The 121,896-nt window shown below is 38.7% G+C and overlaps 1 protein-coding gene, 1 non-coding gene and 2 pseudogenes across 2 annotated transcripts; 2 read left to right on the top strand and 2 right to left on the bottom strand.

Moving 5' to 3' along the window:
* Nucleotides 1-9,740: 9,740 nt before the first annotated feature.
* LOC101692372 lies at nucleotides 9,741-10,528 on the bottom strand (annotated as a pseudogene).
* Nucleotides 10,529-32,554: 22,026 nt separating this feature from the next.
* On the top strand, nucleotides 32,555-33,594 carry LOC101692643 (annotated as a pseudogene).
* Nucleotides 33,595-46,790: 13,196 nt separating this feature from the next.
* On the top strand, nucleotides 46,791-107,666 carry C6 (complement C6). The gene is made up of 19 exons (XM_045079511.1): nucleotides 46,791-46,941; nucleotides 48,021-48,085; nucleotides 51,685-51,847; nucleotides 54,008-54,164; nucleotides 55,973-56,117; nucleotides 60,667-60,814; nucleotides 64,741-64,879; nucleotides 70,151-70,351; nucleotides 74,543-74,783; nucleotides 80,102-80,224; nucleotides 84,898-85,064; nucleotides 86,689-86,914; nucleotides 88,031-88,202; nucleotides 88,456-88,567; nucleotides 91,656-91,788; nucleotides 92,724-92,912; nucleotides 98,802-98,892; nucleotides 102,288-102,529; nucleotides 107,120-107,666. Exons 2-19 carry the CDS (start codon nucleotides 48,058-48,060, stop codon nucleotides 107,299-107,301), a joined length of 2,859 nt encoding a protein of 952 aa, XP_044935446.1. The 5' UTR covers nucleotides 46,791-46,941; nucleotides 48,021-48,057; the 3' UTR covers nucleotides 107,302-107,666.
* A 13,758-nt stretch (nucleotides 107,667-121,424) lies between these two features.
* On the bottom strand, nucleotides 121,425-121,560 carry LOC123391961. Its single transcript, XR_006606640.1, has one exon. It is a non-coding gene; the product is annotated as a U4 spliceosomal RNA (small nuclear RNA).
* Between the last annotated feature and the right edge of the window lie 336 nt (nucleotides 121,561-121,896).

Genomic DNA, 121,896 nt, shown 5'->3' with positions numbered 1-121,896 from the left:
AATTAATTATATAATTATGATTATAAGTATAAAAATATACTATTATATAATTAATATGCTATTGATTAATAATTATTGATTAATGCTATATAATATTATATATATAAAAAATATATATGTTTTTGTCCTATTTCTGTGACAGAGTTCCTATAACCCTTGGAATATATGAGATGAGAGCAATAAAATTTTTTCATTATGTTATTGCTGTGACTTTTGAATCCCACCTAGGGATGGGGCTGGTTGTCAGGAGAACCAATCATATGACAGAGGGTTAGAAATTTCAGTTCCACCCTCAGATCTCCGGTAATGGCAGAGGGACTGGAGGTCATTGAGATTAACTTCCAAAGCCATGACTCTGAGCAAGGATGAAGAGATTCTTTTTATTTAGGGTTTAGAGTGAATATTCAGAAAGGAATCTTTGTCATTGCATGTAGAGGTGGGTATAAAGTCACTCAGGAGTCTTAAGGAAACATGCTCATATATACCTTGTATATTATGTTAAAGAGGTTTGTGCTTCTCCTTGGGAGGAGGTTTTAACATTACAGTGAGGAGGAGGTAACTGTTAAGATAAGGTTAACCTTCCTGTGAAGAGGAAAGCAGGAGTAGGGGTTTTGCTGGGGAAACTTCCAGGTTGGTGAACACATGGAGGGACTGGAAGAGTGGTGCATCTGAAGAGGACATGGAAACTCCAGGCTCTTTCTTCATGCCTTGCCCTGTGTACCTCTTCCATCTGGCGATTCCTTAATTATACCCTTTTAAAATAAGCCAACAGTCTGGTAAGTAAATGCTTCTCTGAGTTTCCCTGAGCTGCTCTAGAAAATTAATTGAACCCAAAGAGGAGGTCATGGGAACGTTTGGTTTATAGGCCATTAATCAGAAGTACAAGTAATAACCTGGGCTTATGACGGGCATTTGAAGTGGGGCTAGAGGATTTGTGGTCTTGTAGGAATGAATGTTTTACCTGTGGAAACTGAGGTTATCTCCCCATAGATCGTTGGGGAATTGAGTTGAATTTTCAGATATCCTTGTGGTGTCCAAGAACCTCTAGTGGCTGGTATGAGAAACACCCCCTCCACATGTTGAAATTGGGTCTAGGAACTCAAGGAATGGTAAAGCTTCAAGGCACTGAATTGGTTATTGTGTTCATAGCTCCTTTTTCAAATAGAATAGCTCAATATGTGTTGTTAGATAATTTTCAACTCGAGAAAGGATTATGAAGGTATAAGCAACACACAGATGTCTCTCTGATTTCCTTTATTGTGGTTCCTCTGGGAGGCATTACGGAAATCATTCCTTGGCTTTTCCAGAGTTTGTTGAGGATGTTGATCATAATGGGAATGAATAAAGCATGCAAATGAAGAACAGCCTGGCTCCTCATTCGAAAATGTGACTGAAAGTGCTAGGTCAAGATGCCATCAGAAGTTGGACTTCTGGAAAATTGTATCATAGAGAATTTATGAAATATAAGCAGCCATTTGTATCATAGAATTTGCAGAAATATGACAGAAGCTTGTCAAGTTTATCACTTAATAATTTTATCCACTCACCAACAAATTTCCTAATAGGCCTGCTAAGAACTTTGGAGATACAGTAGTAAATGCAACAAATAGAGCTACTGCTCTCATGAGGACTGCAGAACAATGGGCTAAATAAACATTTTAACCAAGAAAATACAATAAAATTCAAGGTGTCACAGGAGTATAAGCAGGACTTCTAATATAAACTAAGGAATTACTATAGATTTCCAAAAGGAAGTGGCATTTTTAACTGAGACCTGAAAAATGAGTTGGGCCTACACTTTGAAAGAGGTCAGGGATAAGTGTTCTAAATGAAGGGAGCAGCTTGGTCACAAGGAAAAAGAATGGCATACCTTAGAAAGTAACCAAAAGGAAATTGGATGTTCAAGAAAAAGAGTGAGGGGGAAGGAGCTAGAGGTCAAGGGGGAGAATGGAACTAAATTATGAAGAACACCATAAACCATGTGAAAGGGCTTGGATTTTATTGTCCAAGGGACATAAGATTGAAACACTGAAAGATTTAAAGCAGAGAAAATATATAACCATAGTTCAATTTTGTAAAAATGACTCTGATGACAGTGTGGATTGGGGAGAGCAGGACTCTAGGTAGAAACCAGGAAAGAGTTAAAAAAAAAAAAAAAAGATGTACTTTATCAGGGTATTGGAGATGGAGAGAAATGACTGATTTGGGCAATTTGGTGGTGATTAGTGCCGTTTACTGTGTCAAGTAAGGCTGGAAGGAGAAATAGAACTGACAAGTTCACTTTTGCATGTTTGATGTTGAAGTACATTTGAGACATTAATAGGTAGAGTTTCAGTAGTGATTGGACTTTGCTTTGGGGGCTCCATGGGCTATAGACATCCATTAAAACCCATCTGGAAGAATGCTATTGGCCAGGGGAATTTTGGAGACTAAAAAGAGTAGCAGACTTAGAACAACCCCTTGAAGTACGTCAAAGTTCTAGGATCGGGTAAAGAACAGGGTCACAAATGCATCTGAGAAAGAATATACAAAGAGGTATATATCTCACAAAAAATGAGAAGAGTTTGTTTGGCAAAGATTGTTATCTGAGCACCTCTCTGCCTCTTCTTCCTTCTCCAGCCTCCCAGGAAGTTCAGTGTTGTCATATGATTGAGCTCTAACTAATGGAATGTGAACAGAAGTTGATGAAGGCCACTTTCAAAGCTGGTACAAAAAAAGTCTCCCATAATGATCTCTCTCGTTTCCATCTAGTAGCTCAGCGTCAGTCTCAAGAAGAAGCCAGAAACCTTCTTCATCCCTTAGGGGAAAATACTATATGGGACTTTATATGAGTGAGAAAGAAATTTCTTTTGTGTTAAGCCACCAAGATTTGGGTGTTTATCTACTGTAGCAGGTGCATCACCTTCACTCACGCAGTGTGGACTTACAGAAGCTAAGGGACAAGACTGTTTCAAAAAGGAAGGAGTAGTCAGCAATATCAAATGACTGATGAAAAGCCAAGCAAATTAGGTACTGAAAAGAGTCTCTTAGATTTAGCAACTTATAGGTCTCGAATGACCTGCATGTATTACTATTTGCGACTGAAGATTTTTAAGATAAATGTAAACATATCTCTGATCTTAATGCTGGTGGTTGTTTTAAGAAAGCTACTATGGACAGGACTGGAAGAGATTATGCTGAGTGAAATAAGTCAAGCGGGGAGAGTCAATTATCATGGTTTCACTTATTTGTGGAGCAAAACAAATATCATGGAGGACAAGGGGTGTTAGAGAGGAGAAGGTAGTTGGGGTAAATTGGAAGGAGAGGTGAACCATGAGAGACTATGGACTCTGAAAAACAATCTGAGGGTTTTGAAGGGGCGGGGAGTGGGAGATCGGGGTACCAGGTGGTGGGTATTATAGAGGGCACGGATTGCATGGAGCACTGGGTGTGGTGAAAAAACAATGAATACTGTTATGCTGAAAATAAATAAAAATAAATTAAAAAAAAGAAAGCTACTATGCTCATTAATCAATTCAACTGTCTTAACACACTTTGTGTATAGGTGTTTTAAATGTCATTTTTCAGTCAAATAAAACTTCTGAGATGGGTTATACAATTGGATTTTGATTTATTGACTTGGTCCTTAGTTTTCAATTGACTGAGTGGATTATTTAATTCTCTTGATTCAATTTGCAAGGCCGCTATGCTCACCACTGATTGACTCAGTTTGGATGAAGAAACAAAGGCTATCCACAAAGTGTCAGAGAAAAACTTGGGATCTATAAGAACCAATTAATCAATCAATGGTTGTTTTGCTTGGCTGAAACAATTACACCTATTGTGAATACTCTGAATTTTCTCAGTCAGTAATTTAAAACCAAATTTACCCATACTAAACATTAGTGTATGTAAAAGACATAAGTCCCTTGTTAAGACATAGAGGCCTAGAATCTCACATTGAATATTCTAATTCAGTAAAGAGATCTTGGTACCAAGAATTCACAATTTTTTTTTTTTAAACAAGCACTTCAGATGATTCTGATAGGCATGGCCCTTAACTCACACTTAGCTAAACTCTGATCTGTATCTAATGGAATGCTTTAAAATCCAAATTTGTTCTCAGAAGAGGAACTATAACTAAGCCTCAGATACTTGGCACCAGAAAGAAAATTTGGGGGAAAAAAAAAAAGCAGAAGAGCATTTTGTTACAAAAGAATGAAAAGGAGAATTATAAAAGACGATGGCACATTTTTCTTTCTTTATAAACTTATAGGCATTATCTTCTCCATTTTTATACATCTTTGCCTTGTGAACTTTCAAATAAAATGGTAATTCAGTGATCGAAATTTTCTCCTTCCAGAGCCCAAGAATACAATTAGCAGGGGAGGCAGCAAGCTTCTACAGTACTTCGTGGCATTATGAACTCGTCATTGAAAACAAGAAGGGTTGTTACTAATCTTCAGATGCACAGAAAGACAACTGAGGATAATACCACCCATTACATTCTGCTAGTGACAGAAGCCTGTGCCTTAGGCAGCTTACACAATGCCTGTTTACCATTAAAATTTCATTTACTCGCATTAAATCAATTTCTGAAAGAATTTCTCTATCCACGGCAATTTCATATGTAGAAAAGTAAGCAACTGAGCCTTTTAGAAGCTTGTGTGCGAAGGGGTTTATGGGGTCTCCATTTTCCATGTCTGGCCTGATTTTGTGCTGACCTAATCTCAGAGGAAGGAGGGAGGGAACAGGGAAGAGGATGAGAAGTTGCAATTAATCAGCTCCTACCAGAGTAACAAATGCAATAACTACAGTCCATTGCACATAGCATTGCATTGGTTCATATGGGATATCTATTGAAAACTTGATTAAAAGCTGGAGAAGAGTAGTATGTACCTTACTGAGTTAAAGGAAAAATTGGTTATGTATATTAACCTGTGTGAAAAGCTTGAAAGCCAGTTCTCATCAAGTAAGGTTATATGCTACCTGTATCGAATAATCTCATTCTAACAGAATCTGATTTCCCAGCAAACTCACTCTTTAAGATAGCCCTCCCACTGTTTTAACTTAAAGAATAGGACCTCTCCCTCCTACCCCACCCAGATGCATAGCTACTTGGAGCAGTCATGATTCTGATCTCCATTTATTCTCTCTGGATCTGTTTCCTCATTTGTAAAGAGGGCAGAGTAATAGAACCAACCTCCTTAAGTTGTGAGAATTAGATGAGATAATGTACATAAAATGTGCAGAAAATGTCTGGTGTTTCCTAAGTCTTACGCAAACATTGTTCCAGAAAAACACTAACACAGGTGTTTCTACCATGCAACTGGACATTTGCGTTCTTCACGTCTTGCAAAATCATGCAGTAAACAACAGCGCTCGTTGGAAAAAACAGGATTAGGAGCAGATCCTCGAAAGCTATGGCACTTTTTAATAAGGGCACTAACCAAAATGGTAAGAATCCTGAAGATACTAAGATGGAGCTAAATCCCAACTAGCCTCTGCCCTGAAAATCTGTCTGCCCTACCTTTGATGTTTCAAAGCCTGGAACTGAAGCTTTCCCCGTGGAGATACAGGTCTTTAGAACAGTCACTTTGATAAAGGACAGCTAAAGTAAAATTATGACTCAGAAGTTTTTTCTTTTTTTGTACTTTTGTTTTTTGTTGTTGTCTTGTTTTAATACAGGAAAATACCTTCTCAGGTTATCATCCTTGCACTTATCCGTTCTTCAGGTAGATGAGCCTAGTGGACAATGTCACGGATGCTTCAGGCCACGGAGCCGGCCCCTCTCTTCAAATAAAGGAAGATATTTAGAGACTTTTCAGCTTTTTTTCCCCCCAAAACTCTTCAAATACCATTGAAGTTCTGTTTTATTTAACTGTGAAAAAGCTTACACAGTTGATCGCTTCAGACAATGAACCCAGTAGGAAAAACCGTGTTTGTTTTCTGTGTTATGCTGATATCACTCCCCTAATTACCAATCGCGTATGAGCTGATTTGCATTTAAAAACACATGTTGTAGCAGAACAGACTGCAGATGTGATAAAAAGACATCCAGAGGATTTGAGAATTGTGCTATAATAAACAGAGCCTTAGCGATCCAACTCGCCAGTATTCTTTTCAAAAAGTGACTTGAGTCCGATTACGAAGGGCTAAAAACGCTGATCTTGTTAGAAGTTTGGAATGGTGTGAGCACTGGTGCTCCCTGGCGGCAAGCAAAGACGATCAGCCTTAATCTATTTGGCTACTACAATAACCAGAGAAGGCATGTCTACTGTTTAAACTCTTTTATATCTCAGCCAGTAATAAACAAATGAATAAAACTCGGCTCTGAGCTTTCTCACAGGACATTCTTTTGTTGGTGGTTTTTTGCCTTCTTTTGGTCATGACTCATGGCCCATTTTTTTCTTCTCATTTCTCCTCCAGGACAGGTGGAAATTTAAGTCTGCTGTTGTTCTTTTTTTTTTTTTTTTAATTTATTTATTTGAAAGACAGAGATCACAAGTAGGCAAAGAGGCAGGCAGAGGGAGAGGAAAGGAAGCAGGATCTCCGCTGAGCAGAGAGCCTGATGTGGGGCTTGATCCCAGGACCCTGGACTTTAACCCACTGAGCCACCCAGGCGCTCCTGCTATTGTTCTAAAAGCAAGGTCTGTTTTCCTGAAAGGTCTGAGGTGCCCCTTCCTCTGAGGGGGAGTAAGGAATGGGATATCACAGCAAGCAGCGGTCCTCCAGCTGCTCCAGGCCCCTCTTGCACAACTGGTTCTCCCATGGACTGCTAGGCTCCCCGGCTTCCCTGCTCTTTGCTGGGAGGCAGCACCACCAGACAAAAGAGAAGCTACAAACTACAGTGGATCAGGTGTCAACGGCTGAGCAAGCAACAAGATACGGAGCCTTGTAATGTTGTTGACATTTGTTCTACCATCTACATGGTGCGTCAACACAGCCTAAAGATCCCAGGGTTGGAAAAACCACAAAAGGAACGAAACCTAGTTCACTTTGTTCCATCTCTTTGTGGCCCCAGGCGACCCAACCTTCTTTAAAAGGTAAGGTTTTCTGATATTCTCCATCCAGTCTTTGAATATATGAATGGTAATTAGGCAAAGTGGGGACTTGCTGAGTCGTACATTGGCGAAGTTGTTGGCGACGTAGGTTGTGATCGTTAATGAAAGAGAAGGCAGCAGATCTCAGAAGAATGCAGAGTGAGATTCCTCCTCAAATGAGGAGAAATATGAGAAGGGTGGCCCGTTGGGACAACTTTCAAATTCGCTCATCCTTGCAGCCATCTCCCAAGACCCCACCGGTTGATAGGAGAAGTCATCAGTATCTGTCATATTTCATTCACCTTATTTCGCACACTCTGTAGCCTTAGATCTCCTAATAATAGTGTCTAGACTCTGGTCACATGTCCTCTGAGACTGCATTCTTTCTGAGGTCAGTAATAATGGTCAAATCCAGTGGATAAAGCCAGGTTCTCGTGTGGCTGGCATCTCTACCACATTTGGCCTGATTATGCAATCCCACCAGCTCCTCCCAGAAACGATCTACCCGTGGCTGTTTTCATGGGTCTCTGTCTATCTTTCTGTCACTCTCGCTTCCATTCTGATGGGCTGCCTCTTCATTTCTGCCTCTCTCAGCATGACAGCTCCATTTTCTCACCCACAGACTCTGTAAGGCCTGTAGCATTGCTGATAGCCTGAAGCATTAAGCGGCTTGTGGCTCAGGCTTGCCGTGAGGTCCACATGTCTACATGGCAGTTGATCCAGTATACACTACCGTATGATCAGACAGAGTCTCCAATCATATCTCTTAAGACAAATATCTGAGATAGAGAATCAGCTTGATTATAGTCAAGCCAAAGGATGAACAGACTTTGGACCCGCTGTTCACCTCTATTCCAATCAGTTGAGGATCGCAGTAGCCATGATCCCCACCCAGGAGGCCTCATAGGGAGCCCTGGGTGAAGGCCGGTTGACTGTGAGTTCATGGCCTAAGAGTTCTTCAGTCTGTGTCCCCCCCAGCCCATCTCTACCATAGTCCGTTATTTATCTCTTGTTAGTTCCCTGCCTTCCCCCATCAGTCCTTTGCTACATCCACAACAGAAGTTTTGCCATTTTTGCCTTAGTTTTTCCTCCCTTTGCAAAGGTCATTGTCTCTGCCTGAAATGTCCTTTACCATTTCTTTGTCTGCAAATTTCTTTTGTCTGAAAAATTTATCTTTCAGCATCCAACTTTACCTTCTCTGGAACTTTCACCCTACTTCTGTAGGCCCTGCTTCTCATCTCTGAGCTCCCATTCTCTTTCATGCTTCCTGCCATTTTAGTGCTCACCATATCTGTGGACACTGTTTAGTAGTGCACTTGTTTTTTCTGGTAGAATGGTTGCCCCTTGAGGTACAGTTCTACCTCTTAGTCATCATAGTTTCTTCACCAGTGCTTAGGATCATGTCAGGAATGCGGTAGGGATTCAGTAAAGGTTTTCTGAGGGAATCCATATATAAGTATGAGGTACTTGAAGTGAATGTGGAAATAGTAAATCAGGGATTAGTAAAAGGGGAAGAAAAGGAATGATATTATTCATTTTTACAAATGACATTCATTCTCTCAAGATGCTTTTTGTCAAACACATACATCCGTGCTAGGCAGATTTTTTTCTGTTTCAATTTACTTTTCTGTAAAAAAGTAAAGCTATAAGGATGCCTGGGTGGCTCAGTGGGTTAAACCTCTGCCTTCAGCTCAGGTCATGATCTCAGGGTCCTGGGATCGAGCCCCACATCAGGCTCTCTGCTCAGCGAGGAGTCTGCTACCCACCTCCCCGCCTGCCTCTCTGCCTACTTGTGATCTCTCTGTCAAAATAAATAAATAAAATCTTTTTTAAAAAAAGTAAAGCTACATTTATGGGAAAAGAAATTGATGGTGTAGCTTATATACCTTGGGTCCTATTAAAATGAACTTCTTTGTTGTAAAATAAACTGTAGCTTTTCTTAATGTTAATATCCTGGGGAAATTCTTACCATAACAAAACTTCGAATTGACCAGCACTATTAAATCCTTCTAAACTGTGTTAACCTGGGTTAAGAGTAGGAGATAAGAAAAGTTTCATTTATAGAAAATGTAGAACTATGTACTTTTAAACAAAGAATTCAGTTACTTATTACTGCAAATATATGACCCCAAAATGAAGTGGCCTAAAACAACAACTTTTTATTATATCTCAAGTTTTGTTAATTGCAAATTCAAGTAGGACTCAACTGTGTGATTCATCTGTTGCATGGGTTCTCCACTGTGGTCACTTTGTGATATTTAGCTAGAAACTGAGCTGTTCTGGACAGTTCAAGACCGCTTTCTTACATGCCTGGTGATTGGATAGGGATGCTAAAAGACCGGGCACAGCTGGGCTCTTCTCTTCTCTATGTAGTCTCAGAACCTCTTCAGCCCTGAAGCTGAACTTTGTGTATGATAGCCACAGGCTCCAAGGGACCAAAGCAAAAGCCACCAGCATCCTAAAGTTCAGGACCAGATGTGATGGAGTATCATTCTCACTGTGCTCTTTGGGACAAAGCAGTGGCAGGCTAGGCTAGAGTCAAGTGTGTGGAGAAATAGACTTCATCTGACATGTGATATAGGCAAAGAAGAAACAAAAGGTGATTGTCTTAGGAATAGCTACCACAGAAATAGAACTATATTACTTTTTTTTTTAAATCATGTTGTATTATCTTTAATTAAGTATAAAGACTTCTAATCATGTCATCTAGAGACCATTTCATCTGCTGCTCTGTTTGGCTACCAGTCTCTTGTCTCTCTCTTCAGTAATGGTGAGATGGATATGTTTTCCACAGGGAAGAGAAATCTATGGTTTGTTGGCTTTTCCAGTAACAAATATGTTGAAGAGCTAGGTGGCAAAGCTGTTGCCATTGGCCTCTTTCATGTGAATTACATCAAAAGGACCAGGATGTTTCTCTCTGCTGATCACATAGATTCTTCCCAGGTAAGCACGTCTGCTTACCATACGCAGATTACCAGTATTAAACTTGATGAAATCAGTAATCTTTCCAGTCTCCAAATCAATCTGAATGGTGTCATTCACCTGGATGAGGGGATCAAGACAACGGATGGCACGAGAAACATGTGTCACTGGATGAGGGATTCCTTTTGTCCCCACAAAGATATTTCTCACTTTGTACAACTTAGAGTTGGCCTTGTCAGGTGTAATCCAATGAACAGCAAAGTGACCCTTGGTGTCATCCATCAGATGGAAATTCTCCCCAGTCTTGTCATTGCTGATCACATCCATAAAACCAGCAAGGTGGGCTGTATCGGTTTGGACCTTGCCATTAATCTTAATCAACACTGCAAATAGATCTCCTTTAATTCATTCCCCGTTAGAGCATACTTAAGTCTGTGCTTTAGGAAAATGATGAGAGGGAAACACTCTCTTAGCTTATGGGGACCAGTAGATGGGTGAGGGGCAAACACACCGGTCAGTTTATCCAACATCCAATGCTTTAGAACTGCTACACTCTTCAGATGCTCCTTGGGACCACAAGCCATGGCTGTGCTAGGCATGAAAAGATAACAAAATTACTTCTGAGAAGATATAGTAATTTGATTCAGGTTTAAATCAATCAATGAATAGTGATTGGTTATTTATTCTGTGCATTATTCTCCCTTTAATTTTCTTTGGCCTGCCTTAAAGTCCTTAGCAGACCTGTTTTCATGGAAAAGATGCCATTGCCAATGTCACTTTTTGAAAAAAACTATCTCAATTTGGCCTTGAAAAGGAACCGGCCCTTCCTGGATTGGGTCTCAGAAGAGGCAGATGCTCCAATCTAGCTACCTGTTTGAGTTCAGGCAGGTTTAGCTGAACTTTTCAGAGTTCTTGGTTCTTTATCTGTAAAATTTGTTAATTAATCTTTACTTAGTGTCTACTCTCTATCTGTACTGGTCGAAGTACTGATGATACAAAGAAACACAAGACTATTTCCTCAAAGGAGGAGCAAGGAAAAGGGCATATTCACAAATAATTATAATGCAGTTTTATAATAGTTGGTGCTTACTGCTAAGGTCTCTTTTGTATCTAAAGTCACGTGACCCTATGAGTTTTAGTTAACTTATAAATAACTGATATGTAAATGACTATCTTTGAACAATTCATTGTCTTAAGGATTTAAAATACGTGCTTGTGCCATTTGGTTACATTTTTAATTTGTAATTAACTGCATTTAAATCTCTTCTTACAGAGTCTTAAGATTCTCAGGCTGAAAGTGATTAGGAATACATCCATTCCAATCCCTTCTTCTATAGACCAGGAATCTGGGAAACAGAGAGCCTAAGGGACTTGTCTTCCATCACACAGCTTGTCACTGGCAAAGGCAGTCCAGGCCAACATGCTCCACACTTCATGGACCTGCTTGCCTATAAAGACATTTAGTCCAGCATCTGTCCATTGACTGGGGTGCTATATTCCAGAGCCTAGTCCCATTTATTGGATTTTGTTTATCCTCTCCAGCACTCTTGTGCTGTTTCTCTAAAAAGAACTTTAATCTGTCTACTTCACAACTTTGGGATATTACATAGTGATATGTTGACACATACTTCTTCTGCCATGGAGGAAGGTTGAACCAGAGAAACACAAAGACATACTGTTACAAGTTCTATTTCCATTTGTTCTACAATTCTCAATTGGAGTAAGCTTAAAAAAACACAGATATTCACGAAGACAGAAATATCTTCACTACTCAAACTATGGTATTAGCCTAATTTTTTATTACTTATAATAAAAAGACATATATTAGAGACATGATTTTCTTTCTCTAAGCTGTCTGGAAGAAACATAGATTTCTAGAATATTGGCACTCAAAGGGATCTTAAAATACTTCTAAGTAAAAAAAAAAAAATACTTCTAAGTGAATCTCCACATTTTACAGATGTGAAAGATGAAGCCAAGGGGTCAGCAGCCTTTTCTAAATTCTCAGACTGACTTATCCAAACTAAACCAAAGTCTAGCGTTCTGATTCCCAGACAGTACCCATGTCTAAACGCAAGAGATTTGCTGAAATAGTCTCAGAAAATTGTATTCTCATTTTTTGAGGAAAGCAAGGATGCAATTAAGGCTATTCTTCCAAAAATAAGTGCTGATATTTGCTATACATCAGAGAAAAGCTTCCAAAATCTCTCCTGCCCTCTCATTCACAAAGACATTTTCCCCTCAAGCACTTCAATTGGCATACATAGATATGCCCTGGATTATCAGTAAACATTCAATTTTTCTTAATGAAAATCAGACAAAAGGGATGAGACTTCCATGTTTGCCCCAGTGATTTTTATTGGTATCAAAATGGTTTACTATGGAAACTCGTTTAGCCATTGTTTTCTGCCCACAGATGTTTTCTTCAAAAATTTTCCAACTTAAAAAAAAGATTTGTGCAGATAACCTATAGACTAGAGCAGAAACTAGTAGGAGCTAGCACCCCTCACAGCAGTGCTGAGGGCATCGGTGCTTGGACTGGCACGTCTGTTCTGTTATTCCTCTTCCATTAGCCCCTAAGACCATTGAATCTTCCTAAGTTTTCTTCATCTCTGTTCAAGCTTCCCTCTAAACTTCTATCCCCTATCTTCCTGTGGTCTTGCTTGCATTTTCTTTTTTTACAGGTGTCCGTCCAAATCTATTTGAAGACAGAACAGTGTTCAGGCACCGCAAGCTTTTATGTCACAGAAACAAAACATCTGAGGGAAAGAATGGATATTTCACTTTTATTCTTTATGTACTGAGTTTATGTACACATAGCTTGAGTTGAATAGGAAGACTTCGGTTTATTTTAAAAATGGGCCCCAAGAGTAGACTCACCTCTTTCCACCTAATTATGAAGAAAACACCTAGACCTTTCAAAAAATCTTCTGATTCTGACTCCCAGACAGAACTGATATTAGATTAAGTCTGACCTTTGGGGCTCAAACCCCTGAGGCTATTCACTTACTCTTTTCAGTGGGATTTGCTGATATTTTTCCTCTGGTTCTAATGTAGCTTAAAGTCATCTCTTTAAGACAGCTTTCAAAAAATTAGAGAGAAAGTAAAAAGCTAGCCTCAAGGCATAGGCAAACTGTCCAGACTCATCCCTTTGGCAGGCTGAGAAATCTCCATTTGGTTGTGGCAGCAAGCCTAATGTGAAGAAGGCCATTAATTAAATAAACAAAACACTGAAGTTTGGTCAGAGGAGCATATAGGTGGCAGCACATCAGCCAACTCCGGGCCCTTTTTAGGAGAGAATTACACATGTTCTAAGGAGTTGGTTTTGTTTAACCTACTGCAAACACTTCCAGAGAAAGAACTTCAGAGTACAGGCTAGGAACTGTTGAGCTTCTCCTGCACTTTGGCTTTATCTTAGAGACTGAAGTTAACCGTAGCATCTTGGTTGCTTCCCTTCCATATGAGGAGAGACTAAAAGAATTATCTCAGCCTCCAGGGTTTAGGAGACACATAGCCTAGAACAGTCCTCTTGGCTCTTTCCTTCGTTGACTTCACTTGCTGGCTTCTATACCCTTGGTGTCCCATGACCTACCCTGAAAAATTAGGGCCACCCCACTCCGGGTCCTGTCTTCTCTCCACTGTACTAGTCATGGTGGAGGTGTATGATGAAAAAAGCCCTGAGTTCTGTTCTTTCTCTGTTATCTGGTCCCTAGCACAGCTGTGGTACCTCACTGGAACCTGGCCTAATGGCTTTATGCAGTCAGATAATTATTCACAGGACTTATCTTCATTGAGCACATGCTGGGGAGAAAAATAATAGCAGGATACAGGAAACATTATCTGCCTCAGATTCAAAATTGGCTTCCAATGACTCAATTCTGGTTTATGTTATGAGAGGGAAATGAATAGTCTGCCTGTCATCACTGTGAATGTTTTTGCTGAGCCCCTACCCCGTAACTTCACAAACATACATTAGAAAACACAAGTGTTCCATACTGTTTTCCAGGGATGGGGATGAATAACAGAACCATCTATATTGCCTCTTTTGGTCCTTGTTGGGAGAAGTGAAAGTGGCATATATTTGTGTCACGATGTTGGAGAAGGTGGGGGGGGGCGCTGTCTATATATGAGATTGGTAAACAGAATAATATATCCTGGAAATGGGACATATTGACCCCCAATGAGCACTCTAACAACTTCAATTAAGATTAGGTAGCTTGGAAAAAAAAAAAAGAAGAAGATTAGGTAGCTTGAATCCAAGGCCATAAAGAGAGGCAAGGTGTTGATAGAAGAGAAAATTAAGAAAGATTTCTTAGAAGTTCAGATCTTTGTAGTTTGTAAAAATAAGGAAACCATACCCTGAGGATCTATCACACAAGATCTACATCCCCAGGCAATGCTTAGAGAGAAACAGCTGGCAGATCCTGAAGGAGGGAAGCAGCAGGTAAAGCTGGGAACGATGATGGTGATGAGAAATAAGACAAGACAGCGCCAAAAGAAGACCTTGAGGGAAGTTCACCCTTGCCTTGAATATGAACTTGGAGGAATTCGTATGACCTTATAATGAGTAAATATTGTTCAGATATATTACCTACAATTTGTATTTAGGACTTTTTAAAAAGTCAGGTCATTTCACCAAAAACTTATGTGTAGACTTTTTAAAAAGTCAGGTCATTTTAAATCATCAAACATCTTGTAGTCAACTTTTTTTGATTCACCCTTCTCAAATGAAACAGTGGGACTATTGGCCTTTAAATTACCAGTGCAGGGTCACTTGTTCTATTGGTCATCGCCAGAACAATCGGTACTGCCATGGTCAATGTGGGGGAAATAACTCCATGAAATAGCCTTCTGTTCCACTGCTAATTTTCCATCTAGGTCACTTTACTCACTCGTTAATGACTCCATGCTTCAATTCAATCTCAATTATAAAAACAAAAAGCGCACTGACTTATATAACCACAACATTTCATATTGCAATAACCTTCTTCCTTACGTTGTAGCCAAGATGAAAACACTTTAGCCAAAATGATTTGAGCAATAAAACTTGTTATTTTACCTCCTGATCCGTCAGTAAAGAATCAGGGACATAAGAGGAAAGTACCTTCATTTGAAGGAATGCTTTTTAGATGATGGGCATAACTAATTTGTTTTATGTTTTTACCTTCTACTGGATATCCAAACGTATAACCCAGTTAGTCTTTTCACAATCTTGTAATGCCTGTTTTCAGAGTGACTCCAAACAGCAATGACATATGAGGTTCAGTCATGGCCAAATGTGTCTCGATATACAGAGAAGCAAAATTGCTAATACTACCCATTGTCTTAATTCAAAGAACTTCTTCCAATTTTTTGGTGATTACTAAGAATGGGAACATAAACAAAGATTGAATTTCATCCCCAGATCAGCAAATGAGTAATATAGGCCCTATCACCCAACAGGCAGAGTCTTTAAAATGGCCTTTTAAGTCATCCCAGGAAACTCAAACTTCTTGTTTGCTGTGTGTGCTCGGAAGTCCTCCAAGAGAATGAAAAAGTGATAGAACAGAGGCCCTTCTTGAGGAAGAAGCCTGCAGGAAGCAGAATGTGGAACAAATGGAAAGGCAAATTGGTTTCTGGTGGTGAATTCCTTCCTGATTGTCACGCCACAGTACAAACCTGGACTCCTACTCCATTTTAAATTACTTCAAGTAGCTTCCCTTCTTGGAGTGGGACCGTAGACTATAAATTTTCTGTTTGCTGTGAATCTAACCCTCTTTCTTCTCTGTCTCTACTTTCTTTCTCTTCCTTGTCCACGCGAGTTCTTCAGTTCCAGTTTTGGGAAATACACTTTAGGAAAAGTGAAATCTGAAAAGAAGGAAGGACTAGAGAAGGAAGAAAAAAAGGAAGGAAGAAACAAAAAGTGAGAGGAAGGAAGGAAGGGAGGAAAGAAAAAAAAAAGTAGAACTTGCATACTTATCATATATTGATTTTTCTTTCTTTGCCAGTTGTTTTTCTTGCCCCCAAAGAACATGTCTTGCTTGTTATAGCAGTTAGCATGTTTCATTCGGTTGAATTTCTATATTCCCAAAGTCGAAAATAGAATTTGGAAAGTATTTTGAAAGCAGGAAAAATCACCCTTTCTGGTGTAGTGATATTTCTATTTTTAAAAATCTCATTAAAAATGAAATAAAAGGTGCTGAAACTAATACAACACTATATATTAACTATACTGGAATTAGAATTAAAAATTTAATTAAAAAAAGAAATAACAGATGTTAATAATTTTTGGACAGGGAAGTGAGCATTAAACAATTTTTTTTTTAAGTAGACTCCACACAAGAGGACACAAGAGAACAAGAGTTGGACCCTTAACCAACCAAGCCACCCAGGCACCCTGAGCATCAAACAGTTCTTTCACTACCATTTGAAAAATTTTAACTGTTTTTTTAAAAAAGATTTTTATTTATTTATTTGACAGAGAGAGAGAGATCACAAGTAGGTAGAGAGGCAGGCAGAGAGAGAGGAGGAAGCAGGCTCCCCGCTAAGCAGAAAGTCTGATGCGGGCTCCATCCCAGGACCCTGAGATCATGACGTAAGCTGAAGGCAGAGGCTTAACCCACTGAGCCACCCAGGCATCCCTGAAAAATTTTAATTGTAAGATAGATTGTAAACATTTAGACACAACTCCAATGTTCTTTTCCTGAATTCATGACTGTTAAAAACTGAAGTAAAAAGTTATTTCATGTTTAACTTGTATTTTTGAAAATGGAAGTAAAAATGGTAGACAGAAGACAGAACAACAAAGTTATGCCTCCGTCTGCATGGCCAAGGGTGCTGTGGGTGCTCTGGGTTGTTCACCTGGTCCAGAGGGACATGGGGCTTATATATCCCACCACATCCTCACGGAAGGTTCACCTCTGCCCAGGTTCTCCTCACACCCTGTCCTGGAAGGAGAAGGCTGGTGGAGGCTGCTGGATGGCTAGGATCTCTCTCTCTCTCTCTCTCTCTCTCTATCACACACACACACACACACACACACACACACACACACACACAGCCTGGGCTGGATCTGTCCTGTCAAGAGGGACTTCTGTCTTGCTCTCACCCCTCCTTCCTAGTTCTGCTGCTTCTGCTTCTAAAGTAAACTTGATCACATTTAAAAAAAAAAAAAAAAAGTTTTAAGAAACTTATGTTGTGGGGTTGTGGGGCTCTTGTCTCAGAGTTGAAGAATGAATCTCGCGGACATGAAAGGGTGAAGTGAAGTGGAATTTTACTAAGTGAAGGTGAGAACAGAAAGGAAAGAGTAAAGCTCTCTAGAGTGAGAGGGGTCCCAAATGGGTTGCCACTGAGGGCTTTTAGTGGTGGCGTTCCATTGAGAACTGACCAGGGATCTTAAATCCTCCTGGTGTCTTTCCCACTGAAAGCACCATGTTTACTTCTTTTCTTTTTCTTTTTTTGGAAAGTTTGCTCATTTTTAGTGGTCCAGCGCAACTGTCATAGAGAAATCTCACTTAAGACATAGGAAGGTGGTCTCGCTATGCTCCCTTATCTCTGGTTTTGAACACCTCAGCGTTTCTCCACATCTGGGAATTTTGTGAGCCTGGGTTCAGAGCCTCCGGCGTGAGCCTGGTCAGGGGAGTCAGGGGCCTCCTCTCTCTCCCTGCCTCGACCTTAATGCCTTCTCTGCTCACCGGACAGAACCTGTGGGCAGAAAGAGCTATACTGGGATTGGGAGGAGAAACTGTTGTGTACTTTTTAATTAGTGGGGATTAGGGATAGTGTGAGTCTCTGAGGAATCTGGAGGCAAGGCTTTTGGGACCTTGAGGGGCCAGCTGCTGCCAAGATAAAGTTACTTTTAAATATTAAGGCACTAAGGCAACCACGAGTTCCTTGAAGAGGGTCACGCTCTGCATGTTTCAGGTATTATCAGTGGGCTGCACTCTGTAAGGAGAGTTTAAGCTACATTTCTTTTGCTTATGTTTCCCATGTCACTTAAACATGTAGACATTTTATCCAGGTTTAAAGTTTATAGAGATTTCTCGCTAAACTACATGAGTTCCTCTTAATTTTCTCTTCAACTTAACATTTGTTAAGTTTTATTTATTTATCTATGTATTTATTTATTTATTTTTGAGAAAGAAAGAACATGAGCAAGGGGGAGGTGCGTGGGAGGGGCAGAGGAAGAGAGAGAACCTTAAGCAGGCTCCACGCCCAGTGTGAGCCCCTCAACAGGGCTCCATCTCATGACCCTGAGAGCATGACCAGAGTTTGACGCTTAATGAACGGAGCCACCCAGGCGCCCAAATCAAATTTTATTTTGAAGCCAAGTCTTAAAAAATAGACTGTTTTTGAAGGGAAGTGCATCTCACCTAACCTGTTTCAGGACATATTGTGATTCCTGACAAGAAGCCATAAGGAATATAAAGTTTCTTGGGGCTTGGCTGTTGAGCTGAAGTGTGTGCTATATTTCTTGAAGTATTTCTCTTCAAGTCATAGGTAAATGGTAAGTTATCTACTTTTTTATTATTCTCTTTCACTGTATTGCAGGGCGTGACTGTGAGGTTTGTGTTTCTTGGAATGGATGGTTTAAAAAATTTAATTAAAAGGGACTTCTAGATTTAAATTGATTAAGCCGGTAGCCAAGTGTTATAGACTATGTTTAATAGTACATCAACACATAGTGTCCTTTCTAATATTGGATGGCTGTGCGACAACATCTTATGTGAGGTGAGTGGAGATTGTATTTATGCATTTGGGATGGCAAAACTGCTCGTAGTATCTTGTTATTACTAACTGAAATGCACTCCTGTCAAATCGAACTTGTTGGTATTTTCATTTGTTCATTCAGCTTCTCCTTATTCCTGTGGTTCATCTTTAAGGCTGGTGTTCAAGACTAGTGAAAGTGTGGGGTGTTTGTTCGGTGTTAGTGAGCAATTCTGGATTTACTGAAAGAGGAAGTTTGAAAGTACTGATTAAGTGGTTTGATGTCATTATGTTCGAAGGCCAGTTTCTCAAAAAATTACTGTGTATCGTTTCCCTGCAGAAAATTATGTAACCAAGTCACGAAGCTGGTGTGTATGTGTGTCTGTGTGTGTGTGAGCACAAGCCAATTCAGTCTACCACTTAGTAACCACTTCATTCGCCCAGACTGAGAATTTAAAATACATTTGAGTTTTAAAATAAAATATATTTGAGTTTTAGAGCTTATATTTAGCTTGTGGTGGAATAAAAACAAAAACTTAGCCTGATGCTTTTGCGAAAAAAATTAAACTATAGAAAACTTTGACTACAACTTATGAATAATCTAGAAATCATTATCTGTAAGTGGATAATAAACAGACACATTAAAAAAAAATTAGTTCTTCCTCTGAGGTTTAGGTTTTCATCTGGGGGTGGTTTGCTCCCTAGAGGACATTTGGAAATGTGTGGAGGAGGTTTTTGATTGTCATAATGACTGGAGACAGCCCGGGGCGTTTAGTGAGTACAAAGCCAGAGATGCCAAATAATCCTCAATACATACAAGACATTCTGGCTTAATGAAGAACTCTCACATCATAATGCCAACAGCACCCCTGTTGGGAACTGATGGTGTCCCTATTTTTAATAGGTATGACATATGGGAAATATTAGGAAACTAGACTGGATAATCTTCTTTTTTTATTTTCCAGTGCAGACTTAGGCCAGTAAAATGAACTAATTAAGAAACAAATTCCCTCTTCCTAAATTATAGTTAACACCCACTGTAAGCACTTGGTAATTTAAATTCTCAATGTTTGAGCCAAGGGATTTGATGGTTTTATGTAAGGTGGCAATGTACCAGAAACAGTTTGACTTTTACTGGAGGAAAATAGTGCTACTATCTAAGAAAACAAAAGATTTCTTATAATTTCAAGTGTTCAGAATTGGGACTACTGGAGATTTAATCACTTTGGACATGAAAAATGGGATTTAAAAATAAAGTTGAACTTGGGAAGAATCCAGACATCACTATTTACATTGATGACGGAATAAAGCTAAGAAACTCTGGAAATTTATATAAATACCAAAGAACAGGATAAAAGTGTAGTACAACTAGCTGTCGTGTAATAGCTTAAACTTAACTAAAAGTCAAATGCAGTTGACCCTTGAACAACATGTGTTTGAATTGTCTGGTCCACTTATATGCAGATTTTTTTTCAATAAATATGAAAAGTTTTTTGGAAATTTTCTCTTATGAGCTATGTATTTAGTTCACCACTGGGCAACTAAACATTTTTATCCTTTATTTTTTCCATCAAGAAAAGCTATCATTAGATTCATATCTTCTTAAAAATTCCATCAAACGTTTAATAATTTGTAAGATGAATAAATATTTTTTTCAAATCCGTTAGAGCAATATTCCCTAAAGGCATCACCATCTTATTATGTTCTTTTTTCAAGTTTATAGGATGTCATTTCTCAGCTGTGATAATGACCCTGGCTCTGGTTCTTTATTATTTAATTAAAACCCAGGAACATCTTGATTAATCTCACTGTATATGTGTAGATGTGTTTACCTTCATGTAACGAGTGTCTAGCTTTAATACCTGTTTAATATAAAAAGATCCCTTGTGAGCTTTCTTTTTTTTTTTGGTATATGTGCTGCCGAAGCGAGCACTTTTTTTTTTTTTTTTAAGATTTTTATTCATTTATTTTTGTGAGAAAGAGTAACAGAGAGAAAGAGAGAGGGCATATGTATGGGGAGGGGCAGAGGGAGACACAGACTCCCTGCTGAGCAGGAAGCCCTATGTATGACTCCATCCAGGACCCCTAGGATCATGTGACCTGAGCCCAAGGCAGACAGTTAACTGACTGAGCCATCCAGGCACCCCTCCTTGTGTGCTTCCAAAATACTTTTTTAATCTTCTGAGGTGCAGCTAAATTTTAGTTGTGTATTTCTCCGTTTTCAACTTCTTGAGTTATTGCTGGAAAGCGAAGTAGATAATAGTTTTTAATTACAATTGACCCTTGGGGCCCCTGGGGGTGGATCAGTAGGTTAAGCTTCTGACTCTTGATTTTGGTTCAAGTCATGAGCTCAAGATCCGGAAATGGAGTTGCCTCATGTAGTCAGTGGGGAATCTGCTTTTTTTCCTCTTCCTCTCCCTCTGCTCCTTCCCCCCTTACACTCACTCTCTTTTTGTCTCTCTCTCTCAAAAATAAATAAAATAAATCTTTAAAAAAATTACAGTTGACCATTGATAAAACACAGAGTTAGAAGTGCTAAACCCAGGTGCCTGGGTGGCTCAGTGGGTTAAGCCGCTGCCTTCAGCTCAGGTCATGATCTCAGGGTCCTGGGATCGAGTCCCACATTGGGCTCTCTGCTCAGCAGGGGGCCTGCTTCCCTTCCTCTCTCTCTGTGATCTCTTCCCTTCCTCTCTCCTACTGTGATCTCTCTCTGTCAAATAAATTTAAAAAAAAAAAAGAAGAAGTGCTAAACCCCCTCACAGTCGAAAATCTGTGTGTAACTTTTGGCTCCCCCAAAACTTAACAACAGCTTACTGTTGACCCATTGACCAAAAACCTTACTGATAATATAAACAGTCAATTAATACATATTTTGTATGTTATACATATTATATGCTATATATTTCCAATATAGTAAGCTAGAGAAAAGACAATGGTATTAAAAAATCATAAGAGAAAATCTGCCAAATAAATTTCCATATTTATTGAAAAAAATCTACGTATAAGTGGACCAGACAATTCAAACACATATTGTTCAAGGGTCAACTGCATTTGACTTTTGGTTAAGTTTAAGTTATTACACTTCAGTTCATTGTACTATACTTCAGTTCTGTTAGAAAACTCTTTGACATTATCTTTAATTCTTGCACCAACCTTCTAGGTTCAGTGTTATTATCCCCAAACAACAGCATCAGAGCACTTACATAACTGGGTCACAAGGTCTAACATCTGGAAAAGAGTCTTCTAGTCAGAAGCTCCTCCTGTAACAGTATATATATATATTCTTCCTATTTCCATTTCAGTGATTGCCTCATATTTTAGCTAATAAAAACATTAAATAAAATCATGAAACTACTACAACGCTGAAACTTGAACCTAAAAAATTTTGAATAAGGGTCAGAATCATTTTTCATTCCATGTACAATTAAGAAATTTATTAAATTTGACTCTACAGTCAAATTTGGGACTTCAGGCTCTGCAAGGCAATGTAAAAATAATGGTTTTCAAATTTGTTTTATCTTTCTTTACACCTTTCTTTCATTTATTTTTTCTTTTATTTCTTTTCAGCGTAACAGAATTCATTGTTTTTGCACCACACCCAGTGCTCTATGCCATACATGCCCTCCATAATACCCACCACCTGGCTCCCCCAACCTCCCACCTCCCGCCCCTTCAAAACCCTCAGGTTGTTTTTCAGAGTCCATAGTCTCTCATGGTTCACCTCCCCTTCCAATTTCCCTCAACTCCCTTCGCCTCTCCATCTCCCCTTGTCCTCCATGCTATTTGTTATGCTCCACAAATAAGTGAAACCATATAATTGACTCTCTCTGCTTGACTTATTTCACTCAGCATAATCTCTTCCAGTCCCATCCATGTTACTACAAAAGTTTCATATTCATCCTTTCTGATGGAGGCATAATACTCTATAGTGTATATGAACCACATCTTCCTTATCCATTCGTCCATTAAAGGGCATCTTGGTTCTTTCCACAGTTTGGCGACTGTGGCCATTGCTGCTATAAACATTGGGGTACAGATGGCCCTTCTTTTCACTCCATCTGTATCTTTGGGGTAAATACCCAGTAGTGCAATTGCAGGGTCATAAGGAAGTTCCATTTTTAATTTCTTGAGGAATCTCCACACTGTTTTCCAAAGTGGCTGCACTAACTTGCATTCCCACCAACAGTGTAAGAGGGTTCCCTTCCTCCACATCCTCTCCAACACAAGTTGTTTCCTGTCTTGCTAATTTTGGCCATTCTAACTGGTGTAAGGTGGTATCTCAATGTGGTTTTAATTTGAATCTCCCTGATGGCTAGTGATGATAAACATATTTTCATGTGTCTGATAATCATTTGTATGTCTTCATTGGAGAAGTGTCTGTTCATATCTTCTGCCCATTTTTTGATATGATTATCTGTTTTGTGTGCGTTGAGTTTGAGAAGTTCTTTATAGATCCTGGATATCAACCTTTTGTCTGTACTGTCATTTGCAAATATCTTCTCCCATTCCGTGGGCTGCCTCTTTGTTTTGTTGACTGTTTCCTTTGCTGTGCAGAAGCTTTTGATCTTGATGAAGTCCCAAAAGTTCATTTTTGCTTTTCTTTCCTTTGCCTTTGGAGACATATCTTGAAAGAAGTTGCTGTGGCTGATATCGAAGAGGTTTCTGCCTATGTTCTCCTCTAGGATTCTGATGGATTCCTGTCTCATGTTGAGGTCTTTTATCCATTTCGAGTTTATCTTTGTGTACGTTTCTTTTGATAATACATTGATAAGAACTTAAAATCAAGATTTGGACAATACTATAAATATGTTCTAAGATGATCAGGAGAATTAAAGCAATTTAATTTTTTGCGTCTGAGAAACATCCCTGGTGTTCTTCATTTTTTAATAGTCATATGGAAGGGATGCCTTGGTGTCTCAGTTGGTTAAGCCGCTGCCTTTGGCTCAGGTCATGATCCCACAGTCCTGGGATCGAGTCCCACATTGGGCTCCTTACTCAGTGGGGAGACTGCTTCTCTCTCTGCCTCTGCCTGCCACTCTGCCTGCTTGTGTGCTCTCTCTCTCTGACAAATAAATAAATAAAATCTTTTAAAAAAAAAAGTCATATGGAATTTTATTTTTAAATTTTTTAAAATTTCTATTGTCTTATATTTTTATTGATTTTTTAACTTTGTTCAGTTAGCCAGCATATAGTATATCATAAGTTTTTGTTGTAGCATATCGAATTTTATGATTTAATAGAAACCCAGTGCTTTAAAGAAAAAGATGTTAACATCTATGATGAAATATTTTCTTACATGAGGTCTTTAATCTGATTAAAAGCCTTTTAGGCTGACAGTTTTTAATGCTTGTTTCTTTAAAAAAAAAAAAAAAAAGTCATTGTATCTGTCACAGAAAAAGAAAAGACTGAATGATGCAAAAAGGAAAACTGGCATACAAATAGGAGACTTTGAGTTTCACTGTAGACATAAGCAGAGAAATGGAAGCTTGGTGGGAGGTTGAAATAGGGGTAATTGGGTTTGGGGGGTTTGTTTGTTTGTTTGTTTTGGCTTGTTTTTAAGAAGGGAGAAATGGGAGCATGCATATGGATTGATAGGAGCCAGCCTACAAGGAAAGAGAATTTGGTAATTAAAAAAGAGAAGGGAGATAGGTCAGAGGAATCTTCCTGATTCCGACAGGAGTAGGCAGGAACTGGTAAACTTAATTCCACCCCAGATTTCTAGGAGACAATGTGGAGCGCATCTCAGACTTACTCCAACTGAGAGGAGAGAAAGTAGGAGTATTTTTTCACCAAATCTTCAACTGTTCAAGGCTGAGGGCTACTCCAGCTGCATTAACTCCCTGGAATTTCTGCCTTGGCTCACGCATTGGCTGATTCTTCCCAGGGTCATTAAAGGGACTCAGGTAGGGCGTAGCAGAGATTTCATTAAGCAGGTTTGGTGTGTAGAGGTAAACTAAGGGGATATGGCAGGCCACCCATTGCTATCGTCACACCCACACTCAAGACAGGAGATACACTAAGTAATAACAGTCATGTCTAATTCAGTACTAGGCACATTGTTCCCCAAAGAGCTTTATAAATCAAGAAGAACTTAAAGTACATATATACCAACTCAATTCAAGACCTTCTATTTTAAACGCTTAATGCATTATTATGAAAACCTCTACAAGGTTAAAAAGCCCAAGAAAAAAAATTTCTTTAACCTAAGTGAATAGTTATTTGTGATATCTGTAATGCCCCAAACCAAGAGAAAAACAATGCTCCCATAAATCATAAGATATGTCAACATGAAAACCATCTAATCCATTTATTTTTTTATGAGACTGATGTGCTACCTACAGTGCTAATGAGACACCTCCCATTTATTTTTTAAATGACACTTAGTCTAGTTAGTTGTTTGCCTGAAGCTTCAGCAACTTCCTGCTCCACACTCTTGGACACAGTGGACTCAAAGATTAGTCCTTCTTCTGTTGTAGGTAAAATATGATCTACTTTAAACAAACCCACTTAACAGCCTTAACACTTCTTTGTCTGCAGTCCTTAACAAAACCAGGCTCTCTCCTGACCTTTCCCCAGTGGTAGCTTCTACCTACCAAGTTTACCCGAAAGGTCAGGAAATAGAAGTTGGTGTCCTTCCTCTCCTGCACTCCTGACCTTTTACACTCTTCTTCTTCTAGACCGTAACTCTTGCCTTTCTTCTAAAATTCTGTCTTCCTCTGGGGAAAGACTCAGCCTCTAATCCCACAGATTAGTTTTTAGGCCATTCCTTTTCTCAGTTCCCAAGGGAAACTTCCCTGATTCCAGACTCTCTGCCCCAGCACCTGCCGTCCTGTACCTTGCCTTCATTACACCGGTTAATGATTGTGATTATAATAAAATTCCAGATTTATCTATATGTATTTACTGTCAGTACTTTATATGGCCTTCTGAGTTCTAGCAATTTACATTAAGTTTTTATTTTTTTTAAAGATTTTATTTATTTATTTGAAAGACAGAGATCACAAGTAGGCAGAGAGACAGGCAGAGAGAGGAGAAAGCAGGCTCCCCACGAAGCAGAGAGCCTGATGCAGGGCTCTATCCCAGGACCCTGAGATCATGACCCAAGCCGAAGGCAGAGGCTTAACCCACTGAGCCACCCAGGCACCCCTACATTAAGTTTTTAAATTTGATTCTCATGATAACTAATTTTATTCCAAATTTACAAGAGAAGAAAGTGAGGCTTGGTAAGGTTAAGAAACTCACCGTATCATGCAATTAGAGGCGTAAGCCAATCAGGTGTCAAGTCAGGTAGCCCAACTTGAGAATTTGCTTTTCTACCCACACTGCTTCACCACCTCCAGAGTATTTTAACTTGTTTTTTCATTATTGTTTATCTTCTTGAAAGACTCAAAGCTTTTGAAAGAAGGGATCCTATGTACCTTGCCACAAACCTAGATCCTAGACTCATGCTTGACACAAAACAAGTGTCTGATTTACATTTGCTGAACAGATGAATGAATAAACCTGTTGATACCCAATTCTGCTTGCAAAATAACTAAAGGGATGATTGATAGGTTGGTGATGGGTCAGTCATTTTATTTTCCTGTGATAAAGTCAAACATATTGACTAAAACAGAATCACAAAAATAAACGACTTCATACTAATCCGTAGCACCTGCCTGTAGATTTCTATTTTTGAAAATTATCATTTGCATGTAAACATCTCAGTGTAGACTGGATGGAAAAAGGCCAGTTTCAATTAATGAAGTTTTCCTTAAAGGGATAAAATTTTATTCCCCAAATGTATATTGCAATAAACCAAGGCAGTAAGATTTGCTTAATGGATAGAAAGAAAGAAAGAAAGAAAGATTTTCCAATAAATTTTTTAAAGTATTGACACATATGCCCAAGATTATAAAAATATAAAAGGAGAAGATCTAAACTTTGGTCTTAAGTACTTTACAATCTAGTTTGATATATGGCCATCAGGAACAGACCAAGAAAACGTCTGCTCAATGATATTTTACATGATAGAGATTAAAACATTGTAGATATTTTGAGCTGGAACTTGTGCCTGAGGGGTGGAGAGGTCAAGAAATGGGCTTTGGCTGAGAGAATGTAGTTTTTTCCTGAGTGAGTTGAAGGGATTTTAGGACAAGCACAGGGAAGGATAAGAGAAATGAGTGGACAAGTGGGGAGTTGGAGAGTAGAACAGCCAGCACATTGCTTGCCATGAAAACAGTTTATGGTAGGAAAGAATTACAATGCTCTCTGAAAAACCAGCTGGCTGATGGAAGAGAGTGACTGCCAAGCTGAGCGTTTAGACTCAACATAAGAGAGCCATTGTGGATGAAGAGCAGAGTGTGGATATGAGGTTATCAGGAAGTAAAACCAATATTATATTTAGAAGGATGAAGGAAGAACAGAGGCTGAAAGTTAGAGAGATCAACTAGGAGACAACCATAGTTACTTAAACATGAGGGGGAAAGAGCCTGGATTCTAGTTAAGACAGAGGAAACAGAAGGAATAAAGAGATGTAACAAAGCCTATGGAGGCAGAATTGGAAGGGTCTGTTGATTGGGCATGCGGGTCTGCCGAAAGGAAGAAACAGATAGTGACATCAAGATTGTAAGTCAGGAGAACTGGAAGCTCAGATTTAGACACACCGCTCTGAAGGTGACTGAGAGCATAAACGTGGGATTTCTGAAGGCTTTTGCCAACATGAGAAAGAAACAATGTAGACTCTTAGCTAGCTGGTTATTAAGGAGGGCACCGTATTGTGATGAGTACTGGGTGTTATATGCAACTAATGAATCGTTGAACACTACATCAATAACTAATGATGTATTATATGATGGCTAACTGAACATAATGAAAAAAGGTAAGAAAAATATCTTAGCTAGAAATATATTTTGGAATGAAACACAATTTACACATTACTATTTTACATAAAAGATTATAAAATATTTTTTTTAAGATCATAGAGAGGTTTTTGGAAAATTTCATAAGCAAGGAAACATTCTCCTACAGGTGTGTGCTGACTGTAGAGGAATTGGTACTTACCTGCTAGAACTCAGATGTACCTCAAAAATGTTTCCTGTGAGTTCTTCTTGCCTTTCTGACTCTAACTCAATGATTGAGGAAAAACATCTTAAATGATCAAATTAGTATTATTGTTCAAGGTAAACATGCCGTCAGTTCAAAATTTAAATTCCCTATCAATATTGTCTTTCACTCTGCCACAGGATTTCTATTCTACCCTCTGTGTTTGGTACTCATTGAAGTAGGGGAAGGGCTGTAATCCACAGACTGTCAATTCATACCATGCTCGCTGCCACTGCGATTGGCTTTGTCGTACTGACTTGCTCAGCGTCTACCACTGGTATTCATTTTGAATGAGTCTTTCCATTTGGTTTTTTAAGGCTTTATGCAGGTACCCACTCAGAAATGTGTGCTCCTGGTCATAGCACCTACTCAACGCCTTTTCTGTTCCATCAATTTTATTACTATCCTCTTGTTACTCTCTTGACACTCTCTCACAGAAGAGCTGTGGAGATCACAAATAGGCTTCCCACAGCTAATAAAAGAATCCCTAGTCCATTTGCTTCCTCCAGTGTTGTTGCTGGCTTGTTCACCGCCATATTTATTGGTTTTAACACCATTTTGAATCCAGGTCTTCTCTCCAAGCTTTGTAATCTTTTCAGTCCGTGTCCAGGGTATCAGAGTTCAAGGTCCAGTATTTTTGGATTCCCCACAATGTATTTGGATATGTTTTGCTATCCCCCAGGTTTCAACTCTGGGACAGAGAGTGGTACCAAGATTTAGTGGTGTACTAGTGCTAGCTTATTCATCCCAGTTCATCAAAGTTCAGAAAGGTCACCAGCTGGTTGTTAAATACAGATTTTATTTTAAATTAAATCATATAAACTTACATTTAAGTTAATTTAAAAAAAAGGCAATGTGCATGGAACTAGAGGGTATCATGCTTAGCGAAATAAGTCAATCGGAGAAAGACAACTATCATATGATCTCCCTGATATGAGGAAGTGGTGATGCAACATGGGGGCTTAAGTGGGTAGGAGAAGAATAAATGAAACAAGATGGGATTGGGAGGGAGACAAACCATAAGTGACTCTTAACCTCACAAAACAAACTGAGGGTTGCTGGGGGGAGGGGGGTTGGGAGAAGGGGGTGGGGTTATGGACATTGGGGAGGGTATGTGCTATGGTGAGTGCTGTGAAGTGTGTAAACCTGGCGATTCACAGACCTGTACCCCTAGGGATAAAAATATATTATATGTTTATAAAAAAATTAAAAAAAAAATTTTTTAAAGGTAATGCATACTCCAAATCATTACATCCTAATGATCTTAATACATTTTTACTTATTTTATTAGCATTTTACTAATAAAATAGACTTTACAATTACCTATGCCTTTGAAGTTACTTATGTATATTTTCTCTTTCTATCTTTGCCCTCAATAGTATCAGATTTGTAGCCTGAAATTTTCCATAATGTGAGTATTTATACAACAGAAATGAACAAATTCCACAATGGTTAAATATTCACCAGCACACTGCTACTCATGACTATCTCTTGCCCACTACTTCCTTAAACTTTTTATCTCTCCTCCTCTTCTTTTCAATCATCTAAGGGTTTTATTACTACTGCTTCACATATGACAAGATCTGCTTTTGCATCTTCCTCTCTTGCTGGGTCAAAAATGTAATAATGGCATTTATTATGTATTTAAAAAGAAGGACAGCAGAGAGCCTAGATTTTTAAAATATGTATTATCCTTATCGCTTAACTACTAACTTGCTTTCCAAACTCTGTCTTTGTAAGGAATAAAATGACAGATCTCAGCCAAGACTTCAAATCATCCCAAACTCCAAATTAATACAGTTCCATTAGTGGGGATTTATTATAGCAACAAGTAGTAATAAATTGTCTATCTTGAGTTCTGAATAATTCACAATTGCAAATGTGCTTCTATATTTTACTACCTTGGCATTCTTGAATTCTCATAACTTTCCAAGTTTCTCATTGTACTAAAGCTGATTTAACTAGGAATTAATGAACGGGAGTAATTGTATTCACTTGGCATCTTCAACAAATGGAATCACCTTAATATAGCAATGTCAAAGCAGGGTATTTTCTGTGCTTCTTTTCTCCACAAATGGTATGGAGGAGGTAGGAGAATGCCTCATTAGTCACCAATAATCATTTATAAAATTGGAGAAACCACAGGTTGATGAATCTTTCAGCTTCTTCTAGTTTCTACACTCAGTCCTAGTCCAATTAAGCTCTAGACTAAATCTCTATTTTCTCACTCTGTTGACTAAATGGCCACTTTGCCAGATAGAATTTAAAAGAACAAGCATTTGGGAAATATATTTATTGCCAAATTCTCTCATGAAATGATTCTAGTTCCAGAGTAATGCAACACTTTCCAAATAAAAGGAACTTAGAACTGCTTTATAATTACTTTGTTACTCTTGGGAATATACTAGAATTCCCCTCCACTGTCCCCGGAAAATTTAAGGAAAGTGGAATTTATATTATGGGGACAAGCAGTCTATTACTCTGGAGTATTTCTATATGGATACCTTGCAATTATACAGTGTTGTGGTTTTTTTTAACCTTTATTCTTCAAAATAAATAATGTGAAGTTTACCTGGGAGGGATCATTCTTGAGAGAGAGCAGTATGTAGGTGACGCTGTTCTCCTAGTTTTGCAAACTCTGGCTACCGGAAGTTTGACTCTAATGGTTAGGCAGAGCCACTCATCCAGGATTTACATATAGCAATACTTGAAGATTTTCACTTAATCTCAAGAATTTATCAAGAAAACAGAAATATTTGTGGTAACGAAGCAATATTCAGTAATGATAATGCTGCCATATGTGTATGATAACCGAAAGAGCAAAATAAATGAATTAATGAGATAATTAAGTAAACTGGAAAAGTATACATTGATAAACTTCTCATATCACCTGCTGATAACCCAGCATAGCTAGAAAAAGAAAAATGATCTGATCTCATCTGGATTTGTCTCAGTGGTTTTCTTTCAAATCTTCTAAGACAGGAGAGCTTTTTCCCCTTCTCATCCCTTATTAATAACTGCAATTATTTCTTTTCACTCATGCACTTACTTAGAAGCAACTGAGTGTTTATTGCATTTCTGCAGATGTTTGCCTCTCTCTAAAGCGCTCTACGAAAAGCTAATTGCATACTTTTCTGTAATAGAAATAGCTTCTTCTTGTTCTGTGTTGTTTTCTTACCGAATTGCTCTGTGACACTCATCCATCTGCCACGATGTAAACATCCCATGTGTGAAGCTTCTCTGTCTATGTGGTCAGTAGAAAGCATTACATCTTTCTTGGAGATCTGAGGTGAACATGGATCTGTCAAATCACACATGGCCCTAGTGGCCTTTGTGTAGACAATTGACCAGGCAACAACGGGAACAACAGTTCCATCCCTCATTGCTTAACTGTCTCATGTTCAGTATCTTTTATTTCATAACTTCCTTGTACACCTGGGAGTTTATTGACTTTTGGCAATTATCCGAAGGAGTAGTTAGAGCACCTGTCATTTCCTTATTTTACAGATGAGGAAACTGAGCCTTAAAAATGTTAATTGACATGCCAGACTTCAAGTAATTGGTGACCGAGCTATTCTTAGATGACAGTCTTCACATGCGAAATGTTTATGATATGCTGTCAAATGAATTTTTAAAATACAGAAAATGGAAAAGTACATATAAATATTATATGCATAATAGAATATTAGTTGAAAGTACACACATATATACATATAAGAAAGAAATACTGTTCAAAAGCACATTTTATAAATATCAAATAGGCGATAATGGATACTATGTTTACAGAAAGTAGCAGACATGGTCCACGCCACACTAGAACTAATAATCTAGTGAAAGAGACAAATGTTAATCAAATGAATACAAAAATAAATCCATAATAACACATCATTTAAAAAGTGTAAACCAAGAAAACAACAACAAAAAAAAACAAGCTGCTATGAATAGCATCTAATTTAATATAAATGAAGGTTGATCTGACTCTGAAGAAGTTAATTGAGGCAGAAAACAGAAAGATGACTAGTAAGTAACCAGGCGAAGATGTTGGAGCATCTTTCAATTTCTCCTTTTACTTTTCTAACTTTCCAAATCTCTGCAAAACATGGATGTTACTTTACCAATCAGAAACTATGCATGTGTGATTTTGATTCTCTTTCTGGCAGAGTCCTTTCTATCAAACCAGACCTCCTAGAAAAGCAACACTAAATGCTGAACTTAAAAAGAATAATAAGGGCAAGAAATACTTTAGCAACAAAGAAACCTCAGAAAAGGAAAATCGACTGTAGTAAGAGAAATTCTCTGCCACTTTTCCTTTTAAGGAATTTTCTAATATATGAGTGCTGTGGGCCAAAGTCTTAACAAAAAACAGCCTGTAGGAGCTTTGGCTACTCCATAGTGATGAAAGTGGAGGTGAAGCTTGTGGGGGGCGGGGGGGCCAAGCTAGGAAGATGTTGAAAATAACCAACACTCAAGGGATGGGTAATGCTGTTGGGAGATTTTAATGCACTTCTCAACCGTCTCACTGATAGAAGATTGGAAGGACACTCTTAATAAATTTGGCCTAATTAATAGATAAAAGACTGCAAATTTTCACACACACTTTTCAGGGGCATGAGAAACATTTACCGTATGCTGGTAAATGATCATACATTGAGCCATAAGGCAAGTCTCAATGATTTAGAGGATGGAGATATAGAAATATAATCCCAAACAGCAGTTGAATTTAGTTCCGCACAAGTATTCTAAATAGTTGGAAGCCCAGGACGCGTGTGTGCAGTGGTGTGGGGAGAAGTAGGGACTAGACCAAAGGACTAGAGGCTGCCGGCAAGCCATAAACCCATGCATGGAAACCAGGAGCCAGGGTCTTCAAGAAGTCTAGCCCTGACTGCAAACTCAAGGTGTACTTGGGCAAGCAGGACTTTGTAGAACACCTGGACAAAGTGACCCTGTGGATGGCATGGTGCTTGTGGACCCTGAGTACTTAAAGGACCGCAAGGTGTTTGCTACCTCACCTGCACTTCCTCACTTCCACTATGCCGTGAGGACCTGGATATAATATCCCAGAATCTGCCCTGGTTCATCATACTGCAGCCAGGCCCAGAGGACACAGGGAAGGCCTGTGCAGCAGACTCTGAGATTTGAGCCTTCTCTGCCAAATTGTTAGAAGAGAAAAAACACCAAAGAAGGTCCATACATCTGGTTATCTGAAAGGTGCAACTTGCCCCAGAGAAACTAGGCCCCAGCCTTCAGTAGAAACCACCCACCACATCATATCTGACCAGCCCTGCACCTTGAGACTTCCATGGACAAGGCTCTGAACGATCATGGGGAGCCTCTACGTGTCAATGTCCATGTCACCAACATCTCCATCCAGACCATCAAGAAAATCAATGTCTCTCTGAGATAACATGTGACATCTGCCTCTTCTGCTACCCAGGATAAGTGTCCTGTGACTCATATCGAACAAAATGACCAGGTATCACCCAGCTCCCTGTTCTGAAGGTGTATACCATCACCCCGCGGCTTAGTGACAACTGGAAGAAGCATGGTCTTGTCCTGGAAGAGTATCTCAAGCATGAGAACACCAACCTGGCTTCCAGCACCATTGTGTAGGAGGCTGCCAACAAGGAGGTGCTGGAATCCTGATGTCCTACAGGGTCAAGGTGAGCTGGTGGTGTCACATGGTGGGGTAGCCTCTGTGGAGCTGCCTTTTGTTTTTATACACCGCAAACTCCACCACCACATCATCCCAGATAGCTGCTCCTGAAATAGACGCCCCTGTGGACACCAACTACACCACTGATGAGGATGTTGTGTTTGAGGACTTTGGCCACCTGGGCTGAAGGGGATGAAAGACAAGGAATGCAAGGATCAGTTTTGCTAGAAGAGGGCTGCAAGGAAAGGATGTGTGGCGCTAGGAGAGGGAGGGTCCCAGCTTCTCTGCCATCCCTCCATTCAACCACTTACTCAGCCAACCTTCCCTCCTTCGCTCCCTCATCAGTTGGCCCCAAACATGCACTGAACCCATCTCCTGTTGAACGTGAACATTGCTTTTTTGACTTCAGCTGTGCCTCCCCAACCCCCCAGTGGGTGGTGTGTTCAAACCTGTATTTTTTGGAAGGGGATGCTGAAAAGAGGAGTGACTGTAGGGAAGATAGGGAGAAAGAGCTCCCACATTGGACCTCACACCAAAAGCCAGCCCACCCCACACATACTTCCTTTCTTTTCCTTCAAGAGGAGACATTCTGGGGGGACAAGGTCACTTCTTTATTTCTGAGCATAAAGAAGAAAATAAATATTTCCTGGGAAAGATAATAATAAAATATTTGGAAACTAAGTAATATACTTCTAGATTATCTATGGATCAAAGGCATAATAGAAGTAGATATTAGAAAATATTTTAATTTAAATAAGAAATGTAACATATTAAGTCTTACAGAATAAAGTGAAATCAGTGTTCAAAGGGAAATTTAAAAACTTTAAAATATATGCATTAAGGGGAAGAGACTGAAGACAAGTGATATAAGTTTATTAAACATTTTTAAAAAATTAAACCTAAACTAAATGAAAAGAAAATTATAAAGAGAGGGAATCAATAAAATAGAAAACAAACATGCTAAAGATAAAATCAACAGACTAAAAATTAGAGCTTTGAAAAAATAATAAAATTGAGAAACCTTAAGACACAGAGAATAATTATTAGTTATAAAAATTTTAATATCAGGAAAAATTTAAAAAGATATCACTGAAGAGGCTACAGAAACTAAAAATAAATTAGAAGCATATTTTGAGCAATTTCAGGGCAAAGAAAGAAAAAAGGGAAAATGGACAAATTACTAGAAAAAAACTTAGCACAAATGACAAAATTAAAGAAATAGATAAACCTTAAAGCCCTGTTTCTATTAAATTGATTGTATATTTTATTAAATTATTTACTCCTCAAAAACTCAGACCCGTATTGGACTTACTAGTAAATATTTTAAAATAACATCAGTCTTGGAAAACAAACTTTTCCACAATATAGAAAAATAGCAAACAACTCATTAATATAGCCAACCCAAGCTTAACACTAAAACTTGACAAATATATTTCAAGAAAGAAAAATTAAGACTTGTCTTTCTCATGAACATAGAGATGAAAATGCTAAATATATACTAGTACATCAAATGCGGGGATTCCCAAAATGCACTTATTCTCAAAATGCAGTGATGATTTGAAATTCAAAAACCAATTGATGTCATCTCCAGATGCAACACTATCAGACAAACCCAAAGTGATGAGTACTCTAAAAGTAGCTGACCTTTATTCTTCAAAATTGTCAATGCCACTAATGACCACGGAAATTCAGAAATCTGTTCTTGTATCAAGAGAGACAATGATGACTAAATGAAACATGTGATCCTGGTCTGGATTCTGTACTGCAGAGGGGAAAAAAAGCAATTAAGAATAATATTGAAACAATAATACTGAAATAGGAATAATATAAACTGTATACTAAATGAAAGCACTGAAACAATTGCTTCTAAATTTGGTAACTGTATTGGATCAACAGTAGACTGGATACAAACTCACAGAAGCAGAAAGTAGAATGGTAGCTGTCAGGGACTGAAGGAAGGGGGTAATGCGCAGCTATTAGTCAAAGGGTACAAGTGTCCAGTTATACAAGACGAATAAATCCTAGAGGTCTCTCCTACAGATTCTATAGCATAATGCCATAGTGAGCAATACTGTATTGTATACTTAAAATTTTGCTAAGAGGGTAGAACTTCTGTTAAGCGTTACTATCACACACACAAAATAATAATGAGTGTGGGAGAAAACTTCTGGAGGTGATGGGTGTGTTTATGGCATAGAGTGTGGTGATAACTTCACAGGTGTATACTTCCAAACTCATCAAGTTGTAAACATTAAATACATACAATGTTTTATATGTCAACCATGCTTCAATAAATGGGTTTTAAAAAAGAGTAGACTGTAGGAACTATGAATTCCTATAATGGGATTTATCTTTGTTCTCTTTCATACTTCTAAGCCTGAGACAACACTGTTTTTATTCAAATAGAGTGCCTCACCTCTAGAAAAGATAGAGCTGATGTAATCACTTGAAAGGTCAACTGGCATATCCCATGGTGTCAATAAAAGGTTTTTGAGGTCTCTTTTCCTGGAGGGTAGGGCTATGTCCCCACCGTCTTGAGGATTTTGCATGGTGAGCTAACACTGGAGATTGTTCATTCATCCAGCCTATTTTGTAACGGTTGTCCCCAACTGATTTCCTCTAGTATCACTGGAAAGAAGAGAAGAAAAAGTACTTTTATTCAAGCACAGTTTCATTCAACTGTCTAGTCCTCGTAAAATAATGAAATCACCACAGTTTTGTAACTAATTCTCTGCTACCCCCTTTGTTTTCCTGCCTCCTCTGGCATATATCTCCCCAGTGCCCAGTGGGGTAACAATACCTCTTAATCCCTAAATGTCAGTTTTAGGAGAAACCATAAAACCGCAGCATTCATCTATCATAAATAGTACCCCAGGCAAGTTCAGCTCGGAGCTGAATACAAATGTTTCCTTCACAGCCTCATGAATTGTATTCTTTATATCTGTTATCAAAATGGATTGCAAAGCTTAATTTACAGAAGAAATTCAAAAAGATTTATGCATGTTATTTTTTTTTTTAGGAGGGGGAGGGAGAATGGGGGAGAATCTGGTTAAATGAATATGGTTAAAACATTATGTTTATTCCCATCTAGGAAGCTACATGAATTTCCACTGGACATAGTAATTGGCCATATAAACTTATTTCATCCATCTCCGTTATAGTAGGAAAGAAATAAAATGTTGTAAATCCAAAAGGAAAAGAAGAACAGAGATGTCAGTAGACATAATATTTCAGTAACTTTTGGAAACAGAAAGCAGATGGAAAAATAGTGTCTGACTTAGAGCAAGCTATATGCTAAAGGCACTTATGCTAAAAGGCACGTGGAGTGAATACTGAACAGTCACTTTTTAACCCGCAAAGGACTTGGAGCCATCAGATTACCTCATTCAAGACAATCAACCACCTCCCCATCTTCTCCAGCAGGAGACACAAGGTCTGGAAAATCAAATCTTACGCACAGAGTGAAGATCAGAAATGATAAAATTGTGGATGTACATAAAGAAGCAATTATTTTTTTCCTTTTAATTTCTTTGAAATACATATGATAGTTTAAATCAGCCTCACAATCTTTTTTTCATTATCACTCCTTAAGAAACTTTTTCGAACCTTTTTTTCCTAATTACTCATCCCCTGCAATGAAATGCTAGTATTCATGATACATTGTATACCTACTTATATGTCATATGAGTATCTGTACTTTATACATGAAAAGAAAAAAATAAAGTTTACTCTTTTTGCTCGACACAGGTTTCAGAGTGACTACACTTTTAAAAGTTAGAATATTAAAAAGTTAGTTTCATGTAACAATTTCATAACTGTGTGATTTTTCTGTGGTAACTTTAGTTTCATAAATTATAATGTATGAAATTAATATGCAAATTATCAACATATACAGCACACAGTAATAAGAGGTTTTGAAACTTATTTTTTAAAAGTGATTTACAGTTGGCTCTTGAACAATGCAGGGGTCAAGGATGTTAACCCCTTGCACAGTAAAAAATCCAGAGAGAATTTTTGACTCCCCTAAAATTAACTACTAGTAGCCTATTGCTGACCAGAAACCATACCAGTAACATAAATATTTGATTAACAGATATTTTATATATGTATTTTATACAGTATTTTTACAATAAAGTAAATTAGAGGAGAGGAAATGTAATTAAGAAAATCATAAGGAAGAGAAAACGCATTTATAGTACTGCGCTGTACTTATCAAAAAAATTTGTATATACCTGGACTCATGAAGTTCAAAGCTATATTACTTAAGAGTTAGCTGTAATTTAAAAATTAAGTTGCTTAAAAATTATTTTTAAGGAACTCAACTTTTAGCTTTTGTTTGGTATGAGAAAATGACTTTTAAATCACTGCTAGATATTCACTTGGATATTGTCAACATTTTTTTCTTTTCAGCACTTAATACAATAGACTGAATAACTTATAGAATTGAATGAAAAGCATAAACTATTTTTATTTCATTCTCAAAGCCCAAGTCACACAAACAACATCTGATGATTATGGCTCCTCTTGCAATATGCCTCAAGACAGAGCAAACAATCAAAGAAAAGAAGTCACCTGCTCACCATGGACTTTAGCACTGATCTTGTATACATTCTGCAACTCTTCCATAAACTCGATGTCAGTGCTGCTTGCATGATTCCTAAAACAAAACAAAACAAAACAACAATGAGAAAAGTTAAATTCTAAGGAATAAGGTTCTACTGGGTACGGTTAAACTTTACAGGGCTACAGACTATTGTAATATCTAAGAATTTTTCACCACCCCTACCAACAATCAAATTTTATCCTCTTGAGGGCAATGTTATCCTTCCTATGAATGCATAGTTTACAGCATAAATTATAACGGTGTATAATGGAGTGTACATAAAAACTATAACAGAGACCTGGGACTGGGATAAATGGAGTTTTGTGGGTACTAGTACTAAGAAATACAAAGATAAGAAACAAAAAAGAAAAGAAAAGAAAAGAAAAACAAACCAGCTCTAATTGAAAGTGACTGGTCCTAGAAAGAAGACAAGGAAGTAAGACAGGCCAAAGTAGTGGCATTGTTTTGCTGCCTTAAAACTGAATTCTGGTTTTTTTTTTTTTTAACAATATAAATAGGTTACTTTAAAAAATAAAGAAAATACTTTAACTAAACATTAAAATTAAACTGCCAAGAGTGCTTATTAGGTCCTTACTCTTTTTTTAGATCTAGTTTATAGAAAGGCTTTTTTCTGATTACACTCAAAACATTAGCAGTCTATTAAAGTAAAATAAGCTTAACAGAATGGTTTGGGTGGCCATGGGAGTGCTGAAAGCTAATAAAAAACGAAGTGAAACAAGTTCCACTAGACAGCAGAAGACCTCTAATTCCCCCTTTACCATTGATTTGTTGCATTAACTTGGCTAATCACTGATGTATCCGGAGACTTAGATTCTCCTTTATTAATGATACTTTACCTGCATAAAAATGAAGGCTGTACAAACGGCCAACAGACACATGAAAAGATGCTAAAAAAAAAAAAAAAAAAAAAAGTTGCACAACATCACTCAGCATCAGGGAAATGCAAATCCAAACCACAGCAAGCCATTACCTCACACCTGTCAGAATGGCTATTATCAAAAAGACAAGAGATGACAACTGTTGGCAAAGATGTGGAGAAAAGGGAAGCCTCATGCACTGTTGGTGGGAACACAAACTGGTACAGTCATTCTAGAAAACGGTATGGAGGTTCCTCAAAAAATTAAAAATAGAACTACACTATGATCCAGTAAATCCCCTACTGGTTATATATCCAAAGGAAACGAAAACAGAATCTTGAAGAGATGTTTCCACTCTCACATTCTTTGCAACATTATTCACAATAGCGAATATGTGGAAACAACCTGTGTCCATCAACAGATAAACGAATAAAGTGGTGGTGTGTGTGTGTGTGTGTGTGTGTGTGTGACAAAATATTATTCAGCCATGAGAAAGAAGGAAATCCTGTCATGTGATGAAATGGATGAAACTTGATGGCATTATGCTAAGTGAAATAAACCAGATAAAGACAAATACTACATGGTATCACTTACATGTGGAGTAAAAAGACAAAGTCAAACTCTAAGAAGCAGAGAGTAGAAAAATGGTTGCTAGGTGCTATGGAAAGGGAACAGGTGTACCTTATGGGATTCAAGGGAAGGAAGTGTAGCTGAACCTCGCGAGAGACAACATTTATACTCTCTGGGTACATTCCTTCAAGTCCCCACTTCATTCTTCTGTCCCTCTGCGGAGAGGGGTTCTCTGCTTCTCCTTGCATATGGCTGAAGTAAGGTTCACATTATGTCTCACTGAAGTTCCCCTCCGTGACCTGGGCACATAAAGTCCAGTTGACTCCTCCTGCCCTATCCTGGTCCATCAGTCTTGCCCAAGAGGCAGAATCATGAGACCTGCCGCAGATTCTATAGGATTCGATTTTCTGAGCCCAGACTGGGCAGATTTCCTCTAAGAAAGCATAAAGGCAAGAGAATGACCTGCATTTTTAGAAGGATATATATTTTAATTATATTAAATAAATGCTGCCAAAAAAAAACTGTTATTTGCTCATTTAGTTTGTTTTCACTCTTTTCTGCCCAATAATTATAAATTCCATGAAGACATGATTTTTTCCTGTCTAGTGCCTAAAACAGTGCCTTACAGTAAATTTTTGCTAAACGAGTGAACAAAAGGCTTTAAATAATAATAATGGCAATTATAATAAATGTAAGCTAAAGAAACAAAAATAAGGTGGTTACATCACATGAGAGGTTATGATTTCTTTGATAAGTTTCTTACAATTGCAGTATGCTCGTATTCATTTTTCCATTCAACTATTATTATCTTTTATCTAAAGTTCTTGAAAAATTGACCAAATTCATTCATCTTTTTCTCTTTAAGTTTCTACATAATATCTGGTGTGTAACAGGTGCTAGGTAAGGATTTATATATTGATCATAATTTTGATCAATTTATGTATTGACCATAATATTGATTGGGCGAATAGATATCACTGAGCCTATGGCATTTTGAAAAGCGTTTTGCAAGCCATAAAATGCTCCCCAAATATTAAACTGTTATTTCCATTATGGTGGAGCTTTTGAGTGAGTGGTTACATCTCTCCAAATTCATACATTGAAACCTAATGCCCAGTGTGATGGTATTTGGAGGTGGGGATTTGGGTGGTGATTAGGTTGTAAGAGCCTAGCCCAATGAATAGGATTAGTGCCTTAAAAGATAAAAGAGATCTTGGAGAGCTCTCTTGCCCCTTCTGCCGTCTATGAACCAAGAAGTGGCCCCTCACCAGATTTCACATCTGCCAGCACCCTGACCTTGGACTTCCCAAGCCTCCCGAACTGTGCAGAATAAATCTCTGCTGCTGCTAAGCCACTCAGTCCATGGCATTTTTGTTTCAGCAGCCAGAACAGATTAAGACAGAAAACTTGATAATAATGTTCAAGATGCATGGGACAAGGAGCAAACTAGGAAGCCGATTCAAGAATTTGTGCAAGACTCCTTTGACCTCAGTCACCTTTTTTCTTGCCTTTTCTCCAAAACTCCTGAATTAAAAACCGAGTCCAGATTTTTCTATAACCCTAGGAGGGGCAAAATCTTGCAGAGGTTTGACTTGTTTCAATCTCAAACTATATTTCTATTCCTGTCTATATTAAGGAAGTTTTAGATTAAGAGTCTAAATAGTAGTTCATTTTCTTTGCATTCCAAAGAATCGCCAAAGGGTTTACTCAACTTAATAACATCATTATGCATTGCTCAACAAGTCAGTAAGCATGTAAGTAAAAACAATTTTTGAAGCCCTCTGCTGTAGGAAAGACTGCTGTCTCTTATGCCAGATTAATGAAAACCTGCATAGTAGAATTCTAGCTAAGGGCATATATGTATAGACATAATGTAAAATTCAGTCGTTTTCTTGCAAATTCATGTGTATGGACAACTCAATTCAGTCAACATTTATTCAACTTTTTTTTTACTCAGTTATAAAGATGAATATATTATTCAGGCTCTGTTATTAAGGAAATTTGAACATATCACATGGAGTAAGAGAGAGGAGGTGATAATACAGCAAGTAAATAATCATAAGCCCTGGGAGTAATACATTTCATACATGAGGTTAAAAAATAAGAAAAAAAAAGAGTTATGTAAACTTAAAGGATAGAGGAATCATGTAGTTTCTGATCATAAGAGTGAAAGTGTTCATGAAATACAGAAAGGTTTAAGAAGGAAATACACTTGGAGTGGACCTTGAAGAACAAATACATAATACACTAATATTTCAGAATACAAAAGTGGGGAAGAAAAAGTTTCAAGAAAGAAGGACACTGTCAGGAGATTCCATAGCCCATTTTGAGCAAATTGTCCAATTTGGTCGGCTAACGGAGTATGCAAAAGGAAGGAGAGGAAGTAATTCTAAAAAGGTAATATGGAACCAAATTGTTCAGGGTTTCAAATATCAGGCGTTAGAACTCTGTTCGTAATTCAGTGGTCTTCAGAAAAGAGCACCATCAACATTCTGAGTAGAGTTGTGCCACTGAGAGGTGAACTCTAGACGGACTAACCAGGAAGAGTAGTTTAGGAGGAACAATAGCACCACAGAAGCCACTGAAGGGATCTTCCAGTTTTGAGTTCATCCATTCATGGAAGTAGAGTTGTGGCTATAGACACGAGGAAGAGGTAGAAAAGATGAAAGTGCATAGACAAGAGACACTTCAGAGAGTACAGCACAGGATTTAGCCTCCAGTAGAATATAGGAAGTAGGGGAGAAAGGATGCCATCACTGTGATGTGATGTTCTGTTTGGATACTATTACTGAACATTTGAATATAGTTGACCTCTGAACAGCATGGATTTCAACTGCATGGGTCCATTCTATGTGGATTTTTTACAGGACAGTACTGTAAATGTCCTTTCTCTTCCTCATGATTTTGTCAGTAACATTTTTCCTCCAACTTACTTCGTTGTAAGAAAACAGTGTCTAATACATACAGCATACAAAATATGTGTTCCTTGTTTGTGTTATCAGTAAGGTTTCCAGTCAATAGTAGACGTTTCATTTTTAGGGCCTCAGAAGTTATACGTGGATTTTTGACTGCATGAGAGATCCACACACCTAATTCCCACATTGTTCAAGGGTCAGTTGTACAGAGATCGGTGGGCTAGGAAGTAATCAACACAAAGGTAAAGGATAAATCCGTGGACGTAGATGAAATATCTGAAGAAAGAAAAGAAACTGAGGATTGAATTCCAGAGAGGAGTAAGAAGAGAACCACAGGAAGAAAGAGAGGAATTTCCTGAGAAAAACGTGGGTAGGAAGATATCTCAGAAACCAATAGCAGATTGAAAGGTAGTCCTTCGGTTTGACAGTTAGGAGGTTCCTGGTGGTCACTGAGTGAATACTTTGGGTAGGCTGTTGTATTTGTAACTCTCGTTGCAAAGAGTGAAGTTAACGAAGAAGAGCCATTAAGAAATTAAATAGTCAATTTAGACGGTCCCTGAAATAATTTTAGTAATAAAAGACAAAAAGAGAGTGGTAGCCTGAGGTCCATCCAAAGCAAACTTCTTTTTCCTCCATTTGAGAGTCTTGATTTCTGATTCTCTGAGTGAAATAATTCAATTTGTAATTTTACTTTATCTACTCACACATGGATTGACAAAGTGCCCTCGAAAGGGCTGAGAAAATAGATGGGGTCATTAGCCTTGGCTCTAATAAGAAATTATAGTATTTTTCCTATAATGATAAGTTAGCATGTGAATAGTTAGCATATGAAAAAGCCTTCAGATAGCAGCTTCCACTGTTCATTATCTTATGTTTTGGGGTTATTTTCTTGGCAGAAAATATCATTTGACTGTGAATCTATTATCATTAAGAAAGGAGTAAAGATTTTTAACAGAATACATATTCTCCTTGTGGAAAAATTATAATTGCTCCATTTCAAATTTCCATGTCCTGGCTCTAATTTCCTCTACACCCTTCTGTTCCTTCACAATGAAGGTTTTTTCTGCTGGTCAGTCTACACATTTAAGCTCAGTAGCAACTTTCTGCTTTTTACAGATTTGGAGCATTTTATTGAAAAAGGTATTCTGTGTCACCAGCCAACACTTTATTTTTTTTAAGATTTTATGTATTTATTTGACAGACAGAGATCACAAGTAGGCAGAGAGGCAGGCAGAGAGAGAGGAAGAAGCAGGCTTTCTGCTGAGCAAAGAACCCAATTCAGGACTCAATCCCAGGACCCTGGGAGCATGACCTGAGCTGAAGGAAGAGGCTTAACCCACTGAGCCACCCAGGCGCCCAACCAGCCAACACTGTAGAGGGCCTGCAGCTGCTGAAACTGTTCAGCTGGTTAATTTCATAATGTGCTTTGTTTCTCAGCATCATGTGTCCAAATACTGTTTAGAGAAAACTTTCTGTAAGGGACCACGTAGTAAATACATTAGTCTTTGCAGGCTGTATAGGTCTTTTGCAATGACTCTACTGTTGTAGTGCAAAGGTAGCTTTCAACAATGATTAATTGTGTGACTCTATTCCAATAAAACTTCATCTGCAAAATAGGTAGCAAGCTAGATCCGCCTCCCTGGCTCTAGTTCGCCAATCACCACTCTAGAAAAAAACCTTGAGTGGGATGTGTCATTTAGGCATCCATAGGGACTCAAGATGGAGAACCCATGAACATCATTGAGAAGCTACCAGCTTCTCTGTTGATGCCAGGTCAGCTCTAGTATTTGAATCACAGCTATTGGCACTCCATCTCAAGCATTCCTCCTTACCCCATTTATCTCTCACCACCTGTGCTTTCCTGTGCCATGACACATGACCTTCTCATTTCTCTGTCCACATTACTTAACAACCCTACATAAGCTCATCCTATTTCCTTCTGACTTTTCTCTCTCTAGGTTATGAATGCTGGCATTTGTCCTTTGCTCCAAATGACCATAAGAAAAATGTATTTAATTTTAGGGCCTCAAAGAACCAACTAGATAAAGAAGTGTATATACTTAAATGGGGTATTTTCCTTGCACAGCACCATATATTTTTTTCTCCTGTTTATCTTCCCAGACACTGAACAGTGAAACTCCTGTACCACACCCGTGGTACCAGTGTCTTCAACAGTGGTCTTCGGCACACCACTCTGTTTTCCTTCTTAGCCTGAGATCTCAATATTTAAAGTCTCAACACAGTACAGGAGAAAGAGAACAGACTGAACCAGGTACCTATATTCTGGTTCCAGCTGACTTGTGTGGGATAAGTTACTGCCATGCATGTTAAAGCATATCACCTTGGAGCAGGGGTATCCCTGCTGTACTTCCAAGAGTCTTTAGACCTGCTCGGATAGTTATTTCCCACCACATAGTGAAAATATAAGTTATTTGAGGAATATTTATTTTAGCTGTTTTCCATATTAGAGATATAATTAATATTTTTTGAAATAAGTTTGAAGAATACTTACTTTCAAAAGAGAAAACAATTTCAGCAAAGTAAAGGGATTTGTTGAGGAACACATAGTTGGTTACCAAAAAATCAAGAGGAAAACAGAAGTCTCCACATTCTCTATTCCCATAGTGTTCTTTTTTCATTGCACTATTTTTTTTCCTGCTTCACCTTAGCACAATACCCATATTAGCCCACCTCAAGCTATACTGTGACCCTCTCATAGAAGTATAATCATCATCAGATGTAAAGAGTACACTTGCTGAGGCTGTTTTAAATCTTTCCAGTTTAAATTTGCTTTTGCTCGTTTATAGAAACATTTTTTCTATAATAAACATTTCTATAATAAACCACATCCAGTAATCTTATAAATTCATTTATTAACTTCAGTATATCTCCATAGATTCTTTTGAATTTTCTACACATAGAATCATGTTGTCTGTAAGTAATACTATAGGATCTCTAGTACAATATTGAAAAGAAGGAATATTTACTTAGAATATTGAAGTGAGTATTGTCTGCTTATTAAAAATGATTTTAATCTTCCTCTTTACACTTTTCCATATTTTCTAAATCTTCTTCAATGAATATTCTATAATCAGAAAAAAATAAGAATCAATACATATTTGGGGGTGTCTGGGTAGCTCAGCTGGTTAAGTGTCCCTACTCTTGACTTTAGCTCAGGTCATGATCTTAGGGGTCTGAGATGGAACTCCACATGGGGGCTGGGCATGGAATTAAGATTCTCTCTCTCTCTCTCTCCCTCTTCTTCTTCTGCCTCCCCCCACTCCTTCTCTTTCATTCTCTCTCTCTCTCTCTCTCAAAAAAAAAAAAAAAAGAATCGATAGATATTTTATCTTTCATTTTTAAAGGGGAAGACAATTTTTTTTAAAGATTTTATTTATTTATTTGACAGAGAGAGAGAAAGAGAGAGAGCACAATCCAGGGGAGTGGCAGGCAGAAGGAAAAGGAGAAGCAGGCTCACTGCAGAGTAGGGAAAGCCTGAAATGGGACTGGATTGGAACTCCAGGATCATGACCCTAGTCAAAGGCAGTGGCTTGACCAACTGAGCCACCGAGGCACCCCAACAATTTTTTTTTTAAAATATTTTATTTATTTACTTGATAGAGACACAGTGAGAGAGGGAATGCAAGCAGGGGGTGTGGGAGAGGGAGAAGCAGACTTCCTGCAAGCAGGGAGCGGGATGCTAAGCTCGAACTCTGATATCATGGCCTGAGCTGAAGGCAGATGCTTAATGAGTGAGCCACCCAGGCTTATGGGGGAAGCCAATTTTGAGCAATTTATTCTAAATGGTTTTTAAAAATGGAGTCAGATATTTCTTTTCGAGAGCAATACCTATTACAATCCCTTTAATGGGAAAAATCATTGAAAACTGAGGACCCTGTATAGTACCTCACTTGGAGTTTCAGGGTTACTGCTGATTGAAGTAATCATTTGTGAAACCCAGAGTTTCCACAGAGTGTTTATTTTGACAACACTCTAGGTATTGTTAGATCTCTAAGATAGCGCCATGTGTTAGTTAGCAATAGGAGGGGGAAAGCTTGTTTGGATTATCATGTAAACCGTTTTCATTGTGAGGAGGAACCTTTTGGTTTTTCAGCCATCTGCAGCAAAGATTTTGTTTAATGACTGATATAGTGATTTCATTCATAATCTTAATATTTCAAATCTGAAGATCATGTTTCCAACAACCTTACCCTTTTGTGCATGAAAATACACAACTCAGACTATAGCAATTTATTTGCCTTTCTCTTAAAAAAAGAAATAACTACTTTGCTTAAATCTCAAAGGAACTAAAGGTTCATGTTTCCTAAAGAATTATCCTGCCCGAGAACTCCCTTGCTGAGATCAAGTTTTTTCTATGAGTTAAACTAGAGCTAACAAGTAAAGCAAACATACCCTTTAACCAAAAGATGAGTCATGTGCCTGCACTCCCTGACCTGTCCTAACAATAGTACATGTCATTTCTTGAGATTCTGGGGCATGTGCAGAAGACAAAAATAATATGAAATAAAGAGATTCAAGAAATGTACAAGGAGATGGAAAGGAAGTACCTACAGCTGGGGGTAAATGAGAGCATCCTCTGAACTGTTGGGTAAGTTATGCTGAACGGCCCTATAGACAGATGGTTCCTGTGAGGCAAGTACACCAGACGGTGACAGATCAGAATGAAATGGACTTCACTCTACACTAGAATTCTCTAAATGCTCACATATCTATCCTCAGCGGTTCAGTGATATCACTGATCTTTAGGGTCCAAAAGAGCTGCACAATCACTGCCCTTCCATGATGACACCCCAACAGAAGATTCTTCCTATTCTGTTTCATGTTTCTAAGAAAATTGTATGGTAATGGCTGTCATTGTAGGTATATCCAAAAGCCTAGAGATGTTGAAAATTAATAAGTAAGGAAACATTTGATATTATATGCTGGGTAATGGTAATAACAAAATTAGAGAAATAGTTACCTTTATTTGAAGGAAAATTATCCTTCTAACGTAAAATGATTTTTCCTCCTAACAGTCAAATCTTATAAAAGGTGAAGATGCCAATGAGTTCTTTTATTAACATCTTCTCCAACAAGAAGCTTTAACGTCACCATTTTAATTTATAGCATTTTCTAAATTACCTCAAAATACTTACAGCCAGAGAAGAGATCAGAATAATTTTGTAAGGGTTCTGTTCTTGCAGTTTTTGCTGTTAGCTGAAATAAAGTCCGTCTATGCTTTTCAAGCTTTTGGAAATGGAAACAGATATTGTTTGCTGAGAACTGAGAACTGGTAATCTCTTATAATTCAAGTTCCCCTAATCATCGATATGGTGGTTCAGCAAAATACTTCAAGAGTTTGTTTTCTTTACAATTGAAGGAGCTACCCTGGAGGAAAAACAATCTCTTCAAAATCTAATCAGAAAAATAAATAAATAAATAAATAAATAAACAACAACAACAAAACCCTCTCCAGTTTAGGCTTCCTTGTTAGAAGTTCCTATATGAGAAGATCCCAGTTTGGGGGTGTTAGAGGGTAGGGAGGTGGTTGGTCTAGTGACTGTTTACCAGGAAACGTCACATTGTCTAGGAGCCTCAACTCCTGAACCAACCCCGAAGCCAGTGAAAAATCACCCAATCTGGAGCTTGGGTCTGATGTTTAAGACACTATATTCTGTCTGATTACAGGCTAAATTCTTTCTGGACACTGTTTGTCTCATGTCCTATGGCTCTGCTCGGGAAAACCAGGAAAGGTGAGTTACCAGTGAGCGTGGATCAGCAGGCAAGTGCGGCAATCTTTAATTTTTATGATTCAAATAGCCCAGGGCAGTAGCAGTTTATAGATAAGTAGTGGCTTATCTATGAGTTGCATTAAAAAACTTGGATAAAAAGCTTGGGAAGAATGTTCGGTTTCTGTCTACCCTCCCCAGGCAGTGATAACGGATTCTATTCTCTGCATCTCACTCAACTCGTGGCATTACACAATGGATACTCAAATATATGTCAATTCCAATTTAAATTGAAGGACATTCAGTCACATGTTCAGTGGTTTGGGTTGCTTTTATTCTAGCATTTTTCTCTGAGTTGGTAGGGAAGTGCAAAAATCTCACTGACTTACTAAGAAGAAATGCTGCTAAGTCTGAGCATATTGGAGAAACAATTTTTATATCTGATCTCATACTCTTGGTTTGAATGAAGATTTTTTCTGAAGCATTTTTTTAACCACAACTATGAAACATAAAATGATCACATTAAAATATAATCAGAGGGGCGCCTGGGTGGTTCAGTGGGTTAAAGCCTCTGCTTTTGGCTCAGATCCTAGGGTCCTGGGAACAAGCCCCACATCGGGCTCTCTGCTCAGCAGGGAGCCTGCTTCCTCCACTCTCTCTGCCTGCCTCTCTGCTTACTTGTGATCTCTGTCTGTCAAATAAATAAATAAAAATAAAATCGTTAAAATATAATCAGAAAGTTACCCTCTGAAACATTTGAGGGAGCCATATTTCAGTAGGTCTATTTGGCAATACCTATTAATATTTTAAATTTCATATCCCTTGACTAAGCCATCTACTGCTGGGAACGCACATACTGATCCCATGGATATACAACAAAAGTATAGGAAGATATAATACAAAGATGTTTATTGTAGTGTGTGTGCATCTACTGAATGTTTAAGATAAGAATAATAGTTAAATCCAATGTAATACACCCATATGGTATAAACTGTGCAGCCATTAAAAGGATGAAATAAGTATGCACCTGTCAATACAGAAAGATCTTCAAAGTGTATTACGCTGATTATGTGATGATGTGTGTTCTGGCTACAAGTAGAAGAGAACTCCAGCCTTATATTTTTTCCTTGTGTTCTGTTTAAAAAACTTCAAATATAGGCATGTGTTATTTTAACTTTTTTTGAATGTCAGCCGAAATCTTCTGGTTGATTAAATTATAAGCCATCTTAATTTTCTTCTTCATACATCTTGATACAGTTTAGAACTTAATAAATGTTATCAAAGAAATACAGGCGGACTAACTAAATTATAGGTGCTTTAAAAAGAAATCTGAATCTCAAAAGATGTAGTTTTTTTTTTTAATTTCAGCCAACTATTATAACAAAGCTAAGTTATACTGCAAACTATCAGTCTTGCTAAAAAAGTGGGAGACAATTTCTAAAGTCTATGAAATATCCTTAATTTGGCAGACATTTTAAGAATAGTATTACAAAAGTGGCTGTCATTATGGACTCATGTTATGGTATTCTTATGTCATAAAAACCCATTTCTAAAATATTTCCTAGACTCAATTCAAAAATATTTATTCATTATATGCTCTGCTCTCATTCTTCTAAATGCTGAAATGAATAAAACAGACAAAAGAGATCAAGCACCACCGTGTTTATATTCTAATGAAGAAGGAAAGAGGGAAGAGGAGCTATTTATTTAAACTTAAGTAGTCATTTGTATATCAAGAGGGGATATATAACAAAGAAAAATAAAGCAGGGAAAGGGCATAGGAATCACTGGTGGGAAATTGCAATTTCAAATAAAATGGTCAGAGATCTGATTTTATTTGTAAGATGAAAAGCAATTAACACCATTATTTCTCAATCTTTTTGAATGTGAATAGCCTTATTTAATATCTAAACATATTTTTTGGCCTTCATATGATTCTTACTTCAATTGAGGAGCCCCTGATTTTGAAAAATGCATGAGCAACAGCTACAACGAAACCTGCAACACTCTTAAATGTTATTACTAACTTGTAAAACTAATTTTTATTGAGTGATGATTCCATGCCAAGGATGGTTCTGAGCACTTTGCATGAATTTTCTTACTGAACTCTAACAAAAGTCTTAGAAGAAGGTAGAGTGTAACTGCTGTTTTATAGATAACGAAACTAAGACAGAGAAATTAAGTGAATGGTGGGCCTTCTGGGTAACTCAGTCAGTTAAGTGTCCAACTCTTGGTTTTAGCTCAGGTCATAATCTCAAGGTTGTGGGATGGAGCCCCATGTCCCTCTCCCTCAGCTCCCCTCAGCCCCTGCCACTCTAAAATAAATAAATAAATCTTTTTTAAAAAGGAAGAAAAAATTAAGTGAATGGTGTTTTATCTCTTTAAATGAAGGTTACTCTATTAATTACAGCAGCATTTTCTCTCTATATATAATCATGTTGCATGTTTTGTTAGAGATAAAAGGATCAAAATAACAACAGTGGGGACAGAGGTGGTTTTGCAAATTCCTTTAATTGCTCACAGATCCCCAAGGTTCCTTCGCACACAGAGGAGAACAGCTGGTCAAAGTTTTCTCTGGCATTCAGCTTCATCAGGATGAACCCTCTTGTGGCCTGTGTGTGGGGGCGCGGGGGGAGTTGGAGCAGAGTTCAAGGCATCTAGATGCTGCAGTAATGCAATCATTAGTATGATCAGAAATTCAATGAAGGAATGCACCTCATCCAAGAATGAAGAGTCCTGGACGCTTAGTTGTCAGGAAGCCTCAACATTATTTCCCGACCTTAAGCCCCAGTTTCATCATTCATAAAATGAGGGGGTTTAACCTGGAGATCTCAAGGTTCATTTCAATGCTAACTTCTATGACTCCATAAGCAGAGATACTTGGGCATTGAACTTTCTCGTTAGCAGTTTCTAGGATACCAGGGAACTAAATAGAGTTTCCAGAAAAATGCTCCAAACTTCTTCCCCAGTCCCTGAAAAGTATGAAAAACTGCAGTGTAATCAAGGGTATTGCCCACGAAAATGAGCAACTGTTTCAAAAAATGTAAGGTAAGGGTGCCTGGGTGGCTCAGCTGGTTGAGTGTCCAACTCTTGATTTCAGGTCAGATCATGATCTTGAGTCATGAGGTCAAGTCCCACATGGAGCCTCACATGTAGCCTGTCAATGGGCTCCACGCTGAGCGCAAAGTCGTCTTGTCCCTCTCCCTCCCTCTGTGCTCCTCCTCCCACTCACATGCTCTCTCTCTCTCGCTCTCTCTCACATACATAAATCTTTTTTTTTAAATTTTTTTAAAAGAAAAGTGTTAAGATTATATAAGAATTTCCATTTTGGAATGAAACGTGCTACAAACATATACTGTAGTACTTTGTCTTATAGCCGATCACAAACAGTTTGGAGAAACTTACTAGAACAGAGTTGTAACTCTGGGAACATTCACTAAAAAAATATGTAAAAGTAGGATTTGTAGTCATGGGTATGTAAATTTATAGGTATTAACCAGCCTTAAGGAAGGCAGGGAAATGCAACTGTTCCCTAACATCACGTCTGATTTCTTAACTGAGAATGACTTGTAAAATTCTACTCTCAACAAGCATTTGATATGTATTCTATAATTCCTCTTCAGGGCTTAGAGGCTTTCAAGGCACGGCTGGACACTCCGTCTTATATTTCATCCTCCTGAGTGCTCTGATTGACAAGTGCCAACCCTGTTACTGTGACCACTACCCATGGAGTCAGTGGTCCAGCTGCTCAAAAAGCTGCAATTATGGAATCCAGAGCAGACAGAGGTGGGCGTACGCTCTGTAGATTGTCTTTGTGTCATGGGAAACCTCACAAATAGACTTAGTAATATCAAAAATGCCACACTAAGCAAAGGGGGGAGGGGAAATGTGTGTGTGTGTGTGTGTGTGTGTGTGTGTGTGTGTGTGTATCAAAGTAAGAAATCACAGAATTTGATTTGGATGGAATTTAAATCTTTTCCACAAAAGGTTGAAATGCAGTCTACATTTGTTCACTCCATAAAATCAAGGAGCTTCAAAGAACTTTAATTAAGAATATGTGCAATATTTTCTGTTGACTATTTAACTTACTAAGAATTACTACTCAAGCCTTTTTGCAGTGTATAACTCTGCTTGCCTACAGTTACTGAGTTAATTATAGAGAATTTTCTACTCATTAAACTGAGTCTAACACGACCTCAATTGAGCAGCACTATTAGCTATTAGCTTGATTGTTGGCAAGTATAAGAAGGGAAGAGAACGTGTTGACTTGATAACATTTAATAATTCAGTCTTCTCATGGATTCAGACTACTTATCCCCCAATAGCTTCTTTAACTCTGTAAGATGTCTCTGTTGCATAGAGATGCTCACATACCTTGGGAATAAAAGCATATATTTAATGTGTTTTAATTATTATAGCTTTTTAGAGACCTTTTAGAGAAAACCATTTTTACATGCTCAGTATGGTCTCATTAAAATCACCAGCTGACTCCCTCAATAAACCATCCACCAAGTATGTTAAAGATTTTCAGACTCATTCCCTCAAAAGAACCTCCATAGCTTTCTACTGCTCACCAGATAAAGCACAGCAATCATTCTGGCTCCTCTTAGCCAGCAATGCCCAGGCCCATCCCATAAGCCCTACCAGGAATACGTCATGCTCCTCCACCTCTAATCTTGGCACACCCCTTCCCTTTCACGTGCTCTTCCCTTTGGTGCCTAGAAGAGTCACATGAATTTTTCAAGATGTATCTCCTCTATTATTTTCTCTTTGAATCTTTGGCCCCATAATACTCCAACTCTGTCTTAATCATGATACTTATCAAACAGTGTTGTCATATTTTAAGAAATTTGCAGGAATTTTTTTCCTTTTCTTTTCTATCCAGTCCCTTCCAGGAATTCCCTGAGGGCCAGTTTCTGGATATGTGACCTATGCAGTCACATAAGACCACACCGAGAAGGGCTCCATGCTTGGCTCAATGCTCTGCCAGTAGTGTCTTAAAATTTTTAATAATTTTTTAACAAGAGACCCCTCATGTTCATTTTGCCCTGTGCCCCACAAATTATGAATCCAGTCCCAAGTTCCATTAAGTGGTAAAAACTGCACAGACACCAACCTGCCTGATTTCCCATGAAAACCTTCTTTCTGAGCCTAGATGTCCACTAACAAATGAATGGGCTAAAAAGATGTGGTACATATACAATGGAATATTATGCAGCAATCAAAAAATAAAATCTTCCTGGGCACCTGGGTGGCTCAGTGGGTTAAAGCCTCTGCCTCCAGCTCAGGTCATTATCCCAGGGTCCTGGGATCGAGTCCCACATTGAGCTGTCTGCTCTGCGAGGAGCCTGCTTCCTCCTCTCTCTCTCTTCCTGCCTCTCTGCCTACTTGTGATCTCTGTCTGTCAAATAAATAAATAAAATCTTTTAAAAAAATAAAAAAATAAAATCTTCCTATTTGCAATGATGTGGATGGAACTAGAGGGTATTATGCTAAGCAAAATAAGTCAATCAAAGAAAGACAATTATCGTATAATCTCACTGTATGAGGAATTTGAGAAACAAGACAGAGGATCATAGGGGAAGGGAGGGAAAAATGAAACAAGACGAAATCAGAGAGGGACCAAACCATAAGAGACTCAATCTCAGGAAATTAACTGAGGGCTGCTGGAATGAAGGAGGGCGGGTTGGATGGGGTGGCTGGGTGATGGACATGGGGGAGGGTATGTGCTATGGACAGTGCTGTGACTTGTGTGAGACTGATGAATCACAGACCTGTACCCCTGAAGCAAATAATACATTATATGTTAATAATAATAATAATAATAATAATAAAAGAAAAACTTGCTTTTACTCATTATGGTTAATATTCAATGATATTTTTCTTATGGGGCTGGAACCACAGTGAATATATTCATTCTAAACAGCTTTCTCCTTACTATGACAGAAAAATAGTGGTTGATGAGTACTATATGAATAACTATTGTGACCAGATTTGCAAAAAACTGGAGACCAGAGAATGTAACTGGCAACACTGTCCTATCAACTGCCTCCTGGGAGATTATGGACCGTGGTCAGACTGTGATCCTTGTGTTGAAAAGCAGGTAGGCCACCCATGGGCATCTTCAGGAAATCCTAATCACAATGAAAGACTTGGAAAACTTGGCAGGAATGCTCAATTTCTTCAATTTCTGAAAATAAACAATCCCAGCTTCCACTGAGGGAAAATCCCATTTAGCAATTTTTTGTTGTTGTTGTTGGGAGTAGGGGGAAGAGGACTCAATTACATGTTTTACTATCATATGAGCTCCAAAAGGAGCTCAGAAAGGAGCTCAGAAAGTAAAAGCAGATGCTAGAAAATGGGGATTTCAGTCCAAGGTTTAAAATCAGACAAAAAGTAAAGACATTAATCAAATGACGGATTCCTGACCCTTCCTCTGATTTCCCTCTCCCCACAGGAAAGTCCCTCGATTTGTTTATTGTTCCAAGCTGTAATGTTTACTCACCTTAACTCAATCCTGTAAGGGCATTGGCCCACATAAACCATAGTCACAGCAGTGCTGAGCATTCACACATTAGGGGGAAAAGAAGAACTGATTTATGGAGCACCCACTCAGAGCGAAACTGTTCTAAGCCCTTATATCATCTCATTCAAACTTCACATCAGAGTGTGTTCTCCTACCCCATTGACAGATGGGGAATTTAGAACTCATTGGGGAATCAGTAATTTTCCCAAGAATATACCTCTGATGAACAGAGTGCTATATTTTGAACTTGGATTTTTCTGACTTCAAAGCCAGTACTTTTTGATCCTGTCCTATTCCTATCCTTCTCTGACTCCCTGTTTTACTACTCATATTTTAAAATCCTTTAAAATGTGGAGAATATGTGAACCCTGGTTTCCATGCTGACTTCCTCACATAGAAGAACCCCCAGATCCTTTCAAATCGATCACTTCACACTCCCTCTGAATATGAAAGTGCTATTGTGGGGCACCTGGGTGGTGCAGTCGGTTAAGTCTCTGACTCTTGGTTTCAGGTCAGGTCATGATCTCAAGGTCATGGGCTTCAGGCCCACGTCAGGCTCTGCATTCACAGAGTCTGCTTGAAATTCGCTCTCCATCTCCCTCTGCTCTCTATGCTTGTGCTTTCTCTCTCTCTCTCAAATAAGTAAATAAATCTTTAAAAGTGCTATTGTTACTACTTGAAAGATATACTGCATGCAGGATACTCAGCAAATATTTGTGCATTTGATTTAATTTATTCTCTTATGGTTTTAGTGTATGAAGTCTTAGAAATCTATTGTCCTGCTTTCTCTTTTTACAGTTTAGGAAACTGAGGCCCAGAGAGGTGCTGACTTCTCTAAGGGCACACAAAAATAGAATTGGTCACCACTTCCTCATACCAGGGAGATCATATGATAGTTGTCTTTCTCTGCTTGACTTATTTCGCTAAGCATGATACGCTCTAGTTCCATCCACGTTGTCGCAAATGGCAAGATTTCGTTTCTTTTGATGGCTACAAGATGGGATTGGGAGGGAGACAAACCATAAGTGACTCTTAATCTCACAAAACAAACTGAGGGTTGCTGGGGGGAGGGGGTTAGGAAGAAGGGGGGTGGGGTTATGGACATTGGGGAGGGTATGTGCTTTGGTGAGTGCTGTGAAGTGTGTAAACCTGACGATTCACAGACCTGTACCCCTGGGAATAAAAATATATTATCTGTTTATAAAAAATAAAAAATTTAAAAAATGTATTGGGGAAAAAAATAGAATTGGAAAACTCATTAGTTAATTTAGGAAACATTGCTGGAGGAAGAGTCACTGTGATGATTAAGAAGTCCAGTTTTCTTAGATACATTTTGGCTTTGACCCTGCTTCCAAGTTCCTCACCTTTCTCTACTTTCCTTTCAGTTTAAGGTTAGATCCATCTTGCGCCCTGGTCAGTTTGGAGGACAACCATGTACTGAGCCCCTGGTGACTTTTCGACCATGCATTCCATCTAAGCTCTGCAAAATTGAAGAGGTCGACTGCAAGAATAAGTTCCGCTGTGACAGTGGTAATGTACACTAGAAGATGTCCAGTCTCCAGTAAAAAAATGACTTGACGAGATAAAGTCATTCTAGTTGACTACTAGTCAAAGCCATGACAGAGAAGTCCCACCTTATGTTAAGTATAGGGAGACAAAGGTGTTATGGTACCAATTGCCAAGCCATTCATGTATGAAATTATAGCTTTCAAGCTATAATCATCTTGACAATGTACCTGATCCAATTGCTGTTGGTGCTCTGGTCCCTACACTGTGATAAAGAAGGATGATGTGAAAGCAACTGGGAAAAGAAGAAAAGGCAGATACTTGTAAATATCAGCTATTAATAAGTGCACACCTGTAATCAGAACCAGCAGCTGAAAAGGAGTGACAGATTTAAAAGATCTTCAGTATCATTTACTAAGATGAGAATATTAAGAGTAAGATATTATGTCAAGGAAATAACTAGAGATAATGTGACAGACTTTCTTGGGTGGTCCATTGAATGGTTCCAAAGGTAATTCCAAAGGGAAGATTGGAAATGTTTTAACCAGTGGCAACACTCCCTTCATTCAGATATTTACATTTTATTAGATTATGAATGAATGTACTTGAATATACTACTTAATCATAGGTATTCTTTTGCTTATTAGCTTGCTTGAATATACTACTTAATCATATGTATTCTCTTGCTTATTACCACCATTTTGAACTCTCTAAATCTGATTTCTGCCAACTTTTCCAGTAAAGGTCCAGACAGTAAATATTTTAGGCTTTTTGGCCATACGTTCTTTATAGCAACTGCCCAAATCTGGCCCTGTACCTTCAAAGCTGCCATAGACAGTCTATCAACAAGTGGGCATGGCTGTGTTCCAATCACATGTTACATACAAAAACAGGCAGCAGGTGAGGTTGGGCCCTGCTTTCTGCCTTCAGCCATTGGTCACTAACCTCTTCTCCAAATAGTCAATTTGATGTTAAAATTGGAACTCAGATGAATAAAATTCATACCATTTTTGTGTACTCTGGAATACAATGAAAAGTAAAGTATTTATAGCTAAACAGCAGATTTCAAATTCCATAAGAAAATCGACTGCAGACCTTAGGTCTATTGTTTCTCTCCTCTTGCTCCTGCTTCCTGACTTCAGCTTTGCCAACTTTTCCTGAAAGTCAGATAGGAATGCTGGTGTCAGGATCCTCCCTCTGTGGCCCCCACACCCAGGATATGAGAGGGTGGCACATGGGTGGCTACACTTCATAGCTACATGCATAAGGTCATGTCAAAAGTTAAAAAAAGAGGACCTATGTAAACAATCTTGCTGGCAATGGCTGAGTGGAATGTAGATGTAGCCATTAGATCCAGAATGTGAAGATAAAGGTTTAGATCTGAGGGCAACTATTGGAAGCTTGAAGAATAGTTTTGAAACCAATTACCAGAAAGAACGCATTTATACAATGGATGTTAAATCTGTGAAATTTACTACAGAAGGGTTTTGTTAACCAAAAATATTCAGAAGTTTGAGAAGGCTTTGGATACATCCATAGCCCACCCACTCATAATGAGCGTTTTAAGGAAAGCTAGTGGTGTAAGGATAGGTGACTCTAGTTCATCAGCAATATATCCATAGCAAGTGATTAAAAAAAAAAAACTGACTATTGAAATGTGTATGCAATGTGTGTTAAGTAGCTGCTATCCTGAGCTCTCTTAGTGACTTCTTCTCTGCTGTCCAGATCCCTTCACCAGGAAACCATAGATCTTCCCATGATCCAGCCACTAAGTAGTTGATCCCTGGCACAGATATGGTTGGCATCCATTTTGACTGGGTGCTGCCATGATCTATTGATTGCTCAATATTCCACTGAAGATTATAGACTACTTTGCTCCTCTAAAATCACCCATTAATGCCACTCTCAAAAGGCATTAAAGGTTGGATGGACCATTATTTGACTCAGTAGGATGTTTGGCCCTCAATTAATAGGAACCTTTTATCCTAAAGAGAGTTTCTCTCTTCCCCTTCCTCCCTCATGATTACAGTTCTGGTTCCCCAAGATTAAATTTGTGATTTAAATGCATACATGGAAAAAAAATTTTTTTTAAATAAAAATAAAAAATAAATGCATACATGAATCTTTGAGAATTACCCATAAGGCTAAAAATCCCCACGTGCACTATGCCAACTCCTTTCTCAAAGTCCTAATTTTATTCATAATGACTAGAGAATTTGTAGCCCCTTATACATATACTATACCATTGCAGTAACACAAAGCAGTTCAAGTAATGGGAAAAACATGTACAGTTTCTAAATGATACATAGCTCCAGATATACGTACATATAATGCATGCATTGGCTAAAGCATGCTGAGTTCTGTAAATCCTGCACTATCCAAACTACCCTTCTTCACATTTCCCATACCTTCTCCCATATGGGATGTATTTACAGCTTTCTAGATCTCTTCCCTTGTATTTCTTATTCTATTAAGTTTCTGTGGCCAGGAACCATTCTCAGATGTGTCCTATCAGACCAATATCACTCTTGCCACCCATTCCTAAACATCTCTCAGAAGATGTCCTCTTGCCTTCATCCCTACCCTTGCTAATAGGTCCTCTTCCATATCTCCAAAAGTACTAAATCCATTGAAATTCTTATATTCAAACATACCTGGTACGTTGCTCACAATGCTAGGCTAATGAGAACTATACCTTGCATGTATGACCCTACCTCTATTTGATAAAATGGGATTTTCTTTTTATTAAAATACAACAGTATCAAAACTTAGAGTTGCTCAAATTTATAAGTAAGGGTATCAAAACTTTTTAAAAATGTGATATTCATTGTTTTTCTTCCTTTGGAAAAAGTATCTATATTTCAAACTAAATTACACATTCTTTTCTGCCCTTAAAAAAGCAAGCAAACAAACACTAGAGAGATGTGCTATTTTAAAAACAGACCATCTTTCATGTTATATCTTTGGACTCACAGACATCCAATTCCCTCTATATATTCAGTCTTGTTTGACCATGATGCTCATATAACTCTGATTCTTTATAATTATGGTCTAGATACAATACAAAATTTTGAATAACTAAAGAAGGAACCTTAGTTACTTTCATTTTCTCTACCTTCTTAATGAAGATTATTTACCAAAATATTTTTTTAAAGATTTTTTTATTTATTTACTTGACACAAAGAGAGAGAGCACAAGTAGGGGGAACAGCAAGCAGAGGGAGAGGGAGAAGCAGGCTCCCCACCAAGGGGAGAGCCCAATGCAGGGCTCCATCCCAATCACGACCTAAACCAAAGGCAGATGCTCAATGACTGAGCAACCCAGGCCCCCCTATTTACCAAAAGGTTCGAAACTAACTGCTTTCTGGGAAATTTTCTATTAATAAAAAAATTTAATTGAACAGTATACCCAATTTCTCCAAGCATTTCAGTTAGTCAAAATAGTTATGCATTTCTATTAATAAAAAAAATTTAATTCAACAGAATACCCAATTTCTCCAAGCATTTCAGTTAGTTAGTAATGCATAGCTGCAGTGAGTTGTTAATCACAACTTAGAGTACTTAACCCAATAATCTTGAGCAAAACATTTAATTCAGTCTCCTTGTCAGGGACACCTGTACATAATTGTATAGATGCCAGCATCTCTGATTATAACAAGATGCTGAGGGACAGGAGAGGGGCTGTCATTGTACATAAGTCATTTCAATTTCTGCAATTTATCAATATCCATTGATCCTAAGGATCTTTATGAAATTCAGCAAATTTAAAAAGGAAGAGAATTATCCAAGTAAATGGACTTGGTGTTATTTTGTAAATTCACTCACTTAACCTGGTACCTAGTCAGTACCTAGTAGTTTAAAAAAATTGTTTCTTTTTAATTTGTTCAAAAAACAATTACATAAAATAAATTTTATATCCTAGAACACAAGATTTTAAAAAATCATATAGCATAACTCTATGTGTCTGACTTCTTTTACTCAACAGAAAATTTTAGAGATATAGTGATAGTATCATTGTACATGTGTATGTGTGTGCGTATATATATATATATATATATATATATATTAAATTATAGATTTTTTTTTCTAAATAAAAAACAGTGACATGTACTATGGTGAGTGCTGTGAAATGTGTAAGCCTGATGATTCACAGACCTGGGGCAAATAATTCATTATATTCTAATAAAAATAATTTTTTTAAAAATGGTGACCTTGATTTTGTTGTACTGAATCAAAACAAAAGTCTGAACCTACTGTTGATTTTCTCCTACAGAATATGATTTATGCAGCAAGCTCACTGTAATGGGAATGGGATTCTAGAAGTACCTCTCTTATTTAAGATAAGCAGCCCAATGGTGACTAAATAATTCTACAATGACTCTTGTTATCCTACAAAAATAAGGGGAAAATATCAGTTTGGCATCCATTTCCATATTTCCTAAATCTGTATAAAAAATGAGAACTTTCCCTCACCACTCTCCCTTGACATTTAAAGCACTAACTTGTTTCAAATCAATAAATACCTTCTCAAATAATCAAGTGTGTCGTTAATGTCATTTGCTTGCCTTGACCAGGCCGCTGCATTGCCAGTAAGTTAGAATGCAACGGAGAAAATGACTGTGGGGACAATTCAGATGAAAGGGACTGCGGAAGAATAAAAGCAGTGTGCCCGGGGAAGAAGCAGCATCTTCCCATCCCCAGCGTACAGCTGATGGGTGCTGGGTAAGTGATGGCTCTTCGTCGTTGGCGGGAGTAAAGGTACCTCAGGAGGAATGAGCTGGAAGCAGCAGTGAAGGAATGAGACCCATGTTTGTCCGCTTTCCTCAGTAACCTCTTATGACTCCCACCAGCCCTTTCTCCCACACGTGGCTGCCCTGCTCAGGTAGCATGTGGCCAGGATCCTCACTCATGGGGAATAAAAGAACTTGGCATTTTCACCCTTAGTCTGTACCAGGCAATGCTAGGCGCAATTCATAAACATCGCTTGTTTCCATTCCCATCTACCCTTCTGACAGCTCTGCAGTGAATCAGGCCAACTGGTGCAGGCTGGATTCTTGGGGCTCGGTCTTGAATGGGCCAGTAATCAATCAGAAATGCACAGTTTCCTCAACTGTATGTTGGATAACTACAAACGGATTTGAAGTTCTGTCCTAAGAATTCCTAATTAGAGTTGATTTCAATGAGAATGTTCCAACAGCATCTTCTTATCAATGGACAGAAATGGTTTCCCTGGAAGAAAACCTCAGCCCAAAATTCCCACTGATAATCACATTTCCTAATGTTCTGATTGATGAGGAGTGACCTTACAAACTCACCCCTTGCTCAACAGATCAAGCTTCTAGAGTTACAGATGGGGAGGACCACATGCTATGTGTACTTTGGCAGAAGGACCATGTGGCCCTCTGCCAGCCAGAGTTGTTATCCCGAGGTTTCTCAGAAATGAGCAAAACCTGCTGGCTCAGGGACAGCCAGTCCTCTCTCTGCCTCTCCAGGGACTGAGAATTTTAAGAGCTGCTTACTGGAATTCTTTCTAATCTGCTAGCCTTAGAATCTCTGGCCCCCTCTCTAGCACATTTCTACCCAAAAACTGTAGCCTCCTGGGTAGCTGTCCCTCTTTTCAAGTAGCATTTCTCCAAGAAAGAATTTAACAAGACATACCAACGTTCTTAGATTGCCAGCGCCAGTCACCAGGTCTTAAACCTAAAGCAAGAATTGGGCAATAATAGCGTGCCTTTTGTTTTTTCTCAGGCTCAACAAGGTACAAATGCATATACACACATATACATAGAGGCACACACATGCAGATTTATGTGTGTGTATGTGTGTGTGTAATTTTAAATGAAATCTTAAAAGTCATAAAATATGATGTATAAGACCAAATTAGATTTAAAAGACACTTTAAAAACTTAAAATATGAAAGACTGTGATATATTTGAAAGACCAAAATATTTAAACTCAACTTAAATACCACAGAGGAGAGAAGAAAGAATAAAGTTGAAAATGGCAACACAGTTGACTTAATTCCTGACAGACTCCTCAGGCGTGCTCTGACAAAGCCCCCTCCAGAAAACTATCTTTGGGCTCTCTGCTACCTTCATAAATTCCTTATGACCTGTGGGAGCCATTTTTCTCAAGCTCCTTCTTGTTCGACAAACTCATAAGTACATTGTAGAACACGTATAAGGTCAACAGTTTTTTGTAACGTCATCGATCCCTCTCAACTCAGAAAACAAAAATGAATGAGTCTGAAAACACCCGTGTTTGTCATGCTCCCATAAGTAGTTTGGAACATTTTTCCCAGACCAAATCCTAATGCTTTCTCCCTCAAATATCCATTGATACGAATTCAAATAAGGACGAGAATGAACCTCAACTTGTGTTTGTAGCTATTTGAGTATGAGGTGCATCTTACAAAACCCACAGGAATCAGGTCTTTTTTTTTTTTTAACAGCTTTATTGAGGTACAATTCACATACCAGTTCTCTGCCTGTGTACCTCTTTTTCTCTCACATGATCACCCTTCTCACAATGCTCTGACACCAGAAGTGTAGGTGTTTTCCCCCAAGTCAATCTCTGTCACACCAACTGGGTGTCCTGCACTTTAACTCAATTAATGCCACAGGTTAAGGGCTCAGTCCCACAAGACCAGACTCCTCTGATGCTAATCACAAGACCGAATATCACCTGTGATTCTGACACCTAGGAGGTTTTCAGGACCCCCTCCTCTTTGCTTTATTTGCTAGAATGGCTCACAGAACTCACGAGGTAAAACAATTCATTTGCATTGCTAAAAAACAAAATTCAACTGAATAAGTTAAGATCTAATTGGCTTTATTCAATGATTCGTGAATCAGGCAGCATCCCATCTAGCAGACAGAAATGAGCTCCAAGGAGCTATACAAAATGGAAGACTTTTATGGGCAGAAGGATGCAGAGCAAGGAAGTTTCTGAAAAGAGTGGATTATTTCAAGCAAGGTCACCTTCCTTTGAGGGAAGGCAAGTGTTGATCAGGCCAATTACCTCACTAGTGCTGACCAGATAATTCCCTATGGCTGGTTAAAGATCACTTCCTTGGGAGAGGCAATCAAGAACTGCATTTAGGTGAGGCATTAAGGATTTGTTTGTTGACATGAATCTTAGCCCAAGTAACTCCATTTTGCTGTTTCTTTCTTTTTTAAAATACTGGCTACCAGTTTATTATAAAACGATGTAAAAAAGAATACAGATGAAACTCCAGTTGGTAGACATAAGTAAGGCAAGGCACACCATTCTCCCAGCACTTCCATGTGTTTACCAACTGAGAAGCAAACTGAACCCCATACTTGTAGGATTTTTTTTATCAATCATGTAGGCACGATTGATCATTGACTCCATTTACAGTCCCTCTCCCCTCTCTGGAGATGGAAGATAAGGCTGAATATTTCAAGCTTTTAACATGGGTTGGTCTTTCTGGTGACAGGTCCCCATAGAGAAGCCTACCAAGAGTCGCCTCATTTGAACAAAAGACACCCAAGAAATTCCAAGGGATTTAGGAGTTCTGTGTCACAAATTAGGGTCAAAGACCAAATATTAGAACAAAAGATGTTCTTAGTGCTCCTATTACTTAGGAAGCTACAAGGGTTTTAGGAGGTTTAGGTTTTTTTAATTTTCATAATTTTTTAAATATCTGACTTGTGCTAAGCTAATGACCTTCAATTTCCTCATTTGTAAAATAGGCGAAATAATTGTATCCTTATCTACATCACATGGTTATCATAAATATTAAATATATATAATAGTAACATTAAATATAGATCAACCAGAGCTTGATACATGTATATGTATAAATATATGTATATATTTACTTTATACAGATAGTAAATATGTATGTATATTATATATAATGTCTGTAAATATACAAATAGTAAATTATGTATAAAATATACACATTATGAATATTTGTAAGCATTTGTTAAATAAATTTAAATATTTTTAGTTATTAGTAAGAACGACAATATTATAATTTTATTAAAATACTGCTGTTATGGGCTCTTGGGTGGCTCAGTGGGTTAAAGCCTCTGCCTTCCGCTCAGGTCATGATCTCAGGCTCCTGGGATTGAGTCCCGCATCCGGCTCTCCACTCAGCAGGGAGCCTGCTTCCTCCTCTCTCTCTCAGCCTGCCTCTCTACCAACTTGTGATCTGTCTATCAAATAAATAAATCAATAAAAATCTTTAAAAAAAATACTGCTATTATTATTTAATTATTGGCTGTCTATAAGAATTCCTTTATGTATCATACTGAAGGAAGTAAACTCAAAATGGCATTAATTATGTAATAATTTCTTTCATAATCTGCTTCCAAAGTTTGCACTGATGTGGTAAGTCATGAAATAAAAATAAACCTAAATTTTAGTTCATGCTGAAAGCCCAGAATATTTAAGTGAGTGGAATACAGAGAATCTAATAGAGCCAGAGGGGCAAAGTTTTGGCTTCCACACCTTTCTGGCTGCTTTATCATAAGCTAGAAAAAAAAAGGGGGGGGGCTTTTTTTCAAGTTATTCTTCAAGAGTCAAAAATGTCTAAGAAAGGAATTTCTTTCATAGAAGTCTGGTAAATTTTAAAAATTGCTCCACATCTATTGAATTCTTGAAAATTACTTTGTTTGCAGGTATCATTTTCTAGCAGGAGAGCCCAGAGGAGAGGTTCTTGATAACTCTTTCACTGGAGGAATATGTAAAACTGCCAAAAGCAGTAAAGCAAGTAATCCATACCGTGTTCCAGCCAATTTGGAAAATGTCAACTTTGAGGTATGACAGCCTATCATGGCGGCCCTCCAATGCTGATGATGATTAAAAGCTAAACTTCCAATGAAGAATTAGTCATGAAGTGAGGGACAGAATACAAGGGTAATGAACATTTTAAATCGTGTATTATGGGTTGGTATTTAATCCTTCCACAACCTAGTGAGGTCAGTGTTATTGTCATCGCTTTATAGATAAAAACGAATGTAACCCAATTTGCCCGTAGTCGAGCATCTCATAAGTCAGGGGTTAGTGATTTAAGGTCAGGTTTCCCAAACTCCAGAGTCCAGTGAACATTTAGCTGTACCTTCTCCCACGCAGATAAATAAACAGTTTGCTTGATTCCAAATTTCCTCGTACCATAGCTAGTTCTCTCAGGTAACCTCAAAAATGTTGTGGTTATATAATAGAGTGCCTGGCTTCTTAAAAAAAAATCAAGATGAAGCTAAGTGTCACAGGGGTAGTTCTTCTTACCTTTCTTCCTATTTTATTAGTTGATTCGGTTTTCTGTTTGTTTTCCTCAGTGTGATGAGAAATAAACTAGACTCCCAGAACCAACCCCAGTGCCTTACACACAAGTGCTCCAAAATTCTTGAACTAAAGCAAACAATCCACTTCTTTTAATTTATGATAAGAGAAACAGGAAAGACAGGATTTTAATAGTAATATCCAGGCATACAAATTTGACACGCTAGAGAGAATTTCAGGGGTCCATTGATTTCTGGATAGTATAAGCTTTATGGATAGTATAAGCTCAGAAAAAGTCATTTAATCCTTCCTTTAGAAAACCTTTCACATATATAGATACAAGCAGTTTTCCAATTCAATCAGCTTAATTTAAAGCCACCTGAGATGTATTAATGGACCTAGGGAAGGCCCTTGGGGCCCAAATGCCAAATTCCAACACCTTCTGGAAGAGATCTCTGCCTGGAGATAGAAGTGACAAGTGTAACAATTGACCTCTGACCAAGTAAAGAAACTGCCCATTATCTCCCCACAGATCCAGATACTAATTCTAGAGGGTCCACCACCACCACCAGTGGAGGTGGTATGCTAAATAGGAACTCAGAAGAGACATTGTTCCAAAGAAATTCTGTCAATTACAGCATTATTCTTGAGGGTATTTATTTATTTGACAGACAGAGATCACAAGTAGGCAGAGAGGCAGGCAGAGAGAGAGAGAGGAGGAAGCAGGCTCCCTGCTGAGCGTAGAGCCCGATGGGAGACTCGATCCCAGGACCCTGGGATCATGACCTGAGCCTAAGGCAGCTGCTTTAACCCACTGAGCCACCCAGGAGCCCCTGAAATAAGCTTTAAAGACAGAGCTAACACCCAAATATTTACATATAATACTGTTATGTTGGAGGATGTCTTCTAGCACTAAACAACCAATCCATATGCTGACTTTTAAAATACAACAATCCTCCCCCAGCAAATACTTCCTATATTCTCAGCAGGCATCTATTTCACGCAGTTTTACGAGCAACATGTTAAACTCAGCTCATGGAATGAGGGCAAATTTGGACAAATTTGTTATCTAAACATATCTAAACAATACTTACAGTTTTGAAAGTACTTGTTGGAAGTATTTGCTTACATTGTTTTACTCAATTCCCATAACAATCTTCCCAGAAAAATAGAAGATTGTTTATGTCCATTGTACCCATAGAAGATCCAAGATCTGAAACCGCTAAAAACTTTCTTGGAGTTATGCAACAAGTAAATGGCACATGCAAATGAGAACTCCTGGCTCCTAGTGCAGCGCTGCTTGAGCTAGGTGAGACCTTGACAGTAATAGCAAGAAAGACATTAACAACCGTGTAATGTGTGCCAGGGTTGTGTACCTTTCATAAACTGTCATTTATAAAAGGTATCACTTGGGAGGTTCGCCAAGGGTGTGTTAGGGTGAGCTCTTCCAGTTTACAAGAGTGAATTGTTAAATTTTGGGGAACTTTTCAAGCCAGTTTATAAACATAGTCACTACTAAATATTAAGTACATAATCTTACAATCACATAAAAATATTAAAAACTTAGGTAATAATTATTCAAAATTTATCAACTCTCTATTATTTTGCTACATATTCCCATCTACACTCTTGAGGTTACGTACATCTATTGTATCAATGTAATGAAAATGCTATATAATAATTTGCTATCGTACATCTCTTTCCAGGTTTGAATTAAGAGACACCACACAGGTAGCTTGAATCAGGTATGGTAGGAATATATACACCATAACCAAGGGCAAGTGCTGTAGTAAGTCACAGGTTTTTCCCCTCCCAGAGAGTTGGTTTTTAAAGTTACCAGCGGACCACTGGATCTGCCCACATAACTTGGTAACCCAAGTCTGGGTGGCTAGTTACATCAGGAAATACAGCCCAAAATTCCTCCTTCAGAATAAGAGACTCCTTTCATTATCAGTGTAGATTAAACACTGTTGAACCTTACTTAAGAAGCTATCTGAGTTGATGTCTAACTATATGTCATTGAATTTTAGGTAATATTCAACTACTGAGGAAGGTCAATAACCAGATCCAAGGTCAAAAGAGACCGGTTGACTCTTCACCGATCTCTATATTGCTTTGTTCATGCTGTTAGCAGGCAGCTGTCCAAATCTAAGCTATGCCTTAATAAAAACATAGAGGAGGAGAAAATCAGCAGACACCTGACTTCCCTTCTTCTCTAGTACCGGGGTTCATTAAGATAGATGAAATAACAGGTTGGCTGGTACAGATGAGAGAGGCTCTTGAAAGGAAAGGAGGGGAAGACATTAGATAGGAAGTCAGATTAGAAGACCACTGGAAGAACTCTGCCCCTTAGGGATCCGCCAGCTGCTAACTGCAGAACTCAATCACCATATAATTCCTGCACCAGCCCCCAGAGTTGTACCACTTACTCAGGAAGACTCCTCTCTTTTCCTAGGTGGCGCTGCTTCACTACTGGTTGTATGCCAAGCATTTGCTGTCAGCAGCAAAGTGCAGAGTGTGGTCACCACTGGACTCTGATTCTTAACAATACATTGCCCTATTTAGGCATGGCCCCTTGCTGCATCCCAAAGCTATGAAAACCTTCAAGTCCTCCCCAAATCCCTTGTGAAATCCACAACTTCAGGTCCTGTCTCTGACCCTCACCGCACAGGAAACCAGGTGCTACCCAGTCCTCTCTATTCCTGCAGTCCTGCTTATCTCTCCTCTCCTTTCTACAAACCCATCTTTCTTTAAACTAAAAAGTAAAAGTGTCGACGCACATAGAGTCCTATGTCATCAGCCCACTGGATCTACAGACAGTGAGGATGGATGGGCTCATATATGCATGTAATGATAGGTAAATGAGGATTAAAACCTTTCCCCAGAGTTTGGGTAACATCTCTTCCTGGGAAAATCCATACTTTCAAAAGTTGTCTTGGCTTTCTATATTCCCTTTCATGGAACAGCATTTCCATCATCTCTCTCTCTCTCATGCTCTCTCTGTCCTCCCTCCCCATGGCTCCTTGGTCAACAACTTCTGTGAACTCCTCTTTCAAATGCCCCAGTTTTCTCTCTACCCAACCCCCACTGCCCTAGACCTGGCCATTATCCTGTCTCACGTGGCTTATTCCAACAGTTTTTGCAACCACTCCCCTGGCCTCCACTTTATTGACTATAGTTAACGTGATCTTTGTAAAACACCAAAGTGATGGTAACACTCTCAATATTTCATTCATTCAATTCACATTTTTAAAGAACCTGTTACATGCAAAACCTTCATTAAGAAGTCAATCCAAATACTTTCTCAGGGCATGCAGCCCTGCCCCAGTTTCCCAGTTTTACCTAATTTTTTAGTCCTGCTCACCCATAAACCTGTCCTTCCAGCAAGCTAATATACATGGGCAGAGTTTCCCTCAACTTTTGCCCAGGATACCTGAGCCCTCCTCCTTCCACACTAATATATTTTTCTCTTTACGTTGACACGTCTTTTCTTGCGTAAGAGCTTAATTCATAAAACAAAATATTTGTATTCTGAGTTTTTTAGAGAAATGGTAAAGAAATGTCAGCGGCTATATTTAAATATGATTTTATTGCTTCATCACTATCTAAAGAGCTTCATTTATGGGCCCTTTAAATGCTAACTAGCATGCACTGGAGTATCTGAAAGTAGCACTGAACTTTTGACTGTGTCTTACTGTTGAGCAAGACTTTTGCAGCTGGGTTATTTTGTCTTTCCTTCATTAATTGTACAAGCTATTTGATTGTGATATGCGGTTTGCCTCACAGTGCACTTTAATATTGAATATTTTTTTTAAGATTTTTATTTATTTATTTGACAGACAGAGATCACAAGTACAGAGAGGCAGACAGAGAGAGAGGAGGAGGCAGGTTCCCTGCTGAGCAGAGAGCCCGATGCCCGGCTCCCAGGACCCTGGGATCATGACCTGAGCTGAAGGCAGAGGCTTTAACCCACTGAGCCACCCAGGCGCCCCTTAATACTGAATATTTTAAAACTAGAAACTTTCCCACTACAAACCAGAAGAGCATATTTAACATAAAATACTCTTCAATTTATTTTGAAACTTTGTTTTTTTTTTAATTCATCCACTGTCTCTTTGTAGCAGCATAACCATAACAGGGATTTAACTTGTACTTGGAAAATTCCTGCGCCACGCGTAGTCCAGGTCAAGTTCCAGGGGTAGTGTCTTTCTCCTCATCACCTACTCAGCCAGCGAAGGCGGAGAACCAGCTGCCAGGCAGAACCAATCAATTATTTGGCCTCTGCCCTGCAGACATAGCCAGTAGAACGCTGATGCCCAACATCTAGAGGAGACTAAGTGGGTGGGAATGGAAGTAGAACAGGGTAGGACAGAATCTGTCCTCCCCTTTAATAGGCCTCAGTGTTCTGGGAGATACCTTCAATTAGATTGCAAAGAGCATCAAAATTCACAAGCAGACTAAAAATAACCCTTGTTGCTTATTACCCTGTTGAGTCTCAGTTTAGGAGTAGTTTGCTTGATGAACATTTACCTTGGAGGGGCCTCTTTGGGTTTTAGGGTTATTTATGCCAATCCCATTAGTAGCACAACACTTCCCACATTGAATTAAGTGTGGGTGATTGTATTTCTCCCTAACTACTATTGACTTCCTGAGGACAGGAACTAATTTTTCCTTTATTTCTAGCAAAATTGGTCTTAGACAAATAATCATTGAATGCATAAGGGAATGAAGGTTCATATCATTAGATCTTAACAAGTAGCTGTAATATTTCCTAAGTTATGTCTTATTTCATATGGATTTTTTCTCCAGGTAAAAACTGAAGAAGATGATTTTGAAACAGATTTCTACAAGGACTTAATTCCTCTTACAAGTAACAAAGATCGACAAAGTTCATCTTCAGGGCGACACCAAGAAGGTGTTTATGTACCAATTTTTTATTCCTCAAAGAAAACTCAAAGCACCACTCATAAGTATGCCTTCAAACAAGCCATAGAAGCCTCTCACAAAAAGGTAATCAAAATGGTTCCCAATCTGTTTATTTTTTTAAAAAAATTAATGCCAATTCCAGCAACCTTCCAATGAGAAGGGGATAGCTTTGGGCATCAAATCAGTAAGATTTCTAACACAAATTTAAATAGATTTACCTTGTTATATCTGATTTCAGAAATTATAGAGGTGATATATATAATAATGCATATATTTGGCTGTATTTATGGTTGTGTTCTCTTTGTCTTACTGTTTTAGGTATATTTTTTCTAAACCGTATGTAACAGAACTTTGCTTTTTTAATCTGACAGGTCTTAGCTAGGGAAATTTCATCTTCTTTGATTTAATATACCCTCTGAAATACTAGATTATATTTCTTCCTTTTTAATTTTTCTCACTCATTTTATTTTGTTGCTGTTTCTTATTTCTTTAATTTTGCTATCTTTGTCTCATTTCTGTTTACTGCTTCTTGTCCTTTTGATCATTTTGGAAGTGCTACTAAACTTTTAAATTCTGCTTGTGGTTCTCTTTCTTTAATTAACAAGCATAATTAAACCTGTTTTTTCTTTCATCACATGAAGTAATATCTATAGTTCCCAAAAGAGGTTTTACTTCTCTATACCCCACCCCCACTATTTTCTTTACCTGTCTGGTCCCCACCACTAAACCTCAGTTTTACTGAGATAGTTCAAAACCTCTGTGTCCCCTTTCTTAGAATTGTTTTGTGTTCATTTTTATATTACATATGTTAGTTTGTATTTTATTCTGAGTCTTATATTCTCTATTTAAAGATTCCTCATTAACATTTGTAAAGTTCATAGTCTGTATTTTATATTTGTGTTATATTTTATATATTGTATGTGTATGTGTGTGTCTATACTTACTTACTCCCTAAGTCCTTATAGATCTAATATGCTTACATTTTTCCTGACCAATAAAGGAATATCTTGGCCAAATATAGGAATATTGGATCATAGTCGTCTTTTCTTGGTAATTGTTGGATATTCCACTCTCTTCTACTTTTCATTGTTGCATAGGAAAAATCACATGCAGGGCTGATTTTCTTCCTTTTATTTTCTCTATCTGGAAATTTATAGTTTTTATTGTTGTTTAGAATTTGGGTTGTAAGTAAGTATTAGACTTCTTCCATTAATCGTGCCAGGAAACAATGAAACTCTTTCAATATGTAAAGAAACATTTTCATCCATTAACCTTTCTTCTTCTGTTGCTTTTTCTTTGATTATTTGTATATGAAAACTCCTGGACACATTTTCCAATTTAGGTGATAGATTTATACTAGACATTTTTAGACATTTACAAATGTATTTTAAAATAGTATCTGTTCCTCACTACAACCACTACTGTGTACTATTTTTTTTCCCAAAGAGATGAATGGGAAGACTGAGCCCTGAATCACAGAACCTGAGGGGAGAGGTGAAAAGAGTTTCCAACACTGGAACAGATGGGACCAGCAGCTGGAGGGCACCATTTTATGGCTCCTCCTGTCTTTACCATAGTGCCTCTCATATTTTATTTATTCACCCATTCATACACTTACATAAATAAGAGATTTTATAACACTTTATAGATAATTTTCCTAGGCACTTCATTTATCTTCAAAAGAACACTAAGAGGGAATCAGAGTAAATATTTTTAATAACATTTTACAGATGAGTAAATTAAAGTCCATACATTTATTTTTAACCCAAGAGATATTTATCAAGTATCTACCATGTATTATGTACTACACTAAAGTCCAAGAAGCTAAGTGTTCCCATGATCTTACAGAGAGTAGATGTCAGAGTTGGGCATTGAAATCAGTTTTTTCTGATTTTTGCCCACTCTTCATATCACTACGTTACACTTAAAGCTATCTGCTTATTCATTCATTCATCTATTCATAATTTAAACGAACTATGTAAAGAGTAGAGTTCTGGTGATATGAACACATAAAAGAAAAAAAGAGAGAATAGAGTAGATTCCTTTTATAACATAAATTGTTAGTGCACTTTAGAATGGGCTATAGGTAGCATAGTGTCCCTCAAATTTACCAAATTATATTCTTTTTCCTTTAAGTTTTTATTTTATTCCAATTAGTTAACATACAGTGTTCTATTCATTTCAGGTGTACAATATAGTGATTCAACCCTTCCATACCCGGTGCTCTTCACAAGTGCCCTCCTTAGTCCCCATCACCTACTTCACCCATCCACCCCAACCATGTTTGCTCTCTATAATTAAGAGTGTGTCTGTGTTTTTTTTAAGACTTTTTTTTTTTTTTAGAGAGAAACACAGAGACAGCATGAGTCGGGAGGGTGGAGCTGAGGGAAATGGAGTGGGAGAGGGATAAGCAGACTCCCCACTGAGTAGTTGGCAGGCTGCAAGGCCCAGTCCCAGGACCCTGAGATCATGACCTGAGCCAAAGCCAGATGCTCAACCAACTGAACCACCAAGACACTCTAAGAGTCTGGTTTTTGATTTGTCTCTCTTTCTTTCCCCTTTGTTCATATGTTTTGTTTCTTAAATTTCACATATGAGTGAAATCATTTGGTATTTGTCTTTTTCTGACTGACTTATTTTGCTTAGCATCTTTCCATGTCATTGCAAATGGCAAGATTTCATTCTTTTTTATGGTCAAGTAATGCAAATGATATTTTTTTTTTCTTTCAAGATTTTATTTAAATTTAAGTTAGTTAACATGTAGTATAGTCTTCATTTCAAGAGTGGAATATAGTGAGTCATCACTTATGTATGGCACCCAGTGCCCATCACAACATATACCCTCATTAATGCCCATGACCCATTTAGCCCATCCCCCTTGCAAATTATATACTTAAAACAAGTTAAAATCAGAATTACTAGTAAGCAAAAGCATCCCGTGGCCCTTCTCTTAACTTACTGATTCAGAATATCAGGTGGGGCATGTGATTCTGCCTTTTTTTTTTGTAAGTCCCCAGCTGGCTCTAATAAATATATCCAGGATTTGAAAAAACTGCTTAAAAATATAGTCCATAATAAGTAGGAAAATGGAGATACTGTAAGAGACATAGATATATATATCGGTCTCAACTTTAAGATTTGCTTCACAGAATTGGTTTATAAATGTTTCAGAGAAATGTGTTAAAGGCAGGAAGGGGGCCAGGGTGTAAAGGAATAGGGTAGAGAGAATGGAAAGAGAGAGAGAAAAGTGTGAATGGTGACTCTTTTTCAATCTTTGTGATTATTTCTTTTCTTTTGTGTTAGCAGCCATTTTATGCCTTAATTATAGCACACAAGAAAATAGCTATTTAATAGTTTATAGCTACGATAAAGTTCATTTGCTAAAGTACACTCCTCTCTCTGTTATTACTCAAACATTACACTTTGCTAAAATTGAGAGATACGTAAAGTAGAAATAATATTTTTTACAACAGTATATGTGGGTATACTCCGAAAACTCAGTGGATATGTAGAAAGACAAATTAATGAAATGAGATTTGGGTATAAGACCAACCACCAAATCATAAATTAACCTGACATAATAAGAAATGATTAAAAAAAAAAAAACACCTCTCAAACAAATATTCCAGTTTATGGGTAGAGGAGGGAATATAAATAATGTTTAATTTTAACCCTAAGTAATTTTGAATCATAGCATGTTAGAGTTGAAAGGGGTGTGGTATTGTCACCTGTCACACAGCCTTCATCTGTGCCCAAGGTGACATTTCACAGACATCTGGGGCCTGGGGAATGTACATGCCTTTTCCTAGTTAAGGACAAACTTGGGACTTGAGCTCAATTGCATAACTTCCAGTTCAAAATTTATGCAATTCTTCTTCAACGTTTCGCATTAGCAAGAATTTCTAAATACTCAGTAGGGACGCAACCATGATTGACAATCAAGAATGAAAGATTGACTTTTCCCATCACGGATGTCTTTTTGGTAGATCCCCCTACCAAACGTAAGCTTCTACCACACAATTCACGTTACTGAGGTAATCTTATCTGTTGCGCACTTTGAACGTTTCAGGAAAAAAACCCTGGGAAGTAAAACAAAAATTCTAATTTTGTGTGTGATAGCACGCCACAGAGAGTTAAAGCTGTTAGCAGACTATGGCCGGGATGAAGCTGGTGATAAATGGACGACATTTAAAAGCTTGACACTTCAAACTTTCATTACCTTTAATCATCTTGGCTTTTTTTTTCCTTCTTCTTTTTCTCTCCTCTTCCATTTAGGATTCTAGTTTTGCTAGGATCCATAAAATGATAAAAGTTTTAAACTTCACAATGAAAAGTAAAGATCTGCAGCTTTCTGATGTCTTTTTGAAAGCACTTAACCACCTGCCTCTGGAATACAACTATGCTTTGTATAGCCGAATATTTGATGACTTTGGGACTCACTATTTCACCTCTGGCTCCCTGGGCGGCGTGTATGACCTTCTCTACCAGTTTAGCCTCGAGGAACTCAAGAATTCAGGTAGGATTTTTGCAGCCCTCCCTCTTTTTCAACTTGATTCAACTGCCTGCAATTCATTTTTCTCTTACTCTGTCATTTTAATTCTTCTTTGTCAACTTTTAGACTCCACTTTATTTCCAAAATAGTATGAAGAACAACCAAAAGGTACACACTCAAGCAAATAAAATAAAAATAGAAAATTAGGAACAAAAAAGAAGGAAAAATAAATATACATTCCTCTTTGACTGGACATTGGGTTTGTTTCTGAATTTCCTGACATCTGGAAACATCATAAGCTACACAGTAGTAATAATCTAAAAGAGAGATGCATGCTATTTTTCTCAAGGAAAATGAAATTTGTCCTGGAATTAAACTCTAAAAGATAATTTACTTATAACATTTTTATAGGAGATAGTAATTTTATAGAAAAATAGTTATAGGAAATTCACTAGCTTTCCTTTTCTTTTAATGATTTTTAAGTAAAAGCCAAGGGCGTAAGATAAAAGAACAATTAAAGACTTGACAAGGGACTAAGTTAATGTGAGCTAGATATGCACCTACTGTTGATAAAACTTGAAGCCTGATGAGAGCACTTTTTTTTTTTTTTTTTTTTTTGAGGAACGTTTGCAACTTTATATTTTAGGATATAATCAGGGATATTTTTCTGCTTCCCTGTAAGCTTTGGTTTATAAATAAGCATTAGTTTATAAATAAATCTTAGTTTCTTAACTATTACCTTAAATTGCCAATAGTAATTATTATTACAGCTTAAGCACATTGGATCAATTTGTTTTCAGACTCCTTTGTGAAATGACATAGGGCCTTTGTGATGATTCTATCATGTGTCTCTTAAGGACATGGTTGGGAGACGTTATGGTAACCAGAACTCAACTGACCAATTACCCCAGATAAATAAGAATTCTTGATCAGGTGACTTTTATATGAAAGAAAGCAGGGGGTGTCTGGGTGGTGCCAGTCAGTTGAGTGGCTGACTCTTGGTTTGGGCTCAGGTCATGATATCAGTGTCCTGGGACCGAGCCCTGGGACTGGCTCCATGCTCAGCCTGGAGGCTGCTTCAGGATTCTCTTTCTCTCTCTCCCTCTGCTCTCCTCCCTGCCCCCCTACCACTTTCTTTCTTTTGTTTCTCTCTCTTTTAAATAAATAAATAGATCTTTAAAAAAAAAAAAAAAAGAAAAGAAATCAGGAATTTATTCAAAAAAAAACAACATCAGGCCAACCTTCAGGTCACTCTAGTGTCAATCCCTCTCTTAAATCTCATCATTGCAAATACTAATGTTTAATGTGGGTCTCCTCAGTTATTCCAAACTTTAAGTGACTAGCTATCCCTCATTATCTACCTTCCTAAGAAAGAAGATGGGATAAATGTTTTTGAGAAGGATTTTCAATAAGAGGACCTAAAAAAGTTTTACCTGACAGAGTCACTGAAATCCAAAAGATTTATGCTGTGGTGGGCTTTCAGATTGCCTAACCTTATGTTCCATTTCTGTTATTCTTTCCACTGGAGCAATGTCTGTATGATTAATTTGGTATCTTCTGCCATAAGAATACCACATTAATGCTAAGCAAAAATGGTTGTGCAAAACCTCTGGCTTTTGACTAGTTTCATCTCACCCCTGGGATGAAATTATTTTGGTCGCTTGCTGCTGTAGCCCAGAGAATAATTTCTCACTTGATCAGCTATACTCATTATGCATTCACAGCAAGGCTTCTAAAGGCTTAGACATCAGGTCAGTTAAAGACTATGTGAATCTTTAATCAACCATTCAGCATTTTAATAGTTGAAGACCCATGACCAAAATGAAGTGGTGAACTATACTTTCCTACTGAAACATTCTCACCTTCCATCTCTTTCTCTGTAAATAGAGGTAGAAACAGGTGCACATAATAAGGGAAAGGAAGGAGTTTGAGATGTGATAGGAAACTGGAAATATATGACCATATACACCTACATACTCACAGACACAAATGCTATATATAGATATAGACATATCACATATACTTTAGAGTGTACATATGTCTATTCAGTTTCTATATTTAATATTCTTATATATAATACATGTTCTTACATTCAATAACTATATATATATATATTACATGTATATATTTCTCTGAGTCACAATAATGATACTGGTGCAGTCTTAATCGTGGTTAGGATGAAACACATCCACATGGAAGAAAAGCTCAATAAAATGAGATTTCTCTAGTGGGTATGCTTACCTGTTTTTGCCCACTCTCTAGATGAATATATACTCTGGCCTCCTCTCACTTTTTCCCATTTCTTCTCTCTTTGCTGAGTTATAACATGGAACTAAAGTATAGGCTTAGCTTTTATTTGCTTTATTTAATAAGAATTGTATCCCTTGTCATTAATTTCAAAAACATGACCTGAATATTTCATAGTACCTTTTCTCCCTCAGGAAGAGGAAAACAAAATTAAATTGCTTTTTATTTGCATCCTTCATTTATTCCTCTATTGTTCAATGTCCCACAGTCAATTTAAAACCTTGAATAAAAGTTGACATTGCTTCAGTGTGCTCGGTGAACAGAACTTCAGAAATACAGTAAAAACATTAAACAATTAAACTATCATAATGTGCGAGATGATAATTTTAAACATCTTTTGTTGAGAAGTCATTTCTTACTCCAAACTGGAGGACAATTACAGGCCTCACCATTTATCCATATGATATTTTTGACTAACACTGTTGACCTCTGCCCCGTCAGAGCAACTGAGGACATTTCTGAAATACTTGTCACTGTGCTACATCAAAAGGACACTCTGGTTTGAGAGGCCAAGTGCTGCAAGCTACAGGAAATACAGGGGAAGAAAGGCTTATATAGAAATTCACTGATAAAGCCTTGACATTGTCAAAACTGCGTGACCAACACCATGGTTCATACAAGGGATTCATCATTCACATCTTCTAATATTCTCTCTTAGCCCTCAGAAAATGAAATTAACTAAGTTGATAGCCAATGAATTATGTTATAGTTAATGAATTGGATGCATAAAATTTAATTTTCATTTATAAATAATAAAAACCTAATGAAAAAATTTAAAAAGGTTGGGAACTATGCACTATAGACACATTAAATTCCTAACATGGCTTCAACGTTTGACTCACCTACTTGTTAGAACAGCACTACCAGAAGAAAATGACTCATACTTATTCAGCCTCACCAAAAAAAAAAAACAGACTTTTTTTTTTTTTTTTTTTTGGTTAGAGTTAAAGATTCATGGTAAGCTGGTAAACATGAGGGCTTCAAACTAAGAATTTTTCACTGCCAACTTACAGTGCATCTCTTCAAATGTGTCCAACAATTGAAAATACTGTGCAGTAGGCAGACCGCATTCCCTTCTACTTGGCCTCATTTCTCAGTAATCTGTGTCTTTAGAATTCAGTTTCAGGGCACCTGGGTGGCTCAGTGGGTTAAGCCACTGCCTTCGGCTCAGGTCATGATCTCAGAGTCCTGGGATCGAGTCCCACATCGGGCTCTCTGCTCAGCAGGGAGCCTGCTTCCTTCTCTCTCTCTCTGCCTGCCTCTCAGTGTACTTGTAATTTCTCTCTGTCAAATAAATAAATAAAATCTTAAAAAAAAAAAAAAAAAGATTTTTAAGAATTCAGTTTCAGCATCACACCCAAACGACACCTCAAGTTCTAAAAACACTCCTCTGCTGACTATAATCTATAATCCTAAATAGAAGGATTTGATGAACTCCTTTGCTCTAAGGTGCTTAGGAGCTGATACTAAAAGCCCTATCTCTTCTGTGCTCGTGTTTTGCAAGGCAATTTTTTTAATTAATTAATTAATTAATTATTTTTTGAATTTCTTTTCAGTGTACAGAATTCATTGTTTTTTGCACCACACACAGTGTTCCATGCAATACGTGCCCTCCATAATACCTGCCACCAGGGCTCACCCAACTTCCTACACCCCCACCCTTTCAAAACCCTCCGATTGTTTTTCAGAGTCCATAGTCTCTCATGGTTCATCTCCCCCTCCAATTTCCCTCAACTCCCTTCTTTCCATCTCCCCATGTCCTCCGTGTCATTTCTTATTGCAAGGCAACTTTTAACTAACAGTGAAAAAAAAAAAAAAAAAAAAACTGAATTCTTGTGTCAGCTGTACTTCGATTTAAGTAAATTCCATTAAAAACAAAACCCAAAATCTGGACTCTAATTTTACCGTTTCCGGTAGCAGGTCAAGAGGCTTTAGGTAGCTGTTAAAAAAAAAAAAAAAAAGAAATGTTGATTCTCTTCTGATTACCCCGGATAGGCAGCACCAACTCAGCCTACAAATAGCCAGACCTGTTTCCCTGCACTGTGTCCCACTTAATCCCTGACGTCGCGTGGATTTTGAAGTCATTGAGAATACAGGCAAGGATGGGAGTGTGAAAGAGCGACTCAGAGGTCAATTTCTTCAACAAATGATGCTCGGAATTTTGGTAAAAGGCAAGAACAATGAAGACTAAAGATGTTAGAACCGAATGGCCTAAGCCTTGGAGCGCCAGGGTTTTGACAAGACTTCTGTCTTATGGCAGCACCAGGAAGCTAGGAAGAGATCAACCCCAGCTCTCCAGGGCTGGGAATGAAGCAGTATCCCCCTCCCTCCAAGACATGAAGAGAAACAAGGAGTATAGGCTTGAATGAGGATAAGGAAGAAGAGTCAGTGAGGACACTGAGAAGAGTTCATAGGTCAGCAAGTCAGAATTTCTGAGAGAAAACAAAAGGGTTTTGGGGGGACAGGTGGAATGAGCAGCTAAGTCAGGGAGACGAGTATGAGAATGAGTGTTCAGGGAAGGAGGGACGAGCAACAAGATTTCCATTCTAAGCGATGACCAGGGAATAAATGAGGTGGACTCTGGCCTCACAGAATTAGCTATGCCCAAAAAGTAGGCCTGACAGGGGCACCCCATGGAACATGTGTTCATCTCTTCATCTGTGGGGCTATCGAGTGGCTGTGGCCAGTAGGACAGGCAAGCTTGGGGGCTCCTTGTGTGTAGGCCACAGGTAGAGGCCAACATGAGCCCCATGGGATGGGCCACAGACACCTTATATTTGCCTCTTAGGGCCAGTGCTGACAGGAGAGACATCAGGGACTCATAAATGACTCCTGTGTTCAGGATCATCCCAGGACTTGTAAAGGACTGAATCTGGAGATGAAAGCTGGAATCATGCCAGTTTACTGGAACTGGAGAAGATGGGAGCTAATATCGAGTATTTGTCGCTCCCCAGTGTCCAGAGCCACATGCCCTTCTTCTCTGACTTCTCAGGAGTGCATTCTCAGAACGTGCTGTTTGTACTCCCCTTTCCTAGGTTTAACAGAGGAAGAAATCCAAGACTGTGTCCGGTCTGAAACAAAGAAACGTTATTGGTTTATTACGGTAACAAAAGTGGAATACCGATGCACCAAAAACAAGATGTCCGAGAAATACGAAGGTAAGGGTACTTCCTCTCTCCTAGCAGCTTGCCCTGTCCACAGGTGGCTGACTGGAATACCACCGTTACGTTTGACTGTGCTATTTTTAACTTTCCTTTATTTCATTTATCTACCTCAGAGCCCTCTGTGTGGTGGGGGGAGAGGTGAAAATAAAATATCATTAGCACTACTTACAAGAGAAATATTTAAGTTTTTCTTGATCTTATACTTAGGTTGTTTAACATATATCAATTCTTCCCAGGGACCGAACTCCGTATTAAGCACTGTGATGTAAAAATGGGTGTCAAGCAGCCTTCCTATCAAGGAGGTTACAAACTACACGTATAAACAACCATTAAAAATATAGGCTGGTAAGAGTCTATCAGTCTATAAGGCTCCAGCAACCATGCCAGAAACCTGAGTGTTGTCTTTAATTTCACCTTCTTTCTGGCCTCCATACCCAATGAGTAATCACTCTACATCCTTGATACTTCTCCAAGTTACCCCCATCTCTTCATTTCCACAGGCATGCCCTGTGTTCGTTATTTCCAATCCAGATTACCGCAGAAGTCTCCTAACCAGTCCCCGTCCCCTTGGCTCTCCCAAAGCCTTCTTCCAATCTCTTCTACAGATTTCCTGTGACAGGACTTTTCCAAGGCAAACTTTAACGTGCAATTTTCATGCCTTAAACATGTCATGGTTTCACATAGCCTTAAAGATAAATTCCTGCATCTCTCTCGCTCTCTCTCACTTGCTCTCTGCCTAGCTGAACTATATAGTCTCCTAAATAAGTCATACTCTCTCTTGTGCTTTGCCATAATAAATATCTCCTTCCTCTGTGTGAAGTTCTCTTGGTTCCTGACTTTGCCTGACTGAACGCTATTCATTCTGCTAACAAAAAAAGGAAGCAGAATCATAGAAACTCCTAAAATATGAAGCTTATATTCTCCTGGGGAGACAGATAAGGAATAGATAAAAATATTTACTATAATAATAAATAGATAATTTTGAATATTCAACCATATAGATGATCTACATGTATATGCCCATGTTAAGCATAAGCAATTTAAGAAAAAGGTGATTTTTATTATTGATGGACTACTTTGCCCACGTATCAGTCATATGCCATTTAAAACCAATTTTGACTAAACATAAACACATTTTTAAAGTCCTCAAAGAAGCTTTTCTGCTCATTTCATTTAAATGAGGACAAAGGAGTTCAGTCATTATGAAAGAAGAATAATTTACGTGCAATGTAAATTATGACAACTATGCATGCATATTACAGCAAAAAAAAAAGAAGAAAGAACATGCGAAACAAATAACCTAGTAATATAAACTGAAGTATTGATATAGACTCTATACCAGTTTTTCATGCAAAAATTAACAACAATGTGAATTCAATAAATCAAGTGCTCAGAAGCAAAAAGATTATAAGAATTAATTAAAAAGGCAAATTTCAAAGCTAAGGTACAAAGACAAACAAACATTGAAAAATATCACCATTATACTTCTAAATGAATAAGATACTGCAAGAACAAAATATAATTGCCTGAAAATAAAACCAAGAAAGTTAATCACATTCAGAAGGATTTAAAGTAATTCATAATAAATGCAGAGAAAATTTAGATATTAACATTTATTAAGAAAAATCTAATGAAAATGGAATGAAAAATACAATTTAATATAATTGTCAGATATTTTAGGATGTGGAAATTTGTATTCCTGCAATAGAGATCCCCAAAAATCAAAGAGGAAAACTGTTAAGAAAAGAAAAAAAAGACACAACTATATATGAATACCTATATATGAATACATCCCTGAAATAAAGGAACAAATTTGTTTTGATTATTTGCATCAGAGATATGGTTCAAATATATAACTTCAAGACAAACCCTAACTAATTTACTATATACAGTTTTAAAAAATGAATTATTCAATTATCTTGACTGAAGGAACAAGTCTCCCACAGAACAACCAAAACAACAAAAATTGTCTGTCCTCAGACTTCTCTATAACTAAATTCAATGCTATAAGACAATAATGTCCACAAATTTCTGAGAGAGGGGAAAAAAAGTAATTTCCTATATGATGGTAATATGAGGACATCTCAAAACCTGAGAGAATTTTGAGAATATACTTACTGGAAAAAAAAAATCAAACTGCCCTGTTATCAATTATAAAATTCATCCAACAAAGAAATGAGAAAATGTCAAATATGGACCCACAGTTTTCAGCTTGTAAGAAGGAGGTGAGGACACTGCAAAATCCGAGTGTATTTCAATGGTGTCCATACTGGTTTATCCATTAGCCATTGCTACCCATGTGGCACATTGCTAATACTCCTGAATTATGTGAACTCTCTAACTCGAAATGTTTCTAGGGAATATAGTCACTTCTAAACCTACAGGATGAAGTCCAATCTCCTTGACTTTCCATCCAGATCCTCTCTGTCTTGCTGCTCTTCCCCTACCTGAGCCTTCAACTTCAACTCAAGCGGTTGTCCATGGGCACTGTTTCCAGAACTTGGAACCATCGGCCCCTCTCTCTGGGTCTCTGCCCGTGTTGGGAGGGCATTGCCCCCTACCATGTCTTAGCTTTGCCTCAAAGTCCTTTCATAGTTCTATCCTCCCTAAGTGCCTAAAATCACAGAATTCTTCCACGGCCCTAACTCAGGAATCCTGAATTGTTGCACCACTCTCTAACACTAAGACAAAATGTTGGGTTTTTTGTGCACCTTTTGTCCCCCTCCCTAACCTCTCTTCTTATCTTCCTTCCTTCCTTCTTTCTTTCTTCCCTTTTTTAGTTCTCTATGGTTTTGCTAATATTATTTATGTACTTATTTTCTCTTCTCATTGAGAGTCTATGTCCTTCAAATACAAAAGCCATATTTTACATTTCTCTCAGTCTTTAACCTAGCATATAGCAGATTCTCAACAAATGCTTATTAATCGTGATGAAAATTTGCCTAATGTCAAAGCACGTTTAAGAGTAAAACATACATGAAAACATACTCTGTCGACGTCTGATCCTGAGCTTCTTTGATTAAATCACTGGACTCCAAACTTTTAAAATCTGTAATTATATCATTAAATTTTTTTTACTATATGTCCCTAATATACTTACTTAAAAAATACTAACAAACTTTATAAATGTAGTATTCTAAAAATATGTTATGCACAAAAATATATACAGACATGGAAAAGAGAAATTTTTGAAATATAGCTTACATGAAATAAACAGAATTTTTCAGTGTCCTGCTCATATTATGACAAATTAATATTTCATCAAAAACTCCTTGAAATGTTTGATATGTTTTGGGCAGCTTTGATATCAGTCTCATGTTGTGGCTTACGAGAAGCTTGTGTAAGTAACAGAAACATCTGTTCTTCAATATACTACCATCCTTAATATGCATTTCCTTCCTGGAATCTTTTTAAACCACTCATTGTCTTGCAAGAATTAGTTCTGTTCCAGCTAGCTCATGGAGTATAAACAGACTTAATGCTTACTCTTTCTTCAGGACCCCACGCTTATCATATTAACTCTTACTGGTGTCAATCCGTTCATGAAATACATGATATCAAGCCAAATGTGAACTAGCGTGTCAGAGCTACTGACAATTGGTACACGATATATTGACAAATACTAATTTCTCTCCTTTTTTATATGAAAAATAAATACAAAACCTCTAAAATGTTTTCTTATACCCCCTCTGTGTTATCTTACACAACCTCACTTTGAAAGGGATATACTACTTTCTTCACAGAGAGAGTACTTCACCCACTGGGCTCTTGTTCTAGATTTTCACTGTAGAACTTCAAATCAACGGAGCCATGGCTGATCCGTACTGCACAATAGATGCAAAATTAATGCCATAAACTCTCACCCAGAGCACTAACCTCCTCTTCATTTGCTTTTATTTCTCACTATGATTTCCTATTACTCAGTCCCTACCTTTGTTAATTAAAGACATCATTAACTCATAGGAATTGTTTTTTGAAAATCTACGTAAAAGATCTGCATACTGTACATTAAATATCATTGCTCCTAATGAAACAACGTGCCACCTCTTAACTTGAGGCTTAACTTTTTCTTCCTCTTTTATTAGTTGTATCATTGCCCCCTGTCTTTGAGCTTAAAAGCATTCTATCAACTTTAAATGGAAATCTCCAGCCTGGCAGTCCACTGATTGGATATCAGAAACCTGGTGATTTGTGCTATTCTGAAGTCCCAAGTCATATGCTGATACACTTCAAAAGTGGGAGCTCTGGCTTCCAAGAGCTGGGAGCGGAGTAGCCTGGACTGGGGCAGCATCTACGCCCCAGTCTACTCCCTCTATCCCACCCCTAGTTACTGGACATGTGTTCAGGTTAAATTACCTCTAGCTTCAGTGCCTGTGTTTATAATAATATCTACTTCTCAAGATTGTTGTGAGAATAACTTAAGACAATCAGTGCAAAGTGCCTGGCATAGACAAGTTGCTTAATAAATGGGAACAGCTAACACCGTTATCATTTCTGTTACTGAACTCCCTGGAGGGTTGAGGCGGACTGTTCTCTCGCCTTTCACTAGCTTTTTTAATGTAGCTACATGACTACCATCTACTTCTCCTCCCATGCAAACAGGCTTTTCTTTAAAGTCTGAATGTGCAGTAAAGTTAAATGAGTCATTTTCTTGAAACACCTTGCAGGTTCGGTTTTGCAGGGAGCAGAGAAATCTATTTCCCTGACTCGAGGTGGGAGGAGTAAGTACGCCGCCGCCTTGGTGTGGGAGAGGGGGACCTCTGGTCCTGCGGAGAAGGAATTCTCAGAGTGGTTAGAATCCGTGAAGGAAAATCCCGCTGTGATTGACTTTGAGGTAAGAGTCAGAAATATTATGCGTCAGAGAGCTACAGTGGTTCTCTAGCAACCTAAACTGCACACCATGTAATCCCTTTTCCGTTTTCCTCGCACTCGAGAAAGGAAAATGTCTTTCTTTAGTGTGCATTTCTTTTTTAAAATGTTAAATCACACATCGATTATGTTTGCTCTTCAAATGAGCGATCTCTGGTAGAATCCTTAGCATACATAAAATACCAGGAAGGGTAATTTATTTTTAAGATTTTATCTATTTATTTGACAGAGAGAGAGAAAGGGAGCACAAGTACAGGGAGTGGCAGGCAGAGGGAGAGGAAGAAGCAGGCTCTCCACCTGGCAGGGAACTGGAGCGGGGCACCCGTTGTGGGGCTCAATCCCAGGACCCTGAGATCATGACCTGAGATGAAGGCAGCCGCTTACCTGCTTAACTGACTAAGCTACCCAGGAGCCTCCAGGAAGGGGGAATTTGGGGAATACATCTGCTCAGGCTTGCCTTAACTGGTGCTTTTCAGCGCCCCGTCTGCATAATAAATCTGACTGGTGTACCTTTCTTGCAACTTTTTATTCCATGAGCATGCCTAAATGTTCAGTCTAGCTCTGTGGGATAAATGGGGTCTTAGACCCATTTGGCTTTCAGTTTCTATCACTATTGATTAAAATTACCTGTCCTGTATTTGTTAGGATTACATAAAAAGGTGATTTTTATTATTGATGGAATACTTTGCCCACATATCAGTCATATCATTTAGAACCAGTTTTGACTAAGCATAAACACATTTTTAAAGCCCTCAAAGAAGCTATTCTGCTCATTTCATTTAAATGAAGACAAAGTAGTTCAATCATTATGAAAGAAGAATAATTTACATGCAACGTGAAGATACATTGAGCTCCACAGGCTATGAGGGGAAAATGAGATTTGGCTGCCCATCTGGGCACCTGTGACTCATATGCTGCATTACATAGTCATTCCTTTGAGGTTTTCAAATGTTAATAAAATGAGCCCTGATTTTGTGTTAGTTCTATTATTTGTTACCATAATTCTTCCATTCATCCTACGGTCAAGTTCTTCTCTCCCGCTGCATAGTTTCTCATCTGGTCCCACCAAGAGCCAATCCTGTCTGTGGAAAAAAGAACACAGAAAGCCTCTCTTCACCCTCTCTAGATTTTTCTGCTTAAATCAAACCTAATGAGGTTTTGGCAGAGCGTGCACGAACCGCCCAACTCTCCATCACCTCTCTCAGTGACTTGAGGCATGTATTTGTTGCTTACTGAATAATGTGGTATAAGTCCAAGGAAGCGACACCTCCCGGGAGGCTTCCTTCCTAGCCCAATTCCAGGGAAGGTAAGCACCAGAGACATCACATCAGGGACAAGAGAGTCCAGGTAATCCTGTAGAGAGCTGCTCTACCCTCCCTAGAAGGGAAAGAAAAGAAACTCCCCTGCTCTAATACAGAGGGTTTTTCTCCACTAGTTCAAAAAGCAGATATGCTATCTTGCACAATAATCCCTTTGATGTGTAAGATTTTCCAGACCTTTCCTCTCAGTCCATGAGAATTGATCAGTAATGGCAGCATATGCCCAAGGAATGTGGTGGACCACACCGCCTCTCTACCATCTGCTCTTAGCTTGCTCCCATCACGGACTTGGTGAGAAACATCCCCTGTGCGGTGACAAGAAGGAGCAACCTCAAGAAAGCTTTCCGAGAATACGCGGCCAAGTTTGACCCTTGCCGGTGCGCCCCATGCCCTAATAACGGCCGCCCTACGCTCTCGGGGACCGAGTGTCTGTGTGTGTGCCAGAGCGGCACCTATGGAGATAACTGTGAAAGACGCTCCCCAGACTATAAATCCAGTGAGTATCCGTGACTTCCTGTGGGGGAGGCCCCTCTTCCCCACCAAAAGGTGTCCTAGGTTGGTCAAGGAAAACAAAAATTTTATTTTTCACCTTATGCAAACTCACAAGGAAAAGAAGCCTGTAAAAAAATTAGACTCTAAAGTCAAACAAACAGCCCGGTGAGAGTGAGGCTCTGCTGTAACTTACCAGCTGTGTAGCCTTGGGAAGGTCACCCAACCCCTCTCTGCCTCAATCCATTCATCATCAAATGGGGACAATGCCAGTATGTACCTGAAAATTTTATATATGTATGGAATAGGCAGCACAATGCTTGTAACCTGGGCACCTGTGGCCAATAATAAATAAATAAATAAATAAATAAATAAAATAATTTATTAAAATTAAATCGTCAATTTAATTTTAAATTAGTTAATTTAAATTTAATCTAATAAATGTATTTACTTTAACTTAAAATTTAAAAATTTAAGAAATTTAACATTTAAAATTTAATTTAATACTTTAAATTAATAATTTAAAATTTTAAATAATTCAATAATTTAACAATTTAATAATTCAAATTAAATTAAATTGTTAATTTATTAAAAATAAATAAAATAATAAACCATACTATAAAATAAAGTATGTGATACTGTTGTTATAAGCCTGTTCTGTTGTATAATGTAGAATGACGATGGCTTTATAATCAGAGATAAATTAAGCCCCCACCCAAGTTTTCATACAGGGCTAAATAACATTCATGGCTACCTCTAATCCTCCTTAGAAAGGGGATGTGTCATGTGGGTAAGAATGTATTCTATTACCTTTAAGAAAATAATTTGATATATATTATATTCAGAAGTTTGTCTTTATACATATATGTATGCATCTACATATGTGTGTATGATAGTTGATAGTCGAAAATGATTCATAATTATTGCCATTTTACTCAGGCTGTGGGAACAGGAAAGGGAAGTCAGGCAAGGTGTCAGGCCCTTTGCACAGGTAATTTCTTTTGGACCATCACAGGGTCCAAAGAATCACACAGCTAAAAAGTGAGGAGACCACGTCAGCTGGCTTCACACCCCTGGCTGTCTCAGCTGCACCAGGAAGGCGGGGGGGCTTCCTGTGTTCCAGATGCGGTGGATGGGAGCTGGAGCTGCTGGTCTTCCTGGAGCGCATGTGATGCTACTTACAAGAGATCCAGAACCCGAGAATGCAACAACCCCAGCCCCCAACTGGGAGGGAAAAACTGTGAGGGGGAGAAGCAGCAAGAGGAGCACTGCACGTTTTCAATCATGGAGAACGAGTAAGGATAGGCGACGGGGATTTTTTTTATTTTCCTCTAAGGAAAGAATCAGAATTTTACCTATTCCAACACAGTGTGTTAGTGGGGGTATTGGTGGATCTGGTGCTATCCATTTCTCTCTAATGTTTTCTCTCTATATATCTACTCATACAATTCATATGTAAATGGATTGTGTGTTATATGGGTATCTATATACACCCACCCAAACACACATTTGTTACATTATAAACACATATTTACTTTCCTCTTTTAGTGGACAGCCATGTGTCAGTGATGATGAAGACAGGAAAGAGACAGATCTCCCTGAGACAGAATCAGATTCAGGGTGTCCTCGGCCAATTCCTCCGGAAAATGGATTTATCCGGGTAAGCATCCTGACCTTCACTTCGACTTTGGAATCCAAACCATAGAACATAAACTAGGCATTTTCTTTTATTTAGCGTCATTGTTTTCCCAGTTTAATCATCTTCTATTGACTTAAAAATTAATACTTAGAAACACTCTACCACGCCTATGTCTTGAATTCCCTGGAGAGGTCTCCCTCCACACCTGGTTGTTAGAGCAAGGACAGCAGGTCGCCTACGTTTCTTGGCACTACTGGCTCCTAAGCTAATGATCCATTATGTGAATGGAAAGTGGAGCTTGGCCACAATATCGGTTCAGATGACTTTTGAGAATCAGAGACTAAGATCTGACTATTTATTTCTAAGTCTGAGCAAACTAATCTACTATCTAAGACATGTTTTCAGAGAGAAAGCTTAATCACAGGAGGTGTAGAGCCTATAAGTTAGAAACCTGTAGAATTAAGTTAGAAACCTGTAGAATTCTTCAGCAGACAATACAGTTTTAATACCTTTTAATTTTATCTTTTTTTCATTGAGCTGCAATGTTTCTATGGTTTAAAATAACTAAATATGTTTGTCAGACAGACCTGTGGTTGAGATATAAATTAGACATATAATATTTAAAATGGATGACAGAAGGCATGCTCCTTAATCAATTTTACCTTCAAAAAAATTTTTTTAGCTTTCTTAAATTCAGCAAAGCCTTTAATCTTTTTCCTACTGTGTCATATTTATGATCAAAAATCAATAACCCTCAATTCTCCAATGCCGCCATATAAATATCTATGGAGGCTAGTTCGGGCTAATGTACCCTCCGCATTCATTTGTCTTCTGCCTAAAGATTGTAAGGGGAGGAAATATTTTAGAGTGAAATAAATGTCATTTAGTCCTTAGAACAGAGATCCAAGAACTCTACAGGGCACTGGAGGGCTTGTTAAAACACAGATTGCCGGGTCTCTTGCCTGGGATTTCTGATTCAACAGGTCTTGGGTAGCACCCAGAAACCGTCCTGTCTAAGGAGTTCCCAGGTCATACTGATGTGGCTATGTCCAGAGCCACAGTGTGGGAATGAGTCCCCCAAAAACAGGGGTCAGCAAAATGTGGCCCACAGCCCAAATCTGGCCGGCCATCTGTTTTCCTTTCTTTTCTTTTCTTCTTTTTTTTAAACAAAGTTTTGTGGGAATACAATCACACTCATTTATTTACGTATTATCCATGGTGGCAAAAACCGGAGAGCTGAGGAGTCACTGCCAACCCCGTGTAGTGAGGAGCTGTTGCTAGTCCCTGGCCTAGAACATACTCTTCAAAATTACATTTTGTCAGGTCCTGATACCCAAATAATTTTTAACCTGTTTTTGCCAGCTTCTCACAAACACTGTTAAAATGATCAACATTCTAATTTTAAAAGCACACAAAGGGTTTCAACAGTGATGCATTATTCGAATGACTCTTTTTATAAAATTAGATGACGTGTTTCCATTCCTATGAATATATTTATTACTTTTTGTTCTCTTTTGTTCTTTATTAAAGACCCACTCTCTATTGACAGTAGTTTTTACTCAAACATAATATAATTTTGATTTTTCCTAATGAGTACCTTCTGGGATTCCATGTAGAAAGATAACCCCTTGTTCTGAGAGAGAGGCAACTACGCCTCCTTCTAGGCTAGAGCAGCCATGTCCTTGCACAGGAAAGTAATTGCCTACCCCCGTAGGCAAGCGACAGTGACAGTAGGTAAAGTTCTCTTGTTCAGTCAGTCTAGCAGATGTGTTGGTGGAAGTTTGAACCTACACTCACAGGTTCCAGCCTCATAAGATAAACAGAAGCAGAAGCACAGGAACACATATTTATTTGGGGAGAAATGCAAGAAGAAATGTGCAGACTTTGAATAAAATAGCCACATCCTTAATGCTACGCATTAGTCGATTTCCCTTAGAAACAAAGCCACACCCATAATAACCAGTAGTGGAATAATCTTTTAGTAGTCAGGAAAGTAATCTTCTTCTAGGAGAAAAGTTGAATTATGTGGCCAAGTAATAATGAAAGTTAACAATAGAGCTTTTTTTTTTTTTCCACTTCCCTCAAAATTCGCGATTTCAGTTCTCAGAGAGTAACTTCCTAGTCAATTCTTTGCATTTTTCTTCCTCTCAGTAAGGAAAAAGAGTGTTACATTACTGCCCCCTCAGAAGAATGGTGTTTTGCATTCTTTCAGCAGAGTTAGTAAGCCTTTGTAAAGACAGGTGAGGCAGAAATCTGCTAGTGGAAGTGCCACTCCTGAGTCGGGAATGAAGCTGCAGTGTAGCACATGTTAAAAAAAAAAAAAAATAGGTCTTTGTACGAGTTTCCACCAGACCTGAGAGAATGGTCCACCTCATGAAGCTGGGAAAGTGAAGGTTTTCATAAAGGAAATTCTATTTGAGTTGGGTCCTGAGAGAGGGAAAGACAGAAGGTGTGGAGCACGGAGGGAACAGCCTGATAAAGACATGGTGGCATGACTGAGAAATATCACGTTCAGAGAATGGCAGGAGGTTTTGTTTTGTGAGAGGTAGGTTTTACAGGAGCAAAGGTTTTAGTGAACTCCCACATGATGGTAGTTGTACTTTAGTTACACATAACTGGGAAACTATAGAATGACTCCTGGGTTACTAGGAACTGAGTAACACTTTTACATGACATGTAGTTGATTAGCCACTATAGCAAATCCCTGTAGAATACATTATTTATTCAGTTTATAGCTACTCTAGGGTCAGTATATACAGATTTTTAACTTTTACAGTGGTAGGGCATGCTATATCCAGTGGGGAGGAAGTTTCTAAGAAAAAAAAAATATATATATATATATATATATATTTAGAGCAGCAATATGGAAGGTGGCTTAGAAGAAGGCCCAGTTAGAAGGTTGTCCTTGTAAGAGATCATAAATTCCATGATCAAAGACAGTGATGGTGGCAAAGGAAAAGGAGGAGCTTTGAGAGATGTTTAGAAGTAGAAACTGAGAGGACTGTGACTGAGGACATCAGGAGTGAGGGAATGGAAAAAATCCAGGACTACCCCCGAGGTATTTAGAGTTCGTGGCATTGATAATTTATGGCTTCTGTGTTAATTCTAGAATGAGAAGAAACTGTACGCAGTTGGGGAAGATGTGGAAATCTCCTGCTTTACTGGATTCACAACTGTGGGCTACCAGTACTTCAGATGTTTACCAGACAGGACGTGGAGGCGAGGAGACGTGGAATGCCAACGTGAGACACAGGCAGACTTTCTGCATGACTACTCTAAAGAATGAATGTGTCCCATACACCTAGAGCAAAATCACACCCTCAGATCACTACTTCGTACGATTTTACGTAACTCTGGTAAAAAGGTCTAGCGAAGCAGAAAAGAGGATTCATTTGGTAAAATTCAATTTCAAGATGTCTTCCTATTTCAGTTCTCAGGCTGCTGTATCTTAGCCTCCTAGACGCAGGACTACAAAGCATGTGCTTAGCAAAGAAATCCTGAAAGTCCGCTACCTACTTCGAACCTCAGACCTCAGGACCTTGCTTGATGCCCCAATTAATGCAAATTGATGAGTCCCAGGAAGATGATACTTACATTCCTTATGTATCAGAAATGGGATTTTATGTGACATGCAGATTTCTCCTTGGAGCATGTTCGCATCCTTTATTAAGGAAGAGAGGAAGAAGCCTGCCCATTTGTAGGCTACAGTAAAGTCAAAATAAGATTTCTAGAAGGCTCAAGTAGGAACCCCAAAGAGTTACTAGGGAGCCCCACGAAGGAGAGTTGAGACCAGTGTCTATTAGGACGTCTGCCTCTGGTCATCCACACTGTGGTGACTTGCTTTTGGGAACCCCTGCTATGGAGAAGAAGGGAAAAAGTATGTTTTAAAAGGAAAAGTCCCAATAATGTAATGAAAGTGGAAAGTTTCTGGAGCCACATCCTTAGCAAGGGAACCTCAGATGATGGAGCTAAAGGGAGTGGCTCAGGGGAGAAGTCTCTCAAGGTGGGATCCTTTGCCCACCCCCGGAACCCCACATTTCTGATCAAAACACGGCCTTAAAGCTGCACCCAAGCAATAAGTAGCATTAAAATCACCTCTTGGGCTGCCTAAAATCTGCTTACATTTGTTCAGTGTTCTGCTTCACTAAGCAAATCTGAAATGTTTCTCTGCCTGCAGAGACACAGTGCCTCAAGCCAGTCGCGCAAGAAGGTCTGACGATCTCACCATTTCAGAAATTTTATGAAATTGGCGATTCCATTGAGCTAACGTGCCCCAAAGGTTTTGTTGTTGCTGGGCCATCAAGGTACACATGCAGTGAGGGTTCCTGGACACCGCACATTTCAGACTCACTCACCTGTGAAGAAGGTGAGTAGCAGCTCAGGGGTCTGGGGTCTGCTAAGATGCCCCCTTCCCCAGAGTGGTTGTATAGCATCCACAGTGGGGCTATTTCCTGAGTGTGTTTTGGGAAGGGAAAGTAGAAGTTTCCCCAATGGGCTGGGTTTCATATTTCAACCTGTGTCATAATGAAGACAGGCAGAAAATGAAAGTTATTAGTTGGGTAGATATCTTCAGACTTTAGAGAGTGAGGTCAATGTTCTTCTCCAATCGAATGCTTCAGTTTTTGAATTTAACATCTAACAAAATCAGAATTTTTTAAAAGATTTTATTTATTTATTTGACAGAGAGAGAGAGAGAGAGAACAAGCAAGGGGAGTGGCAGACAGAGAGGGGGAGGCAGGCTTCCACTGAGCAGTGAGTCCCATGCAGGGCTCCATCCCAGGACCCTCGGATCATGACCTGAGCCAAAGGCAGATGCTGAACTGACTGAGCCACCCAAGCACCCTAACAAAATCAGAATTAATGAAAATGTGCTTAAAGTGGAGAGCCATAAAAAAGTAATGCATACTACTTTTTAATTACCTAAGCATTTTGTTTTCATTTAAAATATATAAATGCAGGATTATTCACTGATTTATCAAAGTAGGACCAAGATCTTATTTTCTAAAGGGTCTTCTGATATGAGTTCCAAGACTTCTTCCTCAAATAAAACAAATACCTAATGCATTGTCTATGTTATCTCATATCAATTCCTCTAAAACAATGTGTGTTTTTTTTAACTCCAGATGGGGCACTTCTTTTAAAAATCACCTCTGCTGGGGCGCCTGGGTGGCTCAGTGGGTTAAGCCTCTGCCTTCAGCTTGGGTCATGATCTCAGGATCCTGGGATCGAGCCCCACATCGGGCTCTCTGCTCAGCAAGAAGCCTGCTTCCCCCTTCTCTCTCTGCCTGCCTCTCTGCCTGCTTGTGGTCTCTGTCTGTCAAATAAATAAATAAAATCTTTAAAAAAAAAAAATCACCTCTGCTTAGGTCCCATCCCATGATTCTGATGTCACTGAGCTGCAGAGGGCCTGGTATTTGGTGTTTATTTAAAATCTCTTCCAACTAGCCAGATCCATGCAGAGTTGAGAACCATTGTTTTGGAGAGAGGAAAAAACTTAAAGGCACTTTTGAAACAAATTAACTAGAGAAAGCTTTTAAATTTATCTACATCTGTATCTATCTATCAATATATACATAGAGTAGTCTGTTTACAAGCTTGTGTTGTATTTTGAGTAATTAGGGGAGGAATGTTCATTGAGGTAGTTCCACTTCTGGGTGGAAGCCTGCTTTTTTTCCAGGAATCCACATACCAATCTTTATTTGGATTGAGCAGAGCGCCATGGTGATTTTAGTTAGGGGCAAGGATCTTTCAAAACTACAGCGTAAATGGTATAATGAGGGAAAAGTCACCACATAACCTCAGCTTGCTGTTGGCCTAAGATTTCCTCACCACAACAGGTGGCCTCAACCCCCCTTTGATGCTTAGCAGGTGCCTTTCTGCTCCGTCCCTGCCCTGCTCATTACTATCTAACTGCCTACTCTAACCAGAGGAGCCTACAAACTGGGAAGTTCATTTATCAGGCAACTGTCATGGAGGGGCAGGAGAAAATAGTCTGGTGAGCAGTAACTTGGAAAAGTGGTTAAGGGCTTCTAATAATTCATATTTTCCAACTTTTTCAGCAAGCTTTTTTGAAACATGTCTCATTTTATTAAAAGAATCCTGGGGGCACCTGGGTGGCTCAGTGGGCTAAAGCCTCTGCCTTCAGCTCAGGTCATGATCCTGGGGTCCTGGGATCGAGCCCCACGTCGGGCTTTCTGCTCAGCAGGGAGTCTGCTTCATCCTCTCTGTCTGCCTGCCTCTGTCTACTTGTGATCTCTGTCTGTCAAAACATAAATAAGATCTTTAAAAAAAATAAAAGAAAGAATGAATGAATCCTGGAAGATGTATCTGAGATCTGGTATGATCAGGCCCATTTTGCTTGGGCCATTGCCAAGGTTGGGCAATTTGGGTCAACGGGAACTGACCAACAGAGGTATTCCTTCCCCAAGCTCACTGCCATCTGGCCTTCCATACCTTCTTCAGGCTATCCTAATGTGTGAATGAAAGGGGAAAAGTTAACCTATTAAAATAACCTTAACACTATTGATAAAGAGATATCACAGAAATTTGTGAGAACTTCAAGTTGACATTATGGCTGGATTTCACTTGACTCCTGATCACGCATACAAGAGGGAACCACAGGTTTCAGATGGTTAAGATCCTCTTGGCGTCTTAGGTAGTATCTTCTCTCTACAAACAGCAGCACTATCACACACACACACACACACACACACACACACACACACACACTCCTATGATGCATTTGGAGAAGAAATTGAAATTATAATCCAATCTGAGAGAATGAACTTTTCTACATCCAGATAAAGTCAATAAACATCCTATCTCATACATTCTCTTTCCAGCAACCCTGGCAAAAAGATCAATGAGGGAAGTCAGAGAGAGAGAGAGAAAATCAATAAAGTTGAACACTTTCCTTTCAATGTGCGAGGAACTGTGAGACAAAGAGGCTTTCAGGCCATCCTTGGTTAGGAAAAGATTTTTTAATTATTTCAACGTGAAAAGGGTTTGGCTTCCTGAGGAAATGAGATAGTACATGCCTTCACAGTTACTTTTTCTTCCTCTGAGAAACTGACACTCCCAAAGATCCCCCCAATGCCAACCCTCCAAAGATCACAATGTTCTCCATTCCACATCCTTCACAAAGTGTGCGGCGCAGTATGGGCAGCTGACAGCTGGTTCTGACTTCCACCTGATACACTGAGGGGTCGGACTCCTTGCGTGTGATCAATGACAACTTTGAATCAGTAGTGCCAAGTGCTTGAAAGTTGATTCTCTTTGGAAACGATGTACAGCTCAGAGTCCTTCCCTGACCTAAGTGTGGACTTATTTCCGAAGGGCAGAGAGGTATAGCTTCTACAACAAAGAAAAATAATCCCATGTCAATGGAAAAGCTCAATATCTGAGACCTTCCCAGCAGTGGTAGGTCCCCATGTTCAGTAAAGTTATGGGCCAGATTTCACCAGAAGGAATAAGGTTCCTGACAGAGAATGAGAGTGGGAAATAATGAAATTCATTGCTATGAAGAATACCTATTGATTCTTAAAATCTTTACTTTTGCCTCTAGCATAAACCTCCTTCCCTCATCAAACCTTCTGCCTCGTAGTGTAAAATGGCTATCTGTGAGCTTGGTCTCCTATTCCATCATTTAATATGGCAGAATATCTAGCTATAGCTGCCTACTGCCATCCTTTGATGATTACTTGTTTCCAGAAGCCATTGTGGTTCTGTGGATTAGTCAAATTCAGTTCTGGGAAGTTTGTTTCATGCAATAGGCTCAGAAAGTCAACTCTAGGTCGAGTTCAACTAGTCTAAAGGTTCTCTGGATGGCCCTTCATGTAAGCCAAGACAACCAAGACTTCCCCTTCATATAATACACCCAAGTGTTACTCCCTCTGCTTTAACGCCCATTGCTCACATACATACTGTTCAGTTGCTTGTCTTAGATCAAGCCTCATTTATTTGTGGATTGTTCCTTGTATTTCTCAGTTGAGGTCTCTTATTATATGGTCTCTGGAACCATGTTCCCTTTCTACAAAGCACCTATCATGGTCTTTATGTATAAACCCATTACTATGATTATTTATGATTAAACTATGTTTTCACAGTGTCCTTTACATTCATGCAAAAAAACTTCTGTTTTCATTCTTTTTATCTTTTTTCCCCCGCCATCACATGCTAGTGCCTAGAATATCATGCAGGGATAAACACCTGCATTTGGAGTTGCATTTCTCCATGGATTCTTCTTAGAAGAAAATCTGACTTTCGAGACATTACCCCCAAAAGAACCATTTTCACCATTGTCACCACCATCACTAAAAGTGATGGATATTATTTTGATCCTCATCTCCTTTGACCTCTTAGGAACATCCAACAGTGTTGACATTCCTTTTCTTTCCGTGGCTCCCAATATACAACACCATCTTTTTGGCTTCTGCCTCTCTGGCTGGTGCTCTCTGTTTTTGGCAGCCTCCCGCCTGTGCTTGGACATTAAATGCTGGAGTTCCTCAAGGCTCATATCTGTCCTCTCCCCCTTATGCTACTTTTTCCTGCTGGGGAATCATACCCATACATATGGCTTCAATGATTCCCCAAAGAACAATAATAACAAATTTATTTCATTAGCACAGACTTCTCCACTGAGCTTAAACCCAAATGGCCACATGTTAATAGATACATTTAAAATACATATATTTTATGTACCTATTTTGATATAGTTTGTTTGAGTGTCTAAAAGACACCGTAAATTTAAGAATGCTTGGGTGGCTCTGGTAATGATCCCAGGATCCTGGGATCAAGTCCCACAATGTGCTCCTTGCACAGCAAGTAGCCTGTTTCTTCCTCTGCCTGCTGGTCCCCTTGTTTATGCTCTCTCTCTTTCTCTCAAATAAATAAAATCTTTTTAAAAAATAAAGACACCACAAATTTAACATTTGCAGATAAGAACTCTTGAGTCATTACCCTTCCCTCCCTAAAACTAAGCATCTTTTTTTTAAAGGTTTTATTTATTTATTTGACAGAGAGAGAGATCACAAGTAGGCAGAGAGGCAGGCAGAGAGAGGGGGAAGCTGACTTCCTGCTGAGCAGAGAGCCTGATGTGGGGACTCTGAGATCATGACCTGAGCTGAAGGTAGAGGCTTAACCCACTGAGCCACCCAGGTGCCCCCCAAAACTAAGCATCCTATAATATTTTCTATTTCAGTTAAAGCACCAAAGCCTATTGTCTAATGCAAGCCAGAAACCTAAGAATCATACTTTGCAGCTCACACAGCTTGTCCACGATATGCAATTTCATCCATTTAACCTGCTAAATATGTCCCAGGCTTATCTACTTCTCTTCATTTCCAACTCAACATTTTGGTCCAAATTACCATCCTCTTTCACCTGAACTACTATAATCATCTCGTAGATTGTCTACCTTCTCTGTCACCATGCCTCTTCAAATTCATTCTCCAAACAGAAGCCAGAATTAATTCCTTTTTCAGAATCCAGACCTGATTTTGTCATGGGACCCCCTGTTTAACCCCCACCGAAGACTGGTCATTGTTTGAAGCAAAAATCTTTCAAAAGCCTTGTAAGCCCCCACACAGCCTGACACGCACTTACCTCTCTGGCCTCATCTTGTTCCATGCTTTTGTTTTTCTGCACTAAAACCACACAGGCCTTCTCACAGTTCCAGGAAATTCACTTGCTGCCTCTCTTTCGACATTCCATGCCTGATGGTTCCTCAGCCGCGAACACTTTCCCTTTCGTCTTTCCATTTTGCCAGTCCTAACCTTCCTCATGACATCAGATTTCTTGATTATGTGCTTTCTCTCTACTAGCATGAATAACATGAGCAATTCTATTTGTATTCGTGTGTTTGATTAATGTCAGTCTGCCCTCACAAAACTCTAAGCTCTGTGAGCATAGACTCTGTATGAAATTGTACTCAATCCACTATTTTCCAGAACTTAACACAGCGCTAAGACAGGAAGTATTTTAAGAACAAATGAACAGAAATTTCACCAATTCCATTTTCTTCAGTTCCATGAACTTTATAGCAACTTCAGGCTGGGAAAAAGACGGCTCATGAGAGCTAGAAAGGACCTTTCAGACAGGATATTTCATGAGAACATATTTGGAAAAAGGCAAAATGAATACCCTTACTATAGGTGATAAGAGAGAACTTTTCACCACTGCCTCCCCTCCTACGTCCAAACTTATCATTTGGAATCCATGCGGTGCACAGCTCTTTACCTCTTTTCTTTTGTTTCAGATTCTTTGACAAAATTAAAGGGCCATTGTCAACTAGGACAAAAACAGGTGGGATCTGAGTGCATTTGCATATCTCCAGAAGAAGACTGTGGGTGAGAGATACTCTATGGACTGTATTTGGAAAATGGGAAAACCAGTCTAGTGTAACCAGCTCGATAGAGGAGCTGAGCTTCTTGAAGCACAAACATGAAACATATTAATTTTTCACATAACTGATACCCCCTCTGCTGTGTTGATTTCTTCCCCACTGGTAGCAAGCTTTCTTAATTATCTCTCAGCCCATTCCCTAAGTTTGTGTGGCATTTGTTTATGAAGAAATTTGCAGTTTTGTTTATGAAGACTCATTCCTGTCCATAATGGGTTTCAGACTCAATTATTCTCAAAATCTTCCTCTTGCTTCTAAGCATGGGGCAAGGTTGTGACTCCAAAAGCTTAGAATAGAGACAGTGGCATGAATACAGACTTCACAGATAAACACACCCCTTTGTCAGTTTATTTTTTCAAGCTGGGGTAGAAAGAATGAAGAGAGAAAATGATACATCTCCCTCTGACTGCCATGACTAGATGACTATCTCCTTTTTGTTGTTACAATTGCCTTATCTTTTTTTTAAAGTAATCTCTACACCCACTGTGGGGTTTGAACTCACAACCTCGAGATCAAGAGTCACTTACCAGCCAGTCACCCCTAACTGCCTTTTCTTTACATGAACAAACTAAGGAGAGTCAAGGGAGCTTCTTAATTTAAGGGTTACTTTCAGCTGAGTTTAATTCAAAACAATGTTAGCTGAAGATAAATTTTGTTTCTCTATCTCACAAAATAAATGCAGAGGTAGGCATTCTAGGGCTAGTATGACAACTCTCTCGTTGCCAGTAAGACTGAGGCTCATTCCAGCTCTGGTTCTACCGTCGCCCTAAAAGTTATTTCATGGTCAGAGATCGCTCTGTAGAAGCAGGAAGGGAGAATACCAAAAATGGACATTTTCCCTCTTTTTAAGGAGAATTCTTGGAACACCCATCACTCACTTCTACCTCATTAAACTTCACTTATTCATATGGCCACATGAACTTGCAGGGGAGGCTGTGAAGTACAGTACTTTGGCTGGATGCATAGGCCCTATGAACAAAGTTACAGTCAAATGACTGAGGAGGAGAAAGACTGAACATTGGGATAGTAAGCCAATAGACTGTGCCCAGGTGTTATCCTTCACTTTTAACACTAAGTAGCTCTCATGTTCCTCCATGCTGGTGAACGAACACTTACAGGGATTTCTTATTTATTTAGGAACACTCTAGGGTATTTTTGCATATAATGCCACAAATAGAATTCAGCACAAAGGTTGTCCTCTCTACCTGCCCCCCCAATTTTCACCAGAAATGGCCCACCGTGTAGCTTCTTGCTGGTGGAGTCTTCCTCATCCAGCAGATGGCCTCCTGGGGAGTACATGCAACCCTCATATTGCCCATGTAATGCAGGGGAAGCTTCTGTCTTAATCTTTGCAATACCAAGTTGGGAGAACACAAACCATCCTCTGGAACTGTCAGAATTTCAGCTCTTCCTTACCTCTCTAGCCTCTTTCTGTAGTCCTCAGCTCTCCTTTACACAGCATTGAAGGTATTTGTGAGAAGTGACTGGCCCCACAGCTTAAGTTCTCTGTGCACAGAGAGTGAGTGGCCTTTATTCCTGGAGATCAATTTACACACTGATGCCCTGATTGTGGACTCTAAAACTGACATCCAAGAAGAAACTCAAATTTACAGTAATCAAGAAGCTCTTATCCTCTCAACAAAAGGAGGACTGTGGCCACTGGCTAGGTTTCGGGAGGAAGACCCAGCATCTACTTAGGAAGATTAAGCAAGTTACCCCGGGAATGACATAAAAGCTCATGCCCTCAATTGCAGTACAAACACACTTGCAAATATATATATATTTTAAATATATATATTTATAATATATATTATATATATAAATAAGTGGTGTCATTTATGCTCTTCTCATTTTGACTACCCGTCGTCATTCAGGGAAAATTCATCACTATACACATGGAGATTGAAAAAATACTATTTGGCTCATTTGAACATCCAAAATTTTCTTGATTCCAGTACCTTTTTTTTTTTTCCCCCCCTTTGAGGGGTAAAAGGAGGAGAAAAACAGGAGTGATGTCATTTCCTTTTTGCATATTCTAATTATAAAAAGAAATAAGGGCAGGTCACATTGTGGCATATTAATGCATTAGACTTAATCTAGAACCCCTATAGCTTTTTGATGTGTTTTATTTCTTCTCTCTTTGAATTCCTGTTTGGTTACTTGGCTTCCAATGGAGGTGAACTTAACAACCATACTTGAATGTTTTGTCTTGACTTTGTAACTGTGGCTACTTGAAATGAAGTTTATCTGGGGTTGATGGATGAATGGTAGATTTTTGCAATGTCTCAAGGCAATAGGATGTGTATTATTAAACTGTAGATATTCTTAGTACAGTAAATTTATGCTGATGATTTTATTCTGTATAATTTTTACCTTTTTGTTAGTATTTTTTCCTCCCACTTTATTGGTTTGCCTCCTGAGCTACCCCTCCTTACCCTCCCTTCTCCCCCAGTGTTTCAGTAAATTTAATTTAGGGTGCCTAGAAATTGCAAGTATTTTTGATTTGTATTTTATTATAAACAACTGGGTTTGTGACCTGTATTACTCCTGGTATCTTTAAAATATTGTGGGTGTTTTAATAAATTTTATATTTATTTTTTGCACTCAAATATATATATATATATATATATATTTTACATATATATATTTGTAAGTGTGTTTGTACTGCAATTGAGGGCATGAGCTTTTATGTCTATATATATATATATATATATATATATATATATATATATATATATATGGTTTCCAAATACTGAGTGTTATGGAGTTCTGAGGCAATCCAGAATATATGAGCCAGATTGGTCAGGGTTAGCTTCCAAGTGCAGAAGTGCAGCCAGTAATTGAACTGGACACAGAGAGGCACAGAAGAAAGACAATGCAATGCTGATGGAACAGAGCATGGGATGCCAATAAAGGAGAAGTAATCTTATCATTTTCAAAAATGATCAATACAATTGTCAGGTGATAGCGATCAGGAAGGAAAACAATACAATTCTAGAAAGGAAAGTTAATCGGAGTCAAGTTGTAGAAAGTTAATTGGAGTCAAATTGACTCCAATTGAGTCAAGATCCTCAATTTGAAGATCTTGAAGACCAGAATTGAAGAATTCAGACTTTGATTTGAAGACAATTGGGAGGAACACCAAGATAAAGATGAAACGTTAGAAGGATGAATCATAGGGCACGCCAGATGAGACGAAGAACCAAACAGAGAGAGGCTGGGGATGGGGGGGGAGCATTGGGGAAGAAAACTGGGTGGTGAGTCTACATATTATATTGGCTGCCTGCCATCTCTTTTTTTCTAATCTTCATATGCGAATGTTTGCTTTCCTCTCTTGGGCAGCCATTATTCAGAAGATGTCTGCGTGTTTGATACAGACACCAGCCGTTACTTTACTTCATCTTCTTGTAAGTTTTTGGCCGAGAAGTGTTTAAATAATCAACAACTCCATTTTCTACATATTGGTTCCTGCCAAGATGGTCCACAGCTAGAATGGGGTCTTGAAAGGAGAAGACTTTCAACCAATAGCACGAAGAAAGAATCCTGTGGCTATGACACCTGCTACGACTGGGAAAAATGTTCAGGTGAGCTCCAGTAGTGACCACGTCCTAGAAAGGCTCACACATAATCTTCATCTCAACTAGTTCATCTTTTTTTTAAAGATTATTTATTTATTTATTTATTTATTTGACAGAGAGAGATCACAAGTAGGTAGAAAGGCAGGCAGAGAGAGAGGGGGAAGCAGGCTCCCCGCCGAGCAGAGAGCCGGATGCGGGGCTCCATCCCAGGACCCTAGGATCATGACCTGAGCTGAAGGCAGAGGCTTTAACCCACTGAGCCACCCAGGTGCCCTGCAACTAGTTCATCTTATTTGCATTTATACTCTTTTTAAAAACAAAACAAAAACTTTTCCTTAATCAAAAATAACTCCTTTACATTGTAAAAAAAAATTATAAAGTGATTTAAATAGAAAGAAAGAAAAAAACATAACCCACCCACTGTTAGAAATAGCCACTTTCATAGTTTTAGGGTGAATCTTCCTAATTACTGTTCATTGCATATACAATCAGTACTACCCTTAGACTCCCGTAGAAAATCACTTGTCCCAGTCTCATGCTTCAGGCACCATTCCCTACCCCCAGCTTTGGAAAGCTTTCATCAGAATTGTCTAAGTTTTCTTCTGGCATCTGGGACTGGCTGGGACAACATAGCCAGAGGACCCTGAGCCTAGACCAAATTCCTCGTGGATACTAATTGCCAGAAGCATCTTCTTCAAATTTTTATAAGTCCTCCTAAAGTGCTTGGGACTAGCCAAGGTGTTAAACAGGTAGGACACTCTGGGCCCAGATGGGGTTGGCTCATGGGCTCAGGCACTGTTTCTCCCTTGTGGAACATTCTCTGACATTCTGCTTCTCTCTCACCATGCATGAGGTCAACCAGCTGCTCCAAGGAGCTCTGGGACTCATGCCTGTAGAGCCATCTGTGGCTCAGAGCTAGAACATCATTTCCAGAAAGCAGCCTGGTGAGCCACCAACCAGCAGGGTATTTGTCAAGACTGCTTGAGATTGGACTGCTGGTATGGTGCTGACCCTCTAAATTAGAGTGATTGTTCTTATTTATACAGAGAGGCATTTCACAAAAAATAAAATAAAAATAAAAAATTCCCCAGGGCCTTATAAATCTCAGGGATGGCCCTGATTACATTGCATTTTTTTTTTAAAGTATCACCCTTTACATCTTATTTTATATATTGCTGTTTTTCACTTAATATATCATGAAACTATTTTCACGTCATTATATATTATTTTGTAACATAATTTTCAATGTCTGCCAAAACCTATATGGACATTCTATAATTTATTTAACTAATCTTAAGTGTCTAGATCCTTCCCAATATTTTGCTGTTATAAACGGTGCTATAATAGACCAATCTATCACAGATAAATCTTTAAGATTATTTCCTCAGGATATACCTTAGAAAATGAAATTCCTAGGTAAACATGACTTCCGAATATAAAGTCTTTGTTGGTACTATGTATCAACTTGCTTTCCAGAAATGTTTTTACCATATTATATTCCTACCTACAAGATATAATTAAGACTGCCTTCCATACATTTACCAATGCTTGGAGTTTTTACTCCTTTATTTCTCTGTCAATTTGATACTCAGGAAGTGGTATTATGTTTCTACTTTCTGTAAGTTGCCCAATTTTGATCAGTATCAAATCATCTTGTAGCTAAACACTACTACTCATTTTTCATTGCCAGACTAACACCATTACCCAACTGACATATCTCTCATAGATGATAACTTATGGTAGAAAAGTACTGAAAGTATTATGTAATATCATTTTATATTTAAAATATAACCTTTTTCTTTGAAAATGGTAGCATAGGAACATTACTGTCAGGAATGCACACTGAAGATTAAAGGAAACAGGATTAAAATGGTCCCTCTATCTGTGCTACAATAGGGGAACTGGTATTTGAGGATGTGCTTAGTGTGAGCTTCCCTTCTTCCATACTTATCATGAAGAAAAGATTTTCATGGAACCCTGTATAGTAATGAATTTTTTTTCTATTTTCCACAAATTATTCTTTTCAGATCTGTCAGAGTAACAAATAATATCTGGCTTACAATTTCATCAAAATCTGCTTTTTCTATTAGCTCTTCACTGTACATATATCTAAATCCTACAGTCTCCAGGAGTCTGAGTTTGTCTAAAAAAAGAACAAGAAAAGTTTGAATATTTAATCAATATTGCTCAAGTTAAGAGAATGTCCTGGGATAGTCAAACTAATACATGGATATTTTGTAATGAGAAATTTAAGCCATTTAAAAGATTCTTTAGTTTTATACACCATCAGAGTACTGAAAGCATTTTTCCATCTAAAGATATGGTCTGCCTGGGTCAGTCTTCTTCAATTGGTGGGGAAAAGTCAATGTCACAAAGAATTCTGTTCAGTAACACTATAGAAGAGCATCACTGTACAAATCACAGCATTTATGAAAATGTATTTTTAGCAATCCACTCATGGCAAGTTGGGATATTATTAATTTTGAGTTGAACTGAAGGTCTTCTTGGTTGAACTGTGTTCTTGAATACATTGCATACTTTGCTATGCTTTTCCTTCTCTAAAATGAAATAAAGAAAGGTTTAAAATGGAACTTCAAAATTACATAAAGTTCACTTTTCAAAAGTTAGAACATGAATGGCTTCTTAAGGAGCCTATTTTTATGGACATGGGATGTTTTGCCTAAATTTCAAAAATATCCACCATTGGCTAATTGAAGGGGGAAAATCTATTCGGCACACATCCATTTAGTAGCCAAGATGTGGACGTCACTGTACAAGGTATGATAAAGACACTGAAGATAAAGGATAAAAATCTTCTGGCCTGGAAGTGTTTCATAAGGCTGGTAGGCATGAGAACTGAATGTTGGAGGATGCATTAGTAGAGGTGGTAGGAAGGGGCTTTGGTGCTGGTAGTCTACGGATAATCTTGCTAAGAGCATTTAAGCCATAACCATCCTAAAGGAATGGTGACCATGGCCTTTCCAAAAGCCTGGGGAATGGACATCCTCTCCAGAGGTGTCCTTCACTAAACCCTATTGTTTACAACAATGAGCAAGACCTTTCCCAACTAGAATCTTCTCTAGCTGGTGATAGAGGGCTTACAAGAGAATGCATGCTCTTTCATGAAATGTTTCCTACCAAAGACAGGAAGTCAATGAGTGTCTCCCTACTTCTTTCCCCCATTTTCTTACATTGGGAAAGAACCAATATCTGCCTAAAAGAAGCTACTTCTTAATGACATCATCACTGATTCTCAGTCTGACTCAGATAATTTGGCAACATGAGTTTTCCCAGATCTATCAATACACTTCTTTTTGAATATTTACACCTGTAACCCAAAATTCAGAACTGAAATCAACTGATGAACCTGAATTAATTGAGCACCTCAGTAAGAGGTAAATGGGACATAGAGATGAATGATCTCTCAAATAAACCACTTATAACTGTCTTGAGAGAAAGACATGTCAGTGTCAGATATAGTACTAACAAATGTCAGATATAGTACTTACAGATTTACACTATTAAATTTAGTTAAAATTTTAATTGACGTTTAGTTGGTATGGGACAAGTGACTATGAAATGCTTCATGGAGGAAGTGAGACCTGTAAAAACTGGATATGTGGAGGAAAGTGGGAGGGAGCACATCAGTGTAGCAAAAGAAGAGGATAGCGTGGGCAAGAGTACAAAAACTAGACAACCACTGAGGTCTTGGTTGGGAGGCACAGAGGGACTTACTCTACCTGGAAGACAATATGCAAAGAGATTTTGACGTCAAAGTGTAGAGGACCTTGACCTCTGATTAAAATATGCATGTATATAAATGAGCCTATATCACTTTACTCAAAATTTTTGCAATATTCTTGGCTTTGATAAGTTTATCTCAAGTAATTATTTTAAACTGATTTCATGAATGCAAGATCTATATGAATTATGAAGTGACTGGGTAGTTTTGAAACCAGGCCTCATGAAAGAATCATCCACCCAGAAATATTCTAGAAAGAAATCAGTAACTGTGGTGTAAGAGTTATGTTAAAGAATTAAAGCCTATGGGTCATTTATGATCTAAAACCTGCCTCTACCACTTACTAATTGTGGAACCATGAGCCAATCACTCAAGCTCATTAACAAGCTTGTGTGTAGAATTAGCATGATAATATAGAATCCATATGTTTTTTGTGAGGATTAAATGAAATAAAGAACGTAAATCTCTTGGCTTATTAGGTGGTTCATAGCACCTTCTCAACAGAAGTTAACTAAATGTTCTTGGGTGGTGCCAATGAGAAATAACAGCGAAGAGAGACAGAAGACATCGTCAAAATGGATTGACAGGATGTAGCGATCAACTGGATGTGGGCAGTGAGTGGGAAGGAGGTGCCAGAAACAGCCCAACTCCTGAATCTTACTGGCTTACTAGTGCATTCTGGTCTCTTCCAACCAGATGACTCCATTAGAGCACAGTTGGGTCTTTTGGATCATTGCCTTTTTTTCCAGCTTTCTAATACATTGTCACCAAAGTGCCTGCTGCTCTGGGAACAAACGAGGTAAAATCAAACCCCAAAGTCTGTGGTGAGTCATACTATCTCCCTCTCGTTTCAGCTTCCACTTCCAAATGTGTCTGCCTGTTGCCTCCTCAGTGCTTCAAGGGTGGAAGCCACCTCTACTGTGTCAGAATAGGATCATCAACGAATGAGAAAACAGTGAACATCTGCGAAGTAGGAGCTGTACGATGTGCCAACAGAAAAATGGAAATACTGTATCCTGGGAGGTGTTCAGCCTAAAGCAATTACTGATAAACAGATTTACTCTCTAAAAATAATCCCTACAAAAGGGCATCCTTCTACAAACAGCAGACTGGTGTGCCCAGAGCTTAGACATCAATTCTTTTGTGTTATTTTCATACAATTATTCACCTTGCCTTAGCCTTTCCCATCCAGTTTTAATCCATGATGTTCTGTAGTGTACACCCAGATAACAACTTTCACATTAACCCAGTAAATTCTTCTGTTCTTGTTGCACTAAAATGATGGGACTTCTGAGGACCTTATGAAGCCTGTAGTATTAAACATTCTCAGAAATAGAATTGAGAACAAAAACCATAATTGTCTTCAATTAATAAATAAACAGAAACGTACAACTTGTAAAACACATTCTTGAAACCCAGCCTTCCTTCATGCACTCATTCAGCAGATAATTCTGAATGTCTACAATGTGCCAAGTACTGTTTAAGATGCCGGGGAATTAACGGTGAATAAAAAGACAAAATCCCTTGCCTTCATGAAGCTCACAGTCATGTGGAGGAAGACATACAAAAAATAAGCATATAAATATATAATATTTTTTATGATGACAATTGTCATGGAGAAAATAAGGTAAGGAGAGAAGAGTTCCATCGTCTTATGCCCAGAAACACACCACAGTAATAAGCATCACAGTAAGGATGATTGAAAAGAAGTGGAAATTCCCTCATGTAAGGCAGTTAGTAAACTTCTGGAGTTCCATACTCTTAGGAAAAACAAGTCTCCTTGCCTCGGCTAAAGTGCATCCTGAAGCTTTTGAGCTGAAGCATGTGATGAGGGGAAAATAAAATCATTAGAGAATTGTGAAGGAATATTTTTTAAATTAAATTATGTCTTCTGCATTGGGCCACACCAAGTAGACACCCATTTCTTAGAGAAGCTAGGGTGTCATTTTATTGGGAAAGAGGAGCATCTTTAGAACAACAGTTCTCAATACTGATGTGCATCAGTCACCTGGAGTGCCTGCTAATTGATACACGTACCTGCAACACTACCCCCCCCCCCCCCAGTTTCTGTTTCAGCAGGTCTGGGGTGGGGCCTGAGAATTCTTAACAACTTTCCAGGTAGACTGACCATCAGGAGTAAGACATTTTGAAAACAGTTTAGAAATGGAGTCATCCAAAAGTTCATTCTGTTTGATTTACTAACTGATCTCAAAGCCTTACTTAGCTAGCCAATCTCCAAGCCTGTGAGTCGAAGATTTCCTTCCTCTAAAACCCAGTGGGATTCCCACCTAGTGGAAGGGGGCCATGAGGCAAGGCCACCAGCAACACCCTCATCAGACCTGACACATTCAATGTCGCTCCTCCCCCAGCTCTTTCACCATAAGAGCTGTTAGCAACATCTGAAACATCTTGCAACATCAAAGGAGAAGTACAAGGAAGGAAAAAACTTAGGAACAGAAACATTTTCCTGGTGTAACAGCCATCGAGTGGGAATTTTTATTTTCCCAGGAGTTAGTAACCCATCTTCTCCGGTCATGCCATCCCCTCCCATCTCACAAAAGTGGTGCCACCTTGTCAGCACCCATGCCTTCAGCACTCCCAAGACAAAGAGGGAAGGCAAAGGGGCCTGGCTGCCTTCCACTAGGTGGGAATCCCATTGAGTTTTAGAGGAAGGAAATCTCCTTCCACTCACAGGCGTGGGGATTGACTGGTTAAGATTTTGAAATCAGTAATTCAACATGAGGGCAAAGAGGCATTCAATACTCGCATGTCCTCAGGAGAGGCACTAACAACTGAATCAAGAACTTTTCCTCAAGACTGAGCTGGTGCTGCTCTCCCCAGATCTCAGGTCTACCTCACATCTTTCTGAGGGGTCAGAGGAAGAGAGAGGGAGGCCAGGGGAATCCACAGCCGAGTAAATACAGTGTTCATAGAGAGTCCTACTCCCCGCCCAAGTTCTTTTCCTACCCTGAGTGAAGAGGTAGAGATGCTGAAAGTATCAACCAAAGCCAGGCAACCGTAAACCCAGTGATACTCTTCTCTAAGGCAAGGGAACCCGGCGGTAAGGCTACAGGTGCTGCCCCCCACTGGCTGGTGGGATGCTGTGCAACCGCCTGTGAGCAGGTTGCAGGAGTCGTCTCTCTGGGAGGTATGGATCCTGATGAGGGCAGATGTGGAGGCATTCTCCCTTCCTGAGTCTGAGACCACTTTCTGCCTAGAGGGTGCTGAGGACAGGATGCTACAAGAATGGCCCTCACCATTTTCACAGAAGGGGGCTGTCTTGAGTAGGAAAAGATGGATGCAACACTTTCTCCATCAGAGTCCCAAGACAGAGAGTGAAGGATGCTGGTGCTTCTCATGGCTCCTGAGGAAGGACAGTGAAGAGGAAAAGTAGGCACTTGGAGGATCCTGTATCTTGGACATGAGAAGACACAGTGGCCTTTCTCACAGGAAGTTCTGAGGGTCTGAGTGGGTAGGAGTCAAGCAAAACACCAAACCAAGGAAACAGAGGTCACCAACAACACAGAACCAGATTTAGAAAGAACGAGTCAAAGGTGACACAGCATCATTGACCTTGCCATTTATCCTAGCCCATTTCCTTGCTTCCAGCACCAAAGACCAAGATCCAGCAAATGCAAGGCATGCAGGTGTCCTAGAATGAGACCTGCCTCTCCCCATTACCCCTGGAAGGGGTTGGAAAGGTGCCAGAACAACCCGCCTGCCTTCCCTGCCCTAAGCTCACTGATGCATGAGCCTGGCTAACTGAAGGCAGGGAAGGAGGTGAGATGTCAACTGGGTAGGAGATTGGAGACTTAAACTGGACTAACTTTGAAAAATAGAAACTGACCAGAAATCTATGTGATCTTTCCCAGATTTAATTAAGGCAAGAGAAAAAGAAAAATGGAATTTGGCAGAGCAAAGTGAAAGCTAAGAGTATTAGTTTGCTAGGGCTGTTGTGACAAAGGACCACAAACCAGGTGACATAAGACAAGAGAAACGTATTGTCTCACAATTCCGGAGGCCAGAAACCTGAAATCACTGCATCAGTAGGGCCATGTTTCCTCTGAAACCTAGAGGAGAGAGTTCTTCCTTGCCTCTTCTGGCTGCTGGTATTTGCCAGAAATCCTCAAGTGTTCTTTGACTTGAAGGACCATCACTCCAGCGTCCGTCTCCATCAGGACATGGCTGTCTTCAATGTTTTCCTTCTGTGCATGTCCGTCTGCCCAAATTTGTACGGTTTTGTGAGGACAGCAATCATGTTGGGTGACACCCACTCTCACAACCTCATCTTCAATAGGATTATGTCTGCAAAGACACTCTCTCTCTAAACATGGTCACATTAACAGCTACCAGAATTCAGATTTAAGATTTAAGAATTCAGATTTCAGCATATCTTTTTTTTTTTTTTTTTTTTTTTTTTTAGATACAATTCAACTCATAGCGCTGTGACTGGGAAGAAAAGTTTTACTGTCTACACACTATAATGTAATCAAAGCTTGATACCAGTTATTATATTGATGTTGCTTGATTAAAATCAGTCATGTTTGCTTTGAAGTATGTTACTTTTTTACTTGTAACGGTCTTCCCTTTCAATGGTGATTAGTTGGTCTTTTTACCACTTAGTTACCTTTGAAAGGATTTTTTGAGTGCATTAAAGTTTGCATCAGGCTTAATTTGCATGCCATTTACCAGTTGAATTTTTCACACTCCCATATTAATATTAATACAGCAATTTAGTACAATAAGTGTTAAGAGCTAGAGATTAAATTGTCATCATGAAGCAGAGAGCAAAACTGAAACATATTAAATATCTGGAATTTGGACCTAGAATGTCCAATGCTGTCCTAGAAGATTAAATAAATTCCTGATCAAAGGTAAAAGCTTATCCTCTTAAGCTATTGGAGATGACTACTAAGCATTCATGCTTATAGCTTCTGTAACTGGAAACCGAACTGGGTCCTTTTTTTATATATATGGATTTTAATTTTTGTTGATTTTGCAAGAAACTGACAAAATAAATGAAACCCCAGTTTAAAGAATCTTATAAATTGACATACCATACCTCTCATATATCCTGGAAACAGAATTCTAAGTCTGTGATTTTAAAAACTCTCGTCCTCTCATGGGGGGTGACATTCAAGCTTAAGTAAAGATTTCCTGTTTTGACAGTCTCCAGTAAAGTTCACTAAATTTGAGAATATGTTAGTGATTTTTCTTTCCTTTTTTTTTACAAAAGCCTCCCGCAATGGACATTCCTTTAGTTTTAAAGACTGAGCTCTTCTGTTCTTTCCAGAAGAACACCCACAAGCTAGACCTAATCCACATCCCTTGCTAAATTCTAATTCTGAGTCACAAGAATCTGACAGATCATGATGTCTCTGGTTGGTGTTGGACACCAAATATCCTGAAGCTTGGTTAATTAGATTCTAAATGGCTGGCTGTCTCTAAGGTCACCTTCATTCTTTTGGAATACATTGTGTATGGAATCAATGAGGCGTCAAGCTTCTAACCAAACAAATGGCCTGTAAAATCATAGTTGTATAAAAGCGAGACAGGCCACTGTTAGCCTATTTGTCTTCTTGACAAGTTATAGAGGTACAGCTTCAGTTCCCCATGTCAAATGTCAGTTAGCACAGGTATGTGTCACCAATCAAGGGACTCCAACAGACAGATGGTCGTGCTCACAAAGATTTATATAGAAAGATGTTCATAACAACATTATTTATAATGGCAAAAAATGACAGCACCTAAATGTCTAATAATAAATTATGGCCCCTTCCTGGGATGGAACAGCCTGAGACCATGGACAAGTTATCTTTGGAAAAAGATTTTAAAGGACATAATAAAAAGTGAAAAACAGGGCTACAATACTACCTATGATTCCAGCACCATAAATCGTGTGTGTATAAATGTTTTTTAAAACAACGATTGGAAAAACAAATCTCTAGAATATGGAGTCATTTTTATTTTCTTTTCTACATTTTTCTCCATTTTCTAGATCTTCTACAGCCAGCATGCATTTATTATGCCCATAATTGGGCATAAAAGTCATTCTAAAAATTTTCTCTTCTACTTAGGTGAAAAGATAGTTAATTCTGTATAGATATACTGGTGGCAAATTGGCTTTGAGGTTCAAGCCAGCCCCACGGGTCTAGACTTGCCTACATGAAGCGAGCGGTAGCTTTCAACTAAACATGTGAGCCCCATGTGCATTCATTTATTCATTCATTCATTCACAAGCATTTTCTGAGTAGTTGATAAGTCTCACAAGTTAGGTCAGTTATCAGGTAGAGATTTTGGAGGTACTTACAGTAGACTGGGAAGATTTTAAAGGTATACTTACACCAGTATTATACAAAATAGAAAGCAATGAGTTAGTACTAAAAAGTTACAGGTATAGATAACATCTTTACAGAATTAAAAAACTGGACAGTTAATAAAATAAAGTCAAGCATAACTTCTCAAAGTCTGGTAACAGTTGGAGACACTGAGCAGCTACTTGAACTTGGACAAACCTTTGAGACTCAGTTTCTTCATGTGAAAATGGGGCAATACCAGCCAACTGACTATAGCTTTTACACACACACACACACACACACACACACACACAAAACAGCTACTGGAGTCCAGACTGAAATGTATGTTTAACTACTTGAGTGATGTTGTTGTGATGATGATGATGATTTTATTACTGAACACCAATGGGGAAGAGTGGCTGACTTCACTCTTTATTTCCTATCATAGGAGGCATTTCTTCTGCTAACAGTCTTGTCATGAAGCTTGACTTATTAAGGAGCCATTGGCTTCCTTAGAGTGCTCAGAAAAGAGAAATGGCTGGAGGATCCAGACTCAGTGTCTAAGTTGAGAATAGGTGCTTGTTCACAGTGCTCACACCGGCATGACGATGGTCATCAACATCAGTGATAAAAGTTTTAGTTCTCTTCAGAATGAATTCCCCTTCATGCCAAACAAATGGAGATGGCCCAGTGTTTGCAGCTGAAAACCCAACAATCTATGATATCAAAGCAATGTGAGCAGAAGACCCAGGACTAGAACATGAAGAGGGAATCAGACTGGGTAGCTGGAAGCACACTCCAAGGATCCCTCACTTGAACCACTCTCCTAATCTGCAGTGACATAGTACAGTTGGAAAACCTGAAACATGATCCTTAATATGAGACCAGAATCTGTTGTCTTCCATGAAGCTGTATTTGTAATAAAGCCAGGATGTAGAGTACCACCATAACTGAAGCATTTCCATTTTGTTTATAACCGAAAACTAATTGTTACCTTGGGGCATGTCTCCCTTTCTCATGAAAAGCAGTGATACACACTGGTACATCTTTGCAGTTGTCAGAATTACTACTCACCAGTGTTGCTAGCTCTCCATCTCCTGGGAACCTGGTAGGATCATACTACCTGATCCCCCATGGACTAGGATGCCATGTAATTGGTGCGATATGTAGCTTCTGGACAAAACATGTCATTACTGACATTCCCCCCAGAGCTCCCCTTTCCTTGTGGCACACTGAAATGGTGGATGCTCCATCTGAGGCTCCATCCTGAATCCCTGAGTCATTAACATGAGCGGCATCTTCTATACGTCATCAAACTTCTATGGCTATGTGGCATGAGCAAAATATAAACTTATCTGAAATGGGAGGGTGGGGGTATTTGTTACTTCATACCTAGTCTACGTGTCTGGTATTAACTGTAACAAATGACATGATGATATTAGAAGCTGATCTCTTTCTTTCACTCCCTGAATTGAATTCCAGAACACTCCGTTCTCTACGTGCCACAGAAGGCAAAATAGAAATCACTATGGTAATTAGTAGTAAGTAGGTAGGCAAATAGGAATTGCTAAGTCTTGGAACATAGCCATTATTACTCCATGCTTGGGGAGAAATACAGAAACAAACTAAAATTAGGAAAGGAAAGTGATGATATTTAGTTCTTAAAAACATTCTTTTTTTTAATTTTATTTATTTATTGACACACAGAGAGAGAAAGATCACAAGTAGTCAGAGCAGCAGGCAGAGAGAAAGGGGGAAGCATGCTCCCTGCTGAGCAGAGAGCCTGATGCGGGGCTCCATTCCAGGACCCTGAGATCATGACCTGAGCTGAAGGCAGAGGCTCAACCCACTGAGCCACCCTGGCACCCCTCTTAAATACATTCTTAATTGCAAACATCATTTTATAGAGAAACTGAGGAGTAGAAAAAGTTACAAAGAAACTCCATTTTTTTGTTTTTGTTTTTGTTTTGCTTTAATTTTTTATTTCTTTTCAAAGTAACAGTATTCATTGTTTTTGCACCACACCCAGTGCTCCATGCAATCCACGCCCTCTCTAATATCCACCACCTGGTTCCCCCAACTTCCCACCCCCCACCCCTTCAAAACCCTCAGATTGTTTTTCAGAGTCCATAGTCTCTCATGGTTCACCTCCCCTTCCAATTTCCCTCAACTCCCTTCTCCTCTCCATCTTCCCTTGTCCTCCATGCTATTTGTTATGCTCCACAAATAAGTGAAATCAGATGATAATTGACTCTCTCTGCTTGACTTATTTCACTCAGCATAATCTCTTCCAGTCCCGTCCATGTTGCTATAAAAGTTGGGTATTCATCCTTTCTGATGGAGGCATAATACTCCACAGTGTATATGGACCACATCTTCCTTATCCATTCGTCCGTTGAAGGACATCTTGGTTCTTTCCGCAGTTTGGTGACCGTGGCCATTGCTGCTATAAACATTGGGGTACAGATGGCCCTTCTTTTCACTCCATCTGTATCTTTGAGGTAAATACCCAGTAGTGCAATTGCAGGGTCATAGGGAAGCTCTATTTTTAATTTCTTGAGGAATCTCCACACTGTTTTCCAAAGTGGCTGCACCAACTTGCATTCCCACCAACAGTGTAAGAGGGTTCACCTTTTTCCACATCCTCTCCAACACATGTTGTTTCCTGTCTTGCTAATTTTGGCCATTCTAACTGGTGTAAGGTGGTTTTAATTTGAATCTCCCTGATGGCTAATGATGATGAACATTTTTTCGTGTGTATGATAGCCATTTGTATGTCTTCATTGGAGAAGTGTCTGTTCATACCTTCTGCCCATTTTTTTTTTTAAGATTTTGTTTATTTATTTGACAGAGAGAGATCACAGTAGACAGAGAGGCAGGCAGAGAGAAGGAGAGAGGGAAGCAGGCTCCCTGCTGAGCAGAGAGCCCGACGTGGGACTCGATCCCAGGACCCTGAGATCATGACCTGAGCCGAAGGCAGCGGCTTAACCCACTGAGCCACCCAGGTGCCCCCTGCCCATTTTTTTTAATTGTCTGTTTTGTGTGTGTTGAGTTTGAGGAGTTCTTTATAGATCCTGGATATCAACATTTTGTATGTACTGTCATTTGCAAATATCTTCTCCCATTATGTGGGTTGCCTCTTTGTTTTGTTGACTGTTTCCTTTGCTGTGCAGAAGCTTTTGATGAAGTCCCCAAAGTTCATTTTCTCTTTTGTTTCCTTTACCTTTGGAGACATATCTTGAAAGAAGTTGCTGTGGCTGATATTGAAGAGGTTACTGCCTATGTTCTCCTCCAGGATTCTGATAGATTCCTGTCTCACATTGAGTTTTTTTATCCATTTTGAGTTTATCTTTGTGTACGGTGTAAGAGAATGGTCGAGTTCCATTCTTCTACATATAGCTGTCCAGTTTTCCCAGCACCATTTATTGAAGAGTCTGTCTTTTTTCCACTGTATATATTTTCCTGTTTTGCCAAAGATTATTTGCCCGTAGAGTTGAGGGTCCATATCTGGGCTCTCTACTCTGTTGCACTGGTCTATGTGTCCTGTTTTTATGCCAGTACCATGCTGTCTTGGTGATCACAGCTTTGTAGTAAAACTTGAAATCAGGTAACATGAAGCCCCCAGTTTTTTGTTTGTTTGTTTTTCAACATTTCCTAGTGATTTGGGGTCTCTTCTGATTCCATACAAATTCTAGGATTATTTGCTCCAGCTCTTTGAAAAATACCGGTGGAATTTTGATCGAAATGGCATTTGAAGTATAGATTGCTCTAGGCAGTATAGACATTTTAACAATGTTTATTCTTCCAATCCAAGAGCATGGAATGGTCTTCCATCTTTTTGTGTCTTCTTCAATTTCTTTCATGAGTATTCTGTAGTTCCTTGAGTACAGATCCTTTACCTCTTTGGTTAGGTTTATTCCCAGGTATCTTACGGTTCTTGGTGCTATAGTAAATGGAATCGATTCTCCAATTTCCCTTTCTGTATTTTCATTTTTAGTGTATAAGAAAGTCATTGATTTCTGTACATTGACTTTGTATCCTGCCACATTACTGAATTGCTGTATGAGTTCTAGTAGTTTGGGGGTGGAGTCTTTTGGGTTTTCCATATAAAGAATCATGTCATCAGTGAAGAGAGAGAGTTTGACTTCTTCACTGCCAATTTAGATTCATTTTATTTCTCTTTGTTGTCTGATTGCTGTTGCTAGGACTTCTAATACTATGTTGAACAAGAGTGGTGAGAGTGGGCATCCTTCTCGTGTTCCTGATCTCAGCAGGAAGGCTACAAGCTTTTTCCCATTGAAGAAGATATTTGCTGTGTGTCTTTCACAGATAGATTTTATGAAGTTCAGGAATGTTCCCTCTATCCCTATACTTTGAAGTGTTTTAATCAGGAATGGATGCTGGATTTTGTGAAATGCCTTTTCTGCATCAGTTGAGAGGACCATGTGGTTCTTCTCTCTTCTCTTATTAATTTGTTCTATCACATTAAAAACTCCATTTTTATATAGAGAGTTCACTTGCTAGGACTAAAAAGAAATATAAATGCAAAAACGGTGAACACTCTTATAAAAAAAATCCTTACTATATTTGGGAAATTTTTTAGAATCTCAGAAATGATAATTAGATTTTTAAACATTTACTATTTTAAACAGCTGCTTAAAGTTAATTAAATCTGCCTTATATTTCTTGATTACCAAATCATTCCTATTATATTTCACACCAATTGCTTATCAAAAACCGCATTCCAAATAACCTCAGGCACTTGCTAATGACGCAGATATACAAAAATGGATCCTTCATTCCAATTTCCAGGGCTTGGACATAACTTGAAATCTAACTAGTATATAGAAGCAGGTGTTATTTATTGTCCCTCTCCCCACAAAAATCTACCCATCCCCCTGCCAACAGCCGGCATTTCAGAAAAGGCTGGTTCTAGTCCTAACACCAGATCCAGAAAGTGTACCACAGTTGGTGTAAGTCCATCACTGTGGCTCCCTTTCTCATCCCGTGTGGTGTATACATGTGCCGTTGATACCAGATTGATGAATGAGTGGTGAGAAGCATCTTCCACAGGGTCTGAGAGAAGCAATGGCTCACTCTGCAGGAGTTCACAGAAAGTAATGGTCTCTTCTGGATGTTGCCATGTGTAAACCTAATGCTTGGAACTACTATAGCCATCCTGGCACCGTGAGTGGCTTTTCATTTGTAGTCTAGGCCAACATATGGAAAAGGCTCCAGTAGAGACACAGAAAGAACCATTTGTGGATTCCCTGTGAAATCATTGAGCCCCTGAATTACCTAACTAAGGAGCGTCCATTCTTCTGGTCTTGTTACAAAATAATAAATTTTCTCTATTGTTTAAGCTGTTTCGTGAGTTGAGTTTTCTGCTACCTTTCGCCAAAGGTATCCTGATTCAGAAATTAATCATGTTCTTGAGGTTTGTACTTTAACGATATTGATGGATTGGTAGCATGGGTTTTTATTTTAAAATGATTAAAAATTGTGGGTTTTTTTAAAATAAACTTTCCTCTCTTGGTTGAATGTACTTATTGTGCATCTAACAAAGGAAAGATGAACCTTCAGAAATGGAACCTAGTAAGACAACAATTTCACTTCATAATGAATCTCTTTGTTATTTCTTAGAAAGCCAAGATAACCTCTAAAGCTTCCCAAGTAACAAAAATTGTAGACTTATTGAGCACTCAATGTCATGCTTAATTCTCCGAGGGGAAAGGGAGACCTAAAGTTTATTAAGCCACAAGTAGGTGCCAGGCTCACCACATAACTATTTTTAGTTAGTCCTTCCAGATACTCTAAGAGACATAGGTGTTATTAGCCTCATTTAGAAATGAGGAAATTAAGGATCAGAGACCAGAACTGCTTGCCAAATTTCATACACCTTGTGAAAGGCAGACAGATGTCACACCTGGTCAGACTAACTTAAGAACTCAGGAGCAGGCAGAACAGTATTGATATAGATTCATTGATTTTCTAATTATACTGTGGTTATTGTCGTGATTATAAAGATGGCTGCATATTATTTGACATTCTTCCATTGAGATGTCAGTTCTAATTTCATACCCCTGAATTCTGGCAGGTTTCTGACTGCTTCCACTATTGAAGTAGACCAAAAGTGATATTATGTGCCTTCTGAGATTTCCCCCAAAAGAAAGCTTGAAGTTTTTACTTGATCCACAGAAACAGTTCCTCCTAGTGCCCTGACCTGCCATGATAGAAGCCAATGACGCTAAGGCCCCCATCCTGTGAGGAAACCCATGACCCATGAAGAGTCCTTGAAGAGGGGCCCTGGGCAACAGTTACAACTTAGCCCAGATTTTGAGATGTCCCCATCCAGACACCAGACATGAATGAAGAATGTTGAGTCTTTCTACTTGAGGTTTCAGACAGCATAAAACAGAGGGAAACCACCTCCATTGTTCTCACTCCAAATTCCTAACCCACGTAAGCCATAAGCAATATGCAATAGTGGTTGTTTTATACCATGAAGTTGGGGCTGGTTGGTTACACAGCGATCAACAACCAAAGTAGTTATGGGAGGGAATGTCTCTGTTCTCAGGAAATACACATGGAAGCATGTAGGAATAAAGTAATGACACCTCCTTCAGACACCTCCACAAACGTGGAGACATTGCTGGAACAATAAGAGATTTCCTGGTAGTGATTCCCAAACCTGGGAATCATCAAAATCATTTGGATATCATCAAAATCATTTGTATATCATCAAAATATTCAAAATATTTTTTAAAATATTGATTCCCAGATATTGTAATAGATATACTTGTGGGGAGGACAGCATAATGGATAGAGATGTTGAGTCACTATGTTACACACTTGAAAGTAATAAAACTTTGTGTGTCAACTATACTCAAACTTTAAAACATTTAGTAAAATAAAATATGGATTCCCAAATCTCAGCAGACCTACCCATTCCAGAACTTAGATGATAGCACACACTCAATAAAAACCCAATCAGTATGGACAGTGGGGTGGGTATATGCTATGGTGAGTGCTGTGAAATATGTAAGCCTGATGATTCACAGACCTGTACCCCTGGGGCAAATAATACATTATATATTAATAAAAATTACTTTTAAAAAAAGAAAAACAAAACAAACAAACAAACAAACACAATCCAATCAGGAGAACTGTTTCAGATCAGAGCTTAGGCAAGCAATTGAAATCAGGAATCGTTCTGTCCGCTCTGAGTCCGTGAACACTAACTCTAGCCTGGACGCTGTTCCTCACGGCTATCCTTCTACAGGCTTGAAGGCCTCCATTACCATTCCCAGGCTCCTGCTCCTACAATCAGACCACATGGCCACCTGCCCCTTCAGCTGCATGTTTGCTCCTTTTGACACCCTGCCCGTGCCCTCCAGTGTGGTGGACCGCACTTTATCCGTGAGTTCAGGAATTGCAGGTATCCACAGCCCCTGGTTAAGTGAAGTGTTTCAAGACTGTTTGCTGCTCTTGGACAGCGAGAATCGGAGGAAAAACAAAGAGAGAAAAACAGGAGTACTGACAGACTGACGTGAGAAACAGAAGAATGTGCCACGTGAAAGGGTGGGCAGCAGATCCCGTGATTCCAGAGATGATGCCTCCGCCACCTGTACCAAAATCGCTTCCCATGGCGCCACGCTAAGTGTTTGCAAATTATTTCCTGTGGTTTCCAAGGAGAGGAGCTGGGTCCAGAGTGTAAATCAACATATTGCCCTCTTCAGCCACAAAGTCTGGCTACAACAGCAACAAAAGTAGGCTAAACTAAGCAATGAAATTAATGCAAAGTTCATACACATTCTGTCATAGGCTCCTTGTCCCATGAAACCCACCCAAAATCAGTTCCCAGAAGGTGTTTTAAGTATTCTTGACCTGGAGTACTTGTTTAAATGACAACAACAGCAGAGTTAATAATAATATATTTAACATTTCCTAAGCATTTGCTGTATGCTTAAACATCTTATCTAAAGGATATTATAAGCTTTACTCATTATGTCTACTAAAATTGATCACAATATACATGAGGAAAGGAGCTATGATAAAAATCTCAGTATACCTTAAAATAACTGGCACAAAGCTATTTGTACAGCAAGTGATCAAAATATATTTAATTGTTTAAAATAAAAACATAAGAGAAATAAGGAATTTATTGGATTAGAGGCATACATTTGGGAGTTATCTACCAAGGACACACAAAAAACTATCTAAGTAAATAATTTCCCTCAGAGAACAAAGCCCAATTTTCTTTTTTTGAATTATTCATTCACTCATTCATTTCAGTACTTATTTATTCATTCAATTGAGAGCGTCCTAAAAGCACTATTAGGGACAAACATGATTCTGATTCTCATGGAGCATAAATTATTATGAAAGGGACAAAGCTAAGTTATGAATTACTAATAAATAAGTTATTACAGACCACAATGACAACTGAGGAGATGTAAGAGGTCGAGGACACGTGAAGTCTTAGGGGGAAAGGAGCAGAAAGTGTGAATAGCCCATGTAAAGAGGTGGGGTGAGAGTCTGGAGGGGAGCTGAGAAAGATTCTGGAGCTTCTCCAAAAAATGAAGCTCATTTGACTTTTACTTTCAGGGAGGTTGGAGACCAACACGCTGCTGAAAAGCAAAGGAAAAAGCTAAAACATTTAAAAATCATATATTAAGGCATATGGGGCATCTGGGTGGCTCAGTGGGTTAAGCCTCTGCCTTCGGCTCGGCTCATGATCCCAGGGTCCTGGGTTTGAGCCCCGCATCTGGCTCTCTCCTCAGTGGGGAGCCTGCTTCCCTTCCCCTCTCTCTGCCTGCCTCTCTGCCTGCTTGTGATCTCTGTCAAATAAATAAATAAAATCTTTTTTTTAAAATATCATATATTAAGGCATAAAAGGGCTCTAGAACAACAATGACCAAAGGGGATAACGTTTTAATTAGCAATAATCGCGCCTCGGATAAACCTCATTGGCTACGATACTGCCACTGGGCAAAGCTTGGGGACAACGTTTTAGAGAAGGCAATCTTACAGAGTGAGCTGAGGCTCTCCTCTGTCCCCGGGGGCACATGCTGACCTTGTATGTCAGCTAGAAAGGGACCAACAGTCAGGCTGGGCACAGGCAGGGCTCACTGTTGGGGGACAGAGAAACCAGTGGGGATCTTTCGGTTGAGCAGGATGCTGGTGTTAAAACTGGAGAAGTGAATGGTCTCAGGCACATGGCCACTTCCTCTCTCAAAGCACAGACTGGGATTGTGGTAGGAAATAAGGAGAGAAGGAGCTTCATTCAAGGTAGAATCATTAGGACTTGCTGATTGTTTGAATATAATCAATCA

This window comes from Mustela putorius, unplaced genomic scaffold, assembly GCF_011764305.1.
Source record: "Mustela putorius furo isolate JIRA1106 unplaced genomic scaffold, ASM1176430v1.1 tig00000407_pilon_pilon_pilon, whole genome shotgun sequence".
Classification (NCBI taxonomy): Eukaryota; Metazoa; Chordata; class Mammalia; order Carnivora; family Mustelidae; genus Mustela; species Mustela putorius.
This window is presented reverse-complemented; position numbering and strand designations above follow the sequence as displayed.

Excerpts from the sequence above, each read along its gene's own strand:
- C6 (XM_045079511.1), top strand. The coding sequence starts at position 48,058 with ATGGCTCTGCTCGGGAAAACCAGGAAAG. Across the intron at positions 70,352-74,542 it reads TAGAAGCCTCTCACAAAAAG|GATTCTAGTTTTGCTAGGAT; the intron begins GTAATCAAAATG and ends TCTTCCATTTAG. Across the intron at positions 102,530-107,119 it reads CGACTGGGAAAAATGTTCAG|CTTCCACTTCCAAATGTGTC; the intron begins GTGAGCTCCAGT and ends CTCTCGTTTCAG.